Raw genomic sequence first — 144,179 nt, forward strand, 5'->3', positions numbered from 1 at the left:
CAGATTTTACATCCATTTGATATACTTTGAACCCCTTGAAGGCTACATATGCAAGAAGCATATGAACTCCTTCCAATCTGGCTACTGGAGCAAAGGTTTCTCCATAGTCTTCTCCTTCTTCTTGAACATATCCTTTGCACACCAGTCTGGCATTATTTCTTATCACTGTGCCATCTTCATTCAGCTTATTTTTGAAAACCCATTTGGTGCCTATGACATTTTTATGCTCAGGTTTGGGTACCAAAGACCATGTACCATTCTTTTCTATCTAGTCAAGTTCCTCTTCTATTTCCTTGATCCAGTCTTCATCTTTATGTGCCTCTTTGAATGTTTTAGGCTCAAATTCAGAGATCATGCAAGAGTTTTCTCTAACCTTTCTTCTTGTAAGAATTTCTGCATCCTTGTCTCCTATGATCCGCTTTGGATCATGATTCATCTTTACATATCTAGGAATGATCTTAGTTGTTTCCTCTTGCTTTTCTTCTTCATCGTCATCTTCATCAGCATCAACATCTATTGGTGTAGGAGCACTGTTACTGGTGCTAGGCTATTTTGCAACCATTTCCCAGAAGGTTACTACCAGTTCATCCCCTACTTGCTCACTATCGGTTTCCTTAGGCTTCTCAGAGGTTTCATCAACTTTAACATTGATGCTTTCAACAATTCTCTAAGTCCCATTGTTGAAACATTTGAGAGCTTTTCTTTTTGTGGAGTACCCTAGGAATATTCCCTTATCACATTTAGCATCAAACTTGCTCTGGTGTTCACTCCTCTTGATATAACATTCACTAAAAAACACTCTAAAGTAGCTTACCACTGGTGTCTTACCAGTCCAATACTCATAAGGAGATTTATCCTTACCTTTCTTAATGAGTACCTGATTCATTGTGTAGACTGTAGTGCTCCCTGCTTCTCTCCAAAAAGTGTGAGCAACTTTTCCTTGGATCAGCATAGTTCTGTTAGCTTCAACTATAGTCTGGTTGTTTCTCTCTGCTAGGCCATTCTACTATGGAGTCCGGGGGGCAGCCAGTTTCCTCTTGATGTCGTTCTCTTCACAGTACTTGTTGAATTCACTGGAAGTGAATTCTCCTCCTTGATCAGTTCTCAGGTGCTTAATCCTCTTACCGCTTTCTTTTTCAACTAGTGCTCTAAAGGCTTTGAACTTTCTAAAGGCTTCAGACTTGTCCTTCAAGAATGTGACATACATCATTCTTGAGCAATCATCAATAAGAATCATAAAATACCTATCTCCCTGCACACTCCTAGTTTTCATAGGACCACACAAATCAGTATGCACAAGATCAAGTAAATTGTCTACAGTGAAAGATTTACCTTTGAAGCTTGAGGAAGACATTTTCCCCAGTTGACACTCTCTGCACAAAGGATTTTTTGGTTTTCTTAATATAGGCAATCCTCTAACTGCCTTGATCTTACTAGCCTTCATAATATTATTAAAGTTTACATGGCAGAGTCTCCTATGCCATATCCAGCTATCATCAAACTTAGCCATTAGACATGTACTGATATTTGCATTCAGCTAAAATAGGTTACCTTTGGTCTGCATACCAGTGGCCATCAGTTCACCACTCTTACCTTTTATTTTACACACTCCATCTTTGAATTCTAGAGTGAGTCCATTATCATTTAGCTGGGCAACACTCAAAAGGTTGTGTCTAAGACCTTCTACCCAATACACATTGTCAGCACTACTTTTTCCATTCAGAGAGATGGACCCTCTGCCTTTTATCATACATGGTGCATCATTACCAAAATGAACCACACCACCATCATACTCTTCCAGAGATATAAACTTACTCTGGTCACCAGTCATATGGTGAGAACAACCACTGTCAATAATCCACTCATTGGAATTATCAAAGTGGGAGACAAGAGCCTTCTTGTCTAACACATCTTCCTTAACTGCAACAAACACAATGTCTTCACTATCTTCATCTTCTAATTCCTCATCAGTGACACCTTCATCAACTGCTACAAAATAGTTTCTCATGTTTCCTCCTTTGAACTTCTTGAACTTCTTCGATTTATCCTTGTTATCACCATTACGATAGTTTATAGCAATGTGTCCTATCCTATTGCAAGAAAAGCATTTAAAAGGGAGCTTACCTTTGTATTTACCGGTTCCCTTAGGAAGTCTCTTGGCAAGAAGAGCTTCAAATTCCATCAGGATCTCCTCATCATCCATTTCTCTGCTTTGTCTTGGTTCACCACCAGTACTAGCTTCTTTGCCCTTTCTAGATGGTGCAGCAGATGCTCTAAAGGTTGATTCAGTCTTTTGGATACTGCCATCATAATTATTTAGGTCATAAGCTATCAACTTAGAAATGATGGAGTCTAGGGATACCTTTATCTTGTCTATAGACCTCAACTCTTGAATAGCAGCAACCCTTATTGCATAGACTGGTAATAAGGATCTCAAGACTTTGCTAACAAAAGTGGAATCATCTATTATACCACCTGCACTCTTGATGTCTCCAACAACAGTTTTGATTCTTATTGCATATTGTTGAATGGTCTCTCCTTCAACCATCTGCATGTCTTCAAACTTTCCCCTAAGGCTCTCTTCCTTACCTTGTTTCACATGCTCATCACTTCCATAGATATTCTCAAGAGTATCCCATACTTCTTTGGGATTGTCTTTATCCTGAACATCAATAAACTCAATGACAGATAAACTGCTGATTAGGGATTCCATGACTTTCCCATTCTCTTGAATCTCTCTCTTTTGATCATCGGTGAGAGTACCGGTAGGGGTACCATAAGCATTCTCAACATAGCTCTAGTGTTGAGCACCCATGCTTCTGATGTATATCTTCATTCTGTCCTTCCATATTTTAAAGTTGTCTCTATTGAACTTTGGACCTTCCCTCTTCATCATTAGAGTAGGATATTTTCCTCAAGCGGTTAAGCTTACAACATAGAGGACCTGGAAGTTACTCTGATACCAATTAATGAATAAATGATGAACAGTTAGTACCAAACCAATAATGAGAGGGGGGGGGGTGAATTAGTGCAGGCAAAAACACTTTTCCTGAACCAGTTTGATTGCAAAACACAACACTTTGACTGGCAAGCACTAACACTGGTCTAAACCAAATTACTACTGGTAAAACATAGTGAGAATGTGAAAGACATAAACCGGTAACCCTTTACTTTCCATACAATCTAATACCTCATTTCCACTTCACCCTTATGCATAAACAGGTAATCTATCATAAAAAATATAATGACTGCTAGTTCAACATATTTTACCAGTTTGACATAAAATACTAAACCATCACATGAAAGGCATCAGACATGACACACTAATTTTTCACGTGGAAATCCAACTGGGAAAAACCATGGTGGGGATGAATACCCACAAGCTGTTCTTGAACTCTTTTGAAGTCTGCTCTATTAGGAGTCTAGTCTGGTTAGAGACTTTTATAATAGGTCCTGCTAGGGATCACCCGGTTAAGGGATGGCTAAATACCCGGTTAAAGGTTAGAACCCCGTTAAAGGTTACCTCGTAAGAGGATTTGAAGAACTCATTGAATTGAGTCACCCTGTTAAAGGATTTACATAAAATCCTATTAAAGCTACCCTGTTAAGGGATTTTCCAACTGCTGAAATGGTTAGAAGTCAACAGGTAATACACTGATCTGATAACAACACTCAATGCCAAGGCAGATCCACTTTAGCTCCTTTTCATCTGCAATCACACTCTGTAGGTATCAAAACACTTCTTCGGTCTGGCAAGAATCAAGTATCACTCACTAGGATACACACATACCATTTGCTAATAACTTCAACATGAAAAACATCATCGACCTTATAGGAAATAGATAGGTCGGTAGCATAAACCCTAAACCCTAAACATTTAGGTTTTACAATCCAATCGGTTCAATCCTGACCATTAATCACACTACATCAAATACAATAGTCTTGAATAGATCTCAAGATGTTCTCCAACATTCATTCTTTGCCGCTTCAGGAAGTTGATAACTCATCATGCGCTCTCCACTATTTACAGAGACTTCACACATTCCCAAGGTAGATAGGATCAATCTCCATGCAAGATCCTCAAGGAAATCCTTCATGCGCACAAGGATGATGTGGCAACACTATCTGGTCTTCATTACAATGCTAACTCATCACAAGATGTCATCGGTTGAATCACATAAGCTTGTAATACATCAATTGAAAACCCTGAAGCTGAGACTACCAACCAGTAGTCATGCCAAATGAAACCCCAATACAAAACTTCCATTTACCAATTCTCATTCCATCATAGCGGTTCACCAATACAAAACTTCCATTTACCAGTTGTCATTCCATCATACTGGTTCACCTTGAACAAACATACCGCTTCACTTTTTCACAAATAATGATTTACATCATCATACCGATTCTCTTGCTAGTTTGCTTACTATAACATACCAGTTCATACTTCAGCATATTGAGATCAATGACAACATACAATATCATCATGTCATCATGCTCTGCACATATTCCAACAAAATAAAACTATCTTAGATGTAGCTAGAACTATGATGATGGAAGCTAATCTGCGTCATGTCTACTAGAGAGAAGTGTAAGTATGACGGTATACACATTTAATAGAGTTTATATCAAAGGAGATACCGGTATGACACCTTATGAGTTATGGTTTGGTCATACACAAACAGTTAAGTATTTTAGAATCTTTGGTAGTAAATTCTATATCAAAAGAGATGATTCCATTGGAAAGTTTGATCGTAGATGTGATGAAGGAATATTTCTTGGTTATTCTAATGAAAGCAAAGCATATATTTGTTATAACAAAAAATTACAGAGAATTGTGGAGAGCACAAATGTCAAAGTGGATGATTATAATAGAAGTCAAATCAGAACTTATGAGAGAGAATCAGTAGTGGAAATGATCATAACTGAACCGGTAGCACCTACATCGGAACAAAATATTGAACCAGTTACTTTGGTAGTATCAGAAAATTCAACAGTAATTGAAGATCAGGATAGAGGAATAGAAAATCAGAAGACTCCTAGGTATGTAAGGTTGAATCATTCAAAAGATCAGATCATTGGAGAAAAAAACAAAGGAGTGATGACAAGAAGAAGGTTGGTAGTTGATGAGGTATGTTTTATTTCTCAAGTTGAACCGACATTAGTAATTGAAGCTTGTAAAGATGAATGTTGGATGAAAGCTTTGTAAGAAGAATTAGATCAGATAAAAAAGAATAACACATGGACTTTAGTTCCCCAACCTAAAAATAAGAGTGTTATTGGAACTCAATGGGTTTTTAGGAACAAATTGAATAAAGATGGACAAGTTGTGAGGAATAAAGATAGATTAGTTTGTAAAGGATATTCTTAGAAGGAAGGAATTGATTATGATGAAAATTCTAAATTGGTTGGTACACCTATGGTTGTTGGTATTTTGGTATGGTTTTGTCATTGATTTCAACACCTGCTAAATACACCTACTTTGGAGATCCAACAACATTCACCAGCAATTAGTAAACTGTTCAAAACAGTCACCAGTATATGGTTAACCGGCAGGATATAATGTTCACTGGTACCTGCATTGACATGGAAGACACTTGGTAATATCAAAGACATCATGTGGACACTTTTCTTTGAAGTAATAATCATTGGCATATTCTTATTTGCATATTTTCTTTTACTGGCAAATAAGTCTAGGTTATCTAGGGTTACACCGGTAGGTTTATCTTTTCCAGATCAGCATGGCACGCTATGGAGATGATTTATTATTGTTGTAAATACATTAAGCCGACATGTTCAATCGGTTATTGCATTGGATATTGTATTATTTGTAAAATGTTTTATTGTAATATCTTGTAGAGCCGACCTACTAAAATTGGTCTTAGGGTATGGTATAAATGTAAGATCTTATTTGTAAGATCAAGTGTGGAATGCGAAAAATATTTAAGGAAGGGTATATGCGAGATCAAGTAGAGATATACATGAAGACATCATTTGAAGGTGAAGTTAGGTTTTTGCAAAAGCATATCAGCATTACACCAGTACTGAATCCAGCATATGAAGATGCAATTTTGTGTAGTACATTCTCATTGGATTTAACCATCCAACTGTAGTTAGTGTGACTCCCATATGTGATTGAGCAGTGAGCTCTAGGCTGTTGGCCTTTCTGCATGTGCAGACCCCTCTTTGTACACTTACTATCTACAGTAGTATCATCTGATTGTGGGTAAGGTTTCCCACTGTGGTTTTTCCCCTTACAGAGTTTCCACGTACAAATATTTGTGTCATGTGTTGTGGATGACTTTATGTTTATGTTTCATGCACTAATTCTTACCGGTATAGCAATTTTTTGTTAACACTGTTTACCGGCATACTTAACTGTCTTACCGGTACTAAGCATTAAGTTGGTTAATAAGATTTTGGTTTGAATTTATTGGACAACTGATTCACCCCCCCTGTCAGTTGTCCCTGGGACCTATAATGGTTACAAGTGAGAAATTGACAAAGAATGACGCATTTGCACCAGTAAATCCTACAAGGTACAAGTCTATGATTGGAGGTTTGTTATATTTGACTCAGACTAGACCGGATATAATGATTGCAATTTGTATTGTATCAAGATATCAGAGTGATCCTAGAGAAAATCATGAGTGTGGTGAAAAGGATTTTCAGGTATTTGTAGGGAACAACTGAATATGGTTTGTGGTATCCTAAAATTATGACTTTACATTATGTGCATATACAGATGCAGATTGGGCTGGAGATGTTAATGACCAGAAGAGCATATCTGATGGAGATTTCTTACTTGGAAAGAAAATTGGTTCATGGATCAACAAAATTTAGTTATGCACATCTTTATCTACTACTGAAGCTGAGTCTATTGATGCTGCTACTTACTGTACACAAGTTCTATGGATGAAGCAAATGTTGAAGGATATAAAGGTAGATTGTAATGAACTAGTAGTTATTCACTGTGACAACTTTGTTGCTATTGATATATCAAAGAATCTAGTATTTCATTCTAAGACAAAGCACATATCTATCAAGTATAACTTTATGAAGGAGAAGGTAGAAGAAAATGAAGTCAGTCTAGTTTATGTAAATACTAAAGAGCAAATTTCAGACATCTGCACTAAACCTTTGCCTAAAGTGTCATTTGAGTACTTCAGAGACAAATTGGGGGTTTCTGCCCCTTCAGTAGAGACCTGAGTGATGTTGATTGGCATCAGTCCGGTATGCATTATCAGAGATATTACTTATTTTGGATTGATGTGGTGGTGCTACTACTCAGGGGGAGTAGTCAACTGTAAGATTCAGAGGATTTATGACTTTTCTTTGATGTTAATGTCAGATTTCTGGCATTGATGTCAAAGGGGGAGAGTTATTATTGTGAAAAACCTAAGGGAGAGATATATGCATTAGGGAAGTTTTGTTCAAAGCTTCATTGCTATATCATTTTGTGGGAGATTGTTGGTTGTATTCCATAGGGGGAGACTTGTTTGGCATTTCTTGGCACTTGGATGTTTTTCACATCTAGTGTTGCCATCAATGCCAAAGGGGGAGATTGTTGGCATTTGGAAAAATTGATTATGTGTTGCATTGATGTTTTTCATTGATGGCAACACCGATTGTTTTGGTTATTTACCAGTTTTCAGTTGGTTTCGGTAGAGTGGTTGGATTGTGATATTGATCTGATATGATCTGGTATGCTTTGGTTTGTGGAATTATTTTGGATCTATCATACATGCTATTCAGATGCGTATCATGATCAGTTGGTTCAGGATTTGATGTCTCAAGAGCTATCATTTATTCAAGTAAGCCTTTTGGTCACAGATAAGGGTTTTACTAACAGAGCTTTGTTGAAGATCTTTTGATGCACGTGATAAGTGGTGTTGGTGCGGCTTCTAGATTGTTCTTGGGATGCTATTGGTTATCTTGTTCGCGATCCTGTTGATTGGTGGTGTTGGATTTGGTTTATGGCGACCTATTTTGGGTCCAGTGTTATTTAGGTTATGGACCAGTTTATGTAATGTGTTGGAGGATGTTCCTAATGTGTTACTGGTGGGATTTAATGATTGTTTTACATTTTTTTGGCCTAAGAGAACTTCTTTGATCATTGTACTATGGGTTTATGTTAAAAATTCATTGTATTATCTTTTAGGGGGCTGACCTAATTGTTTAGGTCTCAGGTTGGTATAAATGTGATGTAAGATCTCTTTGTAGATCATAGGTCAAGGTTATGGGATGATCTGTGTGCAAATAATGTTGTAATCATATGCATAAGGTTTGGTCAATCACAGGTGATTGAATTGGGTTTGTGCAAGAGGTTTAAGACTTTTGGTATTGAGCTTAATCAGAACTGTACTCAGGCATAGGAGATGTTATACTTGTAGTTCAATCTTCTTTCTAGATTGTAGTCTAGATTTATTTTGTAGTCAGTGAGGTTCCTTTGGCGATGAGAAATACACTCTAGGCTATTGGCCTTCCTACATGTGTAGGCCCCTCATATTATAATCACATATTGCAGAAGTATTATCTGACTATGGGTAGGCTTCCCACCGTGGTTTTTCCCTTTACTGGGTTTTCCACATAAAAATATTGGTGTCATGTGTTCTTGATGGATGGTAACTATTCTATGATTTATGTTTATGTTTAATTTCTTTATCAGTCATTCCAGTATTGGTTTATACATTCTGATATTGAGTTTGTGTGTTCCTGTAATAAGGATTTGAATGATTAAAGTTCTATAATCCGGTGACAACTGATTCACCCGCCCCCCTCTTAGTTGTCCTCTGGTTATCTGAGCTGTCTAACAACATGTTGTTGATTATAGCCACCTAAATGGATGCCCTTACTAGACACCTTTTATGTTAGAAGCCATAAAACTTTCTAGTTTTTGGCAGAGGAGGTTGGACCTCTAAAGCGACTCACATTCTTACGGTTCTTAGTAGAGATACAAAGTTTTCCATGGGGAGTTTTCATGGGGACTGGTGCTTGGCTTCCCCAGATAAGTGAGTGCCAAGGGTGGAGCCAGTGGGGTCAAGCATCTAAGTATTTGTTCTAAATTGTGTAGCTTGGGGTAACCCCCCAAGTGAGATTCAATAACTATTGTCCCGCCCAGCCTTAGGATTTGTGCTTGCATGATCAAAGCACTCAAATATTTTCAAGCAAAACAAAGAAACATTGTGTCTTCTATGTCTTCCAAGTGTATGTAAAATGAACAAGAACATTTTACAATCACACTTAAAATTGAAACACTTTATCTTTTTTTAACAAAAACACATTCACACATTGGGTCTTCATTGTTTTGTTGTGTTTTCTTGCCACTAAAAGTCAAAAAATTGAGATTTAGTCACATTCAACAACTTCACAATTGGACAAAATTGCAAAACATTTTCAGAACTGTGTCTGTGTCAGTTTAAACATCATTTGCATCGAGAAATCGCATCTATGCAGAGCAGAGTCATGTCTGGGTATCAAAGAAGTATACTATCACATTTGCCGAAAAAAAAAATTAAAACCATGTCTGTGCCAGTTTGAACCATGTCTGTGCTAGTTTGAACCATGTCTGTGTTAAAAATGCGTATGTGTAGAGCAGAATTGTGTCTTTGACTTTCAAGCTAAAATTGTCATTATCACTAAAAAACTGCGTCCATGTTTACTGTAACTGCATCCAAGATTCCTATAGGGCTTTATATTTCATTCAACCTATCTTGGTGACACAAAGTCAATCTAAAGCAGTCACCAATAAGGAGTGACCTCAAAGAGATCAATCGGGATTGGTCAACAAGAGTAAACACAACAAAAACACACATATATGATGGAGGAAATGCATAACAGGTTATTTTATTGCATGAAATTTGATTACATCTAACTGGTAACAAATGGGTTACAACATACCATCTCCCAGGCTGGGTAGAATAGGTCACAACTGGGACCTTGAATTGAAAGATCTATCTTCTATGTACATTCTAGCTTCCTAATTCTCTGATTGATTTCATTCTAAAGAATTATTATAAATATATATATCGGTCCAAAGGATCTAGTCAACCCAAAAGGGATCAAAACCCAAAGAACAAGACCTAACATGAAAATAAAAAAGGTCAGCCTCCGCTAAGAGATTCCTTCAAAAAATCCAAAGGATGAAACATAGAAGGTCAGTAACATGCCAAGGAACACCAAAATTAATGCCCAGGGCTCGCAAGATTTGGAATGGGTTCTGGTAGATCACTAGAATAAGTCTTAGGCAACCAGTAACAAAGGAACAACCAGTGAAAAGAAACTGCCGTGGAAACCAGTAGCAATATCTTGTCGAAAAGTTATCCAAATGCGATGCGGTCTAAAAGAAAGAAAGATGACCAAGTCTTCAAGTATAATCCAACTCCACATGATCTGGTGAGCCAAAACTGGGACACATAGAAGGGAAAACTGAAAATGCAAATGAAAAGCAAAATAGAAAGGAAAATGTTTTTGGTTGATGCAAGATTGTTGTGATCCGGGGATGCTCCTGTATTAGGTTATTGAAAAAGAGAGCCTCTCACTTTGCTCGGGTTAGAGGAAAACCAAGATGGTCCACCTCTACCTGAGAAATCCAAGATGAATCTTCAACTGGTCTGTCCTTCCACTTCACAAGATATTCCTTATACTGACTACTCAGGGTACTACGCCCAATCCTACTGTCCAAAATCTCGTCAATCTGATCTAGTTCCTTCCAGGGTAATTGTTTCTCCAAGTTTGCAACACTGTCCTTACTGAATTTTGGTTCATGGTACTCATGAAGATCTGTAATGTTGAATATAGGTGAAATAATTAGACTATCCAGTAGCTCCACTTCATATGCATTTCCAGAATTGAACTTCCTCAAAATCTTACAGGGTCCAAACTTCTTCATCTGCAACTAATGATAAGTTCCAACTGTGAATCTCTCTTTTCTTAGATATACCATCACTTCATCGCCAACTTCAAATTCCTTATGTCTCCTTTTCTCATCTGCCTTATCCTTATATTAGTTGTTCATTTCTTCCAAATGTTGTTTAACTTGAATATGCAATACTACCATGTGATCTATAAAATCTTCTACTTCTGAACTCTTTTAGTTTTAACTGCTAATATCTCTCAATTCTGCTATACCTCTAGGGTGCACTCTAGTAACAATATCAAAAGGTGTTTTTCTAGCACTTCTATTTACGGAATTGTTATAGGAAAACTCTGCTTGTGCAAGGATCAAATCTTAACTTCTGGTTTTATCTCCCACTAAACATCTCAACAAATTTCCCAAACTTCGGTTAACAACTTCTATCTATCCATTATTTTGTGGATGAAAAGTAGAACTGAACTTCAAATTTGTCTTCATCTTCTTCCAAAGTGTTCTCCAAAAATAGCCAACAAACTTAGTGTCTCTGTCTAAAACTATGCTCGTAGGTAATCCATGCAATCTCACCACTTCCTTGAAAAATAGGTCTGCTACATGCAATGCATCTAATGTCTTCTTGCAAGGTATGAAATGAGCCATCTTCAAAAATCTATCCACTACCACAAATATTGAATCACTCCCTCTTGGTGTCTTAGGCAATCCAAGTACAAAATCCATTCTTATATCCTCCCAAGGTCTTACCGATATTGTCAAAGGTTTATACAATCCCACATTCTAACTACTACCCTTTGCAACTTGATAAACTCTACAACTCTGTAGATGTCTCTTCATATCCTTATGAATCTAGGGCCAAAAGTATTTCTCTCTCACTAATGTAACGATTTTGTTAATGCCAAAATGTCTAGCTAGCCCTCCACTATGTTTCTCCTTTATCAGGTTCTCTCTCATGGAACTCTTAGGTATACACAACTGAACTCCCCTAAATAACATCCCATCCTGAATAAATTAATCCAACCATTTTCTTCTATCTACCATAACTGGTTCTCTACATGCTTTGCAAGGTTTTGCAAAATCTAGTTCTTCATCATACAAGGTCTCCAAATCTTCAAAGCCTAATACTGTCACTCTCATCTCTGTCAACAAATTCCTTCTCCTACTCAATGTATCAACAACTTTGATAGATTTTTCACTTCTATGCTTCAACACAAAGGTGTAACTCTGCAATAATTTTACCAATCTCATATGTCTTTGATCCAACTTTCTCTAACTATTCAAATATTGCAAAGCTTGATGATCTGTATACAACACAAACTCCTTAGGCAACAAGTAGTGTCCCCATTTCTTTAAGGCTTGAACTATGACATAAAATTCCTGATCATACACTGAATATCTCTTCTGGGCATCATTCAATTTCTCACTAAAATAGGCTACTTCTCTCCCTTCTTAACTCAAGACTGCCCCTATTAGTATTTCACTTGCATCACAATCTACTTGAAATACTTTATTGAAATTTGGTAAAGCTAACACAGGCTGCTCAATCACTTTCTGCTTTAATAGTTCAAAACTCTTGTTTGCTCTGGTGGTCCACTTGAATTCCTTTTGATCTCCTCTCATGGTCTCAATCACAGGGTTACAAATTGAACTAAAATTTCTGATAAACTTTTGGTAAAAACTAGCCAACCCATAAAATGATCTTACCTCCCTAATGCTTTCTGGTGTAGGCCACTCAACAATGGCTTTCACTTTCTCAAGGTCCATCTTCAAACCATCCTCAAATATCACAAATCCTAAATAGACTAACTCATCCTTCATGAAAGTACACTTCTTGATATTGATCTGCAATTTTTCTTCTCTTAACCTCTACAAAAATTGTCTTAATTGCAACAAATGCTCCTCTTTTGTCTTACTGAAAATCAGAATGTGTTGACCTCAATAGCTAAATTTGATAAAATTAAGTTTTGTGAGCTTCCTACAAAGAAAATTTTCCAATTATCATCCAATATTAAATTGGTCGCCCCATGAATTTGACAATTGAAATTTTTTTAGTCTTTGTGAGGTTATAAATCTTACATAAATGTAAATCTCAAATCATGTTTGATGTAAGGAAAATAGTCAAGATGTTTTGTTCAAATATTCAAGTTGATCGCTTCTTCACAATGCTTGACACTAGTTTTGAATAAGATTTGTAAAGGCCGATGAATGAGAGATTGGCTCTTTTCAGGTACATTCAAAGAGTTCAAGTGTTCATTGAATTCAAATTCGACAAGTTTCGAAATGGATAAAGGGGGTCGATATGAAGTTGTAAGAAAGTGGTGATATATCTCTTTGATCACTTAGCATCTTATCAAATTTGCAAAGTGTTGAACATTGGCTGATACGTATGGTTAGTTTCCATTTCGCATTCAACTCTAAGTTCTCTCCACTCAAACCGGTAGTTGCAACAAACTTACCAATGCCCAAGATGATATCGGTGAAGTTGGCCAAAAAGATAAATAGGTTGAATACAAATATGAGCAATCAACTTTAAAACTTGAGACAACTAACAAGCAACGTGTTTGAAGCAAAGTTTGAAATGGTAGTTATTGGAAACTTGTGCCTTTTCCTTAAGTCACCGATGAAGTTAAGATTAGTTTCAAACACTCGAGTCATCCCATTATCCACTTTAACCAGCAGCTTTCTTGGTGGATCGATATGAGAAGTTCTAGTTGGCGAATATACTCAATCTCATCGGATAATGGCAAAATTACCAAGTCATCAGCCAATTAGCCAAAGTAATAAAGTAACCGATACACTTGAAGTTCTATTTTCATTGGCAACTTGGGAGAGTTTTTGAAAGATGACATCTCCTCTGTTGGTTTTTCTTTAACCTCCATCTGGCATAGCAAATGTAGCACGTGGTCCATAATTAAAAGATAATGAATACACAGTTAGTTTTATAACTAACTTCTTATTCGAAAGTTTAGAAAGACCAATAGTTTAAAGTTGTAGATGTATTAACACAACATAGATAGGATCCCAGAATACGATGGCAAAATATTTATGTAGTTGGTTCAAAGCTTTTGCCACAACGCATGCATGCAAAGGAGCTAGTGACCCTTGTCGATCTTCTCCTTCACGAACATGGAGAAATGTAAGTCCTGCATAGGAGATATGCATGCACTACATGAGCCTAGTTAGATGTATTTGATTTCTCTAAGGGAAAAAATTGTCTTATAGAAAGCCGTGAATCACCAGATGTTGGAAGTCGATGCGTCGACATGATTATTCATGCTTAAAGCCAAGTCATAGGTCGGTCTTCAAAAAACAACATCTTGTGGCATATTCAGTGTGAGAAATGGATTTGTCAAAGATGCTATAGAAACTTTGAAGTAGATACAAATAGGCAAGTGTAAAGCCACAACCCACAACCATTACTTGCATTCTCTCTGCCCATGAATGTAGGGAAGCTTATGAACAAGTTTTAGACATTTATTCAAACATAATAATGGGAGATTCAATCAGATATTATAGTTGGTATGTCATGAGAGATATACATACAAGAAAAAAGAAAATATGGATTCACCAATAGTGCACTTGAGTTATATGATCAAATTCTCCAAGAAGATATTATTTCCAAGAAGGTAGTAAAATGAATTCAGACTATAAACAAAATGGATTTATCAAAAAGGTTGTAGAAACTTTCCAGTAAATAACATTTGGCTGGTAGAAGTATATGTGATGACTTGCTCACTTGGTGCATGTAGATGAATTAACAATAAACCTTCAAGAAAAACACAATTGTCAAAATTTTTAAGGTGATTTCCATGCCTCTATAAGTCGTGGAAAAATTATTTTTTGAAACATCTCAAAGTCAAAGTTCCAGCTACATCAGTGTAAGAATTTGTAGAAATATCATCATGAGTATAAAGTTCAGGACTATGATTATGCTCCTATGATTGGCACTATGCTTCCTGAGGTTATTGATACTAAAATAGGACATATCAATCTATAGGACATTTGAAAATCACTAATAGAAGGAGATAGATCAAAATTGTCCCATAGGATAGCTGACAGCGGGTTGGTGGATGCGCCTTGTTTTCCCATAGCAATGCAATGTTCACAACTAGTGGTAGAATGTGCAAGAGGATATAACCCTGACACCAGAGAAATAAGGACTGTTGATGGACATCTGACGGCTAAGCTGGATGGAATTTCCATTGCCATTGTTCTTTGATTGCCATACAAGGAAAAGTTCACTTGCACCAATAAGCAGAAGGCTTACCGGTATTTCAGTGATAACAGAAGCAAATGTTTGAATAAATTAGCCAAAGAATGGATGGTAACATCATTAGGAGGACAATCTTAGCTTCCTAAGACACTCCACCACTCTCTTTTTATTAAAGAGATCTTTTATCTGATAGTCCTACTTCATAGAGTATTAGGCAGCCCTGATTCTACTGAATTCGAAATGTGGATGTACCTTTTCATCACAGTCATATCAATAGGAAAACAATTCATTGATTGGGATCATCTTATTAATGATTGCATACATAATCAGTTGATCCATTTCAAGACAAGTCAATGCTTTCACATGTCTTCCTATTTGATATATGCAATCGCTAATTTAAGATCATGGCTAGGTTTGAGTACAACTGGTGTTCTAAATCTAGAAACACATATTTATGACTACTAAAAGCAACTACAGTTGGAGGAGAGCTTCATGCATTTCAGACGAGTGAATGATGCCTTTATAATGCTATTAGTGAGGCTACTTCAAGGAAATACAGCTATGAGGGTATCAAAAGAAGCAATAACATTGATAAAGAAGTATAGAAGTTGCTTCATTCAATTTCCAAATTTCACCTACCTCTGAGTAGGGGGATTCAATGGCTATCCTTATAGATTACTAAAGTATCTAGATGATAAGCTCTTCTTGATCAAGCTATGTAGATAGTTGATGTTGGTCCAGAAGAAATGTAGAAATAGGAAGAACAAAGGAGATACTTTTCCGATTTTCCTTGGTCATTATAAATGCGAGTCTATCTCAAAAGCAGAAGAGTTGGAAAGGGCTCTAGCTAAAATCAATTTGTACACCTGCCAGATGAGATTTCCCTTTCATAGTAAAGGATATATCAAGAATAATTTGAGACTTGGTCCTAGATACCTCCATTCCCAAATATTGAAGACTTTTGGGAAGATTGCAAGGATGAATTTGAAGTTAGAAAAAGAGAATGGACAAGATTCACCTTGAAAAAAATTTGTCATTTCAAGATGGAATGGATTATTGAAGGTATTGAAGATGATGAATCAGATCTAATTGATCCCTTTTATTTTAAGAAGATTCAGGATCAACCTCTTCTTGCTATTAATTAGGTAGATCCATAGATTAGAGATATTAGAGAAAGAACCAGTTTTGTGATCAAGAAGTCAAAAGCTTGGGTCAGAAAGAGGATAGCAGAAACAACTGCTACAAAGCCAATAAGTTGGAAGGAAACACCAAGGAGAAGCGGCCATCAAGATAGTTCTACTTCATCAGTTCCTTCTCATACACCACTTGTGGATATTATTTCTCACTAGAAAACTCAAGGAAGTAGTGGAGATGAAGATCCTCCAAGAAGAACTAATCTCCAAAATACATGCAGAGATGAACCCAGATAAAGAAAGAAGAAATCCAGATCAAAGAACAAAGAAGAAAAATCTACTTCGAGAGAAGAGAAAGATCAAGATCCAGTAGAAGTCTGGGAAGATCCAAGGCTTGATGAAGGTATACAAACTATGTCACCTTCAATCCTTATTGAATCTCCTCATCACAAGGTACAAGACCCTACTTCAGCTATGGAGCCTTCTTTCCTAAGAAATCTAGTTGATCAAATAGAAGAATCTAGAGAGGAAGCAACTTCACTAGTACCTGAGTAGAAAAATCTTAAACAAAGTAATATGCAAGAGCCCTTAGAAAGCATTTATCTACCATGGCTAGAACAAAGTCTATTGAAAAAGAGAAGATCATAGGAGTTAGTGGCTCCTTGAATTCAACACAATATCAGATCTTTTCAGAAGACCCGAGAAGCCAAAGAAAATCAAAGTGACTTCAAGAATAAAGACTGATTTGAATTCAGGAAATATGTGCCTAGAGATAGCTCAACCCATCACTGAAAAAGATGTGAATGAAGCCACTCTTTCAGATTTTGTAATGACAAAAAATGATATGTGTCCATCTACTCATGAAGCTGACATACAAAATTTCAATGTCGTAGCTGCAAAGCTAGTGGAGAGAACTGAAAAAGAAAAGCAATCAAAGGATCAACTGAAGCAACAAGTGCAAACATTTTCCTCCTACTTGAGGTCCATAGTTGACACTTCTACCATGCCACTCAATGTGGCTCACCAATCAGTTATTTTAGGTCCAGAAGGAGAGGTTGAAAGAGATGTTATTGAAGGTCTTCAAAAGTATCAAGTTTACAAGAAAGTGACCAAAAACGGGGTGGCGAAAGTAAAATCTCTTGCATTTGATTTCATTGTTAAGGCCAAAGTTTTTCATGATGAAGCCTTAATCAAGAAAGAAACCATTGAAAAGGACCTCAAGAATTTCAATAAAGAAGAAGTAGCTTGGAAGGAAATCATGAATGATTTCAGACAAATGATGGAGATCAAAATGGACATCCTTGTCGCTGAGAAGATTCTACCTAATACTGAAGAGAACTACTTGGAGATATGGACAGAAAGTATAAGTAGGAAATTAGTGATCATTGATCAAGTTTGAACAAAGAAAGAAAGTCTTATGCTTTCTTGTGATCAAGTATGTGCAAAACTTCAAAGTTAGCTCACTGTCCTCCTTCCAAGTACATCATTGATGGAAGACTCACAAGTATTACAAAATGGTTTCCAAATCATGGTTGATCAACAACTTTTTAACAAAGAAGTCTTCAATGAAAACACAATGAATAAGTTGATTGATACCTACACATATTTGAAGATTTATATTTCTCAAACACCTAATATGGTGGCAGAGTTGAGTGGCATCTACAAAAACTTGAAGAATTGGAAGATGAGGATATCCAATATTCTTATTCCTAAAGGGAAATCCGTTACTCCAGCCATCAAACTTTTCAGAATATTTAAGGATAAAGAATCCGGTCAGTAGAACCTGTTTTTCAGAATCAACAACTTCATCAGTGATACCCTTAGTTGGCGTAGAATACATGAAGTGATGCATATTGTATAGTTTTCATTTTTGTTGTGTGTGTGTTACTCGAATCATTTTTTGGCTTTTCTTTGTAAATAAGTTTCATGATCGAGTTTTCCTTATTCAATTCTTATCTTCATCTCTTTTTGTAAAGTTAGGTTTACCCTAACTCTTTCTTTTGAGGTAGTTATTTAAAGTGCTCAACTTAGGTAGTTACTCTAAGCAACTAATATTCCAAATGAGTTAGTTATTTCAAGTTGTTACACTTAAAGTGAGTTGGTTATTTTAGGTATTTATAAAGGTGGTTAAGGTAGTTACTCTAAGTGGTTACTAACCTCACCTATATATACCTCATTGTAATTCAATCAAAGGGATTCCACATTTTTATAAGTATTGTATGAAGGACTCGAATAGTACTATTCAAGCAAGAAAGCAATAGAGAAATGTTTTAGATGTGTGTTCAAATTCATCTCTAGTGTTATTGTTAATGTTCTTATGTCCTATCAATGATAATAATTTGCTTTCCTTTAACATTGCATGTGAAGAAGATTATCATTTCAAGTTTTGGTATCTTAACTTGGATCTGTGGAATTTAAAAAATTTATTTGTTTATATCTTATTTCTCAATCAGTTTTGATTATTTATATTGTTCTTTACACCTTAGAAAATACATATACCCCCATCATATGAGGGAGTTGTCCCTCTCAAATGCAGAGAGGAATTGGTAATTTTTTTTTACAATTCTTCAACTGTTGTGAACACTTTATTGCTAATTAAGGGTGAAAGAAGGTTTTTCAAAAAGATTACTTAAAGCAACAAATTTGTTTACCAACAAAATTTCATCCAAATACACAATAACAAAGTTACCCAAGAATTTCTTCAATACCTCATTCATCAGCCTCATGAAAGTACTTGGTGCATTAGTCAATCCAAAAGGCATCACCAACCATTCATATAGTCCTTCATTTGTCTTAAATGTTGTCTTCCACTCATCACCTTCTCTAATCCTGATCTAATGATATCCACTCCTCAAATCTATCTTTGTAAATTATTTTGGTCCACTCAACAGTCCATTATATCATCCATCCTAGGCAAAGGAAACTGATATTTCACTATGATCTTGTTTATTTCTTTTGAATCGGTACATATTCTCCACTCTCCATTTTTCTTAGGTGCTAATACTACTGGTACTGTACAAGGGCTCAGACTCTCCCTGATCAAAACTTTCTTCAATAGCTCCTACACTTGTCTATTCAGTTCTTCATTCTCTGTCGGTGTCAATTGATGTGCATCTTTGTTAGGCAAACTAGCTTTGGGAACCAAGTCCATGTAGTGACTAATACTTCTAACAGGTGGCAATCTATCAGGTACATTATCTAAAATGATATCCTCATATTCTATCAGCAAATCTCTTATCTCTTTCGGGTGTTCTCCTTTCGGTTCTGGTCTGTCAGTCTTCTTAGGAATTAAGGCAAAACACACATTCTCATGTCTCAGTCCATCCATGAATTTCCTTCTATCTACTAAACAGATTCTTGCATTCATTCTAACTTCATTCTGCAAAGGTTCCTCCAAAGGTAACAAGATTTTCTTCATCCCATTGGCCACAATAGTGTATGTATTCTTCCTTCCATCATGTATTGCCTGTCTATCAAACTACCAAGGTCTACCCAACAACAAATGACAAATATCCATAGGCCTAATATCACAAAAAAATTCATCATGATAATTCCTAATTTTCAATTTCACCAAACATTGTTCACTTACAAACAACTTATGTTCATCCTGAATTCATTCTATCTGATAAGGCTTAGGGTGTTTCAATATCTCCAATTTCTACTTATTCACCATCTCTTTTAAAATAAGATTATATGAACTACCACTATCATTGACAACTTTACAACACTTACCAGATACCTTACATCTGGTCTTGAATAGATTCTTCCTCTACAAGGGCTCTTCATCTCCTCTGGTATGACACAAATCTCTCCTCATCATCAATAGTTCTCCATATTTCAGTTTATTGTTTGATCCGGTGAGGTCCACCACTCCTACTCTTCAGGTAGCCTCTATCTTCTTACATTTGAATGCAGGGTGTCCTTCTCCTCCACACTTAAAGAAGGTTTTTTTGAATGTCCTCTTGTCTTGTTTTCCAAAGTTTTCATTTTGGTAACCATCCAGTTCTCTCCTCTGGTATAAATTTCTATCATTATCCAGTATGAATTACCTTCTTTTCTCACTTCCTTTTCCTTGTTCTGATCTGTACTGGTTCCTCTTCCTTTGGTATATCCTCTTCCTCCAGTAAACCTTCCACCTCTACCTCTCTGTCTTTGCTCATGTCTTTTGTTCAATTTCTCTTCAGCCTTTAGGACATACTGGTAAGTCTCTTCAACACTATCCAATTTGATCACCGAGTTCATCTTGTATTATCTCCACATTCCATTCAAATATCTTGCAATTTGTTCAACTTCATCATCAACATGTCCGGATCTGATGTTCAACTTGTGAAATGCTTCGGTGTACTCTTTCACACTAGATTCCTTTTGTCTTAGATTTTGCAACTTCTAGAACAAATCCACTTGATAATTTTGTTGGCATTGTGTTGTCATTGATGTCAACCAGTTTTGGATGGCAACCAGTATAAGACATGTATGTGCAACACTATCATTGATACATATAGGATGTGATGTCTTTTATGTCACCTAGCTTAGTAGGTAACCGGTCAGGAATATAAGGTCATCTAGCATAATGGCCATTGGAGTCACCGATACACAAGTTAGTGATTGAATTATGTTGAAGATATTAGGACTGCAGACCGGTAAGTGACATGTTGGCAGTGCATAGTTGCGAACCAACAAGAGAGCAAGATGTTGGGCTGTTGATTGTGATGAAGAGGGAGAATGTTACAAAAATCACATCAAGATCGGAAGTGAAGTATGTGTAGGCCATCAGTATGCTTTGTGGATGTGAAACAACATGACTCCCACTGAAAAAAGATGCAGTCACCATTTGAAGAGTTAACTGACAGTGAATGTGCCCAACTGGATCACATGTGCCTGTTTGTAGATATGCATCTCAAACAGGGAAGCCATATTGGTGCAATGCCATATTCAGATGAAAAGGATCCACTCCAATTGCTAAGTGGAGCTTATCTCCTATTATGCATGGAATTAATCATATTCCTCTAAGATAGGATAGAAGAATAAAAGGCAAGTGATTGAAAGTTCACACTGGATGAACTGGTGAAACACTATGTTGCCTTAGGTGCATGAGATCAGAGATATGCACTAGATCAACCAGGTAGACAATGATGAGTTTCCGGTACAAAGATTGTAGGATATGGTTGTGACTATGACAAACATGTTAATAGAAGAACCAGTCTATTGATGAAGATGGTAATTTTGAACAATTGTAGACAGATGGAGATTGGTGAAGGTTGATGACATGGTTTCATCAAGGTGTTTACCGATAAGTATGTCCACTGATAGTGCTGACAAGGTGCAGAAGTGAAAGGCTCCAATCTATTTGAAGATGTGCATAAGGTAGGTTAGCAAGTGTTCTAATTGGTTTAGGTGCTCCACCGGAAGAGAAGTGTGTGTGTGAAAATGTGAAAAGAGTCTGATAGCTGCAGGCACAACACTTCAATTAAGTCATTACATATATGGCTAGTAAATCAATAATCAATAAATAATAAACCATAACAAGGTGACTAATTGCCTTCTAAAAGCTGCGAGTATAAGATTGCTCTCAGATTTTTATAAGCAACACCAGTGACTAGACTACACCAAGATGAAGGTTTTAATCTATATGAGCATGATATTTAGCTAAATAGATGCAAGATGGATGAAAGATTCAAGCAATAACAAATTCAAGCAATATGGATTCAAGCAATATGGATAAAACTAAATATGGATGCAAATAATCTAAAAAAGCACAATATATTCAATGACTCCAGAGCAAAATCAATGTAATAATAATCTCCAAGCGTGATCTCAAAAATCTCTGGGGTGTTTTTAATGAGAGCTGAAGGTTGAATTTATAGAGAATTACAAAAAAAACTCAATTTAGGATTAATTGAAAATAATTGAGAAATCAGTTAACCTTGAGATAGATTCTAATTATAGTTTAATTAAAATGCATCTAAATTAGAAGTTCAAGTTGCAATGGAAATAAGATTTAATTAATTCCATGCACTTGTGATAAAAATAGATAATTCTTTGATTTATTCAAGAAAGGAGTCTTTTCAATGCAACTAAACTTCTTTTTCTGAAAAGCTTTGAGTTCCAAATTTAGAGAATGATCAATAATTCAATTAATTGCTTTTCCAATTTCAAGTTCTAAATTTAGAAAAAGAAATAATATCTCAAGTTTGATTCCTCTCTCAATTCAATTCTTTTATTTTATTTTCAATTCAACTCTTTCTTTGTAATTAATTCCTCTTTTGTAATAAATTAATTCTTTTTTTGCATGATCAAATGGAAAATTTATTAATTAATTAAATATGCTAGGATATTTAATAAATTAAACAGGATAATTGATCAAAATGATATTCTTGGAATGATCCAATTAATTAAATAAATATTTAATTAATATTGAGTAATTGACTTGCCATGCAACATTTGATGATGAAAGAATTAATTAATATGCTCAAAGATTGATTTAATTGTTTTTGGTTAGGACCTTGGTGATGTTGTCAAGATTAGGGACCCATGGTTTAGATGACCATTTTTAGGGTATTACATTTTCCCCTCTTTGAATTAATATGCAAGCAGCGCGTTGGTTCAAAGAATATGTGATGTCTAGGAGATACCAGTTCTAAGCTTGATTGATCATGAACCAAATGAAGAGCAAGGTCTTTAGCTTGATTTGAAGCGATGAAGCTGAACATAGTCTGATTAAAATGATATCGATCCCGAACTTGATTGAACTAGGAATGATAGAGAGCAAAGATGCCGGACTTGAACTTGATTGATCAAGAAGTGGATCTTACTGATCTAGAACTTGATTGAACTAGACACAGTGAGCGAAGATAAAATCAATCTTGAACTTGATGGATCAAGACACGATGAGTGAAGATAAACTCCCCAGCTTTATTCGATGCGATGAAACTGAACACTTTCTTAGATTGAGTGTGTGATCAAAGATACTCTTTAAACTTTTAATTGAGTTTAAATGAATAATCAACTTGATGAAAAGCAATGAAACTGATTAACATTAAGAGGTGGATTTAGATGAAGATAAATATCAGCTTGATTTGAAGTGATGAAACTGATATGCCCCTAGTGATTGATTCGATTTAGATGATCGAGAGATCTCAACTTGATGTGAAGCGATGAAGCTAAGATGCCCCTTAGCAATAAGAATTTGATTTTCTTTATTTGAAAAATATTTTTGCTTGACCTTTGGTAAAGATTTGAAAATTTTCTCAACTTTGAAGATGTGAGGTCATGAGGTCATGAGTATGCCCCCTCAAGAGTGAAATCGAAAGATAGCGAGGGTACATGATTATAGACAATTGTTGGTGATGATAAGTTATTTGAGCACAAATGAATCTGAGGAATATTTGAATATTTGGTTTTGATGTTGAAGATGAGCACAAAGTTGTTGTGTAGAATAAAATTGAGATTCAACGTTGATTCATGAGAAATTGAGTGCAATTTGAAGAAAGAATGAGCATTTGATGAAAAAGCGCTAAGTGGTCCAAATTCTATGAAATTGACTAGGAAAAAGATCTTGGATTTCAATTTTGATCCCGAAAATGGAATCAGAATGGGCAAATTAGCTAAGGGTACAATTTTCATGTACATCGAAGCAAGTTGAATAATTAGGGTTTTGGCTATATTGATAGTTCTGATACTTAATGTAAGTACAGATCCAATAGCCAAAAAGATGAGAGGAGGGGTGAATCATACAAACTTAATCTTCCATAAAAACATCAGATTCAACCTCGGTAACATTTACTTCAGTAATATAACCAAAACTGCTAAACATACAAACTCAAAAGCATATAAACATCATAAACCTCATAGCACCAGATTTAACATGGAAACCCAAATAGGGAAAAACCACTGTGGGATTTTAGACCCACTAAGAAATATACTCTTCTAGAGTATGCTCGGTTAAAAGAAAATCTTTTTAAAGATTACAAACACATTGCTAGATGTGATCCGGTTAAGGGATTTCCCTCAGATCTGTTAGGATCTTCACCTTGTTAAAGGATTTCAAACACTCAATCAGAATGTCACCTTGCTAGAGGGTTTTACAAATAAGATTGTTAAGTCCACTCGATTAAGAGATTTTCTATCACTTTCACAAAATAACAATAATAAAAATCTATCTGCAACTTCACATCTAAAATGCTAAAGCAGATTCTATTTGTTCAATACAATCTAGAAATAGAACTAATCTTGTTCATTTGCTGGGCTTCTATACTCTGTTATTCAAATAGGTCTTCAAGCTTCTATGCTCGGTAATCACTATGTAGCATCCTTGTGCATACCTTTGCCCACATGCATTGTTTATCATCAGTTCCCTATTTATAAACAATTGGCTAACCACTTAATCTCTTTGATCACATTTCCCATGATCAATCATAGCCATTAGATCTTCATGCTTGACCAGGTTCAATGCATCTTTCAATCTGAAAAATGTTTTACCTCACCTTGGAACTTGAAAATATTTCTTGGAACTTGTGCTAGGGTATTGCAGTTCAATATGAGCTGTAGATCTTCCTGCCGATCTTCCATTGCCATAGATTCTTAACAAACTTTATTTATGGCATACCAATCATTTAATCAGTTCTAGCTCATCAGCTTCCTTCATTAAATAACGCATGTAAACATTTAATGCATTCAGTTACAGCTCGGTTACAACTCAGTAACAACTTGGTAAATACTAAACTTCACTCGGTAGACATTTTGCCTTCATTAACCGATAGCAATAACCTTAGGGTTTACTGACTAGGTTCCTTAGGGTTTACTGAGTAGTTTCTTTGCTTGGTAACATAGTATAGTATTAACCTTACAATTTACAACATATATATGATGTTAAAACAATCTAAACATCATGATCTCATCATTGTCTGACTCTGTAATAGTTGCCCATTGAATACCTTATTCATCCCCTTATTCATCATATTCTTTCTTGTGTCTTTTACCAACATCTTTATATTCTTCAAATCATACTTCTCAAGATATGGCAACATCATACTGAATTAGAAAATCAATTTCTTGATGTCAATGACAAAATAATAATATCAAGATAGTAAACATCCTTAATCAGTTATATCCATAATCATCAACAACCTTCTCAATATCCTTATTGAAATGCCAACAATCTTCCATTGTCTTTTATAATGCCAAATGCTAACAATCTCCCCCTTTGGCATTGATGGCAAAACCAATTGATTTGACCTTAAAAGATTTGGATTGCTGTGATTCTAAAATGCTGAAATTCTCTCTTGCTGTCATCAGACTTCTCCCCCATACATTAGACTTCTCCTCTTTTTTTTCAGTCTTCTTTCCAATCTTCAGTCTTCTCCCCTTTCTCTATTTTCTCCCCCTTTGACAATAATGCCAAAAAGTAAAGAATGAAAACATAATTTCTTCCTGTATGAAGTGAATTCCTGTTGTAATGTGTCAATTTAGTCTCAGTCAGAGCATTTTGTCTTCAATTCCTGTTCCCTATATTGTTTCCTGTATTATTTCCTACAATATTTCCTGTAATATTTCCTGTACACCTTTAGAAAACATCCTAAAGTGTGTAAGTCAACATCAATTCTAAAAAGATATTTGATAGAGTCATTGAATTGATGCTTTCACTGAACTCGGTCGGTGAGTAAAAGATAGGGGTAGGACCCCTAACTTACATATGAGATATTCAAAAGTGTCCCTTGGTAGTGGCTTGGTGAAGATATCTACTATTTGTTCCTTTGTGCTAACATACTTCAACACCACTTTCTTCTCTTGAGCTTCTTCTCTAAGATAATGATATTTGATAGAGATGTGCTTTGTCTTAGAGTGCATAACAAGATTCTTTGAAATGTTAATGGCACTAGTATTGTCACAGAATATAGTTACTGGCTTGGTAACTTTCTCATTTATACCTTCCAACAGTTGTTTGATCCATGCAATGTTGGTACAATTCAATGCTGTAGCAACGTATTCAGCTTTTGCTATTGACTGTGAAACACATCCTTGTTTCTTGCTAAGCCAACTCACTAGTCTTTCTCCTAAAAAGAAAGCTCCTCCACTTGTGCTTTTTTCTGTCATCAATGTTGCCTGCCTAATCAACATCGGTATAAACTTTTAAATCAAAATCATTTTCTTTCTGATATACTAAGTCATAATCCTCCATGCCTTTCAAGTATCTAAAAATTCTTTTGATTGTTGTCATGTGTGTTTCCTTAGGATATGCAGAGAATCTTGCAACTATACCTACTGCATGTGCTATGTCTGGTCTGCTATGAACAACATATTGTAGCTTTCCAATCATGGATCAGTAAAGTGTCTCATAAATAGATGCAGATTCATCATTCTTTGATAATTTACAGTTGGTAGTCATAGGAGTACTTACTGGTTTTGAATCCTCCATTCCAAATTTCTTCAAGATTTCCTTTATGTACTTGGATTGAGTAATGAAAATCTCATTTTTCATTTTCAGTATCTATAAACCTATAAAATACTTTATCTCACCAATTAATGACATCTCAAATCATTTGCTCATTTCATTTCCAAAGTTCTTTCATAGAGAGTCGTTTCCACAAAATATAATATCATCAACAAATATGGCTGAGATCAGTATTCCATTTTCATCATTCTTCATGTACATATTGTTGTTCTCACTTGTCCTTATAAAACCAATCTTAATCAAATAAGAGTGCAATCTTTCATACCATGTTGTAGGTGCTTGTTTCAAACCATATAAAGCTTTGTTCAATTTTCATACCTGATCTTTATTATTGTCTTCAACAAATCCTTCAGGTTGTTCAATAAAAACTTCTTCTAAAATTCCATTCAGAAATGCAGATTTGACATCCATTTGATATACCTTGAAGTTTTTGAAAGCAGCATATGCCAACAATGTTCTTACTCCTTCAAGTCTAGCAATAGGTGCAAAAGTTTCACCATAATCAACTCCTTCTTCTTGAGCATAACCTTTGCAAACTAGTCTTGCTTTGTTTTGAATGACCTCTCCTTTTTCATTTAGCTTGTTTCTAAAAATCCAATTTGTACCAATTACATTTTTGTCCTTTGGTCTTGGGATTAGTGTCCATGTGTCATTCTTCTTGATTTGATCAATCTCTTCTGTCATAGCATTTATCCAATCTTGACTGTTAAATTCCTCTTTCACTATTCTCGGTTCAAATTCAGATATCAGACGTGTTCTGTCTCAATTTCTTCCTTGTCATCACTGGATCGTCCTTATCTCCTATAATATGACTTGGTGCATGATGTCTTCTAACATACTTGGCTAATACAGGCTCGGTAGGCTCTGTATGATCTTCTTCATCACTCGGTAACTGGATATTCTCTTCATTTTCTTCATCAGTCTTCTCGGTAGAACTTGTTGGTTGAACATAGACAAATTCATCATAATCTTCTAGTTCTTTGGAATTTCCTTTATCATTTCTTTCTGCAAATTCATCAATTTTCACATTTGCACTTACTACTATTTTTTTAGATGATTTGATCAGACATTTAAATGCTTTGCTTCTAGAAGAATAACCTAGAAATGTTCCTTCTTCACTCTTCTGATCAAACTTGCCATTTCTATCATCTTTGTGAACATAGCATCTACTTCCAAAGATTTTAAAATAACTTACATTAGGTTTCTTATCATACCAGATTTCATATGGTGTCTTCAAAGTACCTTTCTTCAATTGTACTCGGTTCAGGGTGTAAACTGTTGTGCTTATTACTTCTCTCCAAAATGTTTGTGGCACTTTCTTTTCAATTATCAGTGTTCTAGCACAATCCACAATAGATCTATTTCTTCTCTCAGCTATTCCATTTTGCTGTGGAGTTCTCGATGCAGAGACTTGTCTTTTAATACCATGATCATTGCAGAATAAGTTGAATTCATCAGATGTGAACTCTCCTCCTCTATCTGATCTAAGACATTTCAGTTGTCTTCCTGTTTCATTTTCAACTCTTGCCTTGTACCATTTAAACATTTGAAAATCTTCAAAAAAAAAATTTAAAAACATTACTGACATCATCCTTGAATAGTCATCCACAAATAATATGAAATATTTATCACCATAATAACTTTGAACTTTCATAGGACCACAAAGATCAGTGTGCACAAGATCTAAAATTCCCTTAGAATTGTAAGACTTACTTGTAAAGCTTGATCTTGTCATCTTACCCATTTGGTATCCTCGGCACATAACATTCTCAGGTTTTTCAAGACTCGATAGACCTCTTACGTGGTGCTTCTTACTTATTTTGATCAGATTATCATCAAAATTTACATGACAAAACCTTTTATGCCATAACCAGGTATCATCTATCTTTGCATACAGACATTTATTCTGAGTTGAGTCAAGGTGAAATGTGTTACCTTTTGTTTGTGTCTTGGTAGCAACTAACTTTCCATTCTTGTCATGAACTTTGACAACTCCTTTCTGAAATTCTATTCAGTAACCTGTATCGTTTAGCTGTGCTACACTCAACAAATTGTATTTCAAACCTTCAACCCAATAAACATCATTGTATCTTTCATTGTCAAGAAGTGTTATAGCTCCTTTACCTTTCGTCGGACTTGGTGCATCATTACCAAATCTTACATAGCCTCCATCATAATCTTCTAACATAACAAACTTGTGTTTATCACATGTCATATGATGTGAGCATCCACTATCTATGATCCAAGAATCATTAGTGTTTATGTGAGATATTAGGGCTTTTTCTTCATACCTTTCTTCATCTGATCCATCTTTGATAGCCACATAAACTACTTCCTCTGTATCAGTTTCATCTAATTTATCATCGTTGGATTCCTCATCAGCTATTAAGCATGTCTTTCTATCTCTTCTTCTAAAATCTTGGTGTCCTTTGTAATGATTGTCTTTCTGTCTGTCATCTCGGTAATCTCTCTTTTCAGTAGAATATTTGTCAGGACAATTAGAAGCCATATATCCTATCTTATCACAATTGAAACATTTCAAAGGTAGTTTTCCTTTATACATACCTTTGCCTCTCGGTAACCTTTTGGCTAATAGTGCTTCAAACTCTTCCTACTTTCTAATTTCCTCATACAGTTTGTGTACTTCTTCCATGTTCTTACGAAATCTTTCACTTGCTCCACTATGATCTCCTTCAAAATACTTATACTTTCTTTCATTGTAATCATTAGATTCATCAAGATGAAAAGAACTAAATGCAGATTTAACTTTATTTACTGAAGATCCACTGTTATCAAAGTTACTTAACTCAAATGCATGTAGCTTACCAATAGTAGAATCTAAAGAAACTAGCATATTAGGTACAGACCTCAATTCATTGATTGCAGAGACTCGGATTGCATAAGCTGGTAGAAGGGTTCTTAACAACTTACTTGTTATATCCTTTTCTTCAATAGTTCCATCTACTCCTTTGATTTGATTGACAATCTCCTTTAGTCTTGTACTGTACTAAGTTATGTTCTCACCTTCACTCATCCTCATAGATTCAAGTTGTCCTCTTAGACTATCTACTTTTTCTCTTTGAACATGTTCATCTCCTCCATATACTGATATGAGCTTATTCCACATAGTCTTTGCATCATTGCAGCCTTCTAGATCATTAAACTCTGAATAGGTCAATGTAGATGTTATTTCAATCATTGCTTGGATATGTTCTTTCTTTGCCTTTATCTCTTCCACTGTCAATGGATAGGTGCTCGGTGTGATGAAATAATTCTCTAGATAATATACAACATATTCTCCAACTCCTGATAGGTGCAACATCATCCTTTTCTGCCATGTAGAGAAACTTGACTTGTTCAGCTTTGGTGCATCCCTCTTATACATCTTTGGATCTTTAACTCAAGTGCCTTTAAACTTTTCTTCCGGAGTCCAAAGCTCTGATACCAATTAATAGTTCTGATACTTAATGTAAGTATAGAGCCAATAGCCAACAAGATGAGAGGGGGGTGGGGTGAATCATACAAACTTAATCTTCCATAAAAACATCAGATTCAACCTCGGTAACATATACTTCAGTAATATAACCAAAACTGGTAAACATACAAACTCAAAAGCATATAAACATCATAAACCTCATAACACCAGATTTAACGTGGAAACCCAAATAGGGAAAAACCACTGTGGGATTTCAAACCCACTAAGAAATATACTCTTCTAGAGTATGCTCGGTCAAAAGAAAATCCTGTTAAATATTACAAATACATTGCTAGATGTGACCCAGTTAAAGGATTTCCCTTAGATCTATTAGGATCTTCACCTTGTTAGAAGTGACCTTGTTAAAGGATTTCAAACACTCAATCAGAATGTCACCTTGCTAGAGGGTTTTACAAATAAGACTATTAAGTCCACTCGGTTAAGAGATTTTCTGTCACTTTCACAAAATAACAATAATAAAAATCTATCTGCAACTTCACATCTAAAATGCTAAAGCAGATTCATTTTTGTTCAATACAATCTAAACATAGAACTAATCTTGTCCATCTGCTGGGCTTCTATACTCTATTATTCAAACAAGTCTTCAAGCTTCTGTGCTCGGTAATCACTATGTAGCATCCTTGTGCATACATTTGCCCGCATGCATTGTTTATCAATAGTTCCCTATTTATAAACAATTAGCTAATTGCTTAATCTCTTTGATCAGATTTCCCATGATCAACCATAGCCATTAGATCTTCATGCTTGACCAGGTTCAGTGCATCTTTTGATCTGAAAAATGTTTTACCTCGCCTTGGAACTTGCATATATTTCTTGGAACTTGTGCTAGGGTATTACGGTTCAATTTGAGCTGTAGATCTTCCTGCCGATCTTCCATTACCATAGATTCTTAACAAACTTTATTTACGGCATACCAATCATTTAATCAGTTCCAGCTCATCAGCTTCCTTCATTAAATAATGCATGTAAACATTTAATGCATTCAGTTACAGCTTGGTTACAACTCGGTAACAACTCGGTAAATACACTAGTACATTCGGAGCTGATTTTCGATGGCCGTTTATCGGATTTTCGATGAAATTTCATCAGAGTGTCGAAAAAATCCACCGTCGAAAACTCGGCATCGGATTGGTCGATGATGCCATGCCCCTCAGAAATTCAACAATCCAATGGATTCTGCCGATGGTCAAAGAAGTCATCAGTCGAAAGCATGGTATTCGTCATAATTCTGACGATGATCATTTTTATAAAAAAAATAAATATAAAAGAGCCATCGAAGGAAGGAAGTTCTTTCAATTTGTTTTAAATCCTAAGGGGTTCAAGGTTTAGGTTTTAAGTCACTTCAATACTTGAGAAAAGCCCTTTTGGTTTCTAATTTGGCGTTACTATATTCACTTAAGCGATGGGTCCATTTATCATAAAAGTGTTCTCCCCTTGTCATTTACCTCGGCAGTCCCTTTAAATATTTTATTCTTGCTCGCTTTTAATTTGCCTTTTCTAATGTCCATTGGGCCTTATAAGTATCATGTGATTTTTTGTTGATCTGACGGCCCGCGTTGATTCGCGACCAAAAAGTGCTCTAAACTTAGTTTCCGTGAAGTAGCGAAAGGTGAAGGTGGACGCGGCATATAGGTTTGGACCAAAGATAAACACCAATCAAGTTTCATCTGATCGGACGAACAACGTGGTTTCATGAGATCAAGCTGAATGTGTTTTAAGCTTCGTGAAGTGGCAAAAGGGTTTGGCGGGTCCCAGAGATAAGCAAACTTCTTTGGTTAAAGAATGATCGGGTTGGAAAAAGATCAATGGCTTCTCGTTGTTTCATGGCCGGGAGATGCATGAGCTATACCTTCAGCGAAATAGCGAAAAGGTGGAGGGTCCCACTAAGAGTGGTAGTAAATGTGGTAACCCCAGTTGGTGATGACATGGCGGTGACAAGGCACTGAGTTGGCGGTATGCAGTGGGTCCGAGAAAGGTTATCATAAAAAGAGTAAACAACAAGCAAGTTCTTGAGATCTAACGGCTCGCATGAATTCATGAAGATAAGATGCTAGCAAGTTAGTCATTGCGAAGTAGTGAAAAGGCTGATGGGCCCAAGGGATAGGCATGGCATGAAGTTAAAAGCAGATAAGGTCTGTTTTGATGTAATGGTTCTTATGGTTTCATGGCTGCAAGCCAAACGAAGAATAATGTTTGTGAAGTTGCGAAGGATAGGTGGAAATCACACGGAGGAGTGACATGGCATAACAGCTGCTGCTTTTTGTAGAGCTTGGAAAAAGATCAATGGCTTCTTGTTGTTTTGTGGCAGGGAGATGCATGAGCTATACCTTCAGCAAAATAGAGAAAAGGTGGAGGGTCCTGCTAAGAGTGGTAGTAAATGTGGTAACCCTAGTTGGCAATGACATGGCGGTGACAAGGCACTCAGTTGGTGGTATGCAGTGGGTCCGGGCAAGGTTGTCATAAAAATAGTAAACAACGAGCAAGTTCTTGAGATCTAACGGCTTGCATGAATTCACAAAGATAAGATGCTAGCAAGTTAGTCATTGCGAAGTAGCGAAAAGGCCAATGGGCCCAAGGGACAGGCATGGCATGAAGTTAAAAGTAGATCAGGTATGTTTTGATCTAACAATTCTTGTGGTTTCGTGGCTGCAAGCCAAATGAAGAATAATGTTTGCGAAGTCACGAAAGACAGGTGGAAATCACACGGAGGAGTGATGTGACACGTGGTTTAAAAAAGTGGTTGAGGGCCCACCTAGGTGTAACTGGTAGTTATGTGGGAATAGTAAAAGGGAACATGTGGCGGATTAAGGGTGGAACCAAAAGGAGTTTCCAGGGCTAATGGCCAACTACCATGTGGCATTTATTAACCGGATAACAAGTGGGGTAAGTAATTCCTGGATAAAGGGCCCACTTAAAAGGCATTCATCTCAAGATTGATCCAACACTTCTCATTGTTTCGTGACCCGAAGATGCCCACAACTTAACCTCAGCAAAATGGCGAAAACTGTTAGCCGTCAAGATGAGGCGCGGTTAGTTAAAAGGGTTGACGGTCCCAGTTGGAGTCAAAGGCTAGGTGATTTGAGTTTGATCTAATGCTTGGCGTGGCCTCACAAAGGAAAAGTGCATGACTATTAAACTCCGCGAAGTGGTGAAAAGGAGGTAGGGCCTGACACTAAAGCAAAGAGATTAAACAGAGATAAAGGCGATGTAAGTTCTCAAGATCCAATAGCCAGCGTTATTTCACGAAAGAAAAGAGCATGGGTTTTATGTTCTGCGAAGTAGCGAAAGAGCGAAATAGAGGAAAGACTTAGAGAAATTATGACCCATTGGAGCCAGTTTTGAATTTGATTTGGTGAATTTAATTCTGAAAAGAAAGCCGAAGCATGCAGAGTTAATTTCTAAAAACTTAAATGCCAACTTTCCCTTTTCAGTTCGCATCAACTTGATTGCTAAGTATTGTTTCATTGAAGTTTGTTACAGAGCGAATTTTTGTAGAGCGAATTGTTGTAGAGCGATTTTCTTCAGGTGAATAATCAGGTTTCTTATGCTTTTCTTGATAACTCTTGGTTTGTTCTCAAATACTGCTGTGTGAATTACTTCATTAGAGGTCTGTGCTAGCTTCTAGTGGTATAATTGTTTGACTAGAATGGCACCTAGAAGAGAATTTACAGGGAAAGTGAACTACGAGGACCAAAATATCTGTGATGATTTTTTAGAGCAATTAACCATGTCCACCAATGCTGGGGCTAAGGCCAAAGAGCTAGTACCTAAGAACCCTCATCTAAAAATTGGAGATGGCCTTTATGATAAGGGTAATTGGTTGAGGGACCTTGAAATAGGATTGTCAGGCTTAGGACTCTTCAAAGTCAGTTTTGGGCAGAGGAATTCCCTAGGTCCTTTGAATGACATATGGGAGTAGGATGTAGGAAAGCTTGTGGTCCCAGGTGTTTTTATGGATGTAGATCTGTTAGCCCTGATTGCACAGAATTATGACTCTGTGGCAAGATGCATCAGGAACATAAAGGGATTAGTCTTGATTAAGATAAATGAAAATGAATTTAGGAAAGTGTTTAAACTCAGTGAGTCCTCCAATTTGTTAGAACCTATTGACTTTGAGTTGTTAGCCCAGGTTTACAACACACAAAGGGATCATCTTAGAAGTGTCCCATTGAAAGAATTCTTTGTAAAGATAGGGGGGTTAACAGTTGTAGGCCCCAGCACAATGGAACCATTCTCTCTCAACCTATTCACTCTAAGAGCTAAGGGTATGTATTGGGAATTATGCCAGATTTTTGGAGAGGATGCTGAAAAGAATATGCTAACCCATTATATGTTAGTGATCGCACAAATTCTAAACCCCTCCCTAGCAATAACATTTGATTATGCCTCATACCTTGCTGATGCAATTCATAAAGGGCTAGTAGGAATAAAAAATGGTAAGGTGGATAGGCCATTTGGATGGTACTCCATGTTAATGTATATGTTTTTGTTCAAAGGGGTTGATTATTTTGGAAAGGAGATGGACCTGATTAAGGTCAAGGATAAAGAGGAGATGCTAGTGCAATTGTGGAGTACTGTTCTATCTTAGGATAGAGAAGATGCAAGTTATTTAAAGTTTGATACATGCTTTGCATCTAAAATTAGGATTCTTCTATGCAAAGAAAACCCTATAATTCCTAAGGCTCTTTTGGAGTTTCTCAGACCAAAGGAGTTTGCAGAGGATATCAAGATTGTTCACAATTGGGGAGACATATATTTGTACCTTGTGTCTACTATTTTTAGAGTGTTTGGATTTAGAGGTACCCCCTTTTTACTACCCTATCAGGTCCCATTGAAGATAGGGATTGTAGAAGTCCTGAGATAAATTAGGGAAGTACAAGAAGCAGAGCTAACCAATAGAGGTAAAGGGACTATTTTCCCAACTATTACCATGGCTCACCATTTTGTGATCACTAAGGGTGGATGGAGATTTTTTGAAGAATTCTTTAAGCCATATAGGCTGTCTACTGCAGTGTCAAGATGTGCAGACCCTGAGGATTTTTCAATGGCATGTTTAGAAAAAGAGCAGTGTGCAAAGGTAGGCCACATCAATTTTAGTTCCCAGAAGATCTGATTAGAAATGAATTCAGCTTAGATGAGCAAGAACTGAGGAAGGAGAAGTGGGTGGCATATAAGAAAGCCCTTGATTTTATCCATCAATTTGACACTGGCTATGACCCCCTTTCTAGCTTCAATCCATTTGAGGAGAAAATAAAATTCTTGATTCTTTATTTTGAAGATCTCGTGCAGACCTTAAAAGAAAAGAGGGAGGCCATAATGCAAAATGAGCCTGATAAGGCTAAGATGGTATTGGCTAAGCCTGCCTTTTCTAGAGATATCCCATGTGGTGACTATGTAATGTACAAAAGGTCAAAGTACACTGTGATAATGCCAGTGACAGGTGAGCCTTCCACTTCAAAAGGGAAGAGGAAAATTTAAGATGTCATTGACATCCAGGATTCCCCTAAGAAGAAGAGAGTGGGAAAGGAAATTGAAATTGATGAGCCTCAATATTCTCCATCTCAGTCTCCTATCCACATTGGAGATGAACAAGTTGTGGCTGAACAATTATTGCAGTTAGGGAGTCTCGGTGAGATTGCCTATACCTATGAGGAGTCACAAGAGGGGATGCCCTAAGAGCCACCTAATGTTGAAATGGATTTGACTGATGGTGAGTTAAAGGGCCAAGAAATGGACCTTACTGTTAAGCAAGCTAGTGAAGAATTCCTAGCTGACAGTAATTTTGTCACATTAGGAGCTTTTATATAGTTTCTATGGAAGCAAAATATTGATCAATTCAAGACTAGATGTGAACAGAGGAAAAGTGAACAACCTCTTAAAAATACAACTCAGGTAGAAGAAGAGGTTAAGAAAGAAATGATGGAGGAGTTCAAAGAAATCACCCCTGTGAAAGGAAGACAAATGGTAGCAAAGGATGGTGTGTTGATTCTCCCTGAATGGGATATAGCTGATGCCTTAGTGCTTGATGCAGTGAGGAAAGAAACAAAGCCTATGGAAGGAGTGACATTCAACAAAGATAATGCTTCTCTTGTCATGTGCTCTTTAAAGAAGGATGAAAACAAAAGAAGGAAGGATGCATCAGATTCTAGCCTCTTAGGAGGCATGATAGTTAAAAGAGTCCAAGACACAGGGGTAGTGGAAGCTGCAAGCATAGTCCTAGAGACTGCAAAATTCAGTGTTGCAGTGGCAGAGAAAGAGGCACAAGAAAAGGCTAATCTCCAATTGAAGTTGGAGACTATTTTAAAAGCTTATAATGATGCTAAAGAAGGAATAATTGCTAGACTCCAGAGTCAACTGGCAGGTCAATATCATCCCGGTGAATCTTCTACACTCATGATAGCCTCCTCTCCAACAAGACCCCCTCCTACTAGTCTCATCATTGAATATCCCCCTTCTCCTATGCCTTCTAGTTCCCAATTACCTGAAAATGTCGAACATGAGTTGGAAAAATTGAAACAAGCTCAGACATTGTATGCAAACAAATATGAGGAGAAGGTGAAAGCCACCATCTTGCAGTTTGCTAACTCAGTCAAAACCTCCAATATATACATAAATATGAAGAGGATTCTTGATATTTTGATCAAATTGAGAGAAGAAGAAGCCAGTTTGGAACTAGTCCTGAATAAGTGGGAGCCTAGAGGTAAAGAGTTAGAGCTCATGTGTTCTTCCCATGCAGAAGTAGAAGAGAATGACAATCTAAGGTCCACATGTGAGCTTATAAAAGAGATGAATATTCTTTCAGTGGAAGGAGTAGGTATAAAAAGAAAAGCCCAACTTTATGGGAAAGAATATTCAAATCATAAATTTGAAATGTTTCCAGGAGGTTTCATTGGTCCTGTCTAGCTAAAGGAAGAGAAGACTTGGTTAAAGGAGGTGGACCACAATTTGTCCCTAAGGATCAATCAGATTATTAGTATTGATGACACATCCTTGTTTGTCCAAACAATTGAGGAAATTGAAAAAGTGAAATCTCATTATGGTTTCATAGAAACAGAGATTGGGCATGTACAAGTCACTTGGAAGCGGCTAGAAGATATGAAACAGAAGATTGCTATTTTACTTGGCCTAGTGATGATGTGTATCAGGAGTGGAAAGATAAGTATATGGGACAGAAAGAAGATGCTCGGGAGTAGTTACAGGAGGTTGCAACAGAACAACAAGCAAAGGAAGCTACAGATGCTGAAAAGGACTTATAATCGCTTTTTGAAAACAACCGGTTGTTTGTAACAAACTTTCTTTTGAAGGGTCCAAAGCTTGTATGCATCCATACTATTATAAATGGATACCAGGACTCCTAAAAAAATGATTGCAAGTAATTGTAAGAAAATGCTACAAAAATTTATCTGAGCTTTTTTCTAGTCTTATGGAGAATACTCTGAGTTTTGTAATATTTTCTCTAAATTAATATGAATATACAGACTAGAAATAGTGTATATACATAAATGTGCATAGTAGTCATAGGGAAAGTCATGTCAAATGTGCAACTCAATACAATAAATAATCTTAGTTTGCAGCCCTATAGCATCATAATGCAGTCCTTGACCAAGTATGCATACAAGAAACATCTAGTTCTATTAAGGCACAAGCATCAAAGTCAGAGGTTATGACAACTAGTGAAAAACATCAAGAACAAAAAGTCTAGTCTCAAGAATTAGGAGTTGTAATAAAAAAACTTACAAGGATGAGGCATATTCATAAATTTTGTAGTCCCACCTTGGATATCAACACTAGAAGCAACTCATATTGTTCATGTACAAAAAAGACAATATGGGAGTTCATTATACCCAACAACTCATGGTGTTGTTGTTCATGTTGGCTCTGTTGGACCCTGCAATTAAGATTCAATAAGATTAACTGTGCAACATAATAAAATATTGAAAAGTGTGTTACCTTTTTGAGCTTCGCTTGGTTTCGAGAATAGTTTAATATTCTCTACTTAACAGGGGCAACCACGTGAAGGTGGAAGCTCATTTGCCCCCCCCCCCCCTAACATCACTCTAAATTCCCCATTAACATCTTATAACATTCATTAATTAATTCTTTCTAACATTAATAAAATATAGCATTCATTCATTAATATCACACAACATTCATTAACACATAACATTGATTAACATTAATTAACATGCAACATTCATCAATATTAATTAACACATATCATCCATAACCATTAATTAGCACATAATTACATTCACTAACACATAAAAATCAATCATTATCAAATAAGTTAGATTACAATCATTTCTTTCTTTGTTTTTTTTTTGAAGCTATGAAAAGACTAAGTGGAACATCAGTGTCTTCATCGTTTCCCCCCTCTGTAGATGTTCTGCCAACTGCTCATGATCTCAATGTATTCCTAGTCCTATACTGAGGACGAGGACACTGAAGTGAAGGGGGGTCCTCTGCAATAACAAAGAAATGGGTTAAATTCAAAACAAAAAAATTATTATTGTTACAAGTATTTCATTAATTTAGAGAACATAATTGTTGTGCTCTTTACCTGATGGGGCCACATCATTTTGTGTATCCTCAACCTCAACATGCTGAACACCACGGTCCTCTTCACCTGAGTGGGGAACATCACGTTCTTCAGGTTGTGTACCTAGATCATGCTCCACTTTCTCACCACCGACTACATGCTCTAAAATATTAACAAGAAAGGTTACATTAATTACTACTCTAATTACAAATTAAGATGTTTAATTGTATTAATAGCTAAATAAATAAATTTGAATAGCAAATGAATACCTCCACTACTGGGATGCACATCTGGACATTCATGTGCAGGTGGTGTTTCACAATTAGTAGGCTGCATTCCAATGACATGCACATTGTTATCATTGCTTGCTTATTTAAAACAAATATAGTCACTTTATGTTGGAACTCAACATCAATTAGATTATTGGTAAAGTATTCAATTTGAAACAACTTCCATTTACCATATTTACCTGTGTGGTGGATGCACTCGAATGTTGTGTATGCCCACTCAATTCTCATAGCCGATTAGCCATGGCTGAATAGCCTTGCTGGTAGGCAATTCTCTTGTCATCTTCTATGGGCACTCTATTGAATTCAGAGCCTTGCATTTTTGCTTGGTATTGTGAATTTTGCTTGCATTGTTTGATAAAAAAAAACCGTTTGCAATTTATTAATATTTTGAGACAATATGGGAGTTTACATGAGATACTTACAATTCATGCAACAAGTTTCATGTAACCACCAAAGCCGAGTTTGTGTTGCCCGTGCTTTTCTTGCCTTGCCTTGGTTGCCTTTGACGTGTCACTCAGTCTATAAAAAGTTTGAAAAATGTTAGATTATATAAATATAAAGAGTAATTAATTAGTACATAATTACATTCTTAATAGTATCTCGTACCTTCTTCTGGCATCTACTGGTGTATTTCCTTTTTTCCTTTCAATTCTCTCCTTGGCATCCAAAATCAGGTCCTTCCACTCCCTCTCTGGAATCATGGGGGGACGCTCGTACTTTAGCTTCCTCTCCAAATGGGTCCTGTATTGGTTCCTCACATACTTTAGATATGTGCTAGCTTTTTCAAGGAGCTTTGTTTTGTCAAAGGTGTCATTTCCAAACCACTCAACCATTTGGTTTGTCAATTCATCTTTTAACCTTTTTTCTTGGTCATTCCACCTTTTAAAGCAAAAACAAACCTGTTAGATTCAGAAATGAACTGAAGCTACATTTATTACACTTCAAGAAATGGATCAAAGGAAAAGTATTCTAGCAATGATATGAAATCAAAAGTGGATAAGGGTTAGTTCACATATGATGTACCACCTTTTACATATGGTGGGCCCAAATATCTGCAATGCAATGTCACTAAGATGTTTATAGAAAATATCATTGTCTGCAAAAAATTCATGGGATCAATATTAGTCCAGAATGAGTGATCATAAAGTAAATTACAATTAGAGTATATATAATAATAATTTTAAAGTACCTGGAACCTTTTGTATCTTTAAGGGAAGCATTTCTTCGTCGCTCACCACGAATGTGGCCTGCAATGTTCCTGTACTAGCAATACGAGAAGATCCAGGAAATGATGCTATGTTATCAGTAGTAGTTGCCTCTAGCACATCCTCACGTGCATCTCCTCCTGCAAAAAATGAATCCACTATGAAATGGCATTAGAATTCAAGAAAGAATGCTTGAAGGGAAATAAACACATGACAGAAGATAGAGCAAAAGAGGGATCTACCAACAGTGGGCAGGCCAATATGATGTGCATTAGAGGATGTCTGCATGCTACATGTTGCCGACATTGCAGTCGGCAATATAGGTGAGGGTGAGCTCTGATGAGGTGGCATCGGCATTTGGATAGTAACATTGACAGTACCTAAAGAATAATACATTAAATATATGAAAAGTGCAAGAATTGTAAACAAGGATGGACCTTTATTTTGAAAATTGACAGTATCAAGTATGATGTGTTTTGGGTACTCAGAGTGATAAGCCAAGCAAGTGATAATACAAGAAAATTGTCATCACTTGATCCTGCAACACCTTGATCATAGGAACGACTTTCATGGGGGCGGATAAATTGCTGTAAAAACAATACGTACATATTTTAGTTAATGACATAAAAAGAGAATAAAATATAAACCATTATTGAACTTTTGTTATAATTAAAGCTTTCATTACTGCTTACTTGCAAGTTTTCTGCTATCTTATACAATAATTCCACCCTCTGTCATATCTCATCAGTGGTAGGATGCACGGCTGCCAGAGCAACAATCTTTTTTCTAATTTTTATAAGAGGCATTTTAAAGAATTTCACAAGGTCTGTGGGATCTTCAGGGTCATCATTTCTTAACCCTAGTGATTCCACATCCATAGAAAGGTGCTCAAGTACTGCAACTCCCTTTCCCTTTCTCCGAACATCCGTCTATGTCAAGAATATCATTAACAACTACAAAATTAGTATAAATCACTAAAAAAAAGAACATAATAATGTAACAGTTTGCTTCTACCTAATTTGTACAATTAATGAGGTTTACCTGCTTGGTAGAAGTGTCGCAAGGTACATCTCTATCTGTGATATGTGATGGATCCATGTCGGCCTATGACAAAAAAATATTTAAAAAGTTAGCGAAATTACATCATACACAACATGAACAACATAAAATTTGTAGACAAAAAGAGTATTAAATAATAAAAAGATGTTGTCATCAAAATCATTGTAAATTTTGTAATTCCTTACCTTTAATTTATGTAGACTATGTAGGATCCTCAACTAAATGGTCACATAAATAGTCACATAGCTAATAAACAATCCAATTTCCATAAATAAACACAGTTTAAAAATTGTCACATAAATAGTCACACCCCCTATCTCCATCTCCATATTAAAAGGTACATCATGAATTAATTATGTAATGGCATTAGAATTCAAAATAGAATGAATTAATTATGTAAAAAAAATTCTATCAAGAAGTCAATATTCAATAGATAATATACTAATCGCATTCCTCATACATTTCATTCCTCATCATCATGAACATCAAGGTCATCATCATCATCATCATCATCATCATCATCATCATCATCATCATCAATGTCTTCGCCATCATCATCACCATCATCACCATCACCGTCATCATCATCATCATCATCATCATCATCATCATCATCATCATCATCATCATCATCATCATCATCATCTTCTTCTTCTTCTTCTTCTTGTTCTTCTTCTTGTTCTTCTTCATCGTCATTGTGAAACTGTCGATCATGATCATCCACTTCATCTTCCACTTCTTCGGTATCTTCTTCTTCGGTATCTTCTTCTTCCATCACTTTATACTTTATCGGCCTTCCTCTTGGATCATGTCTAACAACAAATGACCAACCCGGTTTATGTGGAACCTCTGAGTAAAATACTTGCTCACATTGGCTTGGAAGAACATAGGGCTCATCCCCAACTGGTTCAAATGACCTTGTATTTAGCATTATAAAACCATTATCATGTTCAATAACAGTTCTATCAGGATCATTTTTATTCAATCGTAGCCTATACCATTTGACGACGAACAAAACTAATTTGAAGGAATTAAAGTCACACTCAAGTATATAATCCAAAATGCCATAGTATCAATTTTGAGACTGTTGAGGATGAATGTAATTTCTCGATGAAATATTTGTCACCTCAAAGATTGCAGTGATGCTAGAATCACAAGTTTTCTTCGTGTCATCCAACTTTTTTATGCGAAATTTATGACCATTGTAGCACATAGCGTTGTGGCATTTGACTTGCAATATGTCAAACATGTAAAATTTATTGCATTGTGAGTTGATAAACATATGGGTGATTAATAAATTTATACGTACCTGTTTATCTCTTAAACCATATGCTAAATCAATTTCCCTTTGCGTAACATTGGAATCTCCATTACGATGTGCTTCTTTAACCAATGAAGCCACACCTTCCCATGTTAACGTGCATCTAGAATGTTGACAATGTTCAATCCATACTGTCATCCAATCAAGATTGTTTGCAATATACAAATGTAGTGCATCCCACTCTTGACCAACTGTACAAAAAATAAATAGACATCTTACAATCGATTTATTTTGAAGATTAAGAATTAATTAACTACAATAACATCTTATAATTACCTCTCACTTTCCTCAATCTACCTTTCCCCATCAAGTAATCCCCTTCGAATTTGTTAATGGTGTTGGGATCCCAAATGCGATCCATGTGGATGTTTGCTACAAACTTAGGAAGATATTCAGAAATGTACACCATAGTCTAATATACCATATATCCCTCCACCATAGAACCCTCAGGATGTGCTCTTTGTCGAACCAAAGCCTTCAAAAATTTCAAGTGCCTCTCAACCATCCACATTGACCTAGTGTGTACAGGTTCACACAATTCAATCTCCTCAACTTGGTGTATGAGGTAGTGTTCTTGTGCATTGAAAAAAGCTGGAGGTAGACACTTTTGCATTTCACACATTAAATGAAAAAATTTTCTCTTCCAATATTTTATATCATCTTTATGGATTTCTTTACATGACAACCACCTACAAGGTATTCAAGATGCAAAAAAATATATTACATAAGAAGTAAAACAAATCGCAAATATAATATCTATACAACGAACTAAACAAATATCACTACTTACCTATGTATTTTCCAAGATCATAATGAAAAGTACATGTACGCTCAGTACTTAAATACATACTAAAAACACAAGAACATGAATTACCTTAATGAAGGTATACCAATCATGCATTTTCATCCCTGGCCCAAATTCACTTTTCTTTGATATGAGATTGTTTATGTTCACAGCAAATCCTGTGGGAAATCAAATTTTTCATATGACTTCTTTTATAGCATTGCTTTGTTGGTCTGTTAATAACCAAGGAAGCTCACTTATATTAATCATGTCTCCATGGCTATTTGATTGAATGACATTTATCATTGCATGATTGGAATCCTAAATGTCACTACATATTTTGACAATTTTTTCTTTGTCACGCCTTCCATCCAATATTTTCCATAATGTCTCTGTTATATTCTTTCCAATATGCATACTATCAAACAAATGAACAATTTGTAACTGCTTGTAGTAGGGCAACCTACTAAATTGTCGGGGATAACTTTTTATTCCCTTAGGAAGGTGGTCATTTATGCCTTCATGACCTTCATGACCTTCATGATCATCAATCACATCATCAGTAAACAAAACAAAATAGAAAAGATGTTTTATGACAAACCAATAGATGGAATGGCACTACCTTGATGATTAATTCTATTATATTCCAACTTCCACAGGTGAGGTGTCATTCTTCATGGCTTTGATGTATTCTCTTCTTTCCCATTGAAAAGATGTTTTTCAGTATTTTGAATACTTATGATTTCTGTGGAGAAAGTGCCTATACTCATCAAACACCTGCTTTCCTAAACTTTTTGAATGACGAGATTTCATCTTTGGACCACAAACAGGACATGCAAATTTTCCTTTTGTTTGAAGACCTACAAGATAATGTATAATTGGATTAAATATGATAATTTTTTGAATTATAATGTTCATGCACAACTTAAACACTATAACATACCACAAAAATGTGTTAGCCCCGGGGCATCGTGTATTGTCCATAGAAGCATTGCACGGAATTGAGATTGTCTTTGTCCTATTGGTCTAGAGACATCATACATAGTGACACCATTCCATAACTCTAGCAACTCGTCGATAAGAGGCTCAATATATACATTCATATCTTTAACTTGGTACTTAACTAATCGAATGAGCAAAAACATTACATAATTATTATGACCAATTTACTAGAATATTTATAATTAAATTTAGACGACTATATTTAAATGATAAAATACTTGGAACAATCATTGCCAACACTATGTGCTCCCTCTTTATTGACATCCATGGAGGAATGTTATTGTTGATAACAAAAATAGGCCACACTGAGTAAACAGATCTCATCTCTCCAAATGGATTGACACCGTCTGCTGCCAATGAAAGCTTGAGATTACGAGGTTCTTCTTTAAAGTGTGGCCACTTTTCCTCTATGTCCATAAATGCTGAACCATCCACAGGAATTTGAATAATGTCATCTCGACTTCTATTGCGTGCATGGTAATCCATAAATTGTGCCAAGCTAGTGCACTTGAATAATTGTTGCATACGTGGAATAATGGGAATATAGCGAAGAACCTTACGAGGAACCCTTTTTGTTATTTGATCTATTCGATATCTACTGATATGACATTCAGGGCATTCAATTCAAAATTCATGTTGTTTTTGATATATAATATGATCATTGGGACAAGCATCTATTGCTTGATACTCCATTCCAATATCTTTCATAACGGCAAATAATTCTCGGTATGAGCGAGGTAGAATATTTGATGGTGGTAACAAAAACTCACCTATCAATCTACAACAACAAAATATAATTTGTTATAATAAAGAATATTAATGGTATAGCATGATTCACAATTTATTATGACATATATGACATGCCTTAACATACATGACATTGTTATGTTGGATAAACCATTCATAACCTTCAAGTTCACCAACAACAATACAGCTGAGAGAAGAGTTGCCTACAAGCCTTCATAAAGGGCCTCAGATGCCTTCTCAAGTAGAGGGACATCATGAACAACATCAAGGTCATCTTCATCATCATGATTAGCTACGCGAGTACTAAATGAGTCATGGATTAATGTATTTGTACCATCATCTTCAATTGTGTTTTTTGGCTCATGATCGTCATCTTCCATGGGATCATTATCTTCAGCTTTGATATTCACACCTCCATGTTCGTCCACTTCGAAAACCATATTCTCAGGGTTGTGTTGATCCATACCATGTGCTCTGAGGTGCTTGACCTATATAAAATTGATATACATAAATAAACCATCATCATGATCTCATCATCAAGTGATTTATTATGTATATAAATTGTCAAAACGATATAATGAAAAACTTACCAATGGATGATAATCATGTCCAGCTTCAATGTGACCATGCAACCTACAATGTTTCTTCGTTGTTTTGATTAGAAGTCTTCTAGTCTTTAACCCCTTACAAATTTTGCATGGACAATAACATTTTCCGTCACCTTTTCTTTTCAAGTTAGACCAAAATCTAGCAATTGTCTCCTTATTTTGTTGTTCGTTGATATTATCTGACATAGTCTTTCTTCACAGGCAAGAAAATAGAAATTATTGTCTAACAAGGTCTTTCCCTCAGGAGCTGGCAGATCCTGCTTTTAATGCAGAAGTAGAAGTCTATCTCTTATTCAATATCTCTAGTGAAACCCCCATGATCTTTTGTTGGAGTAGAATTTGTTATATTCTAGAAAGGGTCTTGTCCTTTGTTGATGGGATATTCATCTACCTCAAGAAATAACTGTTCTTTTCTCCAACAAGAAGTGGAACTAAATGAAGATCTAGCACCATGAAATTAATCCTCAAAAGGATTACTATAGTTAGTTTTGGTAGATAATGATCTAGGTAAAAGACTAATGTGGCTTTATGAAGCATTATGTACTAGCTTAGCATACTCTAACAACTTTGGTGCGACATGCTACATCCAATTAAGTCTCCATTGGTATCTCTATTGTGTTTATGGATTGGGATTCAATGTACTCTTTTTATACACAGATTTTACTTTCAACTGAGGAGGTTTGTATGTACTTACTTGTCTTTCGATTGTATCCCTATTTCAAGAATTTCTTCTATCAACAAATCATTTTTTGTAAGTTGTACAAGTGGAAGCTTGAACATACCTTCCATGCTAGCCTTGTTGATATGTTCAACACCATCTTGTGCAACAAATCTTTAGAACTCCATTTTTCCAAATTGAAGAGTGAGTAGTAGGGAAAATCTAGGACACTTGCAAAGGTTTTGCAAGAGAGATAAATAGACCTAAATATTATGGCTTAATAATGATCAATAGGTAAATAGATAAGAAACTCTCAATATCAAAATGACTTTCTCAATTGTCTTTACTAGAAATGGATAGATCTGCTAATAATGGATTTATGACTATATGTCAACTTTAGACTCAATCCAAGAAGAGCTATAACTAATATGCGATATCTAGATTTATGATCTCTATAATATAACAATCCCATAATTATGTTTCCATGCATCTATACCACAACAAAAACATCATGCTAGTGTTCGGCCATAGCAGTTGATATCCTAATTATAGAATGTGAAATATGAACATAACTATGAATAAAGATTAAGAAAAACAAAGAAAGATGCTTATTGCAAACATAAATGACTAATGGACAAGAATTTAATTCATTGTAGATAGTTTTGAATATCAAATTCACTTATTTGTGTGCATTTAGTAACTCATGTACTTGTGGCCAACCATTTATCTCTTTCATAAATTAAACACTTAATAATAACATTAAATGGGTAAGTAATTATGTTTTAGTTGAAATTGAAAATAAAATATTTTATTTCAGGACAACTCACACTATTACCCTATCATATTTTAGACTCTCAGTTTTGTTAGTAGTGGTTTGATGTCTTTGGAGCTGATCATTGCAATTATTTAGTTATGTTTGCCAGCCTACTCCTAGCCTATGCCAAAATGGGAGCTTTGGAACAGGGTATGGACATCCATCAAAGCATAAAAGATAGAGGAATTTTGTTAGATGTAGTTGCAACTGCATAAAATGGATTTGTTGAGAAGGCTTTAGAAACTTTCAAGCAAATGCAATCAGCAGGTGTAAAGCCAAATTCCATGACCATTGCTACTATCCTCCCTGCCTGTGCCAAAATGGGAGATTTGGAACAGGGCATGGACATTCATCGAAGCATAAAGGATAGAGAAATTTTGTCAGATGTTGTAGTTGTAACTGCCTTGGTAGACATGTATGAAAAATGTGGAAGCATAGACAAGGCATGTGAACTATTTGATAGAATGCTTGAAAGAAATGTTGTCTCGTGGACTGCAACAATTGCTGGATATGCATAAAATGGATTTGTCGAAAAGGCTTTAGACACTTTCAAGAAAATTAAATTTGAAGGCATAAAGCCAAATTCCACAACCTTTGCCAGCATCCTCCCTGCCTGTGCAAAAATGGGAGCTTTGGAATAGGGTATGGACATCCATCAAAGCATAATGGATAGAGGAATTTTGTTAGGTGTTGTACTTGCAAATGCCCTGCTTGACATGAATGCAAAATGTGGAAACATGGACAAGGCTTATGAATTGTTTGATATGATGCTGCAGAGAGATGTGATCTCATGTGAACAATCAACACGTGTGTATACGAGAGGAAGGGATTGCTGATACAAAACTGAACGCTCACTCCTCAATCACAGTTCTATGGTTTTATGAGATTAAACTAGGACAATTAACCACCACATGTATATTTTTTGCAACATGAAATTAAAAAATAGGGCAATTTGAATCTACCTCCTGCCTGGGATTGCCTTCGATGCAGGTTTGATGTTCTTGGGGGTTGAAGTTGCCACGGATGCCTACGCGGGATTGCAATTCACAAATGAATTCCCCACCTTTTTTTTTGTTTTGTAATGGCCGCTGTCATTGGAATTATGATGAACTCAAGCACTTTTTTGAAAAAAAGAAAATTCTCATTGCTAATGCCTTCTTCATCGAAAACAAATGGGTAATTGCCATCAGAATTACAATGAATGTGGGCATTTAAAAAAAAAAAAATCAAATTTGGCCACAATATACCTTCTCCGTCGGAAACCTAAGTCATAAATCTAGTCCAAATGTATTAGTGATACTAAACTTCACTTGGTAGACATTCTGCCTTCATTAACCGATAGCGATAACCTTAAGGTTTACCGACTAGGTTCCTTAGGGTTTACTGACTAGGTTCTTTGCTCAGTAACATAGTATAGTATTAACCTTACAATTTACAACATATGTATGATGTTAAAACAATCTAAACATCATGATCTCATCATTGTCTAACTCGGTAATAGTTGCCCATTGAATACCTTATTCATCCCCTTATTCATCATATTCTTTCCTGTGTCTTTTACCGACATTTTATATTCTTCAAATCATACTTCTCAAGATATGACAACATCATACTGAATTAGAAAATCAATTTCTTGACATCAACGACAAAATAATAATATCAAGACAGTAAACATCCTTAATCAGTTATATCCATAATCATCAACAACCTTCTCAATATCCTTATTGAAATGCCAACAATCTTCCATTGTTTGTTATAATGCTAAATGCTAACATATATAAGGGGTAAAAGTGTTATTTTCAATTCATTTTACCTTCCAAGTTTGAAAATTCAAAAAGCCTTCTGTGAAGAAAATGGTGGTTCCCATCTGTGAGAATTGATTAGAGTGACAGAGATGACATAATCGACCTCGGGACTATGAGCCAGTGGTAAGTGATCGATCTTAAGCCTGTTATTCATTTTAATTTTGAATTTTTTTATGATTTTTCAAGTTTTTGGCACATTTAAAGTCGGGTTTTCTCATTTTGTTGTGTGAGACAGGATCTTGTCTCATATGACAAACTGATAAAGTGCATTTTGTCATTTAGAGTCATTAGTTTTGTTGTACGAGGCCTACCCTTGTATCGTATGACAACATTCATAAGAGACCATTTTTTCGTCCTAATTCTAGTCCTGTATCGTATGCGATTATTTTATCATACGGGCCCTAATCCTGACTCGTACGAGTTTCTGCCCTTCTGTGTTTTATCATTTGGAAAATAGTGAGCATTTTTGAAGGTTCAAACTTGAAATATTTACTTGGTGATTGACATAGTTGAATTTGCGTGATTTTTTACTTCTCTTGTAGGCTTATTTGGAATGTTTTCTGATGCTTCATTGTTTGATTTTTTGTAGGTTCGTTTGCCTCATGTTCTTTTTAGATGTGTATATCCACCCACTATGACATTAGTTTGGCAGTTGTCAGATGTTGAGTAGGCATATATTGATTTGTGCAGTTTCACCCACCTTCTTAGGTTACTCGATATCCGTGTGAATCACATAATGCTGACTGTGCTTGTAGAGAGATTCCATTCTGAGCATAACACATTCCACTTTCTAGTTGGAGAGATGACCATCTCTCTTGATGACATTTACAAGATTCTTCATATCCCTTTTGTTGGGAGTAAGGTAGATTATGATGTAGCACAACTTCCTGGATTACAGGCTGTCAGACGTGTATTCAGGGATCCAGATATCTTGACACGTTCTATCAGTTGGGACATTATGATGAGCAGGTATAGTGAGGCTTTTCCTCTGGCTTGTGTTATAGCAGGGTTTATCAATTGTTTCTTATGCTGAATAGAGGAAAATAGGGATTCCTTTGTGGATGGGGCATGATGCTGGAGAGGCATGTTGAGACCCCTCAGAGACTAGGCCAGGGTTCTTATATATTGGCCCACATGTATCGTGAGATGCATGAGATTGTTTATCGGGAGGGGAAGAGCATGGCTGCAAGAGTCTTGATTTTACAGGTATGGGCCTGGGAGCACCTCCCAGTTTGTAGGCCAATTATAGATGATGGCAGGGAGCCTGGTCAACTAATTGTATATAGATATTCAGGATATGTCACTCAGCCCCATCTAGGAAAGACTAATTTCTGGCGATGACAGTTAGATGACTTGATAACTATGGTATGGAGATCTTATAGGGGCCTAGAGCCATGGGATGACTAGAGGATCATACACAAAGATCTATTTGTTACACGCCCAATCATTGGCAGATCACAGACTATGGTGGAGAAATTCATGGTATCTCAAGTGATGAGGTAGTATGGTAGGCCTCAAGGGATCTCGTAGGAGTTCACAGCGTATGTGAGATATGATGATGAGGAGAATCAAGGATGGGAATTGAGGTTATCTTATGCCTTGGGTATGCAGGACTTGACTGGATTGCAGTGACTCTGGTGGGACTGCATGGATGAAATTGCAGATGTGGGGGTATTGCCCCAGTACAGACATTGGTTCCAGCAACATCCATTCGCTATATTTATAGATCTGATAGAGAAGGCACCTCATATTGAAGAGATTGAGGATGATGCACCTGCACAGGGATAGGGATAGGGATAGGGATAGGGACAGGGACAGGGACAGAGAGCTGAGGCTCTGAGTCAGATAGGTGGTGATCTTGGTGCTAGTAGCAGCAGGGTTCCAGCTAAAGTTAGACAATAGAGGGGTGAGGGTGGATCCCTAGGGAGTATTGGTGTGAGGTTGGGTGGGGGTGAGGAGGAGCGAGTAGCTCCTAGATAGGTCTGATAGAGGCAAGAGGAGCAGGGTGGAGATGGAGGTGTAGATGGGGGTGGAGAGCCTGCAAGAGAGCAAGGGGCCGACACAACATGGTCGATGAGGGTATGTCTAGCAGAGCTATAGTCACAATTGACAGTGGCATAGACTCAACTGGCAGAGAAAGATTGATAGCTAGAAAATCTTAGAGCTAAGAGAGACCGTCAGGTTACAACGATGAGGGCAGAGCGAGATGCTTTGCAACAGGAAGTTTTTTACCAGGCGAGTAGGGAGGCTTATTATGTTGCAGCTTATAGTGTAGCAGGTTGTCCCCTACTCATAGTACATGGCACGATCAAAGGGAGCTCAGTCACCTAGGTAGGATCTCGGTCAGTAGGCTCCTCCTCCACCTAGCGATGAGGGAGAGGCTGAGAGCTAGATATTCTTTTTGTAGCTCTGATATTTTTTAAAGACACACCCATTTTTTGTATCCTATACAATTCTTGCTCCGATGGGAGTTTGTATATGTTAGCTGACATCATTTTGTACTCTGAAACTTTATACGATATATATATGAGATCTAATTTGACTTCATCGTACTTGTGTTGATTCAATTATGAGATGCTTTCTATATGCTTTATTCTATATGTATGCATATTTTTTTTTCAGTATGGATGTATGTAATTCAAATGATTATGGATGTCTATTTTTTTTTCTTTTCATATGCAAATAAATGAATGAGTAATGAATGATGCTAAAATTTATTTTATTTTTTCTATGCAATAAAGTGAATGCAAATGAGTAATAATGAAATGTATGAATCTATATAAGATGTTTATGTATGCAGTTAACATCTTAAAACACAAGTACTCGATCAGAGAAATGATGAAAAAGAGACCACTTAGCTAAGAAATGATGATGCTTCTAGCTCTCATTCAGAAGATAAAGAGATCATTATTATCATACCAAAATCACTCTAAATTCACAAAATACAGAATGAAATGCAAAATGAGATGCAAAGTGAAATGCAACCTAAACCTAGTCACTAGATTTAAAATGCTTAAGTTTCATCACTGAGCATAAAAAAAATAACAGGCAGATTAGAGTTCCTTTCTTTTCATGTGCAATATTAATTATCTTGTCCACAATTACCCCTTTTTCGTTCATATCCTTGGATAGATTTCGCAGGGACCCGGATTGTGTGATAAAGAAAATCCCTCAAAACAAACAAAGAAATGACATGGACCTCCTTGTAGCATTCAAATAAGCAAAGTCGAGGTATGTGTGGCGATTTCACCTTGATGTGAAGGCTCTTATCACAGTCACCCAGCTAATTAGATGTTTCCAAATCATTGGGATCATTCCTACAAGCAGAAAACAAAGAAAATATTATGCCCCCAATCCTTGCTCCTCTTAGTCAAGATGGACTTCCTCGAGTTACTCAGAGGGATAATAATTGAAAATCAATATAAAAGACAACATACAAAGTAAATTTTCATTCATAGCTCAAATTGTTTAGTGATCATTTCCAATTTTGTTGTTTTGCTTGTGTACTCAGTGATAAAAATCTTTGGTAGTTAGGAGACAGGTGACTGATTCAAAGTGGACGACCAGGTTTCACTGATGGAAAGATGAATTGGTTGATACTTCTTAGGACATTTAAATTGCTTTGTCGATTAACCTAAGACTAGGACATTGATCAGTTTCAAGCCATGAGGTTTCTAACAAACCAGGATGTCACAAAAGCGACTATAATATATGTACAGGCAAAAGCAAAGATGCAGGAAAGCGAGAATGCCAATGTTGCATTGATAGATGGAGTGCTTGAGTACAAGAGGTGCTTGTTTACCAGGTTTTCACCTGCTTGGCATAGATTCTTTTTTTTAACAAGGTGCCTATTTACCAGGTTTTCACTAGGGTATTTTCTCTCTTTTTTCCTTTTTTCTTTTCTTTTCTTTTCTTTTTTCTTTTTCTGATTTTTATGATTTTTTTCAAGACTTTTTCATTTGCACAAGTTGTTGGAGCAGAGAATGCTAAGTGAATAATTTCTTCAAGTGGATGGTGTTAATCGGTTCATGGAGTTTTTCTCCTTCCGATGTTGAGAGTTGATAGGCACTAGAGCTAAAGACTGCAGTAATGATGTAGGGACCCAACCAGTTGGGTTCAAACTTCCCTTTGTTGTCTCAAAACTGTTGATTTTTTAGGATTTTCTCTCAGAACTAGGTCACCAAACTGAAATTCTCTTTGTCTAACCTTCTTGTTATATCCTCTAGACATTCTCTTTTGATACATCAGAGATGATCAAACACCACTTGCCGGTGCTCATCCATCAATTCAAGTTCTTGCAATCTAGATATTCTATAGTCTTCATCAGTAACAAGACCTTGCAAAGAAACTCTTAGAGATGGTATTTCCACTTCAATAGGTAATACTGCTTCAGACTCATACACCAAAGAAAAAGGTGTAGCCCCAGTAGGTGTTCTGATACTTGTTCTATAAGCCCATAATGTAGGATTGAGTTGCAGATGCCAATCCTTCCTAGATTTGTTTAATATCCTGTGTAAGATAGTCAACGGGTTTTTGTTAGATGCCTCAGCTTGTCCATTACCTTGAGGGTAATATATAGATGACCAGTGTTGTCTAATTTTGAATTTCTCACAAAGCTCATCTAGGTCTTTATTCTTGAACTATCCTCCATTATCAATCACGATGGATGAAGGTATCCCATACTTGCAGATGATATAGTTTAGGATAAATAGAGCTACTTGTTTACAGGTTGCTTTGATGAGTGGAACTGCTTCTACCCACTTGGTGAAATACTCAGTGGTAGTTATGATAAATTTATGTCCATTAGATGATGCTAGATATATCTGACCAATGAGATCAAAGGCCCATTGCTGGAAAGGCCAATGCATGATGAAGGGTATGAGATCCCTTGCTGGAGCATGTATGAGATTTACATGTAGCTGACATTTCTCACAAGTTTTAGAAAACTTTATAGTGTCCTTCTCCATGTTTGGCCAGTAGTAGCTAGCCCTTAGTATTTTCCTAGCTAAAGTAAGACCATTCAAATGAGATCCACAAATACCTTCATGGACTTCCGATAATGCACGTTTAGATTCTTCAATTTCTAGACACCTAAGAAATGTACCATCCAAACTTTGTCTAAACAAATCTCTAGCAATCATGACATACCGTGAAGCATTTTGGGTTAGGTTCCTTTTCTCATTATGGGTAAGATTTTCTAGAACAATTTGGTCACACAGATAAGAGTAAATATAGTTATATCAAGATGAGTCATGTCCAATAATAGAACAAACTATCTGGGACTCAGGAGAATCATAGGAAGGGGAATGTAACTCTTCCACTAGGAATTCAAAGCAAAAATTAGATTCCTGTAACTTAGGTATAGATGCCAAGGTGGCCATAACATCTGCTGCTCTATTTGCTGATCTAGGAATCTGCTGGAATAATACAAAAGTAAAATACTTCTTAAGATCATCAACCATCCTCTTATAAGGCATCAATTTCTCATCTTGATTCTGATATGTATCATTGATTTGATTGATAATTAGTTGAGAATCTCCATAGATATGTAATTCAACAACCTTCCATTCAATAGCTAGCTTGATCCTGTTTACCAAAGCTTCATACTCTACAATATTGTTTGTGCAAGGGAAAAGAATCTTGTACACCTTCAGGATTGAATATTTCTAAGTGATAAATAGTATTCTAGCACCGAAACCATTTTGGGTGAAAGATCCATCAAAGAACATCTTCCATGATTGTTGAGTAAGGTGCATTATTGATTCATCTGGAAACTCTATATGCAACGGTTGAGTGTCTTTAAGTGGAGCTTCAATGAGTTGATCTGGAATTACCTCTCCTTTGATGGCTTTACATTCCACATATTCAATATCAAACTCTGTAAGTACCATGACCCATTTTACCAATCTTCTAGTGAGTGTTGCTTTGTTGAGAAGATACTTGAGCGGATCAATCTTAGCTACTAGCTTAATGGAATGTGCCAACATGTAGTGTCTCAATTTTTGTGATGCAAAGACTAATGCCAAGCATGCCTTTTCTATTATAGTGTAGTTCATTTGATAAGACACCAATGTTCTTTTGATGTAATATATAGCTCTCTCTTTTTTATTTTCATCCTTTTGTGTCAGAAGTGCCCCCAATGATGAGTCAGTGGCTGATATGTATAAGATCAATGGTTTTCCCTAAATTGGCGGATTGGACAGGTAGTCTTTGATCTACTGAAGGTGTTGTTCACATTCTCGATCCCAGTTGTATATTACTCCTTTCCTTAATACTTTTGTGAAAGGTTGAGCTTTGTCTGCCAGTTGAGAAATGAAGCGTCTGATTGATTGGAGACATCCCTGTAAGCTTCTCATTTGACTGATGTTCTTTAGAGGCAGTATTTCCATTATAGCTTGGACCTTCTCAGGATCAACCTCGATTCCCTTCTTTGAAATGATGTAGCCAAGTAGTTTACCAGATGTCACTCCAAATGCACACTTTTTTGGATTTAACCAGAGTTTGAATTTTTTCCATTCTATCTAGTATAGGGCCTAGCTCTTGAATATGTGTGAATCTATTCATAGTCTTTACTAAAGTGTCATCAACATAATCTTCCATATTCATATGCATCATGTCATGAAAGATAGTAATTACCGCTCTTTGGTATGTTGCTCCTGCATTCTTTAGCCCAAATGGCATGACATTCCAGCAAAAGGTTCCCCATGCATAGGTGAAGGTTGTCTTTTCTTGATCTCCAGGAGCTATTTTGATCTAATTATATCTAGAGAATTTGTCCATTAGTGAGTACATCTCATACCCAATAGTCCTATTGACTATCATATCAATGTTTGGTAATGGAAAGTCATCCTTCGGACAAGCTTTGTTGAGATCTTTGAAGTCTATGCAAACCCTAATATATTTGTCTACCTTTGACACAGGTACTATCTTTGAAATCCATTCGACATAGTCTATAGCTCTGATGAATCTAGATTTTAGCAGTTTTTCTAGCTCAACCTTGACTAGCAGTGCCACATGAGGGTGCATCTTATGGAGTTTTTGCTTGACTGGTTTAACTCCTGGTGTGATAGAAAGATGGTGCATGATAAGATCAGGATCTAGGCCTAGCATATCAGAGTATGTTCATGCAAAATTGATCTTCTTTTCTGAAAATAGATGAGTGAAATCTTTCAATTCTTCTACTGATAGTGATTGAGCTACATGAATGATGTGTGGTATTTCTTGACTCCCAATGTTCACTGGCTGAGTCGGCTTGATCAATATAGAAGACCTTTCCTGAAAATGACTTGGTAGTATATCAAGTATCTCACCTTCAGGTGCCTCAGAGAGGTTTTCACCCTTAGGTACATCCTTTATTTTCTCTTTTTTAGATTCTAATGTGGTTTTCACCATCAGATCTTTTATTTTTATTTTTCTTATTTTTGCAACTAAGATACTTGATATCTATTTCAGTCATGTTTTCGCTCTGTTCACTGGTGGAAGAGTCCTTACATTCAACTACATTGAGATGATAGGCTAATGCATAATCATTGGCAAAAGTAGGTATATTCATGAGCTGGTTTTGTAAAGTACAGTCAACTAGTTCAGGATGTAGTAAGGATAAATGTTGGACAGGTTCGAGGGAGTTCACAGTATTGTCATCACAACTGCTGATTGAAAAGTTGAGTTCCAAAAGGATACCTTGCATAAATGTATCAAGACCAGAAAGAGTCAGAACATGATTATTAAAGTGCACATTAATATTTAGTTGACCTAATCCAATAGACATACTTGTAGCGTCGTTCTCTATGCAAGACTAGACTTCATATCGTGGTTCAACAACAATAAGATTAGTATATTGATTTTCATTATTTACATTAGATGATTCAAAATTTGATGCTGAGTAGATATTGTCATGAATAGGACTATTGTGAGAGTCATCGGAGTCATTGGATGAACTTTCCAAGTCTTCTTTAAGTGATTTAGTGAGTATATGTATGGTATCAACACCAACATCTTTAATGTTGCAAGTTCCTCCAAGATTTGTCTCATTTATCATTTGTATCTAACACACCTATTGACATGATCTTGATGTTTATGTGATTCCCCATTGTCTACTCCATTCAGCTTTCTCTAGACTAATGACTAGTTCTTCTTCTATTGCTTCCAATTCTTCTTGTGTAGTGCTATACCTGATTTGTTCTGTCTTAGTATAGGGGTACATAAAGGAAATGATTTCTGGTATTCTTGCTTCCTTTAGTCCTTGTTCATAGTTTGCTTGTCTCTTTTGTCTAATTTCCTATATTTATTTTTCTAGTTTTATGCGCATCAGCTCTTGAGTATCATCTGTGGTACTAGTAGACTCTTCTGGAGTTTCTGTAGTGGATACATCTGAGAGGTGATTTGGACCCAATTCATACTCATTTGAGTTAGTCTCTAAATATTCTACTTGTTGCCTACTAGTGTATGTGACTGGAACCTTTAGTGGTGCAAACAATCCTCTAATTCTTTCTACTTCGTCTCTTATATCCTCTGGGACTTCAACTCCTTGTATTGTTGTAGCTGACACCATCGAAGCTTGAGTTCTGATTGTTTCTTCTTTCTTGACTATTGATTCCTCTTTCTCTTTTACACACTCTGCTTGAGTTTGTTGAGTGTTTGTTTCCTGTAATGTTGAAGGCGATATCCTTTTTTTCCACTTAGACTTAGAAGCATGTTTTTGGTCTGATGTCTTTTTCGGATTGTACCCTAGTCCAGCCTTATCATTTGGTGATTTTGTTTGTAGCTGAATCGGTTCAATAATACCCTCTTGATGTTTGCCCAGGGTGGTAGTTCTGATACTTAATGTAAAGTACAGATGCAAATAGCTAACAAGATGAGAGGGGGGGTGTGAATCATACAAACTTAAACTTCCATAAAATCAATAGATTCAACCTCAGTAACTTATACTTCAGCAACATAACCAAAAACTGCTAAACATACAAACTTATAAACACATAATCATCATAACACTCATAACACCAGATTTAACGTGGAAAACCAAATAGGGAAAAACCACTATGGGATTTCGGACAAGAAATATACTCTTCTAGAGTATGCTCGGTTAAAAGCAAATCCTGTTAAAGATTACAAACACATTGCTAGATGTGACCCGGTTAAGGGATTTCCGTCAGATCTGTTAGGATCTTCACTTTGTTAGAAGTGACCTTGTCAGAGGATTTCAAACACTCGTTTAGAATGTTACCTTGCTACAGGGTTTACAAATAAGACTGTTAAGTCCACTCAGTTAAGAGATTTTCTGTCACTTACAAAATAGCAGTAATAAAAATTTATCTGCAACTTCACATCTATAATGCTAAAGCAGATTCTTATTTTCTCAAAACAATCTAGTCATAGGACTTATCTTGTCCCTCTGCTGGGCTCTCTACTCTCTTATTCAAATAGGTCTTCAAGCTTCTGTGCTTGGTAATCACTATGTAGCATTCGTGTGCATACACTTGCCCACATACATTATTTATTAACAATTCCTTATTTATAAACAATTGCTAACCGCTAAATCTCCTTGATCACATTTCCCATGATCAATCTTAGCCATTAGATCTTCAAACTTGACCAAGTTCAATGTATCCTTCCGATCTGAAAACATTGCCTCGGGACTTGCATTCCTATCCTGGAACTTGCACAAGTTTATTGCGGTTCATTCTGCGCTGTAGATCTTCTTGCCGATTTTCTTTTATCATAGATCCTTAACAAACTTCATGCATGACATACCAATCATTTATACATCTCCAGCTAATCATTGTCCTTCATTAAATAATGCTTTTATCCATCCAATGCACACTATCATAACTCGGTTGCAACTCGGTAAATACTAAACTTTACTCGGTAGACATTCCGCCTTCATTAACCGATATCGATAACCTTAGGGTTTACCGACTAGGTTCTTTACTCAGTGACATAGTATAGTATTAACCTTACAATCAACAACATTTGTAGGATATCAAAACAATCTAAACATCATGATCTCATCATTGTCTAACTCGGTAATAGTTGCCCATTGAATAACTTATTCCTCCTATTATTCATCACATTCTTTCTATGTCTTTTACCGACATCTTAATTCTCTTCAAATCAATCTTCTCAAGATATGGCAACATCATATTGAATCAGATAATCAATTTCTTGACATCAATGACAAAATAATTTTATAAATATAGTTATCATCCTTCTTCAATTATATCAATAATCTTCAACAACCTTCTCAATATCCTTATTGAATATCAACAATCTTTCTTTCTACTGAAATGCCAACAATCTCCCCCTTTGGCATTGATGGAAAAACCAACAATTAAATGGTAATACCAACAAGATATTCAAATTGATTCAGATTCAGATTGCTGTTAGACTTATCCTGTTATCCTTGATCTATTGTCTTCTGAAGTCTTCTCCATTTTTCATCATTCAGGGCTTTACCATTTAGTCTTCTCCCACTTTGACAAAAATGCCAAAAAGTAAAAGAACTAAATCTTGATTTCTTCCTCTATGAAGTGATTTGCCTTGTTGTGTAACATCTCAGTCTCGGTCAGATCGACTTGTTTCTATTCACTTTTTCTTGCACACCTTTAGAAAACCTTCTAAAGTGCATAAATCAACATCAATCTACACATAATATTCTGTAGATTCATTGAATTTATGCTTTCACTGAACTTAGTCAGTGAGTAGAAGATAGGGGTAGGACCCCTAACTTGCTTTTGAGATACTCAAAAGTGTCCCTTGGCAATGGCTTTGTGAAGATGTCTGCTAATTGCTCCTTTAACTGATATATTCCAGCACAACTTTCTTCTCTAAGATAGTGATACTTTATAGATATATGCTTTGTCTTAGAGTGCATTACTAGATTCTTTGAAATGTTAATGGCACTAGTATTATCACAGAATATAGTTACTGGCTCAGTAACTTTCTCATTTATACCTTCCAATAGTTGTTTGATCGATGCTATATTGGTAAAATTCAATTGTGCAGCAACATATTCAGCTTCTGTTGTAGACTGTGAAATACATCCTTGTTTCTTGCTAAGCCAACTTACTAGTCTTTCTCCCAAAAAGAAAGCTCCACCACTTGTTCTTTTCCTATGATCTATGTTGCCTACCCAATCAGCATCAGTATAAACTTTTAAATACCAATCTTGATTAAGTACAATGGAATACCAATCTTGATTAAGTAAGAGTGTATTCTCTCATACCATGCTCTAGGTGCTTGCTTCAGACCATATAAAGCTTTGTTTAGTTTGCATACCTGATCTTTACTCTTGTCTTCAACAAATCCTTCAGGGTGTTCAATGTAAACTTCTTCTTCTAGTATACCATTCAAAAATGCAGATTTAACATCCATTTGATATACCTTGAAATTTTTGAAAGTAGTATATGCCAACAATGTTCTTACTCCCTCAAGTATAGCCACAGGTGCAAAAGTCTCACCATAATCTATTCCTTCTTCTTGATCATACCCTTTGCAAACTAGTCTTTCTTTGTTGCGAATGACCTCACCTTTTTCATTTAGCTTGTTTTTGAAAATCCACTTCGTACCGATTACATTTTTGTCCTTTGGTCTTGGGATCAGTGTCCATGTGTCATTCTTCTTGATTCGATCAATCTCTTCTATCATAGAATTTACCCAATCTTCACTGTTAAATGCCTCTTTTACTATTCTCAGTTCAAATTCAGATATCAGACATGTGTTCTATCTCAGTTTGTTTCTTGTCATCACTGGATCATCCTTATCTCCTATAATCTAACTTGATGCATGATGTCTTTTGACATATTTGGCTAATATAGGCTCTGTAGGTTCTGTATGATTTTCTTCATCACTCGGTAACTGGATATTATCTTGATTTTCTTCAGTAGCTTTCTCGGTAGGACTTCTCGGTTGAACATAAACAAATTCTTCATAATCTTCTAGTTCTTTGGAATTTCCTTCATCATTTCTTTCTGCAAATTCATCAATTTTCACATTTGCACTTTCCACTATTTTGTTAGATTATTTGATCAGACATTTAAATGGTTTACTTCTAGAAGAATAACCAAGAAATGTTCCTTCTTCACTTTTCTGATCAAATTTTCCATTTCTATCTTCTTTGTGAACATAGCATCTACTTCCAAATATTTTAAAGTAACTTACATTAGGTTTCTTGTCATACCAGATCTCATATGGTGTCTTCATAGTTCCTTTCTTCAGTTGAACTCGATTCAGGGTGTAAACTGCAGTGCTGATTGCTTCTCTCCAAAACATTTGAGGTACCCTCTTTTCTATCATCAGGGTTCTTGAAAAATCCATAATTTATCTATTTCTTCTCTCAGCTATCCCATTTTGCTGAGGTGTTCTCGGTGCAGATACTTGCCTCTTTATACCATGATCATTGCAAAATAAGTTAAATTCATCAGAAGTGAATTCTCCTCCTCTATCAGATCTAAGATATTTCAACTGTCTTCTAGTTTCATTTTCAACTCTTGCCTTGTACCATTTAAACATTTGAAAAGCTTCTGATTTTTCTTTTAAAAACATAACTGACATCATCCTTGAGTAATCATCCACAAATAATATGAAATATTTATCACCATAATAACTTTGAACTTTCATAGGACCTCAACGATTAGTGTGTACTAGATCTAAAATTCCTTTAGAAGTGTAGGACTTACTTGTAAAGCTTGATCTTGTCATCTTACCCATCTGGCATCCTTGGCACATAGCATTCTCAGGTTTTTCAAGACTCGGTAGAACTGTTACTCGGTGCTTCTTACTTATTTTGATCAAATTATCAAAATTTACATGATAAAACCTTTTATGCCATAACCAGGTATCATCTATCTTTGCATAAAGACACTTGTTCCGAGTTGAGTCAAGATGAAATGTATTACCTTTTGTTTGTGTCCCAGTAGCAGCTAACTTTCAATGCTTGTCATGAACTTTGACAATTCCTTTCTGAAATTCTATTCGGTATCTTGTATTGTTTAGCTGTGCTACACTCAACAAATTATATTTCAAACCTTCAACCCAGTATACATCATCACATTAGCATTGTCAAGAAGTGTTATAGATCCTTTACCTTTCACCGGACATGGTGCATCATTACCAAATCTTACATAGCCTCCATCATAGTCTTCTAATTTAACAAACTTGTGTTTATCACCTATCATGTGATGTGAGCATCCACTGTCTATGATCCAAGAGTCATTATTATTTATGTGAGATATTAGGGCTTTTTCTTCATGCCTTTCTTCATCAGATCCATCTTTAATAGCCACATAAACAACTTCCTCTGTATCAGTTTCATCAGATTTGTCATCGTTGGATTCCTCATCTGCTACTAGACATTTCTTTCTATCTCTCCTTCTGAAGTCTCGGTGTCCTCTGTATTGGTTATCTTTCTTCCTATTATCTCCGTATTCTCTCTTTTCACTAGATTCTTTGTCAGGGCAGTTAGAAGCCATATGTCCTATTTTATCACAATTGAAACATTTTAAAGGTAGCTTTCCTTTATACTTACCTTTTCCTCTCGGTAACCTTCCGGCTAATAATGCTTCAAATTCTTCTTGCTTCTTGATTTCCTCATATAGTTTGTGCACTTTTTCCATGTTCTTGTGAAATCTTCACTTGCTCCATTGTGATGCCCTTCAGAGTACTTACTCATTCTATCATTGTAATCATCAGATTCTCCAATATGAAAAGAACTGAATGCAGATTCTACTTTGTTTACCGAAGATCCACCGTTATCAAAATTACTTAACTCAAATGCATGTAGCTTACCAATAGTAGCATCCAAATAAACTGGCATGTTAGGTATAGACCTCAATTCATTGATTATAGAGACTCGAATAGCATAAGCTGGTAGAAGGGTTCTCAACAACTTGCTTGTTATATCCTTTTCTTCAATAGTTCTACCTGCTCCTTTAATTTGATTGACAATCTCCTTTAGTCTTGTACTGTATTGTGTTATGTTCTCACCTTCATTCATTGTCATGGATTCAAGTTATCCTCTTAGATTATCTACTTTAGGTCTTTACATGTTCATCACCTCCATACATAGATATGAGCTTAGTCCACATTGCTTTTACATCATTACAACCTTCTAGATCATTAAACTCTGAGTTGGTCAATGCTGATGTTATTTCAATCATAGCTTGAATATGTTCTTGCTTTGCCTTTATCTCTTCCAAGGTCATAGGGTTGGTGCTTGGTACAATGTAATCATTCTCCAAATAATATGTTGTATATTGTCCAATTCTTGATAAATGCAGCTTCATCCTTTTCTGCCATGTGGAGAAACTTGACTTGTTCAGCTTCGGTGCATCCCTTTTATACATCTTCGAATCTTTGCCTCAAGTACCTTTAAACTTTTCTTCCAGAGTCCAAAGCTCTGATACCAATTGATAGTTCTGATACTTAATGTAAAGTACAGATGCCAATAGCTAGCAAGATGAGAGGGGGGGGTGAATCATACAAACTTAAACTTCCATAAAATCAACAGATTCAACCTCGGTAACTTATACTTCAGCAACATAACCAAAAACTGCTAAACATACAAACTTATAAACACATAATCATCATAACACTCATAACACTAGATTTAACGTGGAAACCCAAATAGGGAAAAACCAGTGTGGGATTTCAGACCCACTAAGAAATATAGTCTTCTAGGGTATGCTTGGTTAAAAACAAATCCTGTTAAAGATTACAAACACATTGCTAGATGTGACTTGGTTAAGGGATTTCCCTCAGATCTGTTAGGATCTTCACTTTGTTAGAAGTGACCTTGTCAAAGGATTTCAAACACTCATTTAGAATGTTACCTTGCTACAGGGTTTACAAATAAGACTGTTAAGTCCACTCGGTTAAGAGATTTTATGTCACTTACAAAATAACAGTAATAAAAATTTATCTGTAACTTCACATCTAAAATGCTAAAGAAGATTCTTATTTTCTCAAAACAATCTAGTCATAGGACTTATCTTATCCCTCTGCTGGGCTCTCTACTCTGTTATTCAAACAGGTCTTCAAGCTTTTGTGCTCGGTAATCACTATGTAGCATTCCTGTGCATACACTTGCCCACATACATTGTTTATTAATAATTCCTTATTTATAAATAATTTCTAATCGCTAAATCTCCTTGATCACATCTCCCATGATCAATCTTAGCCATCAAATCTTCAAACTTGACCAGGTTCAATGTATCCTTCCGATCTGAAAATGTTTTACCTTGCCTCGGGACTTGCATTCCTATCTTGGAACTTGCACAAGGTTATTGCGGTTCAATCCGCACTGTAGATTTTCCTACCAATTATCCTTTGTCATAGATCCTTAACAAAATTCATGCACGACATACCAATCATTTATACATCTCCAGCTAATCAATGTCCTTCATTAAATAATGCTTTTATCCATCCAATGCATATTGTCATAACTCGGTTGCAACTCGATAAATACTAAAATTTACTCAGTAGACATTCCGTCTTCATTAACCGATATCGATAACCTTAGGGTTTATCAACTAGGTTCCTTAGGGTTTACCGACTAGGTTCTTTACTCGGTGACATAGTATAGTAATAACCTTACAATAAACAAAATTTGTAGGATATCAAAACAATCTAAACATCATGATCTCATCATTGTCTAACTCGGTAATAGTTGCCCATTGAATAACTTATTCCTCCTCTTATTCATCACATTGTTTCTATGTCTTTTACCGACATCTTAATTCTCTTCAAATCAATCTTCTCAAGATATGGCAGCATCATACTAAATCAGATAATCAATTTCTTGACATCAATGACAAAATAATGTTATGAAGATCATTATCATCCTTCAGTTATATCAATAATCTTCAACAACCTTCTCAATATCCTTATTGAATATCAACAATCTTTCTTTCTACTGAAATGCCAACACAGGGGACTAGTACCTGAATATCCCATGTGTTGAATCATCTTGTAGTCAGGACCATATTGGGTTGAGGAAATCTCACAATGTCGTACTTCCTCATTTTGACTATCTTCCTGGAAAAGTTATTTAAGAATTGCATCCTCTTCTATTTCATCTGCCAGGGAAGTAGAGGACTATACAAAAAGACCATCATATATGATATTCAAAGCTAAATTTTGTGTTCTCATATCCTTTGATGGTTTGTCCACCTATTTTGGTGATGGAGGGAGAGAGACTAATGAAATTACCGGTTCTATCTTGTAGCCATCCATGCCAGTTTTGTAATCTTCAATTTCTTTTCTAAGTCTTTCATCAGAGCTTCTGGATTTTCATTTGTAGAAGTTGGCCTATTATGAGGTACAAAAGTATCAGCACCTTTTGTCAATGCATTAAATGGGACATTTGTATCAACAGGAATATTGACTTCAACTCCATGGTAGGGAAATTTTAAGCATTGATGGTATGTAGATGGAACTACCTTCATTTCATGAATCCACGGCCTACCGAGTAAGATATTGTATGGCAGAGGAAGATCAAGTACCTGGAAAACAACATCTCTTTCTACAGGTCCCACCCTAATTGGTAATGATACCAGACCTTTAGAGGTCCTTTCCTCTTCAACATAGGCTTTAATTTTTATTTTCTTGCCCAAATCAATGACATTTTTAGAAAATCCTAGTTGTGTAAGCAGTCTGTAAGTACAAATATTCGACCCCGTTCCTCCATCTATGAAAACAAGTTTGAATCTGTGTTTATGGATCATGGCTTCAATATGCAATGGCTAGTTATGTGGATGATTTAGCGAGTTGTCATCTTCTTTAGAGAAGGTCAGATAGTGAGGTGAAGTTATATGACCCACCATAGACTGAAACCAATCAATATCTAAATCTTTCAGAACATTAGTGGTAAGCAACTCTTTGTCCAGGATCTCTTTGTGAGCAGAAGAGATTTTTAGCAATTCAAAGATTGAGATTTGAGCATTTGTCCTTTTCAATTTTTCAACAATGCTATATCCAGAGGATGATGTTGAAGTTAGCCTTTTAAATATATCCAAGGTTGATTCTTTTTGTTTGTTTGATAGGGCTGGTAGGTTTTATGTTTCTTGAGTCAAGTTGGAAGAACTAGCTCCTTGGAGAGTGACTTTCTTTTGAGAACGGGTCTGAGCTCTTGCATATCATGATTCATTTGGTTTATCTTGGACTATAATCACATTGCAATATTCAAATTGGGAAGGCTCCATCATGTTAATGACATTGTCATTGTTGGTATAAGTATAATTTACTTTGGCACATCCTTTGGTCTTTGAGGAATCACCTTGTTCGTAAATAGGTAAAGGGTCCTTAAATGCTTTATGATTAGCATTTGTCAGGTGATTCTCGACAACAATTTTACCAGCATCTATGAGATCTTGAATCTCATGTTTGAGCTTCATGCAGTTGTTTGTATTATTACCTTTATTTCGATGGTAGTCATAGTATTCATTTTCTCTGCACCATTTTGGTTTGACTTCCAGATCATATGGCCTAGAATTATCTGGTAGTGTTATCAGATTGTTTGCCAACAGAGTTTTGAAAGCAGATTCATATGATTCTTCAAGAGGAGTGGAATCACGCTTAGGTTTGGAAAGCCAAGGTTTCTCTTTGAACTACTCTTTTGTTTTCTTTGGAGAATTTTTTGCTGCAACTTCAACAGCTTTGAGCACTTGTGTGCCACTAGCGAAGATGAATATCATGGGATTTGAGTTGGTTTTAACAGTGTCTACTACTCCATCATTAACAATGTTCTTATTGTTGTCTTTGCCATACTTCCAATACTTGTTTTTCTCTTTAGAGATAGATCCTGGTTGTGTTTCTTTCCAAGGTGAGATATCCCCCTTCTTTATGAGCACATCTTCCATTCAAATAGAATTATCTAACATTTTTTTAAATGATGGGTGTACTTGCATTTGGATGCTATATTTCAATTCTGGGACCAAGTTGTTGACAAATATATCCATTTTCTTAAAGTCTGGGATACATCGAGAATACCCAGAGAACATCTTTCTCCAACATTGGAGGAAAGTAAGAAAAGGCTCCCCTATTTTCTATTTTTAATTGCAAAGCTTGATCATAGTCATGGGATGTCGAATGTTATATGAGTATTGTTGTAAAAATAGTTGGATTAGTTCTTCAAACTTTTTTATTCCTTTGGGTAGACTTGAGAACCATTCCATAGCTTGTCCTCCCAAACTCCTTAGAAAAAGGTGCATGAGATACATTTGATCATGCATGAACTCCATACAGGTAGCACAAAATTCCCTGACATGATCTTGAGGATCTGAGGTACCATCATATTTTTCAAATTTTGGGATCTCAACTCATGAAGGAAATGGAGGCATGTATAGATTCTTGTCAAATGAAAAGGGGCACATTGTCTCTAGAGAATATTGTTTTGGGGACTTATCCTTATTCTTCAAATCTATGATCTCAGTCCGTAAGGCTTGCAATTGTTTGTGTACCATGAGTATAGGTGATTCTTCCTCTTTAGTAATGAGTGTCTGAACATCATATCCAGTAGGAAGTTTGGCACCTTGTTTTGCTAGTTCTAAGAAATAGTCTTCCTTTTCTCGAGCTAGGATAACTTTCATCATTTCTCAGAAGTCTTTATCCTTTTGACAGTCACAAATATCTTTTTCTTGAGGTTTATTGTCTTCTTCAGCTTCACTTGATGAGGAATCTTTATCGGTTTTGTGAATACTAAGGTTGTCTTTGTCATTGTATTTCATCTCATGTATAGTGGGAAATTCAGGTTCATCAAAAACTGGTACCCCTGATGACGAAGGTTTGTCAGTGAGCGGATCCTTCATGTAGTATTGGTTATCTTGATATGTGAAGGGTTTTCCTTTGCCTTTGGCTTCTTTCTTATGAGAACTCCTGGTTTGAATAGGCATTTTTATGGATTAGTGTGACCTAAAGCTATTTGTGATGTAGAGGTCAAGATCAATTTCAAAGCTAGTTGTTCAGTTAACGTATTGTTTGAGAGAAGCAACTAAGATTTAGTCTAGTTTCAGGAGAGATGTATCCTATATAAGACATTTATCTAAGTTGATTCGAGAGTACTGACTAAGATTCGATCTGATTTCAGGAATGATCTATCTTGTATAAGACGTTATCTAAGTGACTTAGGTTTGATAAGTAGTTGATTGAACTAGCTGAAAGATGATCGAACAAATTGTGCAATACAAATGGAAGAGGTACACTGTCTTGATTTGTTTATGCTTAGGATGATGATAACCAGTATTATGTTCATTGTAAATTATTTTAGGCATGTTTAACTGCTCTGTACTGACAAAATCATAGATTCGTATGACAGGTTTTACTGAGCTAGATGACAATTTAATAGCTTCAGGATGACAACAGTTTTGTTTTGTATGAGTTGCTACCTAGTACCATATGATAGATGGGTATGTCTAGGATGACAGAAGATTAAGTGCAATTCTATATCATATGACATAGGATTCAACTTTATACGACAGAGTATTAGGATTCGTATGACAAAGGATTAAGCTTGGATGACAAATAATTAGACTCGTGCGACACAGGATATGAAGCAAGAGGATAAATTATCAGATTCGTACGATTGTTCTCAGGATAGAGACAAAAATTCTGAGTTTTTCAATAGCTGAGTATGACAACTGAGTATGACCAATTCTGAGATGGACTGAGTTTTGACGAGGATAGACTAGTTTTGGATAGAATTTTGACTTAGGATGGACTAGTTCTGACACAAACAGAGTTTTTGATCACTGAGTTATTTCTTGTTTTCTCCAATTTTGGTATTCCAGTTTTAGTTTGAGGGATGAAAACACAAAAAACACATAGTATGAATAGTAACTCCAATCATAGCATGCAAGCCCTACAAAATTTGGTGAGAGAAGAAAACCTTTGCTTGTAGACTCAAGTACACACCCAATAGCTAATCAGAATATGACTGCTAAGTCTCATGCAATGGATTCTCAACGTCATATTATTTGACTCCAAACACTAATGGGGGCACAAAATGACAAGTATCTTGGGAGAGTTACTATCTCTCTTGCACAAAGATTATCCCCCTTTTGGAGGTGAACCAGGTAGCTTCTAATTTTAATTGGATCTAGTAAGGGGTCCGTTTGGCACGTTGAGGTATAAAGTCAATTAAGAGGTCTCCCAGCCTTGAAAACCAAGGTTTAATATACCCAAAGGTATTGAGGAGAGCTATTCCCGAGCACTGTCGTTGACTTGATTTTCATCAAATCACGTTTATTTTATTGTGGGTTGGAGTACTTGGCATTTAGCCATTCCCACTAAGGTCGTTCCCTCACACTAGCCGTAATGGCTTTAAGAGTTTTTAAGCTCCTTGGTAGGGCAGGCCTGCTAAATATGTATAAATCTCAAACAAAGAAAATGCCTCAAGGGTCTGGATTTCTGATTGTCTAGAAAAAGACAAGAGCAGACTCTCCTACCTCTCAGAATTTTCTTAAAACATGAAATACAGATTTGTTCTTTAGCCAGATAGAAATTTAGGTTCCTAAAAATGAATTTAAAGAATACATGATGTTTGGTCAATTCTCTTCAGGCAACTTGCAAAGACAACGAATCAATAGTCGTATTGTCTTTGTGCGATAAGCATATTCTTCGACAAGCGTTCTACAAAAACTGATTAGGCTATGAAAATTTCTAAGATAGACAGATAAACAACTAGGGTACGTCGTCAGTATAACCAATCTAAACAGAAAACCAGAATCATAAAATTTGTTTTTTTGTCCTTTTAACCAAAAAAATATAGAATCGTATGACAGAGTTTACCAGATCGTACGATACAGGATTTCAGTTCGTATGACACCTGTAGTTTGTCATTTTGGCCTGTGAGAAATATCATATGATATTTGTTGGTAAATGCACACTCCAATGAGAAATTGTAGGTGACTGAAGGTATTGTCATTGATGGTAACCTTGCAATCCTATGGCACCAGCACTGACACCAACAAACTCTACACCGGCAGATAGTTTACCGGCAGCGGCAAAGATGATTACCGACACCCCAGCTGACAGGATTTTGAATATTGCATTTTGTATTTAATTGTAATATATTTTTGTAAGCCGACAAGGTGAATTGTAATAGGACTCATATATATAAGTATGAGATCTTGTAGATCATTTATGTATAAGGAAGATGCGAACATGTGAATATTAAGGCAAATTTTGGAGTAAGGTTTATGGCTATTGTGTGAACTTAAATTGGTACTGAACCTGGCATAGTAGATGCTGAACTGAAGCAGTACATTGTATTGGATTTGCATAATCCATTTTTTAAGTCAGTGAGACTTCCCTTTTGTATTTAAGCAGTGAGGTTTAGGCAGTTGACCTTCTTGCATGTGCAGGCCCCTATTGTAAGTAATATTCATTTATTGGCCAGTGAGTGAATATTGTGGGTCACAAATCCCACCAAGGTTTTTTCCACATTGGGTTTCCTCATTAAAAATCTTGTGTTATGGTGTGCTTTCTATGTTGTGCTTATTGTTCTTATTTACTACATTAATTCTTGTTTACCGATACACTATTTTAGAATGCAATTTATTTAATAAGGTCAAAAAATCTATTAACTGACAAGATACTGATTCACCCCCCCCCCCCTCTCAATATCTTTGGGAATCCTAACAATTGGTATCAGAGCCTGGTCCTCTATTTTCAAAATCCTAACATCTTGAGAGAGATTCTAACATTGGTACATATGGATAACTTGAGAAAGCAATTGGAAACAACTCTTGCAGATTATGATGCAGAAAAGTTGAAGAATATCAAACTTGAAGATGATCTGAAGGCTACATAGGAAATCATTCAAGGACTTCAAGGAAATATTACTATTGCTAGAAGAAAAAGAAGAGAACTTCATGAGAAGATACAAAATGATGATGATGAAAAAGAAACTCTTAATGATCTTGTAAGCAAGATGAAGCAAGAGAACATGACCTTGCGGAATAAGACTATGAAATTTTGTAAAGACATTGAAGATGGAAAGAAGAATGAAGATGACTTGGCTAGGAGAATCAATGATGCTGGAAATGAAAATCTAAGACTCAATCATGAAAATGATATGTTAAAGACATATCTGATTCACTTGGAACATGATAAAACTGAACTCATGAGACAGAAAGATTTTTTGGAAAATGAGTTGGCTACTGCAAATCAACATAAGGAGTAATTCAAGAAAAGTTCAGAAGAACTTGATGATATGCTAAAAAATTAGAAACCTAATGGAGACACTAATGGACTTGGCTTTGAAGTTGGTGAAAGCTTCGATACTGCAAATAATAATGATCACAGTAAACTGGTAAGACAACCTAATGCATACAAATTTAATGGGAAATTCTTTAACTATAACAAGTATGGTCATATAGAAAATTAGTGTAGAGTTAGAAACTATAAGAACACTAATACACCCACTGGTTAATGTTCTAAATGCAACAAAATTGGTCATAATTCAGAAAATTGCAGAATGAATGTAAGATGTTATGTTTGTGGAAGATTTGGACACTTATCTAATCAATGCAAAACACATACCGGCATAGGATATGGAAAATCTATTCTGAAAAATGATGTGACTTGTTCTGCTTGTAACAAGATTGGACATATTGCAAAATTTTGTAGAAGTAAGGCATCACCGACAAATAACAAAGGACCATGTTTGAAAGGTAAAGAGAAGGTTGATAAGGTAAAGCAAGAATTTTCAAAACAATAGATTAGAAAGACATATCAAAATGTTGATCAGGCTATTCCTTCACTGATATAATAGAGTATCACTCCATCGGTAGGAGATTCTTTATCTAACTAAAAATAAATCCCTTGGGGGTATGGCAACAAATTGAAAACATGCTAGTTTGCCCTTGGTTTATGGTAAGAAGATGAAATGTTTCTTTATCAGCAGATGAGTTAAGTTTTCACTTAACCGACAGGCATTTATTATGGTAGTTGAAGGAAATGACATTATAAAGCAAGTTTTTTTCACTCTTTTTCACTCACCGAGCACTCAAATTTCCTAAGAGCACGAAAAACCCAAGCAAAGACATCCACAACAAGAAGTGAAGCAAAATCTATCAAGCATTCAAACCTAAAGGTAGATTAAGGTATTTATACAATGGCTTCCTCCTCTACACCTAAATTCATTGCAAACCCTACTATAATTGAAGTGATTAAATGCCCTAGGCCAGTATTTAAGATTATACCCGAAGTTGCGAAGCAGGATGATACCCTAGGTGCATTTTCTAAAATACCCAAAGGAGTTTCTTATGCTAAAGACCCTAGGATATACATACATTGTCATATTGAGTAACTTGGTGCTGATGAGATAATGAACATGTATAGGACTGTAATTTGTGATGAAAATGGTAATGTGAAACCGGAACACAAAATAATTGAAACCCTAGGTTTTGTGGAGATACTTAGCATTCCTGATTTTTCCAAGGAAGTTGTAAGAATTGTACTTAGCAGAGTTCATGGGGAATTTTTTTGTCTTGACTCCATCCATAAGATTACAAGAGAAGTAGTTAGGGTAGTGACTGGCTTACCTTCCACCGGTAGCAGGCCTGATAAAACTAAAAAGGTTCCAAACAACATTGTGATGACCCTAACCGGTGCAACCAATGACAACAGATCCTTGAGAGTAAATGATGTAAGGGATGATAATGTAAGATTCATTATCATGATACTAGGATACAAGACTACACATGCTAATAGATTAAACTTTGTTTCCAGTTTATGTATCAAAAGTGCCTATGACATGGTGAACAACAACACTAAGATTGACATATGTGAATGGCTAAAAGATGCATTGATTGACAACTTGAAGAAAATTAAGGGTGACAAGAAAGGCACATTCAGATTTGGTAACTTACTTTTATGTCTATTGCTATACATCACTACGAAAGTTCCCGGTATAGGTAGAAAAGAATTTTGTTTCCATATACCGGTAACAAAACAACTTTTGGATATTTTTAACTGTGTGTGAGAAAAAGTGGTCTATACCTGTAAGCACAACATTTCAATTAAGTCATTATATGTATGGTTAGTAATCAATAATCAATAAGTAATAAACCATAACAAAGCGACTAATTGCCTTCTAAAAGATGCGAGTATAAGATTGCTCTCAAATTTTTATAAGCAATACCAGTGACTAGATTACACCAAGACAAAGGATTTAATCTATATGATATTAACTATATGGATGCAAAATGGATGAATAATTCAAGCAAATAACAGATTCAAGCAATATGGATTCAAGCAATATGGATGAGTAAAACTAAATATGGATGCAAATAATCTAAAAAGCACAATGATCTTCAATGACTCCAGAGTGAAATTAGCTTGATAATAATCTCCAAGCGTGTTCTCCAAAATCTCTGGGGTGAATTGGAATGAGAGCTGAAGACAAAATTTATAAAGAATCACAAAAAAGCTCAATTTAGGATTGATTGAAAATAATTGAGAAATCAGGTTTAGTTAACCTTGAGATAGATTCCAATTATAGTTTAATTGAAATGCATTCAAATTAGAAGTTCAAGTTTCATTGGAAATAATAATAAATTAATTCCATGCACTTGTGATAAAAATAGATAATTCTTTTATTTATTCAAGAAAAGAGTTTTTTCAAAGCAACTGAACTTCTTTTTCTGAAAAGCTTTGAGTTCCAATTTTACAGAATAATTCAATAATTTAATTAAATTGCTTTTCTGATTTCAAGTTCTAAATTTAGAAAAAGAAATAATATCTCAAGTTTGATTTCTCTCTCAATTCAATTCTTTTATTTTTTTTTCAATTCAACTCTTGTTTTGTAATAAATTAATTCTTTTGCATGATTAAATGGCAAATTTATTAATTAATTAAATATGCAAGGATATTTAATAAATTAAAATAGGATAATTGATCAAAATGATATTCTTGGAATGATTCAATTAATTAAATAAATATTTAATTAATATTGAGTAATTGATTTGCCATGTGATTTTTGATGATTAAAGAATTAATAATATGCTCAAGGTTGATTTAATTGCCTTTGGTTAGGACCTTGGTGATGTTGTTGAGATTAGGGGCCCATGGTTTAGATGACCATTTTTAGGGTATTACATTTTCCCCTCTTTGAATTAATGTGTGAGCAGTGCATTGGTTCAAAGAATGTGTGATGTCTAGGAGATGCCAGTTCTGAACTTGAATGATCAGGAACTAAATGAAGAGCAAGGTGTTTAGCTTGATTCGAAGCGATAAAGATGAATGAAGTCTGATTAAAGTGATACCATTCTCAAACTTGATTGAACTTAGGAACGATAGAAAACAAAGATACCAAACTTGAACTTGATTGATCAAGAAGCGGATCTTATTGATCTAGAACTTGATTGATCTAGACACAGTGAGCGATGATAAAAATCGATCTTGAACTTGATTGATCAAGACACGATGAAGATAAACTGTCCAGCTTGATCAAGAAATGAATCCTGAACACCTGCTTAGATTGAGTGTATGATCAAAGATACTCTTTAAACTTTTGATTGAGTTTAAACGAATAATCAGCTTGATGAAAAGCGATGAAACTAATTAACGTAAAGAGATTGATTTAGATGAAAGACAAATATCAGCTTGATTTGAAGCAATGAAACTGATATGCCCCTAGTGATTGATTCAATTCAGATAATCGAGAGATCTCAACTTGACATGAAGCGATGAAGGTGAGATGCCCCTTTAGCAATAAGAATTGATTTTCTTTAGTTGAAAAGATTTTGCTTGACTTTTGATGAAGATTTGAAAAATTTCTCGACATGTGAGATGTGAAGTCATAAGGTCATGAGTATGCCCCCTCGGGAGCGAAATCGAAATATAACGAGGGTACATTATAGGCAATTGTTGGCGATAATAAGTTATTTGAGCACAAATTGATTCTGAGGAATATTTGAAAAATTCAGCATTGATTGATAAGATTAAGTGCAAATTTGATCATAAAATTGATGTGTAGAATTGGAATTGATATTCAGCGTTGAAATTGAGCGCAATTTGAAGAAAGAATGAGCATTTGATGAAAAGAGCGCTAAGTGATCCAAATTGTGAAATTGACTAGCAAAATGATCTTGAATTTTGATTTTGATCCCAAAAATGGAATCAAAACGGGTGAATTAGCTAAGGGTAGAATTTTCATATCCATCAGAGCAAGTTGAAAAATTAGGGCTTTTGCTATATATGGGACAAAAGTGTCATTTTCAAATCATTTTAACCCTCCAAGTTTGAAAATTCAAAAAGCCTTCTGCGAAGAAAATGGTGGTCCCTACTTGTACACATCGATTCGAGCACCATAGATGTCATAATTGACCCTAAAACTATGAGCCAGCGGTAAGTGATCGAACTTAAGCCTCTATGTTTTCAATTTTGAATTTTTTTGCTCATTTTTCAAGTTTTTGGCTTGTTTGGGATTGAGTTTTACGTTTTATCATGCAAGACAGGATTCCATCTCGTACGAGTAATTGGTAAATTATCTTTTGTCATTTGAGGTCATTAGAATTGTCGTTCAAGACGCACCCTTGTATCGTATGATAGGTCTGTAAAAAGACCATTTTGTCATGCGGGGCCTAATAGTTTGTCATTTGGGAATGTTTTGTCATACAATGGCTATTCTTGACTCATACGAGATTCTGTCCCTCTGTGTTTTTTCGTTCGGGAGACAGTGAGCATTTTTGAAGGTCTAAATGTGAAAATTTGATTTTGCATTTGACTTAGTTGGAATTTCTTGATGTTTTACTTCTCGTGTAGGCTCATTTGAAATGTTTTCTGATGCTTCAGTGTTGTGTTTTTGTAGGTTTGATTACCTCTTGTGCTCTTTAGATGCATTTATCCTCCTACTATGGCATTAGTTTGACATTTATCTGAGGTTGAGCAACCTTAGGTTGATGTATGTGGTTTGACTCATCTTCTTAGTTTGCCAAATATCTGTGTGAATCATGAAATGCTCATGACATTGGTAGAGCGTTTCCATTCAGAGCATAACATGTTTCATCTGCTAGTGGGGGAGTTGACTCTCACTCCTGAGGATGTATATAGGATCCCCCATATCTCTTTTGTTGGGGGTAAGGTGGATTATGATTCAAGGAACCTTCCAGGATTACAGGCAGTGAGGCATGTCTTCAGGGATCCTGACATTTTGACCCGTTCCATTAGCTGGGACATATTGATGAGCAGATATAGTGAGGAGTTTCCTCTGGAATGTGTTCTAGTAGGATTCATAGGCTGTTTTCTAATGCTAGATAGAGGGTAGCAGGGTTTCCAGTGTGGTTGGGGAAAGATACTGATGAGATTGATGGAGACCCCTTAGAGGCTTGGCTGGGGTTCTTGCTTATTGGCTCACGTGTATCATGAGATGCATGAGATCATATATAGAGATGGTAGGAGAATAGCTATAGGTGTATATATTTTACAAGTTTGGGCTTAGGAGCACCTTCTCGTTTGTCGACCGGTGGTAGATGATAGTAGTGAGCTTGGGCAGCCGATTATATATAGGTATGCCTATTATATTACGCAGCCCCATCTGGGCAAGACAAATTTTTTGTAGCGACGGTTAGATGATTTGATAGCCATAGTGTGGAGACCTTATAGAGGTTTGGAGCCATGGGATGATTGGCGGCTAGTCTATAGGGACCTTTTTTTCACGTGCCCTCTTATTGGGAGATCGCAAACTATTGTCAAGCGGTTCGTTGTATCATGGGTGATGAGGTAGTATGGCCAGCCTCAGGGGATCTCGCAGGAGTATACAACTTATGCACGTGATGCGGATGAGGAGAGATAGGGATGGTCTCCATGATTATCTTATGCCTTAGCTATGCAGGAGCTAACTGGTCTACAATTCCTTAGATGGGATTATATGGATGATGTAGCAGATGCAGGGGTATTGCCTCAGTACAGAGAGTGGTTCTAGCAACATCCTTTTCCTAGGTTTACTGATCCAGGTGAGTAGGTACCGCACATTGAGTATGTTGAGGATGATGCTCTCGTATAGGTACATGGAAAGGTTCTAAGACAAGGCCAGGTCCAAAGATAGAGAGAGGGACAGAGAATCGAGGCTCCAAGGTGGACAGGTGGTGATCCTGGTGCTAGTAGCAGTAGGGTTCTAGCTAAGGGTGGACAACAGAGGGGTGAGGGTGGATCCCTAGGGAGAGTAGGAGTGAGATTGGGTTGAGTTGAGGAGGAGTGAGCAGCTTTGAGACACGTTTGTCAGCGGCGAGAGGAGTAGGGTGGTACTAGAGGTGGAGAGCCTATGAGAGAGCAGGGGACAAACACAGGGTGGTCGATGAGAGAACGTCTTGCAAAGCTATAGTCACAGTTGACAATGGCTCAGACTCAGTTGGTGGAGTGAGAGCATCAACTTGCAGAGGTGAGGGCTGAGAGAGATCGTCAGCTTATGGAGCTGAGAGAAGAACATGATTGGTAGCTGGTTGAGCTAAGAGAAAAGCGCAATCATCAACTTGCAGCAATGAGAGCGGAGTGAGACACCCTCCAACAGGAGATTTTGCATCAGAATAACAGGGTAGCCTACTATGTCGCAACATATAGCGTGGTAGTTCTAGTAGCGCAACAAGTGATCCCTTATTCTTAGTATATGGCACATTTAGAGGGAGCTCAGGCACCTCGACAAGATCCTAGTCATCAGGATCCTCCTCCTCCACCAGGCGATGAGGGAGAGGCTCAGAGCTAGATATTCTTTTTGTAGCTCGGATATTTTTTATAGACACACCCATTTTTTTGTAGCCTATACGATTCTTGCTCCGATAGGAGTTTGTATATGTCATTCAACATCATTTTGTACTCTTAGACTTGACATGATATATATATATATATATATATATATATATATATATATATATATATATATATATATATATATATATATATATATATATATATATATATATATATATATATATATATATATATATATATATATATATATATATATATATATATATATATATATATATATATATATATATATATATATATATATATATATATATATATATACGAGATCCGATTTGAATTCATCATACTTGCATTGATTCATTTATGAGATGTCTTTTATATGCTTTATTCTATATGTATGCATTTCTTTTCATATGCAAATAGATGAGTATGTAATGAGTAATATGAGTAATGCAATGTTTTCATTTTTCTATGCAATAAGATGAATGCAGATGAGTGAATAATGAAATGTATGAACCTATATTAAAATGTTTATGTATGCACCTAAACATCTCAAAACACAAATACTCGATCAAAGAAATGATGATAAATAGACCACTTAGCGTAAGAAATGATGATGCTTTCAGCTCTCATTCAGAGGATAAAGAGATTATTACAATACTGAAATCACTCTAAATTCACAAAAATGAAGAATGATATGCAAAATGATATGCAAAATGCATCCTAAACCTAGTCACTGAATTTAAAATATTTAAGATTCATCACCAAGCATAACAAACACAACAGGTAAGTTAGAGTTCCTTTCTTTTTCAATGTGTAATATGTATTATCTTGTCCGTAATGACCCTTTTTTCATTCATATCCTTGGATAGATTTCACAGGGACCTGAATTGCATCATAAAGAAATTCCTTCAAAATAGACAAAGAAATGATATGGACCTCCTTGTAGCATACAAATAAGTGGAGTTGAGGTATGTGAGGAAATTTCATCTTGTTGTGAAGGCTCTTATCATAGACACCCAGCTAATTTAGATGTTTCCAAATCATCAAAATCATTCCTACAAGTAAAAAACAAAGAAAATATTATGCCCCCAATCCTTGCTCCTCTTAGTCATAATAGACTTCCTTGAGTTACTCAATCAAAAACCAATATAAAAGGTAGCATACAAAGAAAATTTTCATTCATAGCTCAAACTATTTAGTGATTGTTTTTCATTATGTTGTTTTTCTTGTTTACTCAGTGATAAAAACTCTTTGGTAGTTAGGAGACTGGTGACTGACTTGGAGTGGATGATCAGGATTCACTGACAGAAAGATGACTTGGTTGACACTGCTTAGGACATGTAATGTGTTTTGTCGAGTAACCTAAGACTAGAACACTAATCAGTTTCAAGTCATGAGTATTCCAACAAACCAAGATGCCACAAAAGTGACTGAAAAATATGTACAAGCGAAAGCAAGGATGCATGAAAGAGAGAAATGCCAACATTGCGTTGATAGATGGAGCGCATGAGTACAAGAAGCGCCTGTTTGCCAGCTTTTCACCTGCTTGGCAAAGATTCACTTTTTCTTTTTTACCAAGGTGCATGTTTACTAGGTTTTCACCAGGGCATTTTCTCTCTTTATATTTTCTTTTTCTTTTTCTTTTTCTTTTTTTATTTTTTTTTAAAAAAATTTGATTTTATTTAATTTTATGATTTTTATGATTTTTTTGTATTATTTTTTTTCAGGATTTTTTCCAGCTGTACATGTTGATATCACAGAGAATGCTAAACAAATAATTTCTTCAAGTGGATGGTGTTAATCGGTTCATGGAGCTGTTCTCCTTCCGAGTTTAAGAGTTGATAGGTACCAGAGCCGAATACTACAGTAACGATGTAGGGACCAAGCCAATTGGGTTCAAACTTCCCTTTGGTGTCTCGAAACTGCTGATTTTTAGGATTTTCTCTTAGAACTAGGTCACCAACTTGAAATTCTCTTTGTCTAACTTTCTTGTTATATCCTCTAGACATTCTCTTTTGATATACTCTAAGATGATCAAATGCCACTTCTCGATGCTCATCCAGCAATTCAAGCTCTTACAATCTAGATATTCTATGATCTTCATTAGTAACAAGACCTTGCAAAGAAACTCTTAGAGATGGTATTTCTACTTCAATAGGTAATACTGCTTCGGACCCATACACCAAAGAGAAAGGTGTAGCCCCAGTAGGTGTTCTTATACTTGTTCTATAAGCCCATAGTGCAGGATTGAGCTGCAGATGCCAATCCTTCCTAGACTTGTTCACTGTTCTATGCAAGATAGTCAGTAGGTTTTTATTAGATGCATCAGCTTGTCCATTACCTTGAGGGTAATATACCGATGACCAGTGTTGTTTTATTTTGAATTTCTCACAAAGCTCATCCAGATCTTTATTCTTGAATTGTCCTCCATTATCAATCACGATGGATGAAGGTATCCCATATTTGCAGATAATATGGGTTAGGATGAACAAGGTGACTTGTTTACTAGTTGCTTTGATGAGCGGAACTGCCTCTACCCACTTGGTGAAATACTCAATGGCAGTTATGATGAATTTATGTCCATTGGATGAAGTAGGATATATCTGACCAATGAGATCAAAGGCACATTGCTGAAAAGGCCAGTGTGTAATAAATGGTATGAGGTCCCTTGCCGGGGCATGTATGAGATTTCCATGAAGCTGACATTTCTCACAAGTCTTAGCAAATTTGATGGCATCTTTTTCCATATTTGGCCAGTAGTAGCCAGCCTTTAGTAGTTTCCAAGCTAAAGTAAGACCATTCAAATGAGATCCACAAATACCTTCATGGACTTTTGATAACGCACGTTTAAATTCTTTAGTTTCTAGACATCTAAGCAATGTACCATCCAAACCTCATCTAAATAAATCATTAGCTATAATAACTGTAGCATCGTAAATTGTACGCACTCGCTAGGGTGGTACAATTTCACACCTAGTTTAGCACCCGCCTTAGTGCATTTTGCATTCTGCATTGCATTTCTCCTTAAGCACTTAATTAATCAAATTAATTAGGTCTAAGGTCCTATTTCATCATTCTCTACATCACAAAGTTGGGCCCTTTCGCGCCCTTCGCATTTTATTCCTCCAATACATCACTCAACCAAAAACCCTAATTAAGTCCTATTTCGAACTTGGGGGCTTGGTTTCGGGGTCAAAACATCTCGAAATCACCTGTAACTTCGGGATTCTCTCTAAAATCATCATATCCGACGGCCCTGAAAATTTGGTGAAAAGTTGTCGAGACCGTGGCGCCCAATGCACATGGTCCCGGACATTTTTCCCGAAATTTTAGGAGCGCAATCCAATCATAAAATAAAGCTTAACCCCAAGAAATTGGCGGGATATTCAATCTCTAGGTTGGCCAAAATACGAATTTACGACCTAGGGTTTCATACATAAAAGCTCTCTTTCCTCATTTGGGGGGATCCGATTTTTGTTTCCAGGAACTTCATATGCAGCGAAAGAGCAGATCTTTGAGGACTTCAACAACATTCAACATCATTCTATCAAGCATTTATCAAATTCATTCATCCACTTAGGGCTTGGAAGACATTGAAGAACAATAGGAGATTACCGACTGAGGATTGGCTTGTACTCCTCCCTTGAGGGTTGGGTATGATTTCATGTTGTTTTCATGTCTTTGCATAAGATTTGATACATCATTTATCCATGCTTTAGATCACATTGCATCTTGATTTAGAGCATCTACATTATCATTTGCAAGCAATTAGGGTTTACTTTCTAGGTTACTCTAGTTTGCTTTCTTGCATTTTGGACCTTGCACACACACTAGGTCTGCACACACAATACATTTTACAAAACAACTTGGCTATTCGTGGAGGTGGAAATCACCGAAGCGGGGGTTTGACTAAGGCAAAACCCTATATAGCCGCCCCTCTCCCTATTCAGATATTATTGCAGGTTTCGGGATTCGGACGACGCCGCAGGATATAGATCCGGAGAGAGAAATTTGGAACAGCATTCTGTGTGAAATTGCTGAGCAGGAGACCGGGACAGGGGCGCTGGGCGCCCTGGTCCCTGGGACAGAGGCGCTGGGCGCCCTGGTCCTCCGGACAGACAGTTTGCAGATAGTTTCCAGACAGTGTTTCAGAGTGCAGAACAACAGTTTCCGGTGCAGTTTTTAGGACAGTGGCGCCCGCGCCCCCGTCCCGAACATTTCCAGTCCGATTTTGACTCCGGGTACATATCTGCATTCTTATTTCATCCTTGTACTTACAGCTGTTCATTATTTAATCTCAATTCTGCAATCTTGTTATTAGTTCATACTCGCATTTTGAGATTAGGGTTTGAACTTGCATTACTTGATCTTACAATTTCAACAAGGGAATAGGAATCCTAATAGATATCCCGTGGCTCTCTCTTTCACCAAAAGAAGTAGCCAATTGTGTGATATCTCTAGGCTCTTTCGTATTCCGTAATGTGTATCAAAAGGTAGGATTAGGGCATGATTAACCTAGTCTCGCTTTTTTCCCCTACACATTTTGGTGAACCCGACATGAATCTATCATTGCTTCCTCTTGCATTGCATTTGTTAGATCTAGATCTAGATTTAGTGTGTTTTCATTTCATTTTCATTAAAAGAGAAAAAGAAAAAAAAAAGAAGGGTGTGTTTCCTTGCATTGTGTGTTCAAATTTTATGCAATCTTTTCAAAATGTCAGATTTTTATTTGCAAAATGTTCATGCTTTTGATGATTATTATGAGTATAGCCAAGATGAATTAGATGAAGCTTTAAATGAGTTTTTAAACCCTAAGGATGCTAAACCTTCATTTTACCAAAAACTCATAAACCTTGTTACTATGCCATTTAGGTGTGATGAGAAAGATAAGTCGAATGATTCCTCTCAAGGATACATTCCTATCCACTCTTCCCCTGAATCTAGTAACATGGTTGTTTTCAATAATCCCCTCTATGAGGAGATGTCTCCTTTTGAATCAAAAGACAAACCTTTTAACCGATATGATCATGCTTTGTTGGATAATGCTCTTGATGACTTTGTGGTTTTGTCGAAACCTTTAAACAAAAACAAGACCTCTAAATTGGTTAACATGATAAATTTGAATGAATATCACAAGCCTCTCTTTGAAGTCCAAGGTGCTTATCCTTCTCCCACCTTTCAAAATCCTAAAACACCTCTCCTGACTGTCCAAGGAAGGTATGATCATGATTCCTTTCGTACTCCGAATAAACCAATCATCACCGTGCAAGGGAGAAAACCTATAAGTCCTTACAATTATGCTAAGCAAATAACTAGAGAGAGTTATCATGCGGTTGCCCATACCTATCATACCAAAAATACTAGGCAACCTAGTCCTCCTCCTGTTATTCCAGTTTCCCTTCCGAATCCTCAACCGATTCTTCCACAAGCTCCCCGTATTTCACAAGTTCTTAGCAAGGAATATGATCTCATAGAACAACTTAAAGTTACCCCTGCTAAGATATCCCTTTGGGATTTGATTCAAACTTCTTCCGCTCATCATGGAATGTTACAAGATGCCTTGAAAGATTTGAATGTTCCTCCACCGAATACATCTAGTAATATAGCATCTTTTGTTAACTCTGTGATGAATCCTAAAGCTCAAATTGTGTTTTCTCAAGATGAGTTGCCTACTAGTGAAATTCAACAACAATATGATCCCTTGATGATTGTGGTTGTCATGAAAGACACTGCTATAAGACGAACACTAGTAGATAATGGCTCTGGCCTTAATGTGTGTAGCACTAATTTATTGCATAAGATGAATGTGGATACGTCTCTTATGGAGCCTGACTCTCGTCCCATTCGTGGCTTTGACAATGTGGCTAAGACTTCATTAGGTATCATCACCTTACCTCTCACAGTGGGACCTGTTACTTTGCCTACTCCTATCCATGTTATGCCAGGAAATTTAACATATAACTTGTTATTAGGGAGGCCTTGGATTCACAGCATGCAAGCTGTCCCCTCTACATTGCATAGACAAGTTAAATTCATTTATAACAATAAGACATACACTTTGATGGGTGATACTAATTTTCAAGCTTGTCTACAAACATCTAATTCCAAAGGAGAGTCTTCTAAGCCCTCCTCGTCTAGTGATGACTCTTTAAACAAGAAACCTATCGCTGAGTTTTCGCTTTCTGATGATCCAAATCCTTTGGATGAGTCTAGAAATCCTGAAGAAGATTCTTCTCGACTCGAAAATACACATAAAAAGGATTCTGATCCTGAGAAAGTCCTCGCAGAAGATGATTGGGGATCTCTTGATTTTAACCCGACCTTTGTGGGTGAATATAAGGTTCCTTCTAGAGAAATTAAAGTTGAAAAGAAAGAAGAAACTAAAAATCAATCAACCTTACCTGAATCTATGAGTAATAATTTTGTCGCTGCTTCTCAAACTTCTTCTCCTCACATCTATAATTATGAAGAGTTTGATTCTTTGTCTTATGAAAAACCACCTTCTCTTCCTGAAATGGCTGATCATTATGGTCGTGGTTTTCGCATTTTCGCTAAGCATGGGTATCATGGAAAAGGTTGTGGTGCTCATGAACAAGGGATAAGAGTTCCTCTAGAGACTAATTTTCACAATTATGCCTTTGGACTTGGCTATAATCCCTGCAGACGTACTAAAGCTTCTAAAAGACCATGCATTAGTGTTAATGCTATCTCTACATCTCTATCAATACAACACCCTGAGTATATTGACGAGGATTCTTTGGGTGATTGTGCTTTGGATATCTTCCCTACCGACGATGCTTTAGCTGAGTTCTTGGGAGCCTATGACACTCTTCCTCATTATCATCACAATAGGGGACTCCCTTATTGTTTGAACACCAAAGCCTATTTTGGAAAAGAGATTGATAACAATAAGATTGTGAAAGAATTCCCTTAGTTAAAGGATACTCCTCAACAAAGTAATCTTCTCATAAGTGACACCACTGATGTTAAGATGGATCCTTGCAATAAAGAGAAAGTCATTAAAATTGGGAAATGTTTGGATGAAGAGGAACAGAAACAGTATGAAGAACTATTGCATGAATTCCCTGAGATCTTTGCTTGGGCATATTCTGACATGCCTGGTATAGATCCTAAGATCGTTACTCATAATATTGTCTTAGTTCCTGATGCTAAGCCCGTGAAACAAAAGATTCGAAAAATGAATCCTAAGGTGGCTCTGCTTGTTAAGACTGAGATTGAAAAATTATGGGAGGCTGGATTTATCCGCCCTATTGACTATTCCCCATGGATTTCAAATATTGTCGCTGTGGTTAAACCAGATAACAAAATAAGAATGTGTACTGACTTTCGAGATTTGAATAAAGCTTCCTTGAAAGATGATTTCCCTCTTCCAAACATTGACATGATAGTTGATTCTACGGCAAGCCATGCCTTGTTATCCTTCATGGATGGTTTTTCAGGCTATAATCAAATTTTCATAAACCCTCAAGATCAATTCAAAACCGCTTTCACCACTCCTTGGGGTACGTTTTGTTGGATAATGATGCCTTTTGGACTTAAAAATGCCGGTGCAACTTATCAACGAGCGATGACCCTTATCTTTCATGATTATATGCATAAGATTTTAGAGGATTATGTTGATGATATTTTGGCCAAATCCTTTCTTCGCATGGATCATGTTAAAATCCTCCGACAAATTTTTGAAAGAATTCATAAATATCACATGCGCTTGAATCCCCGAAAATGTGTTTTTGGTGTGGATAGTGGAAAACTATTAGGATTCATAGTTTCGCATCGTGGGATTGAGGTGGACACTAAGAAAATAGATGCTATTGTCAACATGCCACCTCCTCGAAATGTGTCTCAACTTAAAAGCTTACAAGGAAAGATTCAAGCTATTCATAGGTTCGTGTCTCAGCTTGCGGATCGTACCTTTCCTTTTACTCAACTTCTTAAAAAGGATATCACTTTTCAATGGAATGAGGATTGTCAGCAAGTATTTGAAGATTTAAAAGTGTATTTGGCTAGTCCTCCTATTCTTCAACCTGCTGAACCTTCTAAACTCTTCCTTCTGTATACAGCCGCTTCCTCTCATGCTCTCGCATCATTGTTGGCACAACATGATAAAGATGGTAAGGAATGTCCGGTTTATTACATAAGTCGTACCTTACTCGATTATGAGACCCGATATTCTGCGATAGAAAGACAATGCTTGGCCTTGGTGTTTGCGACTCAGAAATTGAGACATTATCTTTTAAATTCAGAAGTCCACGTCATGGTAAAGTTTGATCCTCTGAAGCATCTTTTCTCTAAAACTGATTTATCAGGACGTCTAGCTAAGTGGGTTATGATGTTAACTGAATTTGACCTTAAGTTTGTTTCCCAAAGAGCAATTAAAGGACAAGCGTTGACTGATCACTTAGTTGAGGCCCCTTCGCCTTTCTCCTTCCCTAACCCTGAGTCCTTTCCTGATGACTTCATTCTTTCTATAGAGAAAGATGAAACTTGGGAGTTATACTTTGATGGCTCTAAGTGTCGTACGGGATCGGGGGCAGGTGTTGTTCTGATTTCTCCTACAAAGAAGTCCATTCCTTTATCATATCATCTAAATTTCCTGTGTACCAATACCATTGCTAAGTATGAGGCTCTTATAGTAGGAATAAAAGAAGCCTTAGCTCTGAATATAAAACACATACATATCTATGGAGATTCACAATTGATTATAAGACAAGTAATAGGAATATATCAAGCAAAACAAGACAAATTATCACAATATAAAGATCTTGCTATCGCTTTATTACAAAATTTTGATTCTTATACTATGGAACCCGTTCCTCGAAAAGATAATCGACATGCGGATGCAATGGCATGTGTGGCTTCTCTAGTATCTTTAGAGGACCCTATGGTCGATCTTAATTTCGTTATTCACAATCTTATTTCTCCGGCTATTGAAGATGATTCTAGCTTGATAACATGTTGTGACTTTGTAGACTCAGATGAATGGTTCTCGCATATCGTAAGATATTTGACCGATGGTACCTTTCCTGATTCCGCTAATAGGAACACTAGGGCTAGAATCCGCAAGCTGTCTGCTAGATATATCACCCTTTCTAATGTCCTTTATCGAAGGGGTTATGATGGTCTTCTCCTTCGTTGTCTTAACAAGTCGGAAATCCCCATTGCTCTTGAAGAGGCACATTCAGGTGCCTGTGGGGGGCATTTTGGGGGCAAATCCCTGGTTCATAGGTTGCTTCGTATGGGATACTATTGGCAAACTATGCAGAAGGATTCCTTTTCATTTGTTAAAAAATGTCATCAATGTCAACAACACAATAATTTGATTCATGCTCCTGCCCAAGAACTCCGTTCTCAAGTAGCTTCTTGGCCTTTCTCCGCATGGGGTTTGGATCTTATTGGAAAAATTTCTCCTCCTTCATCTCAAGGACACACCTTCATTATAACCACAACAGATTACTTTACGAAGTGGGTAGAAGCTATTCCTCTTCGCTCTACTACTGCTGAAGTGATTTGTCAATTTCTTCTAGAAAACATCATTTCTCGATTTGGGATACCTTCCACTATTATCTCAGATAATGGGACATCGTTTAAAAACAAGGATGTGAAGAAATTCCTCGAGAAGTATCATATCAAACATCGATTTTCTACACCTTACTATCCTTAGTCAAATGGCCAAGCCGAATCATCCAATAAGATAATTGAACAAATTCTTCGCAAAACCGTGAATAAGCATGGTAAGGATTGGAGTAACCAGCTGATCTATGCTCTTTGGGCCTATCGAACGAGTGTACAAATTGCTACGGGAACTAATCCTTATAATCTTGTTTATGGTGCTGATGCTATTATGCCCTTAGAGTTAGAGATTCCATCACTTAGGGTTTCTCTCAAAGGTATAGTAGATGATGACTCTTATAGGGAACAACGACTTCAACAGCTTGAGATGCTTGATGAACAGCGCATAAACACTCTTGAGCATATTCAAGCGTATCACAAAACTCTACAACGAAGATATAATGACAAGGTTATTCAACGTTCCTTCTCAGTAGGTGACTTAGTCCTTTATGAGAATCAGCGCAATGTGAATGCCTTGCCTGCAGAAAAGGGAAAATTTAGTCCTAATTGGCTTGGACCATATATCGTTATTGAGGATTATGGATCAGGTGCTTACAAAATAGCGGATGTAGACGGTATGCCTCTTAAAGAACCTATAAATGCTATGCACTTGTGTAGATATTATGCTTAATTCTTCATTCTTCATCTTCTTTTTCAATTCTTCAACATTGGATAATATGTTAGTATTTCTTAATTAAAGCAAAATGGAATTAAATGTTATGTCGTTTAATCTATATTGCTTCATTCCTGACAAGCATGTCTTCTTACTTTATAGATTGTCTTGAATTCATTAATGTAAATTGTAAAAGGTTTACATTTCTCATTATGCTAGCATATTATACAATGTCTTTATGTATTAAGCAGAATCGTATCATGTTGTGTTTAAATTCAGAATTAAATCACATTAGTTATATGATTCTTAGGCTTAATGCATATTTCTTCTTTATCATCAATGTAGTACTTGATTAAACATTTTAATTAAGTCACACATGTATCAATTTAATCATGGAGCATTGAGAAATCAATCACATGGAAATTAAATTCTGAACATATATGTACATTTACCAAATGTATTAAGATTTAATCAAAACAAAACATACATTGTTTTAAGCATTAAAGATAACACATTTGAGACAAAAGAGAAGCATGTATATATGCATATATATATGTGTGGATCGTATACAAATCTAGGTCACTGTACATCCAAAATGTGACCTCTCTTTTACATCATAAAATCATCTCCTATCCCTAGGGCTAGTGGCTGGAGAGTGTCGACTGGATGCTCCCTCCTAGTCTGGCCGTGAAGGTGGACCCATGGGTGTGTAGCGCGATACAGATCGTGAGTGACTCCGAGAGGAACTCCTACGATCCCTATCCATAAGGATCGTGCGATAGGTGGTAGCCTCGGTCTGAGCCACTGCTAGATCTCGCCGCACCTGCTGGAGGTCCTCTGATAGGACTCTCTCTCTCTGCCGCGCCTGCTAGAGGTCCTTTGATAGGACTCTCTCTCTCTCCCTCCATACATCTACCTGTACTCGGAATGGGAAAAACAAATCCTCATGCCGACCCGCGTTCCCCTGAGGCCTATAGGAAATCTGTGAGGAACTAGGGATCTGTGCTATCATGGAAATGTCTGTCATTGCCTGCTGAATCAAGGAACGCCATTCCTGCACATTAGCTGTGGCAATAGAACAGATTTTTGTTAGTACCATTCTTTATCATCAAAACATTAATCAATCAATATAAACCTACTATACCTGGATCTCCCTCGCGCCAGTAGGGATCATGATATGGTAGTATCTGTGACTAAGAACCGCTAGGCTCCCCTCACTCGTATACTCTATCCACGATGGGTGTAGAGTGGACGGTACTGGTGATAGGTCTCCGTATCGCCTCCTGTTCCCCCTATTGGGGAATAAGAGGTGGATCCAGGGCTATGGTATCATCTCCTAAATGGTGGGGAGCTGCATCCGACTCCTCCTCATCATCTCTATCCTCCTCCTCCTCGTCCTCCTCGTCATCCTCATCCTCATCCGCATCATCACCTGCATCCTCCTCGTCCTCCTCTCTATCTGCATCCTCATCCTCCTCCTCCTCGTCACTGGGCTGATCGCCTGTAGGTGGATCAGGATCTCCCGCCTCCTCATGACCCTCTTCCTCCTCTGGCTCCTCTGACCTGGATCCCTCGTCCTCGTCTCGGTCTCCATGTCTCCATGGGCCTGGATAGCCTGTCGGATGATCTGGTGGAAAGATAGGACCTGGATATGATCTCATGAACCATGAAACATATCTACGCTATGCTCCAGGCTCTGCAGAATAGTCAGTGACTACATCCTGATCAGATCCCTCTAAGTCTGTTGTCTCAATATCATCTACCATCGGTCTTGCTACTGCTCCAGGTTTGGGAAGGACCCGTGAGTGTCGAGTATAGATGGGCACATCGGCTGGAACACACTGCTCTAGTCCAAACTACCTCCGTACTCGGTCAAAGTAGAAGGGGACTATGATGTGTGCATATCGTCCTCGCAGTAGGCGGTTCCTCTGTAGACACACTAACTGTCTCTCCATACCATCCCATCTGTGCATCAGTAGGTAAGGTCTCCACACTATCACCTTGGATGTCAGTCTGTCAACAATCACTCTCCAATACAACAAATCGCCAAATCTCCACTCTCTGGTAAGTGGATAAGCGAACACCCTAGGTCGCTCGCTCGCTGTACTCAGTGGAAAGCCGACGGGCCTAGTGCATGTGAAGTGCTCCAAAATCCACACCTGTAGAAGTGTGCATGTCATCAAAATACAACCCTGTCTGAATACATACTCCTCAAGGTCGTGATAGAGATGCGCAAGCATACTCCGACCCCAAGCATACACTCTCCTATGTCTCTCCATCGCTCTGATACACCATGTGAGGCCCCCATGCATGTGTGTCCCTCGCCCATTAGGGAAGACGGCTAGTGCTATGATGGCTATCATAAGGTGTCTCAGAAGTGGTACCTCCCCTGTAGGATGTAAGAGCCAGCTGACCATGATGCGACCTCTCATCTCGCTTGGCATGACTCTCCCTATGCATTACACCTGCTCTCTCTGATGATCCTCCACTGACCGATCGGTCGCGTATGTAACTGTCACTCCTCTGATAGGAAGACGAAGTATATGGTACACATCCTCGAGTGTGACCGTCAGCTCTCCTACTGGAAGGTGAAAGGTGCATGTGTCAGGATCCCATCGCTCCATCAAGGCCATCAGCATCGCAGGATGAAATCAAATGGCTGGCATCAAAATCACATACCACAATCCTACAATCGATAGTGTGTCTCTCTCTAACTGGGTCAGCCGTGGAATCTGATCTCGCAAAGTGCAAAGAATATGTCCCGCTGTGTGCTCTCTCATGTACGGGAGACCCTACAACATGAAAACATGACCGTAATTAGTACTCGATCATCGAAATCGGAAATGCAAACTGTTGTACATTGTATGCTAGCCTTGTAACCTCTCGCCAGGCCCTGATTGGGGACCATGGCGCCCTGATGGGGACCATGGTGCCCTGTCAGGGACCATGGTGCCCTGAGGGGACCATGGTGCCCCTGTCAGGGACCATGGCGCCCTGGGGGGACCAGGGCACCCCTCAGGAACCATGGGGCCCTGGGTGGGCCCCGGTCAGCCTTCGAGGCCCGCATACGATCACGGAAAAGTCAAACATGCGAAAAATCAAAAGTCAAACGTTCAGTCAACTCACCTCGTCCAGTGGCTCATCGTCGATCATGGCCTGGCGCAGGATCTCGATCCTCGTGGGATGCTCTGGTCATCGTGAAGGCATGGTGATGGCTATGTGGGCTCCGCTACACTGAATAGTACCCTGAAATCGACAAAGTGACGAATACAAGTGTCACTTTCGAGGTATATACTCTCGTTTGCTTGTTCTTACTTTTTGAAACCCTAATTTTCCTCTCTCATTCATTTTATCATAACTTGAGTTTGGGAGATGCGATTTTCGAGCCGTTCGTTGTGTTGGAATCGTATTTTCCTTCTCCTAATCTCAGGATGTTCCAAAAAGTGCTCTGATGAAGCCTATTTCGTGAACACCCCTCATCAACACTCTCTTACACAATTTGTCGCAAGTAAACATGCTACCCTGTTTCACCTCCCTAATAAGCAAGTCGAAACAGGGGGGGGCATATAGCTACTCACATATTTCATCACTTTCCCTAGTAAGCATTAGGTGATTTTGTGATCTAACGTTTGTTTTGTAGGGTGCGGTTCCTAACTGTGTACTGCAGATACCGATGGGGGCTTCGTTCGACAACTTATGGATATATCCTTTTTCAAATAATGTTTACTTTTCTGTACTTTAGCTTGCATATGCACGTAGTACTCATATGACCGCTAAAGTGGGGGCTAAATGTAGCGTCGTAAATTGTACGCACTCGCTAGGGTGGTACAATTTCACACCTAGTTTAGCACCCGCCTTAGTGCATTTTGCATTCTGCATTGCATTTCTCCTTAAGCACTTAATTAATCAAATTAATTAGGTCTAAGGTCCTATTTCATCATTCTCTACATCACAAAGTTGGGCCCTTTCGCGCCCTTTGCATTTTATTCCTCCAATACATCACTCAACCAAAAACCCTAATTAAGTCCTATTTCCAACTTGGGGGCTTGGTTTCGGGGTCAAAACATCTCGAAATCACCTGTAACTTCGGGATTCTCTCTAAAATCATCATATCCGACGGCCCTGAAAATTTGGTGAAAAGTTGTCGGGACCGTGGCGCCCAGTGCACATGGTCCCGGACATTTTTCTCAAAATTTTAGGAGCGCGATCCAATCATAAAATAAAGCTTAACCCCAAGAAATTGGCGGGATATTCAATCTCTAGGTCGGCCAAAATACGAATTTACGACCTAGGGTTTCATACATAAAAGCTCTCTTTCCTCATTTGGGGGGATCCGATTTTTGTTTCCAGGAACTTCATATGCAGTGAAAGAGCAGATCTTTGAGGACTTCAACAACATTCAACATCATTCTATCAAGCATTTATCAAATTCATTCATCCACTTAGGGCTTGGAAGACATTGAAGAACAATAGGAGATTACCGACTGAGGATTGGCTTGTACTCCTCCCTTGAGGGTTGGGTATGATTTCATGTTGTTTTCATGTCTTTGCATAAGCTTTGATACATCATTTATCCATGCTTTAGATCACATTGCATCTTGATTTAGAGTATCTACATTATCATTTGCAAGCAATTAGGGTTTACTTTCTAGGTTGCTCTAGTTTGCTTTCTTGCATTTTGGACCTTGCACACACACTAGGTCTGCACACACAATACATTTTACAAAACAACTTGGCTATTCATGGAGGTGGAAATCACCGAAGCGGGGGTTTGACTAAGGCAAAACCCTATATAGCCGCCCCTCTCCCTTTTCAGATATTATTGCAGGTTTCGGGATTCGGACGACGCCGCAGGATACAGATCCGGAGAGAGAAAGTTGGAACAGCATTCTGTGTGAAATTGCTGAGCAGGAGACCGGGACAGGGGCGCTGGGTGCCCTAGTCCTGCCAGGACAGGGGCGCTAGGTGCCCTGGTCCCTGGGACAGAGGCGCTGGGCGCCCTGGTCCTCCGGACAGACAGTTTGCAGATAGTTTCCAGACAGTGTTTCAGAGTGCAGAACAGCAGTTTCCGGTGCAGTTTTCAGGACAGTGGCGCCCGCGCCCCCGTCCCGAACATTTCCAGTCCGATTTTGACTCCGGGTACATATCTGCATTCTTATTTCATCCTTGTACTTACAGCTGTTCATTGTTTAATCTCAATTCTGCAATCTTGTTATTAGTTCATACTCGCATTTTGAGATTAGGGTTTGAACTTGCATTACTTGATCTTACAATTTCAACAAGGGAATAGGAATCCTAATAGATATCCCATGGCTCTCTCTTTCACCAAAAGAAGTAGCCAATTGTGCGATATCTCTAGGCTCTTTCGTATTCCGTAATGTGTATCAAAAGGTAGGATTAGGGCATGATTAACCTAGTCTCGCTTTTTTCCCCTACACAATAACATATCATGAAGCGTTTCAAGTTAGGTTTCTTTTCTCATTTCGGGTAAGATTTCCAGGGATAATTTGGTCACATAGATAGGGATAGATGTGGTTGTATCAGGATGAGTCATGCTCGATAATGGAACAGACTATTTGGGTCTCAGGAGAATCATAAGCTGGGTAACATAACTCTTCCACCAGGACTTCAAAACAAAAATTGGACTCTTGTAACTCGGGTATAGATGCCAAGGTGGCCATAGCATCTACTGCTCTATTTCCAAATCTAGGAATCTATTGGAATGATACAAAAGAAAAATACTTCTTAAGAGCATCAACCATCCTCTTGTAAGGCATTAATTTCTCATCTTGAGTCTGATATGTATCATTGATTTGATTAACCACTAGCTGAGAATCTCCATAGATATGTAGTTCTGCAACCTTCCATTCAATAGCTAGTTTTATCTTGTTCACCAAAGCTTCATATTCTGCAATGTTGTTCATGCAAGTAAATAGAATCTTGTAAGACTTTGGGATTGAATACTTTTGAGGAGTAATGAATAATATGTCAGCACCTAAACCATTTTGAGTAAAGGACCCATTAAAGAATATTTTCCAAGGTTGTTGAGTAAGGTGCATTATAGATTCATCTGGAAACTCTGTCTGCAGTGGTTGAGAGTCTTCAAGTGGAGCTTCAGCAAGTTGATCAGAAATTACCTGTCTTTTTATGGATTTTTGTTCTACATATTCAATATCAAACTCTGTAAGGATCATGATCCATTTCGCCAATCTTCCTATAAGTGTTGCCTTATTGAGAAGATACTTGAGTGGATTAATTTTTGCCACTAGCTTGACTGAATGTGCTAGCATGTAGTGCCTCATTTTTTGTGATGCAAAGACTAACGCCAAGCATGTTTTTTCTATTATAGTGTAGTTAATTTCATAAGACACCAAGGTCCTAATAATGTAATAAATAGCTCATTCCTTTTATTGTCATCCTGTTGCGCCAGAAGTACCCCCAGTGATGAATCAGTTGCTGATATATAAGATTAGTGGTTTACCCTGAATTGGTGGCATCAATATTGATGGATTTGATAGGTACTCTTTTATCTGCTGAAGATGTTGTTCGCACTGCTGATCCCAGTTGTATATTACTCCTTTTCTCAATACCTTTGTGAAAGGTTGAGCTTTGTTTGCTAGCTGAGAAATGAATCATCTGATGGATTGGAGACATCCCTGTAGACTTCTCATTTGACTGATGTTCTTCGGAGGTAGCATTTCCATTATGGCTTGGACCTTCTTAGGATCAAACTCAATTCCCTTATTTGAAATGATGTAGCCAAGTAGTTTATTAGATGTCACTCCAAATGCACACTTCTTTGGATTTAACCGGAGTTTAAACTTTTCCATTCTGTCGAGTATAGGACCTAACTCTTGAATATGCATTGATATTTTTATAGTCTTCACTAAGGTGTCATCAACATAATCTTCCATATTCTTATGCATCATGTCATGAAAAATGGTAGTAACTTCTCTTTGATAGGTTTGCCCTGTGTTCTTTAGCCCAAATGGCATGACATTCTAGCAAAAGGTTCCCCATGCATAGGTGAAAGTTGTCTTTTCTTGATCTCCAGGAGCTATTTTGATTTGGTTGTAGCCAGAGAATCCATCCATTAGTGAGTACATCTCATATCTGGCAGTCATGTCAATTATCATGTCAATATTTGGTAATGGAAAGTCATCCTTTAGACACGCTTTGTTAAGATCTCTGAAGTCTGTGCAAACTCTGATGGATTTGTTTACCTTCGATACATGTACTATGTTTGAAATCCATTCGACATAATCCATAGCTCTGATGAATCTGACTTTTAGTAGTTTTTCTAGTTTAGCCTTGACTAATAGGTCTACATGTGGGTGCATCTTACAGAGTTTTTGCTTAACTGGTTTTACTCCTAGTGTAATTGAAATATGGTGCATAATGAGATTAGGATCCAAGCACGACATATCGGAATATGTCCATGCAAAGTTTATTTTCTTTTTTGAGAATAGTTGAGTGAAATCCTTTAATCTTTTGTTGATAGTGATTGAGCTACATGAATGATGTGTGGTGTCTCTTGACTCCCATTGTTCACTGGCTGAGTTGGCTCGATCAATATGGAGGACCTTTCCTAGAAATGACTTGGTAGTATATCAAGTATCTCACCTTCAGGTGCCTCAGAGAGGTTTTCACCTTTAGGTACATCCTTTATTTTATCCTTTTTAGATTTTGATACTGCCACAATGTGGTTTTCGCAATCAAATCTTTTATTTTATTTTTCTTGTTTTTGTGACTAAGATACTTGATATTTGCTTCAGTCATATTTTCACTTTGTTCACTGGTGGAAGATGTTAGAGTATTCAGGTATTTACTTGATTAATTAAACATTCTTTGTTTAATTATTTAAGTTCCCTTTATCTCTTTTACACTTAAGCTAACTTTAGGTGCATATAATTAATTATTTTAATTAATTATTATGTGCAAACCTAGGTTTTCCCTTTTCAGGGTTTCTTGACCTATTAAAGGTTGAGTTCTTTCTTTTCATTGTAAGAATCACATTACATATTTTTGTGAATATTGAGCTCTCTCTTTTTGAGCATATTCTCTGTGTTTTGTATGTTCTTCAGATTTTGCTTCATTGCTTCTCCTTGTAACAGGTTATTCAGCTTGCAGAAGATCTTCAGGCTCCTGTGGTGTTGTATTTTCTCAACTCCTATATGGTATCAGAGCTTGGACCTGCAGCTACCTATTCTTGTTTTGAGAATTTTTGCTTTGGAAGCAGATCTGGGGTTTCAAGAATTTTTTATGTACCTAGGGTTTGAGATTTTTTTCTAAGCATTTTGGGCCTAAACGGACCTCACCATCGTGCTCAGAAGGCCCGAAAACCCCTATGGTCATATAAAATTTGACCTATTTTGGTTCCTGAGCCTCTGGGAGCAATTTTTTTCTCAGATCCAGGCCGTACGGCCTTGGCATGCAGATCTAGAAATTTTTTTTCCAAAAAAATTAAAAATTTGCCTTTTTATGGCATGCAGGCTGAAATTTTCTTTTAGAAAAAAAAGGTGAAAAAAAGGGGGGGGGGGGGGGTTTGTTTCTTTTTAAGAAATTTTTTTTTTTTTGGCAAAAGAAAAAATACAATTTTGGGGGTTCCCACGGTACGCAGGGTACCATGGGACCCCTGTAGGTGTCAATATGGCCCTACCGCTGCCTGCCCTCAGGCCCCATGCTGCCGTTTACCGGCGCTTCTGCCGGCCGCTGCATGTCGCCACTTCGGTCCTCGCCGGCCAGCTCTCGTCATCGGCCAGTCTCCGCCCGACCACCGCTTCCTTACCGACCACCGCCTCCCTGCATTACCAGCTGCCCAGCCCACCGCTGCCTGCCACCGCTGGTCTCCCTGCCTGCAGCTCAGCCCGGCTCCGCTCACTCCGCGCTCAGCCTTGGCCCGCCACCTCTGCCCGGCCTGTTTTCCGGCCAGCCACCGCTCCGCCACCGGGCCGTGACCCAGCAACCACCTCTGCCCAGCCTATTTTCCGGCTAGCCACCGCTCCACCACCCTGCCACTCGGCCGCCACCGGTGCACCACCGGAGCTCCGCTCCCTGGCCACTGGACCACCAACAAGCAACCAGACCCCCTTTTTTGGCTTTTTCAGGGGGGGTTTGGTTTTTGGCTCTATATTGGGCATACGGAGTCAGATTTTGGTGAACAAATAGGCGTCAGAAAGCTGGTTCTGAGGCCGACCTCATGGTGTTGGTAATTTATTCCAATTTTTCTGTTTGACTATGTTTTTTTATAGTCAAAGTGAGGTCTCTTTTTTGCACTCCGGGAGACGTAGAATGAGCATCCGACCTCCGTTTTTCGAAAACTTTATATTTTCGGAAAGCGTGTTCTGTGTACTTTCCAGAAATATGATTTTTTTTTTCTAGATTCTGCTCCATGCATATTTTGTTCAATTTTTTGCTTTTCAGCACTCTGGTGGATATCGTGGTTGTTTCAGGTCCTGGGATCTCTTTTCTGAGTAGGGTGTCTCTGTTTTGATTCTCGTTTCTATTTCTAGTCTTCTTATCATTGTAGCTTGTAATTATGCAAACGCACTGAGATAAAGTGCCATCATTCATTGTTTACCTGGATCTTGCATATCTTGTGTCTTGTTGTACATGCACTGTTGATCAAGTGCCATGAGGGGGTTGATGTTTGCCTTTGTTTGCCATCTTCCTTTGTCAAGTGAGTGTTCCTTCCATGAAATTCACCTCATGATGATGTGTCTCAGCACCTTTGATGTTCTTGGTTCTTTGTCATGCAGTTGTTTTTGGCTATCCTTTTCAGTGTTCCTATCCCTCTCCCACTTCCGCATTAGGGGGAGGTTTATCCTGTTGGTTCTAATGCTTCCGTGGTTCGATTGATCAGCTCTTCAGGCTTTGGTTTCTCATGCCATCTGTATCTTCGATTTCAGTTGTTTTGCCTTGTTTGCCTCCTAATTCGAGTAGTGTCATTTGAGGGCACTCATGCAGATTACAGTCTTCTCTACCTGGTCATGTTCTAGTTCAGTGGATGTTCTTCAGATTAGCAGTTATTCTTCGACAGAGTTTGCAGGGTCTTCATGCTTCAGTTATATTTTTTCCATCTCTTTTTGGAGTAGAGTTTTTTTCCCATGTGGTTTTCTCTATTTCTCCAGTTCATAGAGATTTCATTGTATTTGGGTACCTGATCAGGCCTTGTTGTCGGGACCCATCTTTATTGCTTTCAGTAGCTGTTCTAGGTTTTAGCTTCTCCCTAAGTCTAGCTTAAGGGGGGGTGTTAGAGTATTCGAGTATTTACTTGATTAATTAAACATTCTTTATTTAATTATTTAAGTTCCATTTATCTCTTTTACACTTAAGCTAACTTTAGGTGCATATAATTAATTATTATGTGCAAACCTAGGTTTTCCCTTTTCAGGGTTTCTTGACCTATTAAAGGTTGAGTTCTTTCTTTTCATTGTAAGAATCACATTACATATTTTTGTGAATATTGAGCTCTCTCTTTTTGAGCATATTCTCTATGTTTTGTATGTTCTTCAGATTTTGCTTCATTGCTTCTCCTTGTAACAGGTTATTCGGCTTGCAGAAGATCTTCAGGCTCCTGTGGTGTTGTATTTTCTCAACTCCTATAGAAGAGTCCATAGGTTTGACTGCATTGAGATAATAGGCTAATGTATAGTCATTGGCAAAAATAGGTATATTCATGGGCTGGTTTTGTAAAGTATAGTCAATCAATTCAGGATGTACTAAGGATAAATCTTGGATAGGTTCAAGAGCGTTCACAGTATTGTTATCACAGTGGCGGATCAAAAAGTTGAGTTCCAGAAGAATACCTTGCATAAGTGTCTTGAGACCAGGAAGAGTTAGACCATGATTATTAAAGTTCACGTTAATATTTAGTTGATTGAATCCAATAGACATACTTGTAACATTGTTCACTATGCCAGACTGGACGTCATATCATGGTTTAACAGTGATAAGATCAGTAGACAAATTTTCATTGTTTGTATTAGATGATTTAGAATTTGAGGCTGAGTAGATATTGTCTTGAATAAGAATATCATTAGAGTCATCAGGTGAAGTTTCTGAGTCTTCTTCAAGTGATTTAATAAGTGTATGTATGGTATTAACACCAACATCTTTAATACTGCAAGTTCCTTCATGTTGTGGTTCATTTGTCATTTGTATCTAACACACCTGTTGACATGATCTTGATGTTTCTATGATTTGTTGTCGTCTACTCCATTCAGCTTCTTTTGGACTGGTAATTGGTTCTTGTTCTATAGCTTCCAACTCTTCTTGTGTAGTGCTATACCTAATTTGTTCTGTTTTAGGATAGGGGTACATAGATGAGAAGCTTTCTGGCATTCTTCCTTCTTTCAGTCCTTGTTCATAATTTTCTTGTCTCTTTTGTCTAATTTCATGTATTTCTTTCTCTAGTTTTATGTGCATCAGCTCTTGAGTATCATCTTGAGTTTCTTTAGTAGATGTGTCTGAGAGGTGGTCAGGACCCCATTCATACTCGTTTGAGTCAGTCTCTGAATCGTCTACTTGTTGCCTGCCAGTATATGTGACTAGAACTTTTAGTGGTGCAAACAATTCTTTGATTCTTTCTACTTCATCTCTTATATCTTCTGGGACCTCAACTTCTTGTGTTATTGTAGCTAACACCATCAAAGCTTGAGCACTGACTGTTTCTTCTTTCTTGATTGTTGATTCCTCTTTCTCTTTTCTACACTCTAATTTTGTTTGTTGAGTGTCTGCTTCGTGTAATGTTGAAGGCGATATCCTTTTCTGCCACTTAGACTTAGAAACATGTTTTTGGTCTGATGTCTTTTTCGGATTGTATCCCAGTCCAGCCTTATCATTTGTGGATTTTGTTTGTAGCTGAATTGGTTTAGTAATACCTTCCTTTTGTTTGCTCAAAGGACTAGTACCTAAATACCCCATGCATTGAATCATTTTTTAGCTAGGACCATATTAGTTTGAAGAAATCTCACAATGTCATACCTCCTCATTTTGACTATCTTCCTTAAAGAGCCAGTTAAGAACAACATCCTCTTCTATTTCATCCGCCAGGGAGGTAGAAGACTATACAAAGAGACTATCATATATGGTATTCAGAGCTGAAGTTTGTGTTCTCATAGCCTTTGATGGCTTTCCCAACTATTTTAGTGATGGAGGGAGAGAAACTAATGAAAGTACCAATTCTATCTTGTAGCCATCCATGTCGGTATTTGTAATCTTCAATCTCTTTTCTAAGTCTTTCATCAGTGTTTCTGGATCTTCATTTGTAGAGGCTTCCCTATTATGAGGCACAAAAGTATCTGCACCTTTTGTCAATGCATTATAGATGACATTTGTATCAGTAGGAATATTGACTTCAGCACCATTATAAGGAAAATTTAAGCATTGTTGGTATGTTGATGGAACTGCCTTCATTTCGTGAATCCACAACTTGCCCAGTAAAATATTATATGACAAAGGAATATCAAGTACTTTGAAAAGGACATCTCTTTCTACTGGTCCCACTCTAATAGGTAATGATACTAGACCTTTAGAAGTCCTTTCTTCCTCATCATAGGCTTTTATTGTTATTTTCTTGCCGGGATCAATGACATTTTTAGAGAATCCTAGTTGTGTAAGCAGACCGTAAGTACAGATATTCAACCCCGTGCCTCCATCTATCAAAACACGTTTGACTCTGTCTTTATGGATCATGGCTTCAATGTGCAATGGTTGGTTATGTGGATGATTTAGTGAGTTGTCATCTTCTTCAAAGAAGGTCAGATAGTGAGGTGAAGTCAGATGAACCACCATAGACTGAAACCGATCAATGTCTAAATCTTTTGGAACATTGGTGGTGAGCAATGCTTTATCTAGAATTTCTTTGTGAGCAGATGAGAGTTTTAGCAATTTAAAGATTGAGATTTGAGCATTTGTCCTTTTCAACTATTCAATGACACTATATCCAGAAGATAATGATGAAGTTAACCTTTTAAATTTGTCCAAGGTTGATTCTTTTTGTTTGTTTGGCAAGGCTGGTGGGTTTGATGTTGCTTGAGCTAGATTGGAAGAACTAGCTCATTGGAGAGAGACTTTCTTTTGAGATCGGGTCAGAGCTCTTGCATATCATGATTCATTTGGTTTATGTCGAACTATAATCACATTGCAATATTCTGAGTGGGAAGGCTCAATCATGTTGATAATGTTGTCCTGACTAGTATAAGTATAATTTACCTTGGCACCTCCTTTGGTCTTTGAAGAATCACCTTGTTTGTAAATAGGAAAAGGGTCCTTAAATGCTTTATGATTAGCATTGGTCAGGTGATTCCCAACAACAACTTTACCCGCATCTATGAGATATTGAATCTCATGTTTTAGCTTCATGCAATTGTTTATGTTATGACCTTTATTCTGATGAAGTCACAGTATTCATTTTCTCTCCACCATCTTGGTTTGACTTCTGGATCATATGGTCTAGATTTATCTGGTAGCGTTATCAAGTTGTTTGCCAATAGAGTTTTGAAAGTGGATTCATATGATTCTTCAAGAGGAGTAAAATCACACTTAGGTTTAGAAAGCCAAGGATTTTCCTTGAACCATTCTTTTGTTTTCTTTGGTGGATTTTCTATTGCAGCCTCAGCAGCTTTAAGTGCTTGTGTACCACTAGCCAAGTTGAATATTGTGGGCTTTGAGTTGGCTTCAACAATGTCTACTACTCCATCATTAACAACATTCTTGTTGTTGTCTTTGCCAAATTTTCAATACTTGTTCTTCTCTTTAGAGATAGATCGTGGTTGTGTTTCTTTCCAAGGTGAGATTTCTCCCTTTTTTATGAGCACATCTTCCATTCGAATGGCATTATCTACCATTTTGTTAAATGATGGGTGTACTTGCATTTGTAAACTATACTTCAGTTTGGGGACCAAGTTATTGACAAATATATCCATTTTCTCAGAGTCTGGGATAGGTCGTGGATACCTAGAGAACATCTTTCTCCAGTGTTGGAGGAAAGTAAGAAGAGGTTCCCCTGTCTTCTGTTTAGTATTGCAAAGATCGATCATAGTCATAGGATGTCGAATGTTGTATGAGTACTGTTGTAAAAATAGTTGGATTAGTTCTTCAAATGTTTTTATTCCTTTGGGTAGACTTGAGAACCATTCCATTGCTTGACCCCTTAAACTCCTTGGGAAAAGGTGCATGAGGTATGTTTGATCATGCATGAACTCCATACAGGTAGCACAAAACTCTTTGACATGATCTTGAGGATCCAAGGTACCATCATATTTATCAAATTTTGGGATCTCCACTCATGAAGGAAATCGAGGCATGTATAGATTCTTGTCAAATGGAAAGAGACATATTGTTTCTAGAGAATATTGTTTTGGGGACTTGTCCTTATTTTTCAGTTCTGTGACCTCCATTCATAAGGCTTGTAATTGTTTGTGTACCATGAGTATAGGTGAATCTTTCTTTTTAGTAACAAGTGTCTGAACATCATATCCAGTAGGAAGTTTAGCACCTTGTTTTTCTAATTCTAAGAAATAGTCTTCCTTCTCTTGGGTCATGATAGCTTTCATCATTTTTCTAAAGTCTTTGTCCTTTTGACAGTCACAAATTTCTTTTTATGGAGGTTCAGTGTCTTCGTCAGCCTCACTTGATGAGGAATCATTGTCATTTTCAGGAATGTTATTATTGTCCTTGTTTCCATCCTTGTGTTCTGTCTCATACATAGTGGGAGATTCAGGCTCATCAAAAATTGGTCTGCCTGATGGCGATGGTATGTCAGTGAGTGGATCCTTCACGTAGAATGGATAATCTTGATATTTGAAGGGTTGTTCTTTTCCTTTGGCTTCTTTCTTACGAGAACTCCTGGTTTGTGTAGGCATTTTTATGGATTAGTGTGACCTAAAGTTGTGTGTGATGCAGAGGTCAAGATCAATTTTAGAGCTAGTTGTTTGGTTAATATATTGTTTGAGAGAAACAACTAAGACTTTAGTCTGGTTTCAGGAAAGATCTATCCTGTATAAGTTGTCTATCTAAGTTGATTCTAAGAGTAGTGTAAGATTCGGTCTGGTTTCAGGAATGATCTATCCTGTGTAAGATGTTATCTAAGTGACTAAAATTTGATAGGTAGTTGATTAAACTAGCTGAAAGATGATCGACCAAATCATGCAACACAAATGGCAGAGGTACACTGTCTTGATCTGTTTATGCTCAGGAAAATTGATAACTAGTATTATGTTCCCTGTAAGCTATTTTTAATTAAATTTGACTGTTCTATTTTGACAAAACCAAAGACTAATACAACAAGATTTTCTGAGTCGGATGACAAAAGTTCTGTTTCATACGAGTTGCTGCCTTGTACCGTACGAGAGATGGGTATGTGCAGGACGACAAAATACTCAGAGCAGTTCTATTTCGTACAACACAGGATACAGAGCCAGACAACAGATGAAAATGACTCGTATGACATAGGATCAAGTCTAGGATGGCAAATCAGAAGACTCGTATGACACAGGATCAGGTGTAGCATGATAAATTATCAGACTCATATGACTGTTCATAGTTCATAGGACAAAGCCTAAAATTCTAAATTTTTTTGATTGCTGAGTATGACCAATTCTAATATGGACTGATTTTCGACCAGGATATACTAGTTTTGGACAAAATTTTGACTTAAGATGGACTAATTTCTGACACGGACAGAGTTTCTACTTAGGATGGACTAGTTTCTGACACAGACAGAGTTTTGACTTAATATGGACTAATTTCTAACATGAACAGAGTTTCGACTTAAGATGGACTAATTTCTTACACAAACAAAGTTTCTACTTAGGATGGACTAGTTCTGACATAGATAGAGTTTCAAATCACTGAGTTGATTCTTGCCTTCTCCAATTTTTGTTTCAGGGATGAAAACACAGAAAACAAGTAGTATGTACAGTAACTCCAATCACAACATGCAAACCCTAATGAATTTTCTTGTAGACTCAGGTACACACCCAATAGCTAATCAGAATATGGCTGCTAAGTCTCACACAATGGATTCTCAACACCATATTATCCGACTCCAAATGCTAATGGGGGCACGAAATGACAAGTATCTTGGGAGAGTTACTATCTCTCTTGCACAAAGATTATCCCCCTTCCCAAGATGAACCGGGTAGCTTCTAATTTTAATTGGAACTAGTCAAGGATTTGTTTGATGCGTCGAGGTATAAACTCAATTAAGAGGTCTCCCAACCTTGAAAACCAAGGTTTAATATACCTAAAGGTATGGAGGAGAGCTATTCCTGAGCACTATCATTGACTTGATTTTCATCAAATCACATTTATTTTATAGTGGGTTGGAGTACTTGGCGTTTAGCCATTTCCACTTAGGTCATTCCCCTCGCACCATCCATAATGGCTTTAAGAGTTTTTCAACCCCTTGGGAGGGTAGGCCTGCTAAATATGTACAAATCTCAAACAAAGAAAAAACATCAAGGGTCTAGATTTCTGATTGTCTAGAAAAAGACAAGAGCATACTCTCCTACCTCTCAGAATCTTCTAAAAACATGAAAGATAGATTTTTTCTTTAACTAGATAGCAAGTTAGGTTCCTAAAAATGAATTTAAAGAATACACAATGTTTAGTCGATTCTCCTTAGGCAACTTGCAAAGACAACGAATCAGTAGTCATATTGTCTTTGTGCGACAAGCATATTCTTTGACAAGCATTCTGCAAAAACTGATTAGGCTGTGAAATTTTTTGAGATAAACAGTCAGGGTTAGTCGTCAGAATAATCAATAAAAAATCATGAAATTTTGCCTCTTTTTTAAATTTTTTACCAGAAAATATAGAGTCGTATGACAATATTAAAAACTCATATGATACAGGATGCCAACTCGTACAAGACAAGATTCCAATTCATACGACACCTGCAGTTTGTCGTTTTAGCCTGTAAAGATTGTCGTACAAGATGTATGGACGAAAATCCAATAAATATGAAATCTGGAAAATAACAAAAAACAAAGCAGTCAGTCTTGGAGGCCAAAAAATGTAGTCTTCCGGCCTCATGGTGGGCACCAGAGATGTGTGTGTGAAAAAGTGGTTTGTAGCTATAAGCACAATATTTCAATTAAGTCATTATATGTATGGTTAGTAATCAATAATCAATAAGTAATAAACCATAACAAAGTGACTAATTGCCTTCTAAAAGATGTGAGTATAAGATTGCTCTCAGATTTTTATAAGAAATACCAGTGACTAGATTACACCTAGACAAAGGATTTAATCTATATGATATTAACTATATGGATTCAAAATGGATGAATAATTCAAGCAAATAACGGATTCAAGAAATATGGATGAGTAAAACTAAATATGGATGCAAATAATCTAAAAAGCACAATGATCTTCAATGACTCCAAAGTGAAATTAGCGTGATAATAATCTCCAAGCGTGTTCTCCAAAATCTTTGGGGTGAATTGGAATGAGAGTTGAAGACTGAATTTATAGAGAATCACAAAAAAGATCAATTTAGGATTAATTGAAAATAATTGAGAAATCAGGTTTAGTTAACCTTGAGATAGATTCCAATTATAGTTTAATTGAAATGCATTCAAATTAGAAGTTCAAGTTGCATTGGAAATAATAATGAATTAATTCCAAGCACTTGTGATAAAAATAGATAATTCTTTTATTTATTCAAGAAAAGAGTCTTTTCAATGCAACTGAACTTCTTTTTCTGAAAAGCTTTGAGTTCCAATTTTACAGAATAATTCAATAATTTAATTAAATTGCTTTTCTGATTTCAAGTTCTAAATTTAGAAAAAGAAATAATATCTCAAGTTTGATTTATCTCTCAATTCAATTCTTTTATTTTATTTTCAATTCAACTCTTGTTTTGTAATTAATTCGTCTTTTGTAATAAATTAATTCTTTTGCAAGATTAAATGGCAAATTTATTAATTAATTAAATATGAAAGGATATTTAATAAATTAAAATAGGATAATTGATCAAAATGATATTCTTGGAATGATTCAATATTTAATTAATATTGAGTAATTGATTTGCCATGTGATTTTTGATGATTAAAGAATTAATAATGTGCTCAAGGTTGATTTAATTGCCTTTGGTTAGGACTTTGGTGATGTTGTTGAGATTAGGGGCCCATGGTTTAGATGACCATTTTTAGGGTATTACATTAACAACATGGGAGATGATAGGGAAAAGAACATAATTGAATTCTTTTAGGCATTTAAGGCTATAATGAAGATTAGGGAAAGACTATCTCAAAGCATAGTTGACAAATATTAGGAGATATGTTTTGTTATCAAGAAAGATGAAATCTGGATGGAAGCAATGGTTCCAAGAACTATCTGGGTAACCGAAATGGGTTATGAGGCAAATGAAAACATAATAGAAACATATGCTAAAGCCCTCCTTGAAGCCCTTAGAGAACCTAAAGAGGAAGTATTTGGAAATGCTGAAACTATTGAAAGCAAAGTACAAACCATGAAACAAAGAGAAGAGAACAAACAATCAAAAAAGTAACTAAACAGGCAAAAGAAATCAAGGAAGACTTGTTGAAAAAGATTGGTATCAAGGAAAGTGACCTGGAAGGGTTACAACCAGAAGCACATCTTTCACCAGTTGGAACTTCATCTGATAGTGAAATCCCATCTGAGTTTAAGAGAGTGGAAAGAAAAAGGAAACCTTCACCAGTACCCGCTCCTACACCAAAGAGAACAAGAAGGAAACAAGAGGCAATAAGGCCCTCGGCAAAGAAAATAACACCAAGGAAGAAGAAGGAAAAACAAGTTATTCCTCCACTTGATAATCTTCTAAATAAAATTACTGAAGAAGGAAACTTGTCCAATGTCAGCAACTTGTATTATACTTTTACCAATGAAGAAAAGGAAAGCATAGAAAATAGTGTCATTCTACACTTAGACATTTACAAGAAATTTTTGATAGAAGTTGTAGATGATTTACCAAGTGATTTGTATAGGAGACTAGATGCAAAAAGATTAGCAATTGTGGAATTAGATAAGAAGATAAAGGTAGAAAAATTACTTGTAGTTCACCAAGTGAAATCAACAGAAGAAATTGATGAACTGATAAGTGAGGCAAAAAGGAGAGTATTTTCCACTGGTCACCAACATGTAGCTTTAATGGCTGGTAGAGTGAATGAGATCACTTAAGAGATAGCAGATAAATGGGATATCTTCTTTGTGGAAAAAGAAAAGCAAAAATAACTTAAACGACCCAAAGCTTTCAAAGTCTATCAAAAGGATAAGGATACAGATAAAGGCAAGGTAGGTGGACCTCCAAGCATAAAAGTAACAGACAATTTGCCCCCACCTCCTTTTGATACTCCACCGACATAGACTTTTTATACACCACCGACTACTGATAATATTGAGTTGGAATCAACACATGAAGACACCAATTTCGATTCAAAAGTGCTATATACTATGAATATTGACACACAAGAGGTTCACATTATGGTTGATAAGGAAACCGCTGAGAAGAAAGATGTGGCAACTGAGCCACTGAATGAGAATATTGCTGTAGAAACACATGTTGAGGATATAGTTGAAAATATTGAAATTGGGGTTGAGACACAAACTAAACAATCAGTTGATCCCTTGGCTTCTAGAATGGTGACTGATACCACTGGTGCACACATTGAAAAACCCACTGAGTTAGAGAAACCGACTGATAACACAGTAAAATTTGTTGAGATACCGACAATGGACAGTTTAGAGGTACACACAGAGAAAGTGATAGTAAATACTAAGACTTCATCAAAGAAACCAGTAGAAGAAAGCACAGTGAAACATATTGAGGTACATTCTGAGAAACATATAGAGAAAAAGGTTGAGATAGAGACAGTGCCACCGGCAACAGCTCAGAAACCCAAACCTTTGCTAGTTGAGATGCAGACACAAACTGACCTATCAGAGGTCAATATCAGCAAAGAGGTTACTAACATCGGCGAAATACAAATTGTTAAGGTAGTTGGACAAACATCTGGTTCTTCCATAACAGAATTCAGACCGACAAATGTAACAGAGGTATTATTGGATTCCATCAAGAAAATCATAGATTGCAATGCACTTGCATACAAGGCTATTAATGACACAATTCCTTTATTGAAATTTATTGCACCCAAGTGCAATGTGGAAAATAAAGATTCTTTGAGTCAACTAGACACATTGTCTAAGTATATCACCGACAACCTATTGATAGTTGATTAGATTAATGAGGAGACATTTAATGAGAAAATGAACAAGGAAAAAGAAAAATTATTTGATGAGACAATAAAGAAGTGCACGGAACACATTGACACCCTCCTACCAGCACTAAACAAAACATTAATGGAATTTAAGGAGTTGTACAGAGACACATGTAAGACCAATATTTTGACAGTGGATATAGACAAGGAGATCAGCACGGTACAGACAAAAATAAATGATATAGCTGACAATCTCATCGGCTCATCATAACCCATATCAGTTATAGAGCTGGAGATAGCAGGTTTTGAGGAAAAACTTGAAAAATTGGAAAAGAAAAAGGAAAGAATACAATACAAGGCAAAAGAGCTTAAATGTAGACTTGGTCCTAAACTTGACAACCTCATCTCTTTGAGAAAAGAGATATCAGAGGCACTTGTTCAAGGACTGAAGACACCAAAAGAGAAAATTCAAATCCTCACCGGTACAATACAAAGGACAAAAGCAACATTAAAAGATAGTGAAAGGTTCACTAACATCTTAAATTTTGTACTGGCAGATCTATTTTAGATTGTAACCAACCGGTTACAGGGATCCAACTGAGAACTACACTCAGTTGAAATTTTTGACAACCTTTATCATTAATGTCAAAGGGGGAGTAGTTGGGATGAGAAAAATGATGACAAAAGAGATCATCTGCTTAGGGGGAGCACACAGTTTTGGCAAAAATATTGGACAACATATTTTGGATACATTTTTGACTTTTTCTCATGAGTGTTGCCATCAATGCCAAAGGTGGATATTGTTGGCAAATGCACACTCCAATGAGAAATTGTAGGTGATTGAAGGTATTGTCATTGATGGAAACCTTGCAATCCTATGACACCGACATTGACAGACTCTACACTGACAGATAGTTTACCGATAATGACAAAGATGATTACCAACACCCCAACCGACAGGATTTTGAATATTGCATTTTGTATTTAATTGTAATATCTTTTTGTAAGTTGACAAGGTGAATTGTAATAGGACTCATATATAAGTATGAGATCTTGTAGATCATTTATGTATAAGGAAGATACGAACATGAGAATATTAAGGCAGATTTTGGAGTAAGGTTTATGGTTATTGTGTGAGCTTAAACCAGTACTGAACTTGGCATAGCAGATGTTGAACCAAAGTAGTACATTATATTGGATTTGCATAATCCATTTTGTAAGTTAGTGAGACTTCCCTTTTGCATTTAAGAAGTGAGCTTTAGGCAGTTGGTCTTCCTGCATGTCCAGGCCCCTATTGTAAGTAATATTCATTTATTGGCCAGTGAGTGAATATTGTGGGTCACAAATCCCACTGAGGTTTTTCCCACATCGGGTTTCCTCATTAAAAATCTTGTGTTATGGTGTGCTTTCTATGTTGTGCTTATTATTCTTATTTACTCCAGTAATTCTTGTTTACTAGCACATTGTTTTGGAATGCAATTTATTTAATAAGGTCAGAAAATTTGTTAATCGACAAGATACTGATTCACCCCCCCCTCTCAGTGTCTTTGGGAATCCTAACAATATTATGCAGAAGCTGTACGACTGAAAATTCAAAAAGTCTAAAATCTGAAAAATAACAAAAATAAAAAAGTTAGTCTTGGAGGCCGAAAAATGTAGTCTTCTGCCCCACGGTGGGCGCCATAAAAGTGTGTGTGAAAAAGTGAAAAGAGTCTGATAGCTGCAGGCACAACACTTCAATTAAATAATTACATGTATGGTTAGTAAATCAATAATCAATAAATAATAAACCATAACAAGGCGACTAATTGCCTTCTAAAATATGTGAGTATAAGATTGCTCTCAGATTTTTATAAGCAATACTAGTGACTAGATTACACCAATATGAAGGATTTAATCTATATGAGCATGATATTAAGCTAAATAGATGCAAGATGGATGAAAGATTCAAGCAATAATGAATTCAAGCAATATGGATTCAAGCAATATAGATAATGTTTATGGTGAAAGTGGAAACAACAATATTGAAAGACTAAATAGATTCAACCACAAAACCCTAGCCTAACAACAACAAAGATCCACCATAATATATGAAGGTTACCTAAGACAATGCAAATCAAATGAAATCACAAAGATTATACAATCACATGTCCAATAGGGTTTTGGATCTCCATTCTTCCTATCTCCATTGATCTTGCTTGATATATTTGCTCTCAGATTTTATGTGCACAAGAGCTCAACAAAGAACGGAAATGTGGTTGCAAGTAGGCTTGATTGCATATGCAAGTTTGAAAGCGTAGTCGGGGCTGAATGCATAGTGAGGGTAATCAATTGATTAGGATGCATCGATTGATTAGGGTTGATAACGAAGGAAGTATCTCCTTATATAGAAGACACCATATGAAATGGAGGAATAAGATTGAGAGGTGTAAAAGAGGTCGGCTATGATTAGAGGGTAGGTAAAGAAAATAATAAAATAATAAGAGGGTAGGTAGTGTAGGAATTAAGAGATGAATGACACATGTCATGGGTAGAAAAGGTTAATGAATTAATTAAATAAATAAAGATTTATTTAATTAAGAGAAGAAGTGGGATAATTAAATTGTAGTCACTCAAAATTGGTCATCACTCTTACATTGCTAACCTAATTCTTAGCATGTCTTCTATGTTACATTTGATTTTCATCATATGTTGGAATTGTGTCATTCCTTGGTTTCAATTCATTTCAAATCCAACCCTCATCAATCTCGTTCAATCACATTTGGTCCTAAATCATTATAATTGGCATTTTTTTAAAAACATTTTTAAATCATTTGAATTGGTATCATCTTGACAATTAGACTTAATTCCCTCTTTGTTGATAATTAATTAGTCATTAATTATCAACCTCAATATCAATTAATATTATCAAGTCATTATCAATCAATCTTATCAGTCTCTTATCAAAATCATTATCAATTTTGGGTCTTTTTTGATCCTTTGTCCTATTTTGTTGTCAAATTCAGTCAATTGTCATTAATTTTCATCAATTATTAGCCAATCAATCATCACTATTGGGACTTAATTCATCATTAGGGTTGGTATCTTAATTTATTCAAATCATTTCCCCTAGGTTAATTAATTAAATAATTAATTAATCCCCTTTCTTACTAACATGTCCCTTTTTGAATAAGTAAATATATATTTATTTATTCACCATATTTTTGTCCATGTCACAATTAATATATTTTTTTTTAATATTAATTGGCTAATTTGATTTTATGAGTGAAATTAATAATTATTAATTATTAATTTCCACCTCACTCAAATGTCTTCACTTAAGTGATTCACTTTCTAAAAAGTGAATCACTTGTCTCCTCTCTCAAAGGCAAAGTTTCCATTTTCGACCAAGTGTCAAAAATGGAATTGTCCTTCTAACTCATCTTCCACTTGCCATCAAAATGGAAATTTCCCAAGAGACTCCCCTTTGCATGCGATTTCGACCGTCAGATTGAATCAATCTCATCCGTCGAATTCTTGTCTCATCTCTCTCCAAATTCTATAAATTGGAGGCCTCTTTCAATCATTTAAGGACCACGTCTCTAGTATCCTTATGCTATCATTTTTTGAATTATAATCTTGCTTGCATTCACTTGCATTTTGGAGGTGAGATCCACAATAATTTGGAGGAGAAAGAGAAACAATGGAGGTCAAGGAATGAGCTCAAATATATGGTTTGCATAGTATAATAGTGTTTTTATTTCCTTCTTCTTTTGAATGTTTTGCTAGAATTATCATATACTAGGTTATGTTTGTGGTTGCATAGCTTATGATGTATTTGATGTTTTACAATATTTTTAGCTACATTAAATGGTGAACCTGACGTGAAAATGCTTGGATCTAATATTTTTTTGAATGTTTTGTGAAGTTGCAGATTTTTTTGTGGAGAAATTGCAGATTTTTCTTCTAAAAGAAAAAAATAGTCATAATCAATTGATCACGTAAAAAATTTCGTGCATAATTAAAATAAACGATTTTTGGGTATATTAGATCACGTTTTTACCTTTCCAGATCATCTTACAGCTTGTGATTTGGATAAATATTGAGGAATAAATGACATTTTTAATTATGCTGCTGTAAATGGTCAAAATTTTCAAAAACAAAATCATGCAACGTTCATCTAGATTAATTTAGCTTGGCAAATTAATCATGCATTCATGCAAATTTTATCTAGATTAATCTAGGGTGGTAAATTTGATAAATTTCACATAGATTAATCTAAGAGGACCAAAAATCACAACTTTTATGGATTAATTTTGATGGTGATTCATTTCTCTTGAATCTCTAACGTTGTTGGTAGCTTTGTGGCGAAACGCTTGACAAAGAATTATTTCACAAACTACTAATGAATTTTTTGCAGGATGCAGTCAAAGATTCATATTCAAAACTATGTGTTTGTGATTTCTAGAGTAGTTGCACATTTCATTTCTTAAAGGTTAATGAACACCATGCATGCTTTGTCTGTTTTTAATTTGATTGCATGTTTTAACACTTAGAACTAGGCCTGCCTCCCGATTTGCCTGGCACTTCACACAGGCATTGGTGAGAGGGAACGACCCAAAGTGGTGATGGGCTAAAGCCAAGCTCTTCCAAACCACTCTAAATAACTGTGGATGCAACGAAAGTTGTAGACAACGGGTGCTGGAATGGTATTGCGACGATTTATTCGCCGGATCAATACCCACCTGAATGGATGCCCTTACTAGAATCTCTTGTTTAGATGCCAAAATCCTTCAATCTGTTGGCTCAGGTGTTGTGATGCGCGCATGCCGAATATACCTCTCATGTACTCCTCAGTTAGAGATAGCAAGTTCTTGGGAAGTGAGGCCCCTTGAACTTGAAGCTTGGTATGCTCGAGAAGTGAGTGCACTATAAGGGGGAGCCAGTGCTACAAAGCGTCTACCTATCCGGCTGAGTGTTGTATTTTATGGTTAGAGGATTCAATAGATATTGCCATTGTCAGCCATAGGATTTGTTGTGAATGAGCATGATTGTCTTGGGTCTAAGTCCAAACATCTTGTCTTTTGTGATTGTCAAAAGTTGAATTATACAATTGTCACAAAACATCATTTGTCAAACAAGTCCAAACATTGTCCAAACAAGGTTCTAAAAAGAGAACATTCATCCAACAAAGTTCAAAACATGGCTTTCAAACACATTGAAAAACTTTGTCTCAACATTCATGTCACTTTAGGCTAGGTTTTGCATAGTCCAACTTAGGTCCTAGGGCATATTGTAATCTCCCTTCATTTTAGTCCTTTTCATTGCAAGCGTCCTCATTTTGTACTTAGGTTCAAAATCATTTCCCTAAGTTTGCATTTCATTGTCATATCCAAGCTAGACTTCCATTTAGGTGACATTCATGCATTATCATTGTCATGCTAAAATTAGGTCTTGCCTAGGTTGCATTTTGCATATTCCAAGTCATTGGTCTTCGCATATCCTTATCATTGTATTGTCATCTTGTCTTTGCTTCATCTTGTCATATCATATCCTTAGATCATTTTGATGTTATATCCTAAGTCATTGTCATAATCATTGCCTTCTTGCATTTAGTCTTAAAAATTGGGTTTGTCAAACTTTAAAAAAATCAAAACTTTGGATGATACCCTAAGTTGTTGTTAAGAAGTCTTGACCTTGTCTAAAACTTGTCCTTTTATTAATATCATTTTTGTCAAACCTAGCTTAGTATCCAAGCATATAGGTGAGACATTGTCATTTTGTCCTTTTGTCATTTGGTCCTTTTGTCCTTTAAGGTCTTGACTTCATTTCAATTTCCCAAGGTTGTGTCTTTAGCTTTGCATTTCAAAAGTTTGTCTCCAAAAATTCAACAAGAACAAAAACATTAAGTTGCATTGTCATCCTTTTAGTTTGCATTTGTCAGTCCCATTAGTTGCATTGCATAGTGACATGTTTGTTGAAATCAGGTCTCAACCTTCTTACGAAGCCATGTCATCATAATTAAGAAATCAATCATGTCAGTCCAATCTCTATATGTCTCAGAACTTGGATCAAACTTATCATAATGATGTAAATGTCCAAATACAAAAACTAGAGGAGAAACTAGCTCAAGAAAAGGAGATTTTGGAACAAAAAAGTGAAAAACATTGAGAAGAATAGATCACAAATGTCCAAAATGTTTTGAAAATTTCCAGGTTGAAATCCAAATATTGAGCCAATTGATGTAAGATCTCTTATCGAATGATCAGACATACCAGCTCTCCTCTCACAAATAGAGATGATGAAACAATTTCAAGAAAAGAGACAACAACATTATGTGCCTCCACAACAAGAACAAGAAGGTGTTTACTATCAATCAGATTTTCAACCATCACAACCAATTATTCAACAGTTCGAACATTTCCAACAGACACAACCAATGGTCCAACATATACAACCAACACAACCAATGGTTCAATTTCAACAATATGTCCAACCAACTATACAATGTCCTCAAATAGTTCAACCAATGGTGGAATATCAACAAGTTCAATCAACATATCAATGTCAACAACTACAACCAAACATTCAAAAACAAAGGTTGCAGCACACACCAAGCCAAATTTTGAACATGTCAAACCAATTTGATCAACATCTAGTTCGAAATCAAAACATGACATCAAACCAAAACCAAATTCTTGCCAAACAAGTTCAAATTCCAGATACAACTATGTCAAAACCTTGAAAGAAAGGTGGCTTTATTGCAAGGATCTTAAGGAACCTACCAAGTGAGTTCTTTGAAGAAGATCAAGATAATACACTTATGTCTAGCAATGCCTCATCTCCCCACAAACAAATTGACTCTCCAGTGGTATCTATCCCTACACCTCTAGAAGTTTCACAAGAACCTTCCATATTGTCCTCATCAAACAATACACCCAAGGATGAAATTATCCAAGGGCTATCCATAATTGATTGCCAAGATAATCCAATTCATGATGCACATCCTTGTCATGTTTCATAAATACAAGACCCAATGCCACCATGCACTTTATTGCCATTACCTGTTTTAGAGGATGCCATTCGAAGTCCCTCTTCCTCATGTTCAAGCATTGATTCCTTGCCAGAATCAATCACAAATGTTCAAAGTGCATTTCCTTCATGCCAATACATTAATTCCTTGTCAGAATCCCCCATGCATATCCAAAGTCCAACCCCATGTCAAGAGGATAATTTAGATCATGAAGAAATGTGTCTTAAAAAAGATCAAGATCAAGATCCCGAAACCTGATCATCCCATCCAATTATTGACCAGGAGTTCAATCCGGACTGGCCAGCAAGAGTAAATACAATAGAAACACACATAGATGATGGAGGCAATGCAGAAGAGGTTATTTTATTGCATGAAATTTGATTATATCCAACCGGTTACAACAGGGTTACAACATACCGACTCCCAAGCCTGGTACAATAGGTCACAATTGGGACCTTGAATCGAAAGATCTATCTTCTATGTATAATCTAGCTGCCTGATTCTCTGATTGATTTTATTCTAAAGCATAATTACAAATATATATCGATCCAAAGGATCCAGTCGGTCCAAAAGGGATTAAAAACTGAAGAACAAGACCTAACATGAAAATAACAAAGGTCGGCCTCTGCCAAGAGATTCCTCCAAAAAATCCAAAGGATGAAATGTAGAAGGTCAGTCACATGCCAAGGAATATTGAAATAAATGCCCAGGGCTCCACAAGCTTCGAAATGGGTTCTGGTAGACCACCATAATAGGTATCAGCCAACTGGTAACAAAGGAACAACCGGTAACAAGAAACTGCCATAGAGATTGGTAGTGATTTCTTGCTAGAAAGTTATCCAAATGTGATGTAGTCTGAAAGAAAGAAAGATGATCAAGTCTTCAAGTAGAATCCAACTCCACGAGATCCGGTGAGCCAAAATTAGAACACACAGAAGGGAAAACTGAAACTACAAACATTAAAAAAAACATAAAGGAAAATGTTTTTGGTTGATGCAAGTTTTCTATGAATTGGGGATGCTCCTGCATCAAAATCATTTTCCTTCACTTGCATTTCCCTCATACATATTTTCTAAATTTGAGTCAAAATTTTACTTTGCTTGTCCTCATCAAACTTTGCAAACATACTACAACACAACACTAGGTGATTCTCATATCAAGATCTATCATCTTAGGGTCTCATTTAGTCTTCTTGAGTCAAGATCAACTTACCTCATCAAGAGATCCATCATCTCTTTGGAAGCCACAACTTACTCTAAAGACATACATACTTTGGTTTTACACTCTTGGACATTTCAAGTGTACCCTAGATTCATCTACACTTCATACACCTCTTGGTCTTCCATAGTCTTTGCCTTTTCGTACTACCTTTCATTTTGGTCAAGACTTTAGTCCATGGTTAAAACCCATTCACAAAGGTTTAGAAGGGAAGCTGAAATTTTTTTAAGGTCTTTGAACATGAGTACTTATGAGTTTTATGGAGATGAATTTTACAATCCAATTGACAATGACAGTAATATACCAGACCATGACAATGACAATAATGACAACAATAATGGAAATGATAATGACAATGACAATGTATCCATGGATTCTGCAGAAGTTGAGGAAACCATTATGGATTCCCATTTTAATAAATTGGTTCAAGAAATCATGAAGAGGGATAGACAATATTTCCTACAAGTTATGGCATAAAGTGGAACAAGACTACCTCGTGATTTTGATATGTCACAAATTTTGGAGGATGATATAAATCAAGTTAATACACGATAAAGGAGACTAATAATGGTGGTAATAGGAGAGAGCATCTTGTGCTTGAATCACCTTCCTCCCTATTTCAAAAACCTGAAATTCCAAATATATACACCCATTCTGATGCCACTTATGATAGAACCTCTCATGAACAATATCGGGGTCATCCTTTCCCATGGAGAAGAACTACCACTACACATGATCATGATGATACCCAAGATCATACCAATACATATAATTACACTCAAGCGAATATTCAAAATCATGACATGAGGAGACCTTGTGTCAGATTTGGGGGCAATACTCAAGATCACTCTTATGATACCTCCCATCTTTATGGTCAAGACATGTATCAACCTAGACCTAGTGCTCCTCATTACAACACCATACCAAGTGGTCCATATCCAAGCTATAACTATGTCCCTCCTCTATATGAACACATATATGATCAATACCATCCATATATGTATTATATCCCTCCTCCTCTACCTAGTGTCTCAATCTTGGGACTATCTCAAAGAGAAAAGACACCACCCAAGAATGATTTGCAAGAACAAATCAAAGATTTGCAAAAGAAAATGATGGACATGAATACACCAAAGAAATAGTATACAATGAAGGACATATGTCCTTACCCATTTTATAGAAGCATTCCAATACCTCCATTCCCTCCATATTTTGTGACACCAAAATTTGATAAGTACAAAGGCAAAGGGGACCCTAAGACACATATAAGACAATTTTTCACAGCTTGCATTGAGGTAGCAAGAGAAGAAACATATTTGATGAGATTGTTTCCACAAAGTGTAGGTGAACAAGAAATAGAATGGTTCTCCCAAATTCCACCTGGAATTAAGTCATGGGGTGATCTAGAAGAGGCTTTCATACAAAACTTCTCATATAACATTGAAACATATGTGTCAGTGGCTACCTTGTGCAATACTAAGTAGAAAAATGGGGAATCTTTTGCTTCATTTTGACAATGATTGAGAGGTCTTTCTAGTCGATGCTCTTGTGATATCCCACAAAAACAAATGGTAGAAATGTCCACTCAAAATGTCAACAAGGATATCAGATATGAGCTAAGAAAAGCTTGTTTGTCTACCTTCAAGGAGGTCATTGAGAAAAGAATGGCAACAAAAAAAGTCCTTATTAAACAGGGTGTCATAAAGATATTCAAAGAAAACAAAGAGGAATCAAATGGGAAAGACAAACCCCATTTTTGGAACAAGAATAAGAACACAGTCAATGATGGGGTAGTAGATGCAAATATTGTGAAACCTAACTTTCCTTGGTGCATTTCTTCTAATACGAACAATCAAGTGAATAATCAAAGGTAATCAAAACCTCAAAGGAAATACACTCCATTGAGAGAACTGATTGAAATAGAATTCAAGAAGTTAGTGGCAAAAAGATAATAACACTACTAGATAATCCATCATATGAGCCAAAATTAAAACCAAATTAATGGAATGATGATGAATATTATGAGTATCACAAGAGTAAAGGGCATATAACTAGTAATTGTTACAGATTGAATAATATCATATAAGATCTTATTGACAAAGGCAACATACAAGTTGATTGTCACACCTCCAATGAAGAGAATGCTATGTTTAAGGAGACATTTCATAAACATGACAAAGGAAAAGCAAAAACTATAAATAATCAAACTAATTATACCAAGACGCCCTATGATTATGATTCTTTTATTAATCATATTTCAATGGATAATCATGTTTCTACCATCATCATCAAGGACAAAAATCCTGAAGGTGTTACCCAAAAGATTAAAGTTGTTTTGAAATGCATTGGACCATCTTTCTCATCTTCCAAAAATGAAACCTTGGAATGTAATGTCACAACCCGTCGAGGTAAAGTCACCTTACAAGGCGTTCCATCTAAGATGACAACCTATCATCCACCAAGAATAAGTATGACCTTGTATATCAGTTAGGGAAGACACCCACCCTCATTTCCATCCTTTACCTTTTATGCATATCTCCTGCACATAAGACCATCCTTGATAAAACTTTGAGAGAGACCTTCGTGCCCACTGATCTGAACGTAGACTAGTTTCAATTCATGGTGGGATACCTTTTCGTTCCTCATAGCCTTACATTCACATAAGTCAATGATGCATCTGCAACTCAGCCTCATAATGCACCTCTACATATTGAATCCTTTATCTATAAAAAATGAATAAAAGGAGTCTTGATAGATGGAGGAGCAGGTTTGAATATTTGTACATTGAACACTATTAAACAATTGGGATATTCTGAAAAGGTTGTGAATTATATACATGCAATCACCATAAAAGAATATGATGATGAAGAGTGCTCATCCAAGGGCAAGGTCACCTTACTTCTTAGAGTTGGGCTAGTTATGAAGGATGTGGTATGCCAAGTCCTTGATTTAGAGCTCACAAACAATATACTCTTGGGATGCCCATGGATCCATGAAATGAGATTTTTTCTTTCTACATAGCATCAATGTATCAAGTTCCCACACAATAGAGTTGAAGTGATCATTAATGGTGACCCAAATCCATTCATATATTACAATAGCCTATGGTCAAAATTGGAAACAATAATACCAATCAATAGAGAAGCAACTCCATCATCCACATATGTTGATCCTAAATCATTAAAACCTTCAACACCAAAACAAGGTGATCTTAAAGGGAAATATTAGGACAAAGGCATGGGTGAGTACACTCTAAATCAAACTTTGTACCTAAGACACGCAATGGATTATCCATAAAAAGGTATCTATCATTACACTAAAATGGGATCTTACTATATTCTAAAAGTGGGGTGAGATGGAAGAAGAGGACTTATACAAAATGCTTTATAAAGAACTTGAAGAGGATACACAAGATCACATCAAGATACCATGTGAAAAGTATGGCAAAGGATTCAAGTTCTTGCAAAAAATTTGATATGATGGTAAGAGCCCTCTTGGCTTAAGAAAAGAAGGTATCACTCAACCTTTGCAACCAGAATTGACATTCAAATATCAGCGCTCCAAAGGACTTGGTTTCATACCTTTCAGAATAGGTACTCATAAATCTAAAGAAGCATTGCAAATCATAGACTGTAATTATCAACAAAAGAAACACTATTACATCGATACCAATGAATGGGAATGGGGTTCAAATAAATCATCTAGTGACTATGAGCTTACTGAAACATTCAGAGAACTAGGTGAACCCACATAGGAAGAAGAGTTCAATAGAAAAATTAGGGTTGGTCAAAATACTTCAAAGTCTACAACACAAGAAGAGGATGATAAAATAAAAACTTCTGAGGATCCCAAACAGTCTCTATTTCTAGGTTATAGCTCGAAATCATGTAGAATGAGGACTCCCATTGCTGAATGTTCTTCTAGTGATGTCAATTTGGACTCATTTGCAATTGAGACAGATGAGGAGAGTGCTAGTGATGACCTCGACAAATACCTAAAGATAATTTTGTCTTTTCCCTTAGTCCTGTTGACTTTGAAAACACTGATGGCCTTCCCCTTGTTCACCCACAACTCATTGATTGGGACTAATAAGGACCTTTACAACTAGAAACATTTGAAAATGATGAGGCTTTCATAGACTAATTGGGAATATGAGATGATCTTCCACTTGGGGACCATAAAGAAGGGTACACTATAGAAATCAATAGTGTGGTATACTTCAGTGAGGGTGTTGGGCCTTCTAGTCGCAAAAATATAAAAATAAAAACAAATCATGAGTCTTATGGTGAAAACCTCATTGTGGCACTGTCTGACTCTAAAAAAGTAAAAAGAAAGGATGTATTTGAGGTTGAAAACCTCTCTAAGGTGCCTAAAGATGGAAGGCTAGACATTCTCCCGATGACATCATATGAAAAAAAATCATCCATGTTGGCGGAGGAAACTATCAAGACAAACATTGGCACATAAGAGATTCTGCACAACATATTCTTAGAAAAATCCCTAACAAAAAAGAAAGGCTAAAGTTCATTAGTTTCTTTACAGAACAAAAAACCAATTTTGCATGGTCATATGCAAATATGCCTAGAATAGATCATGATCTAGTTATTCACCATTTGAGAGTTACACCAGGAGCAAAGCTAGTGAAATAGAAGTTAAGGAAAATGCATCCACAAGTGGCACTATTAGTAAAGGTAGAACTTGAGAAATTACTGGATGTTGGATTCATAAGACCAATTGATTACCTCAAGTGGATCTCTAATTTAGTACCTATCAGCAAGCCAGATTGTAGCATCAAAATATGTATGTATTTCAAAGACATCAACAAATATTGTCCTAAGGCCTGAAAGTGAGATTATAAAGGGAGATTTGAAGCACTTAAAGGATGTGGTGATGATTCTCAAAGAAAAGGGTGAGTCTGATAATGGTATGATAAACAATCAGATTCAAAAAAATAAGAGGGCCTTGAAGAAATTCATGGAGAATAGTTTAGTTGTGTTGAAGGTGTCCTCTCAAAATATGAATGTGCTGGTTGCTTGCCTGGAGAAGGATAAGCAGGATAAATAAACTGTGATTATTGATGATGAGATGACTTCTAGTTTTATTCAACACTCCTCCAGATGCAAAACCAGGCAAAATGCAAGTGAGCTGGAGCTGAAGACCAAAGGCAATGAACAGATGCAGGAAAATAAAGACCTAAAAGAGGCAGCTAATGCGATGATGATGTTGGTCAAGGATGCAAAAGAGACTATAAAGATTTTCACCTGAAATGTATTTTTTTTTTAGGTGTGCTAGTCTCTCACTAGCCTTTTGTTGTTCTTTACTTTGGTTGTTGTCCTTTATGTTGTTCTTTTGCTGCCTTTCTCTCTTTTCTCTGTTTTCTCTAGTTTCTCTATTGCTTCTCTTTTCATTATGTAAGTGGGTTTTGGGTCCCTTAAAACTTGATTTTCCTTAATCAAAAAAAAATCTTGTCCTAAAGATGACTTTTCTTTGCCAAATATTGACTTGATAGTGGATCTTACAATTGGTCATGCAATGTTATCTTTGATGGATGGATTTTCTTGCTACAACGAGATAAAAATCACACCTGAAGATCATCACAAAACAACACTTACTTGTCCTTGGGGAACTTTCTGCTGGAATGCCATGCCCTTCAGACTAAAGAACACAGGTACCATAAACCAAATATCTATGATTACTATCTTCCATGATCTTATGCATGTTACCATGGAAGATTATTTGGACATCCTTTCAGTGATCTTTGATTGATTAGAAAAATACAAAGTTAGTTAAACCCTAAGAAGTGTGTCTTCAAAGTAACCTCTAGGAAATTCCTTGGATACATTATCTCAAAGAGAGGAATTGAAGTTGATCCAACAAAAGTCAGAGCTATATTAGAAATGCCACCACCTAATAATATTAGTCAACTTCAGTCTTTACAGGGAAGACTCCAGTCTATACGAAGAGATTCATTGCTCAACTTGCATATAAATGTCATCCTTTTCAATATCTACTCCACAAAAACATCAAATTCAAGTGGGATGATAAATGTCAATAGGATTTTCAAATACTTAAATATTATCTCGTAAATCAACTAGTTTTGATGTCGCCAATTCTAGGAAAACCCATGTTACTCTACATATCAACTACACAAACAATATTGGGGGCACTCTTGGAACAACATGACAATGAAGGGAAAGAAAGAGAAGTATATTACATTAGTCGTACTTTGGTTGGCTATGAGCTTAACTACACACCAATTGAGCGTGCATGTCATGTTGTGGTTTTTGACTCATAGAAATTATGACGTTGCATGCTAACTCATAAAACTAAGCTCGTTGCAAGGATAGACCCACTAAAATATATTCTCAATAAGGAAACACTCACTAGAAGATTAGCTAAATGGGTTATGATTCTAAGTGAATTCAACATTGAATATGTGGATAGAAATGTAATCAAGGGACAATATATTGTAGATCAATTGGCAAATTCACCCATGATTGATGATACTCCTATGACTTCAGAGTTTGTAGACAAATCCATTTTGATGGTGACACACACAAAGCCTTGGCAATTATACTTTGATGATTCATACATGCGGCATGGCACAAGAGCTGGAATACTCTTTATTGAACCTCAAGGGGATTCCTTTCCTAAATCCTATCGGTTGTCATTTCCTTGCATGAATAACATAGTAGAATATGAGGCATTAAAAAAAGTTTACGAATTGCGGTTCAATGGAAGATCCAGGAACTTCATGTTTTTGGGGACTCTCAACTTGTAATTTGTCAAGAAAATGATGACTACCAAACAAAATATGAAAAATTATTCCCTTTAAGAAAATGGTAGATGACTTCAAACAATACTTCACAGAGATAATCTTTGAGCAAATTCCAAGGGGAAACAATTGAGCTGCATATGCCATTGCTACTATTGCTTCATTGATTGATCTACCACAGAATGAGACCTACTATGAGTTATTGGTGGATGACCATTTGGTTCCCTCATATGAGATCACTCTTGTCGAGATGATATGTGTCATTGGTCTCGATTCCCCTTGGTATGGTGCCATTTTTACATACCTTCGCAATAATACCCTTCCCCTTAACCTTTCCAACAATCAGCACCACACTTTCATCTATGATTCTTCTCGCTACATAATTTTAGTTGATACCCTTTACCATTGAGGTCTCAATGGCACTCTTCTTAGATGTTAAAAAATGACGAAGCTCAGATTGCATTACGAGAGGTTCATGAAGGTATATGTGGTGCCCACTCTAGTGGTCTTACCTTAGCCAAGAAATGTATCAGGACTGGATACTACTAGCCCACTATGGAAAAAGACTCATATCATTTTGTCAAGAAATGTAAGCAATGTCGGATTCATGGAGATCTCATTCATGTGCGGGCTCAAGAATTTCAATCGATCATGACTTCTTGGCCCTTTTGTCAGTGGGGACTCGATCTCATAGGAAAGATTCACCCTCCTTCTTCCAATGGCCATAAATTAATTTAATGTCACAAAATATTTCACAAAATGGATTGAATCCATTCCTCTCACCCAAGTCACGAGAAAACAGATTGTGAAATTCATCCTCAATTACATCATTTGTTGATATGGTGTACCTCTTTCCATCATCATAGATAACAGATGTCCCTTCAAAAATTAGGATGTATATGAACTTTGTGATCACTTCCATATTGGCCACCGCTTCTCTACTCCATATTACCCTCAAGGTAATGGTCAAGCTGAGGCATCTAAAAAAACCATTCTCAAAATCCTCAAAAAGATAGTCAATGATGATGGTCAAAATTGGCACATCCAACTCAACCCAACACTTTGGGTTTATCATACAAGTGTTCATACACCTAGTGGAGCTACCCCTTATTCACTTGTCTATGATGTTGAAGCTATCTTGCCTATTGAGTTTGAGTTACCATCCTTACAAGTCTCTTTACATGATATAATCAATGATGAAGACTATAGGGTCTCCCACTTATAGGAACTAGAACTATTTGATGAGCGATGATAAACTTCTTTTACTCATCTTAAGGCTTATCAACACAGAATGAGTCATAGCTACAATCATAAGGTAAAGCATCATACATTTGAGGTAGGTGATTTAGTATTGAGGAAGATTCTTAAAAATCAGCAGGACCGAGAAAAGAAAGGAAAATTTGAGCCCAATTGGCTTTGTCCTTATATCTCACTGTAGTCTATGGATCAGGTGCATATCAACTCTCAACACTAGATGGAGAACCTTTGGAAGATCCTATCAACAACATGCACCTTCACAGGTTTTACACATATCTCTTAAATCGTTACTTGGTGAAAACCTAGCAAACAAGTGCCTTGTGACATAAAAAAATTAAAAAATTAAAAAATGTAAAGAGAAATAAATTTGTCCAATGGTGAAAACCACTTCGGTGGTGCCCTGGGCAAGTACCATGGTGAAAACCAGGTTACCGATGCCATGTGTAGAGACATTGCTCCTTCTTCCTTTAGGGTTGAATCTTATCCTTCCACTTTGCACACACTCACAACCTATACATCCATAATAAACTTACCCATTCCCATCATGGATTGTTATTGATCTACCTTTGATTGGTTAGCCATTCATAATAAATCCTCTCCTTTCACCCCTTTCCTTCCATAATAAATTAGGTCCAATCTTCAACTAGGAAAAAATCCTAAATCTAGTGATGGAAGTGGTACCCTGAGCATCACATGTTTTGAGGAGCATTGTCATTTCATTCCTCCTTCTTTTCGCACACAATCTGCAATAAAAGGTCATCTTGCATCGCCAATCCGCAATAAAGTTTCGTTCTTCTTCGCAATAAAGTATCAATTTCATGGATTCAGTCAGTTTTAGATGAGACACAAGCAATAGTGGTCTTTCAACAAATCAAACCATTCAACAGACTTTGTCAGCAACATGGTTTTTCAGCATGATTTGTCCTTTACTAGGATGACAACATGGTGCATTGTACACAATAAGAAATGTACTAATGGGCCTACTTCTTGGTTTATACACCCAAAGATTGATTTCTCACTCCTAGGTGGTCCAATGGCTTCCTAGATGGAAGGAATAATCTCCTAAGTGTGTTTCACACCCCACACTTCTCCTAAAGGTTCTAGGGACCTTACACAACTCCAGCCAAAATTGGGTTTTAGGGACGCCTTCCCCAAATTTGACCAAAAATTGGAAATCTGGTCTCTGGTCTACAAATTCTTAATTTGATGATTGGGATAGTTTAATTATGGCTAATATAAGCAAAATCAACCACAAATTGGGTTCTGGGACCTCCACAAGGCTAAGAACCCTTATAGGGCTAGAGGGTCCTAGTAGGTCTCTTTAGCTAGTTTATGGGCAACAACTTGCAAAAATTCTAAAGGAATAGACAAAAAAATCACTATTTTGGATACCCTTTTTTGACTTACAAAAGATCCCAAAGTTATAGGAATTGAGTCTACTCCAACATACCCTAACCCTTACTATGTTCACAGACCTAATAGGCCTAATTAGGCTTGGTTAACAAAGTAAGTATCAAGGACTGGGTGCATAGAACAAATGCAACACTTTGGATAGGTCCTCCTACCTCCAAATGAATAGGATCCACTATTAAACTAGTCACCTTACTTGTTTGGTTGACTGTTCACACAATGGTCTCATCACTTGGCTAAATACATAGAGATATTTAGCCTAGGACTTGGTGGTTGAAGCAACAAATAAAATCCTCCTGTCTTGAGCCTTTAGGGTCTTACTATAAACTCCTCTAACTTTCATTTTCCAAGTGGTCATGAGATTCCACTACAGAAAAGACAAGTTAGGGTTCCATCTCTGCACTAACCCTGAAATTAAGGGTTTCTAGACCAGTTAAAATAGAAAGAAGACAAAATAAATACTTTGGTCACCAAGTGAACTCCAAAAAAGGGAATTTAATAAGAAATTTGATTTTCTAACATTCCATGCCTATAATTTTGATCTAGCAATCCGTACTGTACCGTACTATCTCAGAAAAATAAAATTGCTCGGGAAATTCAGTGCTTCTCATTCAATTCTCCACCAAAATAACATCCAAATAATTTTCCCCTTCACCTATAAGGTTTCACATGCTTACATAGATCCTTTAGAATTAATCTAACCACCTTTTGAATGGTTATGACTGTTAGAACAAAAATGCAACTTCTCGAAGCAATATTGCAAAAGTTGTTGACAACATTTTTGACAATTTTTGCAACTTTTGGCAATTTGCACCCTCCAAGCTTCAAACATGTTTAGGATCTGTCCTAAAGTAATTTATTTTCTAAAACAATATTAAAAACACTTATGACATCCTATTCTAAGGTCCTATTGGTCTAATGAGACCCAAGGTTGTCTTAAGGTACCTTTTGGGACTCTTAGCCTTACAAATTGGACCAAAACATTATTAGGTGGATCCAAAGGATCAACACCATGATTACATCCTTTTAACCACTTAATAAAACCTAGTGACTCTTCAATTAAAACAACCTAGTGACTCTTCAAGAGTCTGAGATATGCCTTGGGTTCCCTACACCATACTTCCCATGTCAAAAAAACTCAAGTCTCTTGAGTTGGTATGTCAAAAATTGTAGCTCCAGTCAGCTTAATGCCCTGCTCAGTCATCCATGTGGCATCTTCCAGAGGTTTTCCCTTCCACTTGACAAGGAATTCATAGTATGTATGTCTCCTTGTTTGTTTGCTAACTCTTTTATTTGCAATGTATTCAATCTTTGGTGTAGGCTAAGAAAGGACATCGACCATCATATCAGGAGTAGGTGGATCAATAGGACCTACATCACCAACATCATTCAAAACATTCTTGTAGGCATATATCTCAACAACATTAAAGATAGGAGATAAACCTATATCAGTGGATAAGTCAATGTGATAGGCATTGTTGCCATATTTCTTGAGGATCTGGAAAGGACCAATTTTCTTCATCATCAGTTTAGTATACTTCTCCTTAGGCAATCTCTCTCTTTTAAGATGAATCATGACCATATCTCCCAATTGATATTGCAAATCTCTTCTTTTCCCGTCTGCATTTAGTTTGTACTTCTTAGAGGTATATTGCAGTTTGGCTCTCACCTACTCATGGATATCTTTCATGATCTCTACAAATTCCTCTTCTTGAGTACTCCTCTTGTCCAGATCTCTAACATCTCTTAATTCCAAGACACCCCTTGGGTGTGTTCCATAGACAATCTGAAAAGGAGTTAGACCAGTACTCCTATTGATTGAATCATTGTGTGAAAACTCTGCTTGAGGCAAGATGACATCCAAAGTGGCTGCATTCTCTCTTGTCAAACACCTCAAAAGATTACCAAGAGACCTATTAACTACCTCTATTTGACCATCTAAATGGGGATGGTAGGCAGATGAGAATGATAGGTTTGTACCTAGCCTTTTCCATAGAGTTCTCCAAAAATGACCTATGAATTTAGAATCCCTGTCTGAGATAATGGGCAATGGTAGCCCATGGAGTCTGACAATCTCCTTAAAGAATATACCTGCAATGTGAGAGGCATTATTTGTGGTTTTACAAGGCAAAAGATGTGCCATTTTGGAAAATTTGTCTACAACAACATATATATTGTCATATCCTACTTTAGTCTTTGGGAGTCCCATTACAAAATCCATACTCACTGAATCCCATGGTTTATTAGGTATTGGGAGAGGTGTATATAGTCTTGAATTAGATGTTTTTCCTTTAGCCTTTTGACAAATCAAACAACCCTCTACATACCTCCTGACATCTATTGGCATCCTTGGCCAAAAGTAGAATCTTCTAACAAGTTCAAGGGTCTTATCAACCCCAAAGTGTCCAACCAAACTTCCATAATGCTTTTCCTTTATGATGTTTTCCCTTAGAGATCCCTTTGGAACATAAAGTTGACTCCCCTTAAATAAAAGACCTTCTTGCAAAATAAATTCAGAAAACTCAGTGTGATACTTGTTTCCCATTTCCCTGCAAGCTCGATATGCCTCTTCAAAATCTTCATCACCATCATGCATGTCCTTCATGGAGTGAATCCCCATGCTATCCAATTGAACTTCTTGAATGATCAAATTTCTCCTACTAAGAGTATCTGCAACTTTATTTGTCACTCCTTTCTTATGCTTGATAGTGAATGTGAAAGCTTGAAGGTACTCCATCCACTTCATGTGTCTGTGATTTAGTTTCTTCTACCTATTCAAAAATATTAGAGCATGGTTGTCTATATAAACAAAAAATTTCATAGGTAATAAATAATGTCTCCACTTCCTAAGAGATTGTACCAAAGCATACATCTCTATATCATAGGTTGAATATTTTTTTTTTTGCCTCATTTAACTTTTCACTAAAAAAGGCCACAGGCCTACCCTCCTAACTCAAGACTCCTCCTATAGCCTTTTTAGATGCATCACACTCAATAGTGAAGACATTCTGAAAATTAGGGAGGGTTAAGATGGGCTGCTTTGCAATTTTTGTTTTCAAGAACTCAAAAGACTCATTAGATTCATCAATCCAAGCAAATTGACACTTCCTTCCTCCTTTGATGGTATCTATCATAGGTGCACTAACCCCACTAAAATTATTAATAAACTTTCTATAAAAGCTTACTAAGCCATGGAAACTTTTTACCTCACTTGCAGACCTAGGTGTTGGCCAATTGAGGATGATCTCCACCTTAGATGGATCCATTCTCAGATAACCTTTGGAAATAACAAATCCAAGAAACACTAGTTCTTCCTGCAAGAAAACACATTTGTCCAAGTTGATCTTTAGTTGCTCCTCATGCAAACTCTTCAACACCAAATCCAAGTGCATTAGATGTTCATTTCTATCTTTACTGAAAATCAGTATATCATCCAATTATACTACCACAAAATGATTGATAAAAGGCTTAAGAACCTCATTCATTAACCTCAAAAAGGTACTAGGGTCATTGGAAAGCCCACATGGCATTACCATCCATTCAAACAAACCTTCATTGGTTTTAAATGTTGTCTTCCATTGGTCTCCATCTCTGATCCTAATTTGGTGATAACCAATTTTCAAGTCTATCTTGGAATAGTACTTAGCCCCTCCTAAACAATCCATCAAATCCTCTATTCTTGACATTGGGAATCTATATCTTATTGTTATCTTGTTAATAGCTCTAGAATTTGTACACAACCTCCATGTTCCTTCTTTCTTAGGAGCTAGCACTATTGGGACCGCACATGGACTTATACTCTTTCTAATGAACCCTTTCTCTAGAAATTCTTGGATCTGTCTTGTAACTTCTCCATTTTGCTCAGGGGTCAGTTTATAGGCTGTCTTATTAGGCAATGTAGCACCTAGTATAATATCAACACAATGACCGATTTCCCTTTGAGGAGGTAAAGTATCTATGGTACTGTCTGCAACTATTCCCTCATACTTATCTAGCAGATCTTGAAGCTCCTTAGGACCTACTTTCCTCTTTGCCTCTTGGCTCTTAGGCTACTTCTTAGGTTCATCCTTAGGCTTGACAACTATTGCAAAGAAAGGGGTATCTTCCTCATTTAAGACCTTCATGAGCTCCTTCTTGTTAGCATTTGGCATTATAATAGACAATGGAAGATTGTTGGCATTTCAATAAGGATATTCAGAAGGTTGTTGATGATTATGGATATAACTGATTAAGGATGTTTACTGTCTTGATATTATTATTTTGTCATTGATGTCAAGAAATTGATTTTCTAATTCAGTATGATGTTGCCATATCTTGAGAAGTATGATTTGAAGAATATAATGATGTCGGTAAAAGACACAGAAAGTTTATGATGAATAAGGTATTCAATGGGCAACTATTACTGAGTCAGACAATAATGAGATCATGATGTTTAGATTGTTTTTAACATCATACATATGTTATAAATTGTAAGGTTAATACTATACTATGTTACCAAGCAAAGAACCTAGTCGGTAAACCCTAAGGAACCTAGTCAGTAAACCCTAAGGTTATCCTATCAGTTAATGAAGGTGGAATGTCTATCGAGTGAAGTTTAGTATTTACCGAGTTATAACCAAGTTGTAACCGAGCTGTAACAGAATGCATTAAATGTTTACATGCATTATTTAATGAAGGAAGCTAATGAGATCGAGTTGCTTAAATGATTAGTAAGCCATGCATGAAGTTTGTTAATGAATCTATGGCAAAGGAAAGTCGGCATGAAGATCTACAGCACATATTGAACCATAATACCCTAGCACAAGTTCCAAGCAATCTATGCAAGTTCCAAGGTGGGATAAAATGTTTTTCAGATCGAAGGATACATTGAACCTAGTCAAGCATGAAGATCTGATGGCTATGATTGATCATGGGAAATATGATCAAGGAGATTAAGTGGTGAAGATTGTTTATAAATAGGAAACTATTGATAAACAATGTATGTGGGCAAGTGTATGCATAGGGATGCTACATAGTGATTACTGAGAATAGAAGCTTGAAGACCTATTTCAATAATAGAGTATAGAGCCCAACAGATGGACAAGATTAGTTCTATGTCTAGATTGTATTGAGCAAATAAGAATCTGCTTTAGCATTTTAGATGTGAAGTTGCAGATAGATTTTTATTACTGTTATTTTGTGAAAGTGACAGAAAATCTCTTAACCAAGTGGACTTAACAGTCTTATTTGTAAAACCCTCTAGCAAGGTGACATTTTGATTGAGTGTTTGAAATCCTTTAACAAGGTCACTTCTAACAAGGTGAAGATCCTAATAGATCTGAGGGAAATCCCTTAACCGGGTCACATCTAGCAATGTGTTTGTAATCTTTAATAGGATTTGATTTTAACCGAGCATACTCTAGAAGAGTATATTTCTTAGTGGGTCCGAAATCCCACAGTGGTTTTTCCCTATTTAGGTTTCCACGTTAAATCTGGTGTTATGAGGTTTATGATGTTTATATGCTTTTGAGTTTGCATGTTTAACAGTTTTGGTTATATTACTGAAGTACATGTTATCAAGGTTGAATCTGATGTTTTTATGCAAGATTAAGTTTGTATGATTCACCCCCCCCTCTCATCTTGTTGGCTATTGGATCTGTACTTGTATTAAGTATAAAAACTATCAATTGGTATTGCAGCTTTGGACTCTGGAAGAAAAGTTTAAAGGCACTTGAGTTAAAGATCGAAAGATGTATAAGAGGGATGCACCGAAGCTGAACAAGTCAAGTTTCTCTACATGGTAGAAAGAATGAATCTGCATCTATGAAGAGTTGGAGAATATGCTGTATACTATCTGGAGAACGATTTTGTTACACCGAGCACCTATCCATTGACAATGAAAGAGATAAAGGCAAAGCAAGAACATATCCAAGCAATGATTGAAATAACATATGCATTGACCGACTCAGAGTTTAATGACCTAGAAGGCTGCAATGATGCAAAGGCAATATGGGATAAGCTCATATCTGTGTATGGAGGAGATGAACATGTTCAAAGAGAAAAAGTAGATAGTTTAAGAGGACAACTTGAATCTATGAGGATGAATGAAGGTGAGAACATAACTCAGTACAGTACAAGACTAAAAGAGATTGTCAATCAAATCAAAGGAGCAGGTGGAACTATTGAAGAAAAGGATATAACAAGTAAGTTGTTAAGAACCCTTCTACCAGCGTATGCAATCCGAGTCTCTGCAATCAATGAATTGAGGTTTGTACCTAATATGCTAGTTTCTTTAGATGCTACTATTGGTAAGCTACATGCATTTGAGTTAAGTAAATTTGATAACAGTGGACCTTCGGTAAATAAAGTTGAATCAGCATTTAGTTCTTTTCATCTTGATGAATCTAATGATTACAATGAAAGAAAGTATAAGTACTCTGAAGGAGATCACAGTGGAGCAAGTGAAAGATTCGTAAGAAAATGGAAGAAGTACACAAACTGTATGAGGAAATCAAAAAGCAAGAAGAGTTTGAAGCACTATTAGCTAGAAGGTTACCGAGAGGCAAAGGTAAATATACAGGAAAACTACCTTTGAAATCTTTCAATTGTGATAAAATAGGACATATAGCTTCTAACTATCTTGATAGAGATTCTACTGAAAAGAGAGATTACCGAGATGACAATCAAAAAGATAATCATTACAGGGGACACCAAGACTTCAGAAGAAGAGATAGAAAGACATGCTTAATAGCTGATGAGGAATCCAACGATGATAAATCAGATGAAATTGATACAAAGGAAGTAGTCTATGTGGCTATCAAAGATGGATTAGATGAAGAAAGGTATGAAGAAAAAGCCCTAATATCTCACATAAATACTAATGATTCTTGGATCATAGATAGTGGATGCTCACATCATATGACAGGAGATAAACACAAGTTTGTTAAATTAGATGATTATGATGGAGGCTATGTAAGATTTGGTAATGATGCACCATGTCCGGTAAGAGGTAAAGGATCCATAACACTTCTTGATAATGCAAGATGCAATGATGTTTATTGGGTTAAAGGTTTGAAATATAATTTGTTGAGTGTAGCACAGCTAAACAATACAAGTTACCGAATATAATTTCAGAAAGCAATTGTCAAAGTTCATGACAAGAATGGAAAGTTAGCTGCTACCAAGACACAAACAAAAGGTAATACATTTCATCTTGACTCAACTCAGAATAAATATCTTTATGCAAAGATAGATGATACCTAGTTATGGCATAAAAGGTTTTGTCATGTAAATTTTGATAATTTGATCAAAATAAGTAAGAAGCACCGAGTAAGAGGTCTACCGAGTCTTGAAAAACCTGAGAATGCTATGTGCTGAGGATGCCAGATGGGTAAGATGACAAGATCAAGCTTTACAAGTAAGTCTTACACTTCTAAAGGAATTTTAGATCTTGTGCACACTAATCTTTGTGGTCCTATGAAAGTTCAAAGTTATTATGGTGATAAATATTTCATATTATTTGTGGATGACTATTCAAGGATGATGTCGGTAATGTTTTTAAAAGAAAAATTAGAAGCTTTTCAAATGTTTAAATGGTACAAGGCAAGAGTTGAAAATGAAATAGGAAGACAACTGAAATGTCTTAGATCAGATAGAGGAGGAGAGTTCACATCTGATGAGTTCAACTTATTATGCAATGATCATGGTATTAAAAGACAAGTCTCTGCATCAAGAACTCCACAACAGAATGGAATAGCTAAGAGAAGAAACAAATCTATTGTGGATTGTGTGTAGTACCCCTGCCCTAATCAATTTCTAATCTTGGTTAGCTTGTCTTAATATAATGTTATAGTCAGATGTTTGATTTAATGCATAGCTGTTGATGTGGTTTTCACAGTAGTTGTATGCAAGTTGTTTAGTGTTCCTATTTCGTGGTATTAATATTGGGCTAACACTTTCATTAAGTTTATATATGTATGCATGTATGACTCTTGGTTGCAGGAGATTTCAGGTACAACGCTGCATGAGTGCGAGGTTCGTCTTCACCTAGATTCGCAGGTTCGAGTGTACCTCTTTAATCCTTAGAGTTGGATTAGGTGGTCGTAAGACCCTAGTTGACCATAGTCATGCTCAAGTGAGCATCGTCAGTCATCATCGGTTTTCCCTTTTTGGTTGGGTTTGCGAGTCATCTGTCTGGTTGACTTTCTTGGTTTGCGTGCTTGGTGTGTATGGTTAAATTGATTAATTAGTCCTTAGTATTTAATTTGATTAAAAATGTGGTTGTGCATTAAAGATTAATGGACTAAATTAATCGGGATTTCGTTATGCGATTATCATTGATATTGGATTGCTCGTCTTAAATTGGGAGTAAGTTCAATTAAATGGTTGATTTTGAATATTAAATGCATTTTGTATATGCTGTTGAAAAAGAAAGATTTAAATTTAATTGCAATAGAATTAATTTAATCTTTTGGCATTTTTGATATAAAAAGGTTAAATTTCAGTTGAGTGAAAAAAATCAATTTTGAATTGAAAGGCAAATTTAATTTGTTGATATAGTTAGAAAAGAATTATTTTTGAGAATTAATTTTAAATAAAAATTTTAATTCCAAAAAATGGAATTTTGGTCAACTCTTCCTTATAACCTAAATTTTTGGAAATTTTGGAGAATGGATTTTTTTGGAAAAATGTTTTTTTGGGAAATATTCTTTGGATGGAATTTGGGGGTTTTGGATGGGGAAGGATTCCTTGAGCTGCAGATTGGGGCTCTTCAGCAGATCTTGCCAGGAATGCGAGATAAGGTAGGATTCAGATCCATCTTTTTGATTTCTGGTTGTATTGTTCTTGCTTTTTCAAAACCAAATATTGGATATCAATTGGAAATGGTTGTTCATGAGGAACTCTTGTTTAAATCTCCATTGGGTGTTCTCAAATTCAAATTCTATTTTAGAAATTAGATTTTGTTGGGAAGAATGGTTGAGTTATTTAGTTTAAATGCCCATTTTGCCCAAGTATGGATTTTTGTTGAAGAAATTTTTTATGGTTTGATATTCTTCAGATTGTTTGGGGTTTTTGTTATTCCTCAAATTTTATCCTTTTTGTGGGTGTTTGAAACCCATTTGTGTTTGGGAAGAGGGATACCCCCCCCCCGTTTTTAAAAAAAAAAGAAAAGAAACCAAAACACTTTGTTTATGAACCGGATTTTTATGTAAATCAAAATTATAAAACAAGTTCGATTTGTTGTTTTAAAAAAAAAAAATAATATCGAACTGTGCGAAATTTAAATAAGTTTATATTGGTTTTGGGTTTGGAGGGCGGGGAGCGGAGCTCCACCCACCTCCTCCTCCCCCTTTTTCCCTTTCTCCCCGCGCAGCCCGCAGCCAGTGGAGGCCGCAGCTCGCTGCGACCCTCGCGGCGGCCGCAGACTCTGCGTCTCCGCCGCGGTGGCCACAGGGAGCAGCGCGTCCCCCGCGGTGGCCGTAGGGAGTGGCGCGTCCCTGCGCGGGAGCCGCAGGTCCGGCGCCGCTGCGATTAGGGCACGGGCCCGGTTCCCCACGTGCTATTGTTGCTTAGTTTTTTTTAAAGTGTTTTTTTTAATTTATTTTTTTTATTCAAAAAAAATATATATATATTATTTTAATATTATTTAATGTTAAGTTTTTTAATTAGGTTTTTAATTATGATTAATGTGGCATGGTTATAATTAATGATAAATTTGATATTAATTAATTGTATAATGGAATTTATATGTTAATTAATATTCAATTTCATTTTATGATTAATGCACTTTTTCTAATTAAATTCTAGAATTGTTAATTTTGCAATTGATTATTAATTGGTTATATTTTGATTAATCTTGGATTAATAAATATATACCTTGCTTTATAGCTAATTTGAGTATTTGGTTAATTGAGGAAGTTTTATTTAAAAAAAAAAAATAGAATATTATTTTATTGGAAAATTGTTGAAATATGAAATTGTAGAGGTTGGTTTTGAACCAGTATGTCAATGATATTTTAATTGGAGATTAAATATCTTATTTAATTGATTAATGGTAGTCTGAGTTTTATTAATATGAATTTGGTTTAAGAACTCATTATGGCTTAGTATGTCTGTTCGATGCTTTGAACCTTAGAGAGTTAGAAAACCAAGAACAACCTATTCCTAGATGAGGTAGATAACTGTAATCTAATATAGATCATGTAGAAAACTTGATCGACTTTTAATGTTTAGATCAATTTGGAAAGATTGTATCTGTTGAATATTCCTATGCGAGTTTAATTTCTGTATTCGCTTTTGCTTATGTAATGGCAAGTCGTGCTTTGTTTGTTAGGACCCTGTCGCATGGAATGATTTGGGGTACCTGTTTCAGTCCTCGGTTCTGAGTTGACTGTTGTTTTGTGGTAGTGTCGTATTTGGTCATATTATTTGTGTGGGTATCGAATGATGATTTGTGTTTGACCAGATGGTTGTTCTCTCCTTTTTGAACTCCATTCGTCTGACCATGTCTATTTCCTTGGCTTTTGAGTTCGTCTGAGTATAGTCTAGTGTCGTATGGGAAAGTGGCTTTCGATTGGGGGCCGCGTCCAAAGTGGCTGCTAGGTAACCCGTCGAAAGTGAGTCTAATAAGTGATAACCTATCAGTAGATTAGGATGCAATCTCTAAGTAAGATACTTGTGCCTCACACATGGGACGAGTGCTAACACAGACTCGACATGCTGTGAGAAGGCCTGAAATGGCAAACCATCATCCTTGTCTTCACGAGAGGATGTCTGGGTCCATATGAGGCTTGGATGGGCTGGAGGCTCGGATTAGGTTCCCAGGGTAACCAGTGTATGGGGCCGGAACCTATGAAGACCTGCCATGGTAACCATACCCGGTTGTGTGATGACACTTGTCCCTACGTTCGCTGGTGTGTTGTCATTTTGTCCTGTTAGGAGTACCTTTGTGGGTCATCCTTTTGTCTATGCCCTTGTGAGTACTTGGTTTCATGTTAGACCTTGGGTGGTGATGACTCAATTTTGTGGATGCTCTCCCAGACCTTTGTATTAGCTTTGATTATGTTCAGCTGGATCCTTTTCTTTTCAGGGATCGTTTATGTATTAATTGACCGATGTGGTCGTTTGTATATTGTTTATGTTTCGCCTTGATGGCAGGATTGTAAATGGTGTAACCTCTTGTATTCCTAACTTTATTAATTATCAGAGGGGTCTTGCAGTTGAGCAGACCCAGAGATGTAGCCCTTTAGGGGTGAACTCCGAGATCATTATGGTGTTATGTGATGTTATTCTCTTATGCTTCCCTTATTCAACTTTATCATGTATGAATTGCTTATGTTAGAATGTATAAGTGGATAAGATGGAATTAACTTTAAATGCTTATATGTAGCCCTTTCTTGAATGCCATGTTGATCGAATGCATAAGTGGTTTAGATGAGATTTATCGTAGATGCATGTATGTAATCGTCCTTTAAAATGCAATAAATTGGATTATGAAAGAATGTAACTTAGAGTAATGGAATATATTCAGTTGTTGTTAAGGAAATTAAGTATGCTTGAAAAGATCTCATATGTTTATGATGAAATTCTAGTGTGTTAGAATATTAGATGTATGGCTTGTATTTTTATGAAAAGCTTGAATGCAGATTATGAATAGATCTTAATGGATGAATCTTTGCTTGCGATTTATATTTCCATCTTCTGAAAGAAATTATCCTGATTAAGAATTATCTTGTTATTAAGATAATCAGCTTATTGGATTAATTGTGTGAGTTAAGTGAATTGTGAAATTTAAGTAATCTCGTTGGGAAACTCTTTAGGTGTTAGTTGATGTCTTCCGCTATGTAATTTGAATCTTTGATATCTTGTTGTATCTTAATGTGGTGTAACTTTAAAAAAAATAAAATATGGCACTCTATTCTTGTGTTATGGCTTAATCCCTTAGGGGTTTCCTGGTGGGGCATTACATTGTGCTAGAACACTGATGATTGAAAAGAAAGTGCCACAAACATTTTGGAGAGAAGCAATAAGCACAACAGTTTACACCATGAACCGAGTACAACTGAAGAAAGGTACTTTGAAGACACCATATGAAATCTTGTATGACAAGAAACCTAATGTAAGTTATTTTAAAATCTTTGGAATTAGATGCTATGTTCACAAAGATGATAGAAATGGCAAGTTTGATCAGAAAAGTGAAGAAGGAACATTTCTAGGTTATTATTCTAGAAGCAAAGCATTTAAATGTCTAATCAAATCATCTAACAAAATAGTAGAAAGTGCAAATGTGAAAATTGATGAATTTTCAGAAAGAAATGATGAAGGAAATTCCAAGGAACCAGAAGACTATGATGAATTTGTCTATGTTCAACTGACAAGTCCTATCGAGAAAACTATTGAAGAAAATGAAGAGAATATCTAGTTACCGAGTGATGAAGAAGATCATACAGAGCCTACTAAGCCTGTATTAGTGAAGTATGTCAGAAGACATCAAGCACCAAGTTAGATTATAGGAGATAAGGATGATCCAGTAATGACAAGGAACAAACTGAGATAGAACACATGTTTGATATCTGAATTTGAATCGAGAATAGTGAACGAGGCATTTAACAGTGAAGATTGGATAAATGCTATGACAGATGAGATTGATCAAATCAAGAAGAATGACACATGGACACTAATCCCAAGACTGAAGGACAAAAATGTAATCGGTACAAAGTGGATTTTCAGAAACAAGCTAAATGAAAAAGGAGAGGTCATTCGAAACAAAGCAAGACTAGTTTGCAAAGGTTATGCTCAAGAAGAAGGAATTGATTATGGTGAAACTTTTGCACCTGTTGCTCGACTTGAAGGAGTAAAAACACTGTTGGCATATGCTGCTTTAAAAAATTTCAAGGTATATCAAATGGATGTTAAATCTGCATTTCTGAATGGAATATTAGAAGAAGAAGTTTTTATTGAACAACCTGAAGGATTTGTAGAAGACAAGAATAAAGATCAGGTATGTAAATCGAACAAAGCATTATATGGTCTGAAACAAGCACCTAGAGCATGGTATGAAAGATTGCACTCTTATTTGAGTAAGATTGGTTTTATAAGGACAAGTGAGAATAACAATATGTACATGAAGAATGATGAAAATGGAATACTGATCTTAGCCATATTTGTTGATGATATTATATTTTGTGGAAATGACTCTTTATGCAGGAACTTTGGAAATGAAATGAGCAAAGAATTTGAGATGTCATTAATCGGTGAGATAAAGAATTTTATAGGTTTACAGATACTGCAAATGAAAAATGAGATTTTCATTACTCAATCCAAGTACATAAAGGAAATCTTGAAGAAATTTGGAATGGAGGATTCAAAACCAGTAAGTACTCCTATGACTACCAACTGTAAATTATCAAAGAATGATTAATCTGCATCTATTGGTGAGACACTTTACCGATCCATGATTGGAAAGCTACAATATGTTTTTCATGGCAGACCAAACATAGCACATGCAGTAGGTATAGTTGCAAGATTCTCTGTAGATCCTAAGGAAACACACATGACAGCAATCAAAAGAATTATTAGATACTTGAAAGGAACAGAGGATTATGGCTTAGTATATCAGAAAGGAAATGATTTTGATTTAAAAGTTTATACTGATGCTGATTGGGCAGGCAACAATGATGATAGGAAAAGCACAAGTGGAGGAGCTTTCTTTTTAGGAGAAAGACTAGTGAGTTGGCTTAGCAAGAAACAAGGATGTGTTTCATAGTCAACAACAGAAGCTGAATACGTTGCTGCAGCATTGAATTGTACCAACATTGCATGGATCAAACAACTGTTGGAAGGAATAAATGAGAAAGTTACCAAGCTAGTAATTATATTCTGTGACAATACTAGTGCCATTAACATTTCAAAAAATCCTGTTATGCACTCTAAGACAAAGCACATCTCTATCAAATATCATTATCTTAGAGAAGAAGCTCAAGAAAAGAAAGTGTTGTTGGAGTATGTTAGCACAAAGGAACAAATAGTAGATATCTTCACCAAGCCACTATCCAGGGACACTTTTGAATATCTCAGAAGTAAGTTAGGGGTCCTACCCCTATCTTCTACTCACTGACCGAGTTTGGTGAAAGCATCAATCCGATGACTCTATAGAATATCCTTTAGGAGTTGATGTTGATTTACACACTTTAGGATGTTTTCTAAAGGTGTATAGGAAATATTACAGGAAACAATACAGGGAACAGGAATTGAAGACAAAATGCTCTGACCAAGACTGAATTGACACATTACAGCAAGAATTCACTTCATACAGGAAGAAATTATGTTTTAGTTCTTTACTTTTTGGCATTGTTGTCAAAGGGGGAGAAAACTGAGAAAGGAAAGAAGACTGAAAAAATAGGAGAAGTCTGATGACAACAAGAGAGCATTTCAGCATTTCAGAATCACAACAATCTGAATCTTTTTAGGTCAAATCAATTGGTTTTGCCATCAATGCCAAAGGGGGAGATTGTTAGCATTTGGCATTATAATAGACAATGGAAGATTGTTGGCATTTCAATAAGGATATTGAGAAGGTTGTTGATGATTATGGATATAACTGATAAAGGATGTTTATTGTCTTGATATTATTATTTTGTCATTGATGTCAAGAAATTGATTTTCTAATTCAGTATGATGTTGCCATATCTTGAGAAGTATGATTTGAAGAATATAACGATGTCGGTAAAAGACACAGAAAGTTTATGATGAATAAGGTATTCAATGGGCAACTATTACCGAGTCAGACAATGATGAGATCATGATGCATATGTTATAAATTATAAGGTTAATACTATACTATGTTACCAAGCAAAGAACCTAGTCAGTAAACCCTAAGGTTATCACTATCGGTTAATGAAGGCGGAATGTCTATCGAGTCAAGTTTAGTATTTACCGAGTTATAACCAAGTTGTAACCGAGTTGTAACAAAATGCATTAAATGTTTACATGCATTATTTAATGAAGGAAGCTAATGAGCTAGAGTTACTTAAATGATTAGTAAGATGTGCATGAAGTTTGTTAATGAATCTATGGCAAAGGAAAGTCGGCATGAAGATCTACAACATAGATTAAACCATAATACCCTAGCACAAGTTCCAAGAAATGTATGCAAGTTCCAAGGTGAGGTAAAACATTTTTCAGATCGAAGGATACATTGAACCTGGTCAAGCATGAAGAACTGATGGCTATGATTGATCATGGGAAATATAATCAAGGAGATTAAGCAGTGAAGATTGTTTATAAATAGGAAACTGTTGATAAACAATGTATGTAGGCAAGTGTATGCACAGGGATGCTACATAGTGATTACAGAGAACAGAAGCTTGAAGACCTGTTTGAATAACAAAGTATAGAGCCCAGTAGATGGACAAGATTAGTTCTATGTCTAGATTGTATTGAGCAAATAAGAATTTTCTTTAACATTTTAGATGTGAAGTTGTAGATAGATTTTTATTACTGTTATTTTGTGAAAGTGACAGAAAATCTCTTAACCGAGTGGACTTAATAGTCTTATTTGTAAAACCCTCTAGCAAGGTGACATTCTGATTGAGTGTTTGAAATCCTTTAACAAGGTCACTTCTAACAAGGTGAAGATCCTAACAGATCTGAGGGAAATCCCTTAACCGAGTCACATCTAGCAATGTGTTTGTAATCTTTAATAGGATTTGATTTTAATCAAGCATACTCTAGAAGAGTATATTTCTTAGTGGGTCCAAAATCCCATAGTGGTTTTTCCCTATTTGGGTTTCCACGTTAAATCTGGTGTTATGAGGTTTATGATGTTTATATGCTTTTGAGTTTGCATGTTTAACAGTTTTGGTTATATTACTGAAGTACATGTTACCGAGGTTGAATCTGATGTTTTTATGCAAGATTAAGTTTGTATGATTCACCCCCCCCTCTCATCTTGTTGGCTATTGGATCTGTACTTGTATTAAGTATCAGAACTATCACTTCTCATCTACTAGCATGACACTAGTCACAATAGTATTATCCTTACTGTCATCTGGGAGAGGGGTCATGGTGAAGTTCTCTCCATTTTTGGTGATGGTATAGAAATTCTTTATGCCTTCATGCCTAGCATCTACATCATATTTCCAAGGCGTACCAAGTAACAAATGACAAGCATCCATTTCTACCACATCACACAACACTGTATCCTTGTATTCACCTATTGAAAACTCTACCCAAACTTGTTCACTATTCAAGGCTTGTTGACCTTTGTTCAACCAAGACACCTTATAGGGATGCAGATGAGGTAATCTTTGCAAATTAAGTTTAGTAACCATTTCAATAGAAGCTATGTTATTTGTGGACCCTGAATCTATAATGACTTTACAAACCTTGCCTTGTACCTCGCAAGAGGTTCTGAAAAGAGATTTCCTTTGAGGGAGCTCTTTGGTGTTTGGTATCTTCAAGAGGGCCCTATTAATCATCAAGAGTTCTCCTTGCTCCGGATCTACAAACTTTGAGGTAGATGTGTGGTAGGAGGTCATACTTTGACTATCTTCTTCTTGTATTAAATATGCTTCTCTATCACCTCCTGGCTGCTATTACTTAGCTTCTCTAGACACCTAAATGACTGATGCCCATCTTGGTTGCATGAAAAAACCTATCGGTGAAGATACTAGGTCCTCTTCCACCAAACCTTCCTCTACCATTCCCCCTTCTTCCTCTAAAGTTGCCCCTGCTCCTTGATTCTCCTTCATGTTCCTGCTGATTGGAATCTCCTTGAGGTTTAGGGGATGGTCCCCTACCATTTAATCTTCCTTTACCTCTAAAATTTGCACCCCTTCCTCTATTATTGTGTTCTCCTCTCCTCTTTTTATTCCCCTCAATTCTAAGTTCCATTTGATAACACTTGTGAACTGATTCCGGATTAAACAAACATAGTTCATGTTGAATGTTGAACTTAAGGCCATTGATGTACCTTGCTAGCTTTTGTGTCTCACTTTCTGGTATCTTTGCCTTTAGTTTCATCTAGTGAAAATCCTCAGTTTAGGTACTGACATCCAAATCTCTTTGCCTTAGGTTTTGTAATCTCTTGTGTTAGATGATCTCATAGTCCTCAGGCACAAATTGTCTTAATCTCTACCACCATCTTTTTCCATGAAGTTATAGGCTTCTTTCCTTCTTCATCTCTTTCATTTTGTAGGAAGTTCCACCAACTAAGGGCTGGACCCTTCATTTTGGATTTAGATACCTTCACCCTTTGGTTATCAGGTACCTTCTCGCATTCAAAATAATTCACCATTGCCTCTATCCAATCCATACATTCTTCTAGATTCATTTTCCCAAAGAATGTAGGTAATTTTGCTCTATTGTCTCTTCTTCCCACTCTATTAAGGGCTTCAATAAATTGTATTTGGTCTACTGTCATCTCTTGTCTCTCTAATTCCTCTTCTCCTTCTCCATCAGAGGCTGATGCAACTTCTTCACCTGCTTGTTCTCTCTTCAACTTCTCTATCTCTTCCTCTATCATTTTATTCTTGGTCGCCTCCTCTCTCACTATCTTGGCCGACTCCATGTTTGTCATGGGTCTAGTTGGGATCTCCTCACTATTCTCTATTGTGTCTTCCATTTCCTTATCTTTCCCAAGGTTCTTTTGATGCTCTGATACCACCTAGTGTAGAGTACAACAAGAAATGTACTAATGGGCCTACTTCTTGGTTTATACACCCAAAGATTGATTTCTCGCTCCTAGGTGGTCCAACGGCTTCCTAGATGGAAGGACTAATCTCCTAAGTGTGTTTCACACCCCACACTTCTCCTCAAGGTTCTAGGGAACTTACACAACTCCAACCAAAATTGGGTTTTAGGGACACCTTCCCCAAATTTGACCAAAAATTGGAAATCTGGTCTCCGGTCTACAAATTCTCAATCTGATGATTGGGATAGTTTACTTATGGATAATATAAGGACAATCAACCACAAATTTGGATTTGGGACCTCCACAAGGATAAGAACCCTTATAGGGCGAGAGGGTCCCAAAAGGTCTCTTTAGCCGGTTTATGGGCAACAACTTGTAAAACATCCAAAGGACTAGACAAACAAATCACTATTTTGGATACCCTTTTCAGACTTACAAAACATCCCAAAGTTGTAAGAATTGAGTGTACTCCAGCATACCCTAACCCTTACTATGTTCATAGACCTAATAGGCCTAATTGGGCTTGGTTAACAAAGTAAGTATCAAGGAATGGGTGCATAGAACCAATGCAGCACTTTGGTTAGGTCCTCCTACCTTAAAATGAACAAAATCCACTGTTAAACTGACCACCTTACTTGTTGGGTTGACTGTTCACACAATGGTCTCATCGCTTGGCTAAATACATAGAGAT

This window comes from Cryptomeria japonica, chromosome 5 (assembly GCF_030272615.1).
Source record: "Cryptomeria japonica chromosome 5, Sugi_1.0, whole genome shotgun sequence".
Taxonomy (NCBI): Eukaryota; Viridiplantae; Streptophyta; class Pinopsida; order Cupressales; family Cupressaceae; genus Cryptomeria; species Cryptomeria japonica.